Genomic DNA, 144,179 nt, shown 5'->3' with positions numbered 1-144,179 from the left:
CTTTCTGATTATATGGGCCAGTTCTAGCCTACATTTCTATTCTTAGAGACATTTCAGCTCAATTGGAGATCATTCTGGTGCCATTCGTCCTACACTTCAAATCATGGAGCATGAGCTTCCAAATAGCTCTGTGTTCCTTTTTTTTAAATTAAGTTAGAGAAATTGGTCTGGTCAATGTGATTTTGTGTAGTTAAAAGTTTGAGGCTCTTTCCACCCCACCTTCTGCTGTGGTGATTGGAACCGTCCCCCTTCCTCCCCAGAAGCCTGGGCCTGCCGTGCTTACAGTGGCTCTGCCGTAATGTTACATCCTCTGCCTGGATGCTGACTGGCAGCAGCGTTCATATGACAGCAGCCCTGCTCTGCAGCTGAGGCTTCCCCTCTTGCCATGGGACTTGAGCAAGGGTTTTGCACTCAGGAAGTTTCCAGCTATCAGGTAACCACCCAGATGTCAGCCTTCGCCCTGCTGTCTGTCTGCCTCTGCCCCAGTGCCACAGTCTTGGCTCCAGTCTCTTGACTGGGCTCTTTCCTCTTCCCCAGGTTTCTTTTTGTGCCCAGAGCATTAGTGAGCAGCGCAGAAAGAGGAGGGCACAGTCAAGGCCCCAGGAGCCTCTAGCTTTCCTTTCCTGTGAATAGAATTGGAGTCCAAGCTAGAAAACCCAGTCTTCCCCAAGTCCTCCCAAACCCTCCCCTACCATCTGTTCCACCAGTGACGAGATCTTATCAAATAACTCGAAAATATGATCTAGTCTAAGTCCTTTCTCCCTTTGCTGAATGCATGCATTTGACCTGCTTCCTCCAATCACATCCCCCAGACCATTTAATCATATACCATTCATTCATTTACTCATTCATTCATTCATGCATTCACTCACCTGCCATTCTGTGAGAACTGACTTGTATTTGTGCTGAACCCATTCATTAAGTGCCCTAGGACTGTGAGTTATTAATTACAATGAAAACATCCAGGAAATCAGACCCCTTGGTTCAAAGGATTTGAGGGGCTTTCTGGGATGGGGTTCCAGAGGCAGATGAACTTAAGGTGGACCTTGAAGTGTTCCTAGGTAGGCAGTGCCATGAGTCATCCATCCAACAGTCACTCCCCATTCTTTTTTTTTTTTTTTTTTTGGCTGCACCTGCCAAAAAACTTCATATGGAAGTTCCTGGGCCAGGGATCAAACCCATGCCACAGCAGTTACCCAGGCCGCCACAGTGATAATGCCAGATCCTTCACCTGCTGCGCCACCAGGGAACTTCAGTCATTCCTCATTCTTTTTTTGCCACGGTGGGGCCATTTGTTTCCATTCTCAATATGCTCTGGGAAGCTGCTTCTGACTTTAGCCACAGATAGAGAATCCTGACTGGTTGGAACAAACCACAATGATTCCTGTTTCAGTGATTAGCTTAGGCCAACAGGACCTTAGGGGAAGCCTTCTGGTTAGGTTTTTTGCCCTTGTGACAGTAAATGTATTTGGGAAGAAAAGGCCCTTCTTGTTCACAGATGTTACCATCCATGCAAGTGCTTCCTGAAACCACAGCAGCCAACTTGCAGCTGTGAGGGAAATATTGCCAACATGCTGAGATGGGCATCTAAAAAAAAAATGATACAAATGAACTTGTTTACAAAACAGAAATAGACTCACAGACATAGAAAATAAACTTGTGGTTACCAAAGTTGGTAGCGGGGGTAGGGGAGAGAGAAATTAGGAGTTTATCATTATTTATACACACTATTGTGTATAAAATAGAGAAACAACAAAGACCAACCCTATGGCACAAGAAACTATATTCAATATCTTACAATAGCCTATAATGGAAAAGAATCTGAAGAGAATATATATTATTGCATATATATATATATATATATAAAACTGAATCACTGTGCTGTTCGACTGAAACTAACACAACATTGTAAATCGACTACACATCAATTTAAAAACATGTTTTTTTAAAAAAGCACTCACTAAGCAGCAATTTTCAACAGTTATTCAGTCAGCATATGAGGCCCCTGTGGGGCAGGTGTCCCCAGGGCCGGCTGGAAGGGGTGTGAGTGAGGAGGGCCTACAGGAGTCCCTCAGGCATGAGGCTGCCCCATGGCTTCTGAGTCTCATCTTTGTGTCTGTCACCTCTCACTGCCCTCTGGTTTACAGGTGGGGGGCCCTGGCAGACACACTATGCCTGCCTTGTGACTACGTGTGCCTTCCCTAGGGCGTGTTCCCGCACCTTGTGCAATGACGGCTGAGTCGCCAGGCACAGGTCTGCATGTGTTTTCCAGGCAGCTGGCATGATGAAACCTGGCTGGCCCAGCTCCCCTGCGAGGACTTGGCTCCCCTCAGCAACACAGTGTTCCCTTAACAGACACCTGACATGGTAGTGGGAACCGGCTTCAAAGATCATTCACAACACACCTGCTTTGTGTGTCCGTAATGCGTAACATGATTCCCAGGGATCAATGAGGGTGAAACCAACAAAACAAACGGATGTGCAATGCAGATTGTTTGTAGTGCTAATAATAACACAATAGCTATTTATCGAGCATTTGTTATATGCCAGTCTTTGGACTAAGAGCTTTTAGGTGTTAACTCATTTAAGCTTCACAAAACCTCCCTGACTTAGGTACAGTTAATATCTTCATTTTAATAATGAGGAAACTGAGGCCCATGAGAACATATTACAAACAGAAAAACAAAACACTTCCAGGTTGGCCAGGAGGGGTGAAGGAGAGCTTCCTAAGAAAATCACATGAGAGCTGGAATGTTACCAATTTTTTTTTTTTTTTAGATTTTTAGGGCCTCACCCATGGCATATGGAAGTTCCCAGGATAGGGGTCAAATCGGAGTTGTAGCTGCCAGCCTGCTCCTTAGCCACAGCAAGTGGGATCAGAGCCATGTCTGCGACCTATACCAGGGCAATGCTGGATCCTTAACCCACTGAGTGAGGCCAGGGATTGAACGTCTGTCCTCATGGATGCTGGTCAGATTCGTTATCACCGCATGGGAACTGCACGATTGGAACGCTGGAATATTACCAATTTTTGTAAAGCTTATATTTCAATTGGTGTATGAATGGGACTCTTTAAATTAATTGCAATGTATTTTTCAGTTCACTTTGCCAGGGTTTTCTAAGTGTACAATTAAATCACCATAACATTTTATTTTTTCAACATATATTTATATTTCTTTTTTTTTTTGTCTTTTTCACCTTTTCTAGGGCTTCTCCCGCGGCATATGGAGGTTTCCAGGCTGTAGTCGCCTGCCTACGCCAGAGCCACAGCAACACTGGATCCGAGCCGTGTCTGTGACCTACACCCACGGCAACGCCAGATCCTTAACCCACTGAGCAAGGTCAGGGATCGAACCCACAACCTCATGGTTCCTAGTCAGATTCGTTAACCACTGTGCCACGACGGGAACTCCCATAACAGTATCTTTGAGCCTTCCTATAGAACTAAAACCCGAAGCAAATTGAGGAACTGCTTAATGAAGAAGGAGGACTACCAGAACCGGCCTGGGGCTAATAAACTCCAGCTTTGAGAAACAATGCAAACTTGCCTCTACCCCAAACCTTGTCTATGGCCCTATTTTCCACTCCCCAAACTATAAAATCACCTCCTAATCTCTCCCAAGGGGGACACAGTCTTTAAGGCATTAGCCTTGCTGTGGCCCCCTTTGCCTGGCAAAGCAATAAAGCTCTCTTTTTCTCCTTCACCCCAAACTCTGTCTCCACGTTTCTATTCAGCAAAGATGGACAGGGGCTGTGTGTCGGGAACAGATGGACAAAAGAAAATCCCACAAAGTCTGATAACGTGTATACATGGGAGAGACCAGGAAAACTGAGTAACTCACCACACTGGCCGAAGCCTCCCCATAAATACCATCTTCAGCTAAAGACAAAAGAGGATGATGGGTGTAGTGGTTTGGGACTTCACGTGGAGATGAAAAAGCAAATGTTTGGTAAATAAATAATTGGCAGGCCTTGCAGAGACAATGGGACAGAATTTTAATGTGAAGACTTTGCTAGATTCCGCCCTGTCTACACAGCCAGTTCAAATTACAGTGACCTGTGGTGATGGGTCCCATCCTGGAACAGGTTCTCTATCTACATTCTTTTCTCTTTCTTTCTTTTTAGGGCCACATCTGCAGCATATGGAAGTTCCCGGGCTAGGGGTTGAACTGGAGCGGCAGCTGCCAGCCTACACCACAGCAACAGCAATGCTGGATCCTTAACCCACTGAGCAAGGCCAGGAATCAAACCCACATCCTAACAGACACTATGTCGGGTTCTTAACTCACTAAGCCACAAAGGAACTCCTTTACCTACATTCTTTAGGCAGTTAATTGAGATGGTCACAGTTCCTTCTTGAGTTTTTTTGGGGGGCTTTGATTGCTTTCAGCTTGAAGTAATCTGCATGCCAAGGAGACATATTGGGGGTGGCAAATTTTGTTCTTCTATGGATAGCCCTCTTGGTTGTGATACTTTTTATTTAAATAGACTTCAAATGGAAAAAATCTAAAATTTTATTAGAATTTCTCAATATCCATTTATAAGTGAGACTGAGTTTTCTCTCACTCTCTGTCTCTCTCTCTCTCTCACCCTAAGTTGATTGGACACCAGTCATATTTGCTTTGAATTTGAAATGACAGCTTTCTAAGCTCTGGAATGATTTTAATTCATTGAGGGAGAAAAGAAAGACTTTCCTAAGCAAGACAGGAAACCCAGAATAAATTAAGAAAAAGAAATAGACAAAATTGATCATGTACATAACACTTTTTAACATGGCAAAATACATCATAAAGTCGAAAGACAAAATATACTTTATGAAAGTATTTTTAAAAGACGACAAAAATAATTACTATCACACAGACAGATTCTACAAGTTATATGGAAAAGAAAAACAAGCAGATTAAAAATAGAGAGGAGTTCTTGTTGTAGCTCAGTGGAAATGAATCAGACTAGCATCCATGAAGATGCAGGTTCGATCCCTGGCCTCGCTCAGTGGGTTAAAGATCTGGCATTGCCGTGAGCTGTGGTGTAGGTCATAGACGCAGCTCAGATCTGGCGTTGCTGTGGCTCTGGTATAGGCCAGCGGCTACAGCTCTGATTTGACCCCTAGCCTGGGAACCTTCATATGCTGTGGGAGTAGCCCTAAAAAGGCAAAAAAGAAAGAAAGAAAGGTAGATAGAAAGAATCTGAATAATAATTCAGAGAAGAGGAAATCCAAATGGCCAATTATCATATAACAAGACATTCAATCTCATTAATTGTTATGAAATGTAAATTAAAATATCATTGACGTACTTTTCCACATATCAGACCAGTAAAAACGAAAATGGCTTCTTACTACACACAGGGTTGGTAAGGATACAAAAAATAGGCAGTCTTCCTCTGACAGATATGTGAATTATTACAATTTATTTGCAGACCGTCCTAGCAATATCTATTAAAATCAAACAAATGCTATGGTAGACACCATTAGTTGTCTATCCAATACCCATAGCTTTCTCTTCCTTGCAGTAGAATCCTAATTTTGTTTATGGAAGCAAGGTGGTAAATTGTCATTGATTTAAGCCATCATGACAATCCTGCTTTTTCCTAGTTATTCAACTTCTTAAATTCCCTTGCACTTGGTAGTGATCCCATAACCCAGTTTTGGTCAACAGAATGTAAGGGAAAGACTGCTGAAAGATCTCCAGGGAGGCTGCTGCCTTGCTGATGTAAGGTATCCGTGTAGCTGCTGCTATCTTTTTGCCTTTACCTTGAATGTGAACATGATTGGGGCAGCCATCATGCAGTCCTGAGGAGGCAAGCATGACAACAAAATGCCAAAATGCTAATGTTGTGCGTGTTGATTTTATCGAGGAGCCTTACTGAGGCCTATAAGGCAGGAAAGAGCCTCTTAGATAGCTCTGAGGAATGGCTCCAAAGAGGCCATTTGAGAGGTAGGGGAGGAGCCAGTATAGGTACAAATTTTTTGGCTAGGAAATACCTATAGTCAAGCATATAGATTGAGGACTACTGCCAATCACACAGAGCAGACGTCTCAAGTTAATGATTTTAGTACTTTTTTAGGTATCTGAAGATGCAAGAATCTGTGGTTATTGAAATTCTTCTTGAGATACGCATCTTAACATTCTAGGGGCCCACTTATCCAAAGCACAGAATGCTTTATCCTGGTTTTTTCTCTCCTGAATTCCCCCCAGGGCTCACTGTAGGTGGGTGACTGCAGTGGGTTTCGACTTAACACTTTGTGCAACTGGATGATGACTAACACTGTTCTTTTTGTTCACACTAAAGATATCAGAGCAGAAAAACATACAAGAGCTTGGCTTTCTCAACCAATACCCACTACTTACCTCCAGATCTTTGTTATGTGAGAAAAACCAATCCTTATTTTTTTTAAACCTCTGGTGGTAGGGTTTTGGTTACTGATAGTCAAATATACCTCTAGTCAGACACATGTATAACTTTTAACACAGCCATTCCCATGTGTGAACCCATCCTAAAGAATTGAAATTACCAGTATATAGGAATTTATGTAGAATTTATGTATAATATTGATTTTTGGAAGCAAACAACTGAGAACAAATGGAATGCCTATCAATAGCCATAGGGTTCAATAAAATGTAGTATATATTCATATAGTAAAATGTTATATAACTATTAGAAAGAAAGATTTGGATTGATGTCTATTGACCTTGAGGGAAGTTCATGAAAAGTTTATGTGAAAAATAGCAAATTAAATAGTTAGCATTTATAGTATAATCTATTATTTGTGGAAAAAAAACCTCCGTAAGGGTATAAAGATTTGTACGTGTCTACCAAGCATGGAAGAGAGGGATAAAAATGCCTGCAGGAATGATGGATCTAATATAATTGAGCAAAACAAGCCTGGTAGAAAAAACAATCTGCCTCAAGTATTATCAAACTACTTTTATTGAATTGCGAAGAAAAACATCCAATGTGATGCAAATACACATGATATTGGCAATTATCTTTTAAATATGGAGTTAAAAGAATTTTTTTAAGGGTTACTTTTCGTTTTCTCATGATTTCTTATTCTTTTTTTGTAGAACATGAATTCCAATTTTATTTACCCTTGTACAAAGAATTCCAAGATTGGTATTATTTTCCTTTAAATAGATGTGAAGGTACAATTTAGCCTGAAATCCCTTCTGCAGTGGCTATACTTAATTTTCAGAATGAAAAATACCCATTTAAAAGTGTGGTGCTCCTGGAGTTTTCTCATGTTGCAGTGGGTTAAGGATCTGGCATTGCCACGGCCATGGCACGGGTTCAGGGTTCAGTCCCTGGCCTGAGAATTTCCACATGCCACAGGTGCAGCCAAAAAGCAAAAAGCAAAAAAAAAAAAGTCGTACTCCTAAACAGAGATAGAATATTTGCACATTTTTTTTATTACTCAAATGAATTTATCACATCTGTAGTTGTGTAATGATCATAACAATCCAGTTTCACAGGATTTCCATCCCACAACCCAAGCACATCCCCCCACCCCCCAAATATTTGCACATTAAAAACAAAAAAACCTCTTTATAGTTCCTCATTCACACCATCTATATTAATTGAGAAAAGCCGCTGAGTAATGTTAATTTATTTTCATAATTTTAGCAACAGATTTACGGAATTCAGTTTTCACTCCCTCAAATTAAGAACGAACTTCAGATCATCACCTTCATTACTGGAAAACTGACTTTTGTGTGGGAAAGTGAGCCAGGTTATTTTTTCTTGGATAAGTTTCCCACAGACACAAGTTCTCTAGAATGAATAAGCCACCCGTTTCAAATCATATATTTGAGGAACCATTTGTGAAGGCCCTTCAAAGTCATTTTGGAGGTATTGTCTTGACAAAGAAAAATGCTGGGAATTAATCCAATTTTAATCCATGGGTTGAGGTAGAGACTTTTCCTCGGATGACACGAGCCACACAACTTTCACTCACAAGTTAGAAAAATTGCCTTCGCATTAAGACACTAGTTAGTCACCAAACTTCTGTGTGGCACAGCAGCCCGCCACACTGTGCAGCCAATCTGTTGTGCCTCCTAAGGTCTGGGTCAAGCCAGGGAGGGGATCTAGTATACAGAGTTAATTATTCCATTCACCATGTGTTCTCTTTGTAATGTTTTAGCAGCAAAGAGGTTCCTGGTGAATGACACAATGAATTTAAATTCTGTTTCCATGCAGAATGAGGCCATCGTGGAATTAAATTTCATACGAAGTCCCAGGTTAACACAACATCACCATAGCACTGTTTGAAGCTATGCTAACTAAAAAAAAACAAACAAACTTTTTTTTTTGGTTGCAGCATGCAGTGGCTTGATGTGGGATCTCATTTCCCAGATCAGAGACTGAACACAGAGCACAGCGATGAAAGCACAAAATCCTAGCCACTAGACCACCAGGGAACTTCCCTAGGCTGACTAATTTTTCATCTGTGCATATTAGCTTTTCATAATGTTCTCAATGCAAAATAATTTAGTCCTCCATATTATGTATGATATGGGCATGTGTCTGAAGATTCTTCGCTCGTGTTAACCTCTAGTCCCCCTAAAAACCAAAACCAAAACCAAAAATACTTATTGGATTCCATGAATAAGTTTAGTTAGCTGTATGATATTTTTTATAACTATGTTCTCATCAATTACAAGAAAAAAATTGCAAATTACCTAGTCTTTTCTGCCTAACTTGCCCTGAATGTTTTAAACACTATCTTCATCATGTGGAGCAACAGTATTTCTGGTAAATGTGTATTCGTGTTGAGACAAAAATGATTGAAATGGTCCATTTCTTTAGTTGGGTGATTTTTTTTTCCCATCTGACTGTTTTTTAGTTATCTTTTTGTTTTAGTAATAGTTTTATTGACATGTATTTGCTATACCATAAATTTTACCCACTTTAAGAATGCAATTAGCAGGTTTTAGTATACTCACAAAATTGTGTAACCATCACTACTGCTTAATTTTAGAATTTTCAATACTCCCCCAAAAACCCCTATATCCATTAGCAGACACGCTCTCTTCCCCAGCACATGATAACCCCTAATCAACAGATTTACCTATTTGTCATATTAGACATTTCATGTTAATAGGAATTATGCCAGTATGTGGTCTATTCTGACGGACTTCTTTCACTTAGTAGGATCTTTTCAAGATTCATTTATGTTATAGTATGGTCAGTACCCTACTCCTTTTTTTTTTGCCAAGTAATATTCCATGGTATAGATATGCCACCTTAAAAAAATCTCTTCATTGGTTGGTGGACATTTGAATTTTTCTATTTTTTAGCTATTATGCATAATGCTGCTACGAACATAAATAGCATGAGTTTTGATGCTGACATATATTTTCGTTTCTCTTGTGTTTATACCTAGGAGCAGAATTTCTGAGTCATTATTTCCATGATCAATTGAGAAACTGCTAAGCTGTTTCCAAAGTAGTTGCATCATTTATTTTTTATTTTTTGTCTTTTTAGGGCTGCACCCTCGTCATAAGCAGGTTCCCAGGGTAGGGGTTGAATTGTAGCTGTAGCCACTGCCCTATGCCAGAGCCACAGCAATGAGGGATCCGAGGCACATCTGTGAACTACTCCACGGCTCACCACAATGCCCCGATCCTTAACCCTCTGAGCAAGGACAGGGATTGAACAAGTGACCTCATGGATGCTAGTCAGATTCATTTTCGCTGAGCCATGGCAGGAACTCCCAGTTGCATCATTTTATATTCCCACCAGCTATGCATGCAGATTTTAATACTTCTACATCCTCGCCAACACTTGTTATTATCTGCCTTTTGATTCTGGCTGTTCTAGTGAGCATGAAGTAGTATCTCGTGGTTTTGATTTGCATTTTTCTGATGATTAATAGTGCTGAGCATCTTTTCACATGTGTGTTGGCCATTTGTATAGCTTTGGAGAGATGTTTATGCAAATTCTTTGCCCCTTTTAATTTTAAACTTGGGCTATTTGTGTTTTTGTTGTTTTATGAGTTCATATATTCCAGATATTTGACTCTTACTGGATATATAATTTGAAAGTATTTTAGGAGTTCTTGGCATTGTGCAGCGGAAATGTATCTGACTAGGAACCATGAAGTTGAGAGTTCGATCCCTGGCCTTGCCCAGTGGGTCAAGGATCTGGCATTGCCGTGAACTGTGGTGTAGGTCGGAGACATGGCTTGGATCTGGTGTTGAGGGGCTGTGGTACCGGCTAGCAGCTGTAACTGCAGTTGGATTCCTAGCCTGGGAACCTCCATATGCCAAGGGTGTGGCCCTAAAAAGCCAAAAAAAAATTCATTTTGTGGATTGTCTTTTCACTCTCTTGATGGTGTTCTTTTAAGCAGAAAAGATTTTAATTATGATGAAATCCAATTTATCTAATTTTTGTTTTGTTGCTTGTAATTTTATTGTCTTAGCATAGACTGTTGCTTAGCACAAGGTCAAAGATTTACTCCTGTGTTTTCTGCTAAGAGGTTTTTTTTTTTTGTCTTTTTTGTTGTTGTTGTTGCTATTTCTTGGGCCGCTCCCGCGGCATATGGAGGTTCCCAGGCTAGGGGTTGAATCGGAGCTGTAGCCGCCGGCCTATGCCAGAGCCACAGCAACGCGGGATCCGAGCCGTGTCTGCAACCTACACCACAGCTCACGGCAACGCCGGATCGTTAACCCACTGAGCAAGGGCAGGGACCGAACCCGCGACCTCATGGTTCCTAGTCGGATTCGTTAACCACTGCGCCACGACGGGAACTCCCCTGCTAAGAGTTTTATAGTTAAGTCTATGATCTATTTTGAGTTAATTGTTATCTATAGTGTGAGATAGGGGTCCAACTTCATTCATTTGCTGGGCTGGACATCTATTTGTCCTAGTACTGTTTGTTGAAAAGACTGTTTTTCTCCATTGTGTTGTCTTGGCACCCTTGTCAAAGATCAGTTAGCCATAGATGTATGGCTTTATTTATGGACTTTCAATTCTATTCTACTAATCAAGTCTTAGATCAATTTTGTCCATCCTTGTGCCAATGCCACACTACCTTGATTCCCATCGTTTTAAGTTTTGAAATCAGGAACTATGAGTCCTTCTGTTTTGTTCTTTGTTTTAGCTACTCCGGATCATTTGCAATTACATATGAATTTTATTTTATTTTATTTTTTTGTCTTTTTAGGGCCGCACCCATGGCATATGGAGGTTCCCAGGCTAGGAGTCGAATCACAGCTGTAGCTGCCGGCCTACACCACAGCCACAGCAATGTGGGATTCAAGCCGCATCTGTGACCTACACCAAAGTTCACTAAAACGCTGGATTCCTGAACCACTGAGCAAGGCCAGGGATCTAACCCACATCCTCATGGATACTAGTCTGATTTGCTTCCTCTGCGCTACAATGGGAACTCTGAACCTTGTTGTTTATTCATCTCTATATTCTAGTTTGCATCTACTAATTCCAAACTCCTAATCTTTTCCTCCCTTAACCCTCCTCCCCCTTGGCAACCACAAGTTTGCTCTCTATGTCTGTATCTGTTTCTGTTTTGTCAATAAGGTCATTTGTGCCATATCTTAGATTCCACATATAAGTGAAATAATATGGTACTCATCTTTCTCTTTCTGACTTACTTCACTTAGAATGATAATCTCTAAGATGATCCATGTTCTGCAAATGGCATTATTTCATTCTTTTTATGGCTGAGTAATATTCCGTTTTATATATGTATAAAACACATCTTCCGTTTTATAAATATATATGAAACACATCTTCTTTTTCTGTTCATCTGTTGATGGACATATAGGTTGTTTCCATATCTTGGCTGTTGTAACTAGGGCTGCTATGAGCATAGGGGTACACATATCTATTTGAATTATAGTTTTGTCTGCATATATGGGATTGCTAGATCATATCACACCTCTAGTTTTGGTTTTTTGCAAAACTTCCGTACTGTTTTCTGTAGTGGCTACACCCATTTAAATTCCCACCAGCAGTGTGAAAAATTTCCCTTTTCTCCAATCCTCTCTTAACATTTATTACTTGTAGACTTCTTGCCATTCTGACTGTGTGAGGTGGTAACTTATTGTAGTCTTGATGTGCATTTTTCTAATAATTGGCAATGATGAGCATCTTTTCATGTACCTATTGGCCATCCATATATCTTCTTTGGAGAAATGGCTGTTTAGGTCTTCTGCCCATTTCTTTGATTGGGTTGTTTTTGTTGTTGTTGTTATTGAGTTGTACAAGCTGTTTATATATTTTGGAAATTACACCCTCGTTGGTCACCTCATTTGCATATATTTTCCCCCCATCTGTAGGTTTTTAAATTTTGTTTATGGTTTTCTTTACTGTGCAAAAACTTATAAGTTTGGTTAGTTCCCATTTGTTTATTTTTGTTTTTATTGCTGTTGCCTTAGGAGATTGACCTAAGAAAACATTTATATGGTTTACGTCAGAGAATGTTGTACCTATATTCTCTTCTAGGAGTTTTAAAGTGTCATGTCTTATATTTAAGTCTTTATTGATTTGCATGTTGCTCTCCAACTTTTTCAACCCATTTGCTGAAGAGAATGAAGAGACTGAAGAGACTGAAGAACCCGCAACCTCATGGTTCCTAGTTGGATTCACTTCTGCTGCGCCATGACGGGAACTCCCACTTGTGCAGAAGATTAAGATCTTCTCTCTCCACTCTGCTTCTGGAGAAAACACATGTGCACATGCTCTTCATGGGCAGAACCTAGGCTTCCCACACCCCTCCCATTAGTCCCATCAACCCTCTAAACAGCCAAGGTGTCTTGTCTTCCCGGTGCCAGGCCTTAGGGCTCAGGCATCTGATATGTGGCTCTAACTCCTCAGGAAGGATTTCCGTCCATGTAATTTCTCTGCTCCTGCGAGTCCCCTCCCAGGGGTATAGGGCCTGATGTGATCACTTCTCTCTCCTTCCTACCTGATTCTGCATGGATCTTTTTTTTTTTTTTTGGTCTTTTTGCCATTTCTTGAGCTGCTCCCACGGCATATGGAGGCTAGGGATTGAATCAGAGCTGTAGCTGCTGGCCTAGCCACAGCAACATGGGATCTGAGCCGCGTCTGCGACTCAGATGCAGCTCATGGCAGTGCCGGATCCTCAACCCATTGAGCAAGACCAGGGATCGAACCCACAACCTCATGGTTCCTAGTCGGATTCATTAACCACTGAGCCACAACGGGAACTCCCTGCGTGGATCTTTCTTAAAGACTTGGTTGTGCAGGAGTCTTTCTGCCAGTCTCCAGTTAGCTTTCAGTGAGAATTTTTCCACATGTAGAGGTATTTTTGATGTGATTATGGGAGAGTTAAGTTCTGTGTCCTCTTGCTCTGCCATCTTGATCTCCTCCCTCTATAGCTATGTTTTAAAAATACCCAGTCTTTGAATTGTAATTGGAACATTTAGTCCATTTACATTTAACAAATTATGAATCTACTTGTGTTTAATCCTATCATTTGTCTCACTTTTTAATATTTTTTCTTCTCTTGTCTTATTTTGAATCAATTAGCTTTTTCTTTTCTTTTCCTTTCTTTTTCTTTTCTTTCTTTCTTTCTTTCTTTTTTTTTTTTTGCTTTTTAGGGCCACACCCACGGCATATGGAAGTTCCCAGGCTAGGGCTCGAATCAGAGATTTAGCTGCCAGCCTACACCGCAGCTGCATCAACTCAGGGTCCGAGCCGAGTCTGCAACTTACACCACAGCTCATGGCAACACTGGATCCTTAACCCATTGAGTGAGGCCATGGATTGAACCCCAATCTTCACGGATCCTGGTTGGGTTCGTTACTGCTGAGCCATGACAGGAACTCCTACTTTTTTATGTTTTAAGCCTCCCCCCCCCATTAGCTTATTAATTGTATATTATTTTACTTTGTTTTAGTTAGCTCAGTATCCTACTAAACTGGGATAGCTCCATCTTCAAAAAAACTTCTGGCTTACAAGAAAAAAAATCCAGATTTCATGAAAAAAGTTGATTTTTATTACAATTTTTAATTAAACATTTAATAACTACAGCAGATGATTTTTTTGTTGCATCACATGCTCTTGGACCATTTAATTTCAGCTGAAGCTTTGAAAGATGGTTCTACTGCTAGTGTCACACAGAGATCCCTAAGATCAGTGTGTTTGTGTTGGGGGTGGGTGGGTGGAGGGTGGAAATTAATGACCCAGTGGCAATGCCTAACCAGTGGATTATAGATAAATGCCCCAGCCTTCGGACCTTCAGAGGCTCAGTTTGAGAGTGACATTCAGTGAGTGCCCAGTAGAACTGGGCCCCCATTTCACATAGTGGTAACCAGCTCAAAATACCTGTCATTGGCTTTGCCTCATTCTTTGTCTGGTTACTTTTTGGTTCCTCACTCCAATTTCCTGGGATCATCTCCAAAATAAACGCTCTATCTTCAAGTTGTTATCTCAGATACGACTTTGGGGGGAACTCACATTTTATTTATTTTATTTTTTTGTCTTTTTTTTAGGGCCACACCCGTGGCATATGGAGGTTCCCAGGCTAGGGGTTGAATCAGGGCTGTAGCTGCCATCCCACACCACAGCCACAGCAATGCCAGATCCGAGCCGTGTCTGCAACTTACACCTCAGCTTGTGACAACGCTGAATCCTTAACCCACTGAGCGAGGCCAGGGATTGAACCCGAGTCCTTATGGATACTAGTCGGGTTTGTTACCACTGAGCTACAATGGGAACTCTGGAACGCACATTTTAAAGTAGACAAAATTTGAAGTTTGGCATTATGGAGGACGGATGTAATTTTGCAGCAAAGTCAGTGGCTAGATTGCTCCTATACTTGCTGTACTGCCTATTTCCAACACTGAAAAATTGTCCTCTTTCAGTTGAAATAGGACTACAATTCACATAATTACCTGTTTTGATTGGAGGCCTCCTGAGAGAACATATTAAAATTCGTAGGAACCAACCTCAAGGAGGAAATCATGTAGACTAAAGGCTTAGGAGAAAACCCTCCCATCTTCACCTCTCATCTCTCTCCCTATATAACCTTCTCCTTACCAGTCAGAAGCAGCTCACAGTGGTTAGGACCCACTAGTTTTCTGGAGGAAGACTACTGGGTATGGATTATCAGAGAGAAAATAAATAGAGCCACGAAAACAGTGCATATTGTCCAAAGAATCTGCTCTTTTCTATGGGACAAACCTAGAGGGTAGAATGGTTAAGGATTTAAAAATTCCTGTCCTTTAAAGTAGACACACTGGAATTCCTGTTGTGGCTCAGTGGAAACGAATCTGACTAGTATCCAGGAGGATGCAGGTTCGATCCCTGGCCTCACTCAGTGGATTAAGGGTCTGGCATTGCTGTGAGCTGTAGTGTAGGTTGAAGAAGTGGCTCAGATCCCACATTGCTGTGGCTGTGGTGTAGGCTGGCGACTACAGCTCTGATTCGACCCCTACCCTGGGAACCTTCGTATGCTGCAGGTGCGGCCCTAAAAAGACAATAAACAAACAAACAAACAACAAAGTAGACAGACACATAGAGTGATGGAACAGAATTTAAAGCTCAGAAATAAACTTTTATTTGTATCAACTAATTTTATATGGTCAACTAATATTTGACAAGGGAGCTAAGACTAATCAATGGGGAAAGGATAGTCTCTTCAATAAATGGTTTTGGGAAAACTGGATAACTCCATTCAGAAGAGGGAAACTGGACCCCTCTCTTACAACACTCACAAAAATTAACTTGAAATGGATTAACAGCGTCACTGTAAGATCTGAAACAGTAAAACTTTTAGAAGAAAACAGGAAAAAAAGTCTCACTACAGATAGGGTACCAGGGAGAGTCCCAAAGATCTATTTGACCTGTGAGATGCCTGAAGGTAGCATCCAATACCGAGTCTGGATAAGGCAGCCCCGCAGGAACCAGTGATCCCACATGACATTGCTCTCCTGCCTCCAGAGATGGACACTGGTCCAGCCAAAGGCCAGTGTGGCTGAAGATTCTGTTCAACAAAAAGTTATGGCATCACCTTCCATGCTTCAGTCATCAGGCTAAATGTTTAGGCTACAAAGATGTATAGGACAGAAGATTTTGACCTTGAGAAGCTCATCACCTGTTAGGTTTGCTGAGGGAGGAACGTGCAAGGCCTAGTTGATAAAGCAAAAGAGATTTATTAAGGCATTGGGGAGGGACCAGGGCTGAGCTCAAGATGGCGCCAGCCCTGACTGTGAGGAGGAGCTGAGCTTAAAAAGGATCTGTGGTGGGAATCTGTGGCTGGAGTTCACGGTGGAAACATGTGGAAGGAACGATGAAGAAGGAGGAGGGGAAGGTCAAGGGAGGGGTAGGAGGTTGAGTCCTGGGACAGAGGGCAGTTAATCCTTGCAGGTGGTTAATCTATGCTCGACCTTCTGGGAAAGGGTTTAGATCTTGTGCTGGACCCTACCCCTGGCCTCCTCAGGTCTCCAAGGTGAACAGCCACATTTGAGGGGTGGGGTCTTTCTCCATCCTCCTGGAAGCCTATCATCACCCAGGGCACAAGATACTCCCAGGCAGAGGAGAACCCATAAAAGCTTGACACTGAACAGTAACAGCACCATGAGATGAGTCTCTTAACAGATTATGTACCAAGTGCCCTGGGTGCTGGGAAAGTTCTGCATGGAGGCTCCAGAGATAAAGAGACGTATGAGCCTGCTCTGGAAGGAACAGAGGTTTCTCAGGACAAGAAGCAGGAAAAAACATTCTCAGCAAAGAAAACTGTGAATGCAGAGAGGCGTGAAAATGTCTGGCAGAGCTGGCGATAAGAGAACAGCTTGAGAGTGAAGGCTGCAATCGGACGTGACCTGCAGACAGATTTCAGTGGGGCCACAGAGTGGCTTATAAATTTGAACCACATTTAGATATGGAGCTATTTCATGAAAAAGTCTAGATTTTCTGCTACTCTTGAAAGTATGGAAAATCCGGCCACCTACAGGATATCCATTGCGAATGGGAACTGAGAAGTAATAGCCCCCTTCAGAAGAGGTCGGTGCATCCCATTGCATCACCATGTCCACCTCCCACTCCAGATTCAAACTACTCATAGGCATTTATGCTCCCATCCAGCAACTGTACTACTTCAGATTGTCAGCTTCACTTGGAAGTTTTTGCATGTTTAGCCTCTGGTTAAGCATTCCTGGAAATTAGAGAGGAAGGTGGAGGGGGTGGGGCTGGAGGTGAGATTGGCAGAGTTAAAACTAGCAAATGTGGGAAGCCATTTACCACCCCAGGGCAAAAAGAACAAGTGGAGGAAGTGGTGTAGATGAAGTGATGAGAGGAGTTCCCATTGTGGCGCAGTGGAAATGAATCCGACTAGGAACCACGAGGTTGCGGGTTCAATCCCTGGCCTCACTCAGTGGGTCAAGGATCTGGCGTTGCCGTGAGCTGTGGTGTAGGTTACAGACACGGCTTGGATCTGGTGTTGCTGTGGCTCTGGCATAGGCTGGCAGCAACAGCTCTGATTAGACCCCTAGCCTGGGAACCTCCACATGCTGCGGGTGCAGCCCTTAAAAAAAAAAAAAAGAAGTGAGGAGAGGGGAGGAGGGACCTGAAGAGCCTAGACCTGGAGGTGTAATTACTGGAGATACAGCACTGGAGCAGGAAGGGAGTGAGGATAAAATACCTCGGTCTCAGATAAGCTCCAAGGAGATATTGCACAGCCCAGGGAAATATAACCATTATTTTGTAGTAACTTTAAATGGAGAATAGTATATAAAAACATTGAATCGCTAGGCTGTACACCTGTAACTAATATAATATTATTGGTCAACTACACATAAGTTAAAAAAGTAACAGAAAAGAATTGCACCATAAAAACAAACAGGAGTTCCCTGGTGGTTCAGTGGGGTGGGGATTCAACATTGTTACTGCTGTGGCCCTGGTCGCTGCTGTGGCGTGGGTTTGATCCCTGGCCCAGGAACTTCTGCATACCATGGGAGTGGCCCAAATAAACAAAAAAAACCTTGGTCTCTCCTCCAGGGCCTTCCAGTAACTGAACCAGAAGCCAGAGGGCAAGAGAGCCCTACAGAGGCTGTTGACAGTGGGGCACGGGGCAGAGGATGGTGGAGAGTGGCTCTGGAAGGGTATATCTTGGTACTTGGGGATCGAGAAAGAGCCAGGAAAGGCCCTCTCCTAACAGTCACTGAGGCTGTGGTCCCTGGGTATCTACCTGAGCAGGGTTAAGCCATAGGCTCTAATGCCAGCAGGTGGGAGAGAAGGGGGCTGGGCAGGGCCTGAGATGCCCATCAATCACCAGGAAGCCCTGGGAGGCCAAAAGAGCCACAGAAGGACAAGAGGAGGGACAGAAGTTTAAGTCTGGGCTCACAAAGACTATTCCAGAAGGATGCTGTGGGAACTGGAGGTCTGGAGCACTGGGGAAACACAGACCCATGGCCAGGAGATGGTGGACAGGATGCTGGAGGCAGACCGGCCCCTGGAGGTCTTCCTGGCTCATGCTCTAGTTTATCAGGCTACCCCTGTGTTTCTGCTGATCACCCAGTCTCTCTGCTTAGTCACTTCCATATTGGGACATGCACTAGCCCAGGAGGCGGCTTGGATGATGAGAAAGACCCTCTACTGAGCTGAGGTCAACCTCGTTGCCTCTGGCCCTGCTCCTTGAAGCCACACTGAACACCTTCCCACATCCAAGGACCATTTTCCTCACTCCTTTGGGTCCTTTACCACTTCAAAGGTGGCATCCTGGAACCACAACCCTCTGGATTGGCCTCCTTTATCACTGGCTCTCTGGAAATAGTCCTTATACACTCACCCCTCCCCGTGTCTTCTTTTATTGGGAACTGAATGTCATTGGAGGAGGTGGAGCAAGGATTCCCTTGAGTTGGCCAACATGTCAATGATGGCATTTAGGATGGCACCAGGTTTTTTTTATAATCCTGAGAATCAGGCTGGGCAAGTGGTAGTTTATAAGTTTTATCTCAACAGCTCCCTGAGCTCAAGAGGCAGGAGCTAAACAGACAGACATGGAAGGCTCAGCAAGTGTCAGTGACACCCCAGGGTGACAGCCAAGAAGCAGGGCTGCAGCCAATCCCATCTTTACTTCTGGAACACCTTCCATCACAGGGGCTCTGTTTAGGGGGCTTCTTTTACAGAGGCAAGTGGGAGAGCTGTGCTGCAGGAGAGGGGCACTGGCGCTTATTCTGTTCTGGTGGGACAGGGTTTAAATACACCAGCTCTTTACAGCACTGTCCTTCTGCGTTGTCACATTTCTAGACCTGAGGGGTCCTTCCCTAGAACATGCAGGGTAGACCAGCCCACTGAGTGGAGCTGTTCCCTTGCCCCGTCTGCCACTCTACTCCCCTGACCTCCTGAGAGGGGCTCCCTGCCCTGGACTTGAATTTGCCCTGGAGGACTTCATGGTGGTAGGGGCTCTTCCTGCCCTAGGGCACCTGTGTGGCTGTTTGTCAGAGCCTGAGGTTTTTATTGGAGTAAATGTCCCTGGAGAGAGGATTTTTTTCCTCTCTTGTTTACTTTTCAGTATAAATGTCACCATATTTTTATTCCTAATATCAAAATTTGGTTCCAAAAATCCATCACCCGGTTGTGCGTGACCTCAAACCCCAGCCATGTGGTACTCCTTAGGGGCCCCTCTTCCCATAGGTGTTATCTCACTTCTTTGCTTTATTTATTTATTTATTTTTAATTTTGGGGGGGTCTTTTTTCCAATTCTAGGGCCGCTCCCGCAGCACATGGAGGTTCCTAGGCTAGGGGTCTAATCGGAGCTGTAGCCACCGGCCTACGCCAGAGCCACAGCAACACCAGACCCGAGCTGGATCTGTGGCCTACATCGCAGCTCACGGCAACTCCAGATCCTTAACCCAAGGAGCAAGGCCAGGGATCGAACCCACAACCTCATGGTTCCTAGTCGGATTTGTTAACCACTGCGCCATGACGGGAACTCCTCACTTCTTTGTTTTAGATGATCCCACTTGAAATGAGGTCCAAGCCTCCATGCTTCCCCAGGTCTAACCTGCTGGATATTAAGGGATACTTAAGCATGGACCAGGCGGTGGGTATTTCAGTCCCAGACATCAAACCTCTCCTGTGCCATGAGCTCCCTGGGGCTTGGTGTATTCCAGAGGGCAGTAGGGATTGGACTAGAATCAGGGGGAAAGATTTAAAAAAGATACCCCAGGAGTTTCCGTCGTGGCTCAGTGGTTAACGGATCCGACTAGGAACCATGAGGTTGCAGGTTCCATCCCTGGCCTTGCTCAGTGGGTTAAGGATCCTGCATTGCTGTGAGCTGTGATGTAGGTAGCAGGTGCGGCTCGGATCCTGCATTGCTGTGGCTGCGGTGTAGGCCAGCAGGTGTAGCTCGGATTAGACCCCTAGCCTGGGAACCTCCATATACCACGGGTGTGGCCCTAGAAAAGACAAAAAATAAAAAAATAATAAAAATAAAAAAGATACCCCAGCTTCACCCCTGCAGATTCTAGAATTCAACTCATCTGGGTTTTCCTAGTGGAAAAGACATTGCTAGACCCAGTTTATGTGATCACAGGCACGTGACTTCCTACGTCTAGAGATAAAAGGCCGAGACAGAAAGCTCAGGGGCTAGGTACAGAGCAAGTCTTGCTGAGAGCAAACGTGGCAGAGGAAGAGGGAGTTTCAGGAGACTGGGAAAGAATGCTGGTGCTAGAATTCCAGGCTGCTGCTGGGCAAGAAGCCAGAGTGGAGGCAAGACTAGGTCACACTCCAGCACCCTCACTCTGGGCCAGGCAGGAATCAGGACATACAGAAACCAGGCAAAAGAGGGGTCTGATGTTTGGGCCAATAGCAGCCCAAAGACTAGGCTGTAACAGGACTAGGTCAGGTCACGGATTCAAGTTGGCAATAGCAAAATCACCTGGATACATGAGGGAAGGTCTGGATGATTCCAAGTTCATGGGGGCTTTTTCCAGCCCCTCAGTGCAGTGCACCTGCATGGCCACCAGACACTGGTAGTGGCAGAGCCAGTGTTGGCAGGAGGGCTTGGAAATCAGAGAGGAGGAGAAGGAAGGGGCTAAGTAGAAAATCCAATGATTTAGAAATTGGGGACTTCCCGTTGTGGTGTAGTGGAAACGAACCCAACTAGTATCCTTGAAGACAGGGGTTCAATTCCTGGTCTTGCTCAGTGGGTTAAGGGTCCGGCGTTGCTGTGAGCTGTGGTTGCAGACGTGGCTTGGATCCCACGTTGTTGTGGCTGTGGTGTAGGTTGGCAGCTGCAGCTCTGATTCATCACCTCGCCAGGGAACCTCCATATGCCATGGGTGTGGCCCTAAAAAGAAAAAGGGGAAAAAAAAATCGGGCCTGGGGATGTCCCTGAAGACTGACTAGTGCCACCAGGGAGACACTGAGTATGGGCAGAGGTCTCTCCCTCTCTCTCCTCCGAGGTGGTAAAGGCTCTGCCGAGGGACAGATACCAGGCCAAGGCACTTGGAAAAGGCAGTAGCCGGGCTGCTGTCTCCCTGTAAGTTAGGCCAATCCCAAGCCCTCTTTGGCCTGGACCACGAGCTGCACCTGCTCATCCCTCATACACAGAGCGGAACCTTCCTTAGGACCCAGACCGTGCATCACACAGCAACTGCTTCACTTTCCACCGCTTCTCCCTGAGCTTCTCTTATGCTGCACATGCAGAGTCCACAGGTGGGTCAGAGGAGCAGAGGCTTAACCAAGGGAACTCGAGCGCAGCCGTGCTTGTAACTCTTTTAGAAGAGTTCCTTATGGTCAGAAACGGGGCGGTGGGAACGGGGGTGTGAGTGAGTTATGGAGGGAGAGGGCCAGGCTGTTTTTTTCCTTCAACTAGTCTGAGCAGAGAAGAGCCAAATGAGTGCAGGCCTTCCTTCGAGATCATACTGTCTGATGGGTATTAACTCTTTTTCTTTTTCTGGTTAGGGCCGCACCCACGGCATATGGAGGTTCCCAGGCTAGGGGTCCAATCAGAGCTGCAGCCGCCAGCCTACACCACAGCCACAGCAACACCAGATCGGAGCTGCGTCTGCGACCTGCGTCACAGCTCATAGCAACACCGGATCCTTAACCCACTGTGTGAGGCCAGGGACTGAACCTGGGTCCTCATGGATACTAGTTGGATCTGTTACCACTGAGCCACAACAGGAACTCCTGATGGATATTAACTTTGAACACTAAGGGGTAAACTGTGTTTTGTTTCACCTCCTCTGAAAAGCTCTAGAAAGCTTTTCCTAAAAACTGCAGCCCCACATGAATTTGCCCTTCACCGAGACCCAAAGCACAGTGGTTCTCACACTTGAGCATGTATCAGAATCGTCTGGAAGGTGGAGGGGCCTTGGGACATCTCCAGAGTTTAATAGGTGTGGGGTGGGGCCTGGAAATTTGCATTCCTAAAAGTACTCAGGCTCCCAAGGTACTGATCTGGGGACCATGCCTGGAGAACTATAGCTGTGAACACACACTCTCTATCTTACAATGTTGGGCTTTATTTTCATTTTGTCTGGAATTAGTGTGGAATTCCTTTCTGCAGGTCCGTTGACCTTCTCAGCCAGATTTTGATTCCTTTGGCGGCAGAGATTATTTCAATTTTTTCCTTCCACACTAATTAGCATATTGTTGGACACTTAGTAAATGAAGTACTTATGTATTGAGAAGAACTTCAGAGAACTTGGTTTTTACAAGCAGACAGGGATCAACTATAGTTAATTTTAGGAGTCCCACATTTTGCAAAAGAGCATCTATTTTTTCCCCCCTCATCACTGACATGTACAGAGAAAAATCTTAATATGCTTCAGCCATATCCCAATCTCATGAAAGAAAAGCTCCAGTCTCGATTTAGGAAAAAAAAAAGAGTTCATTCCTTCATCCTTTCAAACAAGGTACAGTACAACTGAACAACAATACATATTACTGAAAAACGCAACTGCATTTTATATCGCTCACTACTCTTTAAATAACTATAATTCAGATATTAAGGAAAAGAATGGCTAATCACATTAAGGCATTACAGAAATCAAAATTAACTTACCACACAAAATAAATTAAACATTAAATATTAACCTTTTCAGTGCAACATATACAGAAGTCAGAGTAACAAGTTCTTAAAAAAAAAAGCATCTGGTTTGCTATCATAAAAGTAATGAAAAGTTGAATACTTCAGTAAATTATTACACTGGGTAGAGGGGTTGTTTTCAGTACCATGTGTGTGTTTACCACGAGATCTTTTAGAAAGCCTGGTAAAATCAGTGGCTAGAGAGAACAGGTCTTATGTTAGAACAGTAAGAACAAACGTATGTGTTGGTCCTGTTTCTGGGATGTCCCCCTCGGTCCTGGGCTTTTGAATCATCCCCCTGTCCCCTCCTCCACTGAGCAGGTTGGGAGAAATCAAGGCCCAGGTCCTACTACAGGGCTGGGGTCTCCTGAGCAGGGTTGGAGCCTCATTGAACAGTTGCTGCCAAAACTGCCTGGAAGGGCGGACAGGGGTTCGTGCGCACAGAGGCACGCTGGACCTCAGAAACCTGAAGATGCCAGATGCTTTCTCTGCCTGCAAACAACAGGCTCCCAAGAAACTCTAGAACCACACCTCCTCCTTCCCCAGTGTGTGTGGGGGAATGTCAATTCCACCTTCTCCTCCCACGGGAAAATAGATTCTGGGGACATTCCGCCCCTGTCCTCTGCTGGCCACTATGGCAAGCTCCTATCTGGCTTGCTTACACGTGACGTGGGTCCCGAAGTGTCTCCCAGATACAACAGGCTGCTATATAACCTTCCATCTAGAAGACGACGTTTCCTGCCAGTATGCTTAAGGAAGTCACAGCCCATGGAGCAGTGGGAGAATCCAGGCTCCATAAAAGATGCGGAAGCACTCCCCCCACCCCCCCTTTTTAAGCGAGGGGGTTTTCATTTCTCCTGAGACACACTGGAAACAGCTTTGTTCCCCACCCTCAGGTGTGTGGCTGCTTACCAGGTCAGCTCTTGGGAATGACTCCCTAATCATAATGAACTTGGCTTTTTTTTTTCCCCTTTTTACTGTGGCACCTGAGGCATCTGGAAGTTCCTGGGCTAGGGGTCCCAATTGGAGCTGCAGCTGCTGGCCTACACCACAGCCACAGCAACACCAGATCCGAGCCAAATCTGTGAACTATGCCATAGCTTGTGGCAATGCTGAATCCTTAGCCCACTGAGCGAGGCCAGGGATTGAACCCGCATCCTCTTAACCTGCTGAGCCACAATGGAAACGCTGAACTGGGCTTTCTAAAAGGCAAGGAAACACACAGTGCCTACAGAGATGGATTAGAAGATGATTTTTAACCTGAAAGGGGGGCATTTTTATAGCTAACCCAAGAAGTCCCAATACTATGAATGGCACAAAAATCTAATGATTGTTGGCCATCTGATTTCTGAAAGAGAAATCAGTAAAGAAGCGAGGTTCTCATCTCTTGGAGCATGGACAAAGGGCCGACCCGGCCTGCCTTCACCCCAGTTTCTGCTTCCAACGCTTTTCAGACCTGCTGCTCTGAGAGGCACTTCTGGGGAGGCACACGTTTGTGCCCGTGCCCGCTGTGGTGGTACAGGCACAAGAAAGGAAGCACTGGCAGCTGGCACTTGCTGGACTGGAGCATTTACAGACACTGCAAGTGAAGTCCCCCCAGCGAACTGAGAAGGTTGCCTCTGCTTCCACCCTCATCTTCTCATCCTTCTGCAAAGGCTCTTGGACTTACACTGATCCTTCCATCCATGAGGGGAAGAAAACCCCACAGGATGTTCTCAACCTCAGTTCATATTCTTTCAAGGCAACCAGACCTCAAAGAGTTTCTAAAAGACTGAGGCAGATTGTCCCAAAGTACAAGCGGGATCTCACATTAAAAACACATCATGATACTCCACTTTCACGAGTCTCTCTGAACGGCAATCAGACTTTTAGGAGAGCCTGATGAGAAGAGGGAATACAAACTGGGGTCTGCAAACCAGTGTCAACTGCGATGGTCTCCTATGGTCAAGCCTCAGCCCGCAGATCTGCTGCTGTAGGACCGGCCTAAGGAATGCACACCTGAGCCTATGTTCTTTTATGACCGAAACCCAGGAGCTGTGTCAGTGACACTGTCGAGGGCCAGCGGGTGAACAGATCCCATTTCTGCTCTTGGTGCCTCAGGTGCAGCATCATTCAATGAAAGTGCCAGAATTAAGACATAGGTCATATCATTGTCTCGGTTGTAAGGAATACAGAGAGAATTCATTGAGATAGACAGACTGGGGCAGAAGAATGTGGGGAGGACAAAATGAGTTGGTAGAAATTTCAAGCCAACTTGGCAGAGTTTACAGATCACTTTCTCACTGTGAGGAGCTAGATGCACTGGAGGGTTAATAGGTAGAAATCTTCCATTTTTCCACTATTAGTGAATGAAGAGTTCCCTGACATGAGGAGTTTATATATTATTTCATTGTTATTCTGTTTCCAAATTTTATTTTGCTTATTTTATTTTTCTTTTTTAGCTGTACCTGCAGTGTGTGCAAGTTCCTGGGCCCAGGATCAAACTTGCGCTACAGCAGTGACCCAAGCTGCCGCAGTGACGATGCCAAATCTTTAACCCACTGCATCACAAGAGAACTCCTCCTGTTTCAGATTTTTTAAATTAAGCCTTTTTTTTTTTTTTTTTTTTAGGGCCGCACTCTCAGCATATGGAGGTTCCCCCAGGCTAGGCGTCGAATCAGAGCTACAGCTGCCGGCCTATAAGACAGCCACACCAATGCCAGATATGAGCCGAGTCTGTGACCTGCACCACAGCTCACGGCAACACCGGATCCTTAACTCACTGAGCGAGGCCAGAGATTGAACCTTCGTCCTCATGGATGCTAGTCAGATTCGTTAACTGCTGAGCCACGACGGGAACTCCCTGGTTCAGATTTTAATGACAGTTCCTAGGGAGGAGCTCCTGTGTGCAGTTGAAGGAAACCAGCGCTTCGCAAAGGCAGGCCCACTGCGTTGAAAAGGACCCAAAGAATAATTTTTCCTTCTCTGAGGGAAAAGCGAGACCCACACTGTTGAGGCGGCTTGTTAGGGTTTTTGTTAATAAAACCAGTATCCTGACTGGAAAAGAAAAAAAAAAAATCACTTGGATATTTCTTCTAATGCTTGAAAATAAACAGGAAAGTTCAATTTCTCTTTTTTAAAAATAAAGCATCAAATCCACCAAGTCATAACATGGAAAATAAGTGACTGGTCCTGCTTCCATGGACGCAGCCCCAAATGCCTGTGGCTCTCTGCTAATGCTCTGTTTCCAAACAGATTCTTGGAGGGCCCACTAGAAGGGGAACATGTTTAAGAAGAGAGCCGTGCAGTCACTCTTGTGTTTCCCCAGGCAGAGGCGCGCACACACACACTCCCTTCCTCGACAAGGTGCCAGATCTCCACTGACAGATCCACTAACTTTTCAACAGGAATGTATCCTGGGGCATTTACCTGCTTCAGATATTAAATGGCATGACCTCTGAACACTGATCTTTGCTCCCATCAGCAATTCATCTGCTTCCATCTCCACCCATCTTGGGTGGCTTTTCTCAAGCTTCAGCTGTCTCCCAAAGACCAGACATTTCTTTTCTTTTCCTTTTTTTTTTTATGTTTTTAGGGCCACACCTGTGGCATATGGAAGTTCCCAGGCTAGCGGGTGAATTGGAGCTGTAGCCATTCGTGTACACCACAGCCACAGCCACACCAGATCCGAGCCGCATCTGCGACCTACACCACAGCTCACGGCAATGCCGGATCCTTAACCCACTGAGGGAGGCCAGGGATTGAACCAGCATCCTCATAGATACTAGTTGGGTTTGTCACCGCTGAGACACGATGGGAACTCCCAGGCATTTCTAATCAGTGTAACTTTCCAGCCAGCAATACATACATCATTACTGCACATGTCTGAAAGGGTTTTACTTTTTTTTCTTTTTTGTCTTTTTAGGGCCATACGCAAGGCATATGAAAATTCGAAGGCTAGGGGTTGAATTGGAGCCACAGCCGCAGGCCTACGCCACAGTCACAGACAAGCCAGATCCAAGCCTCGTCTATGACCTACACTGCAGCTCATAGCAATGCTGGATCCTTAAACCACTGAGCGAGGCCAGGGATTGAACATGTGTCCTCATGGATACTAGTCAGGTTCATTACTACTGAGCCACAGTGGGAACTCCTGGTTTTACATTTTTGACATTGACTTAGGAGATTAAAAATAAAACCATTCTCCATCTACTAAATAAGAACTCATCTCTGAGGGTGGTGATGGCTTGGGAAGGTCTTCAACCTCATGCGTCGATGGAAGACTTCAGGCTGGTTAAGGGTTTCGTGGACAGAGAGCAGATGTCTACGTGGTGTCTTCACGTAGCAAAAAGCAGTTATGCCTTTTCTACTTTCTTCCCCCATGAGCGGATAAGAAAAAAACTGTACCAACTGTGGGACTCTCTGGTGTCGGGTAGGATGGAGCCTTGTGGGAAGATAGGCCCATTAAAGAGAAACACAGCCTGGCATCCGTGATGGCAGAACACACCCACACAGCCCTGGAAGCAGATGGGACGCACACACCTCACTAGGTAAATGGGAGGTCCGCCCCGTGCTGGTCCTTTTGGACCAGTTGTTAAGCTGTGGTGCACTGATTTCTTCTCCAGGTCACACTGAATAAACCCAAGCAGACAGAGTTCTTGACAGAGTTTGGAAGAAAGGCCCACAAGAGACACAAAGGCCGCATAGGCGGTTGCAGGCAGAGTCGGGAAGGTCTGTGGGCACGTCCCAGGCCGCCCTTGCTGTCCCGACCTCAAGAAGTCCTTTCTTCCTCAGGCTGCCGCGGGCCACCTGGCAGGACTCCTCCTCTGGGCTCCTCAGACCACTGGACGGAAGGAAAAACAGGTTAAGCTCTGCGGGCCAGACCCCAGCCAGGCTGGGCAAACAGGCTTGGGACAGATACCTGGGGAGGCCCCAGCCAAAGTCACCAGCTTCTCTTGGGCCGTCCAGGCCACATTCTGAGGTCCCTCCTCAGGGGCGGCAGCTCCTGGCACTGTGCTTTCAGCGCCCAAGGCAAAGCGGACCGAAAGGGAAACGGGCTATGGCCGAAGAGGACAGGGGCGCATGCTGGGGTGAGGGCCTTCTCCAAAGGGAGGTGACAGGGGTGGCTTAGTGGGCAGCTCATGAGCTGGTCGGGGGCTCTGGCCACAAAATGGCTTCCCTTAAGGCCCTTCAGACATAGACCCCCTTGCTTCTCAGGGCTGGGCCCTGAAGGCATCCTGGCTCTGTCATGGGGGGGCAGCATGTCCCCAGTCCCAGCAGCCCCTGAATCCAGCCCAGTCTGAACATCTTCCTGCCCTGGTCCGTCCCATGGTTTCTCTGGAGGTGGAGAGGTACCTGTTATCTCAGGAGAGGGGCTTCAGCCTTGGTGACCATCTCTGGAAGGTCAGACCCATCCCAGGTTCAAAGCTAACCTACTCTTAGATGTGGGTGGAGCAGAAGTGACATGAATAAGAAATTTACTTTACCCTAAAGGACTCTAGCGAGGAGCAGACTGATGGTACAAAATCTACTCTTTTTTTTTTGCTTTTTAGAGCTGATGTGTGGCGTATGGAAGTCCCCAAGCTAGGGGTAGAATTGGAACTGCAGCTGCCAGCCTATACCAGAGCCACAGCAACTCAGGATCCGAGCTGAGGCTGCGACCTACACTGCAGTTCATGGCAACGCTGGGCCCTTAACCCACTGAGCAAGGCCAGGGATCGAACCCGCATCCTCATGGATACTAGTTGGGTGTAACCACTGAGCCACAACGGGCACGTCTACTCTAAATTTTCTTAAAAGGCATACACCCTTTTTCTATTGCTGCTAAAAGACAAAATAAGAACGTTTGCCCTCATTAGCTCCATGGATGGTCCCCCAGTGTAGAGGAGATATGAGTGGGGCCTTCAGAGGCCCTTGGTCTCATCCTAGCACCCCAGGGCCTCAGGGTGGGACCCACGCAGGCCTTGGACAGACTTAGTTTACACATGCCCTCCTCCTTAAGGCTATTGTGAGGATTGATGAATCAGCACCTTCCTGAATCGCAAGACCGCTTATGCACAATGACTATGATTCTTGAAATGAAGACTAAGTAAAGGGCGCTTCTGGGCCTTCAGTTCCTTCCAGGTCAGGTCACCAGGAGGCCTAATGAACACGGCAGTGATGCAGCTTCCCAGTGGCTTTTCTTTTTTTTGGTCTTTTTTTTAAGGGTCGCACCCGAGGCATAGGCAGTTCCCAGGCTAGGGGTTGAAATGGAGCTGCAGCCCCTGGCCTACACCACAGAGCAATTTGGGATCCGAGCTGCATCTGCGACCTACACCACAGCTCACAGCAATGCCGGATCCTTAACCCACTGAGTTAGGCCTGGGATTGAACCCAAGCCCTCATGGACACTAGTCGGGTTTGTTACCGCTAAGCCACAATGGGAACTCTCTCAATGGCTTTTCTTCCTGCCCTCGCCAGGCAACCTTGAGCCTCTGGAATGCAGACTGTTAACTAGAAAAGGACGCCCCCAGGTGGACAAGCCTGTGGTGACTGTCTCCTGACCCCCCACTTCCTAACAAGGAATTTATGCTGGGCACTATTGGACAAACCAGGGTTCCAGAAATACTGGTGGGAGTCAGACTTTTCAGAGCTGGTCTGGATAAATTTGCTATTGGATTCCAGGAGCCCTGAGCCAAGCGATGCTCAGATGAAGGCTCCTGCGACGTGGATTTGGCCTCATGTGCAGACATCCAATATTTTTTGTGAATGTTGGAGAAAACACTCATGAAACAATGGTCAACTGAATGAAGATCACAGGATTCTAAGACTTTTGCGTCCTTCGAGAGCTTCAAGAGAGGCCAACTCCCTCATTTCCCTGATGGGAAAGATGATTTCTCAAGAGAATGAACATCTGTTGCATGTCTGCAGCCTGTGAGACAATATACCAGGTACTTTATATCAATACTTACTCAATTTGCAAATTTTTTAAATAAGCAAACAGAGGAGTTCCCGTCGTGGCGCAGTGGTTAACGAATCCGACTAGGAACCATGAGGTTGCGGGTTCGATCCCTGCCCTTGCTCAGTGGGTTAAGGATCCGGCATTGCCATGAGCTGTGGTGTAGGCTGCAGACAGGGCTTGGATCCTGCGTTGCTGTGGCTCTGGTGTAGGCCAGTGGCTACAGCTTCGATTTGACCCCTAGCCTGGGAACCTCCATATGCCTTGGGAGCGGCCCAAAGAAATAGCAAAAAGACAAAAAAAAAATGCAAACAGAGGCTCAGGGAGGTTAAGTTATTCGTTAAAGGTCACACAGTCACCAGCAGAGATAAAAGCGGTCCCTTCTGAGTAAAATAAACATTCGAATAAACTAAAGCTGACTTGGTGGGATAAACAGCCTCTTCTTTTTCTCCCTTCTTTCTGCTTCATCCTCCAAGAACTTCTGCCCTGACCCGGAGGAGCTGGTCCTTCTCCCAAGGGGAAAAGGCCCTTCCTCAACACAGACCCTCACCTGTTTCTGAGTGGCAGCAAGCGGTCCTTCCCTTCAGGAGGGCACTGGGCTTCTCGTGCCGGCAGATGAGGGCCCGGCACCACTCACAGTGTTTTCGGACCTGGCAGCAGCTGCAAAGATGCAGAGAACACGGTTTGGGGAGGAGCCTGGCATGAGTGCCTGGCTGGCACAGCGTCTGCCCGAGGGGCCTGCTGAGCAGCTCTGGGCTTGAACCCAGCCTTCCCGTGAGGCCTATGGAGGGACAGACCGAGCAGGGGGCTGAGGACTTTGCAGGGCAGTGGCCTCTGGGGTGGGAGCTGGACACCCAAGGAAGCATCTGTTGGCCACCCGGAAGGACCAGTTCCATGTGGCCCTTCTGCTCTGGGTTGGCAGGGCAACCTGGCTCCAGTTGTCAGAGGGGACCTGTCACTCCCTGGCTGCTTGCTCCGCAAAGCAGCAGTTGGGGAACCCCAGAAATGAAGTAACAATCTCAGAACTGCTGTCAGGATCAGCAGTGGCCGCTTCAGGCTGGCAGGGCTGTGAGAGCTGGGAAGGGGGGTCATCCATTGGGAAGTGCGAGCAGCGAAGCAGGGACTGCAGGTGTGGGCTGTGTGGACCCATGGAAGGAATGAAAAAATGAGTCATGCATCCCCATGGCTTCAAGGCTTTTTCTGAGGCCGGGGAAGACTCATCTTCTCAGTGCACCTGCTGCCTGGAGTCCCGAAGCGTCAGGGCCATGAACGCTCCGGCCTTTCTCTGCAGGCAGGAATGAATGAATGGTCTGCAGAGTCAGCTTGAAAAAAGAGCCAGAGGACCCGAGAGAAGAGCAGAGAAGAAAGCACTATGACCTTAATCAGCTACAGACACTGATGCCTGCTCCCCTGGGACACCTTGGAGGACTTTGTTTCTGCTCAATCTGACACTGTATATACAACCTACACATCCACTGACGAGGGCTGGGCGGGTCTCCTGACTGACATGAGCCTGGAAACAGAGGAGGAAATGAGAGGCACTACCCCCGCCCCAACTCTCTCTGCACTGCCCTGAAAGGTTACTGGAGCTGCTGAAACTTTGGGCAGCAGAGCTGAGAAGGGACCCTGTGACGTTTCCGCCCAATCTGCCATGGGTGGCCAGAGCAGTGTGCCCAGGTGCCTCCTGAGGAACACAGTCTAGGTTGGGACCAGCTTACCCCATGCAAGAGGGGATCTAGGCCTTGATCCTAGATGGCCAGTGACCGCTGTCTTGCAGTTACCCAGCCAGGGGTGCCAGCCGCAGGCACTTCCCAGACAGTGAGATCCAGGCCTCTAGATCCCTCCGGCATGGGATGAACTGGTCCCAACCACCTCTGCCACTCAGAAGGGACTTGGTGCCTGGGCAAAAACAGCAGCCTGGAGGGAGTGAGGGCTTAGATGCTGCCTTTGTGATTTTGAACTTGATCTCTGGCAAGGATGGACTTTTCTAAAGGACAGAGGAGAGATGAGAAGGCTGCCTCCCTGGGACTAGAGGCTGCCTGGCTATCCTGGGTTGTTCGTGTCATCAGAGAGTATGGCACAAGTCTCTTTTCAGTTCCTCTGGGGAGGCCCACGAGGGCACCTAGTCTTGGGCCCTCCTGGCCACAGAAGCAGGGCTATGGGAATAATGGATGTGCACACTTAGCCAGCTGGGCATGAGACTTGAGGTCAGGGGTCATTAGGTTGCTCCCGGGGGGCGGGGGGGCTGTCCTCATGAGTGGCAGAAGCTGAGCCATGTCCCAGCCTGAAAATACATTCGCCACCTGCCAACATGTTTCTCAAGACACAGGGGAGTAGACCGTCCTGCTTGTGGAGGAAGGAAAGGCCAGCCCAGTGCAGACCTCAACCCGCTCCTCTTAAAGCTGGCTTGATCCGGGAGGAGGATGTGAGTGGGCCGTGGCTGCCGTCAACAAGCTGGGGGCACTCAGTTCATTACTAGAACCAGGAGTGTGTGCTTTAGATGCCTCAATAGCAACAAACCAATAAACAAACAGGATGGAGATTCTTATTTACTTGCCCCAAACCCTAGGCAACCTCAGAGGGCTCAAGTGTGGCTTCCTGCAGGAACATGCTGACAGAAGGGCCTGTCTACTTATTGTCTCCACCACAAATTACTCTATGCTGAGCCAATCGCAGCCTTGGGCTATTGTGTCAGTCCCTTGCATGTGTCCAATGAGGTAACATACTCTGAGGGCTTGCTCTGTGACTTAGAGATCTCCAGAGAGTTCCAGGGAATAAATCTGGCCAGATGCTGGAAATACCACCCTAGGGTCTCTCCCTTTGCAGAATAGTTGGGAGATGGGGGCAAGCAAATGGGGCTAAGGAATATCCAAAAAGGAGTTCAATTGGTCTAGGGCTCAGGAAGGCTTCCTGCAAGATGCCAGGCAGAGACTGAGTTTTGGAGGATGAAGAGGAGGAAGGCAGAGAAATAGGGAAAGGGGAAGACCTAATGTAATAGCAACAGTGGCTCTAGGATTTGCAAAGTGCCTTCTGCAGAGAGGAAGCGTGGCTATTGCTGTGCATAGGAGACCGGGAGCCATTTCTAGTGCCCTCTGGCATCCCTGCACACCCTCATCACAATGGTGTCACCAAAGTTCCTCTCTGTTTTGCTAACACCAATCAGATAACAGAGCAGTAAAGTGGCGACGTGGCCCTGTTATCCAGGCTCCCTGCAGATGGCCCCAGGAGGGCAGGTGGGGTCCTAGCCTCAGGGGCAGCAAAGACTCACTGTATCAGCACACATGTGATGATGAGGACAGCCAGGGCCACTATGGAGACCACCACCAAGGCAGTAATGGCCTGCTTCTTCTGGCTGGCGGCCACCACCGCCAGGAGGTCTGCGTGTTCACAGCGTGCGCCGACGTACCCAGAGTGGCAGCTGAGAAAGACAGGGATGTCAGCACACTCTCCAGGCAGAAGTCTCATTCTCCCCACTCCCCAGGAAGGCTGGGCTGGAGGCACCCAAACCCAAAGGGGCTCCTCCAGCCTTTGCTCTTGGAGGTAAAGGCTTCAGCAAAATCATTTCTACTCCCCTGCACAGGCACCTCTTGCTTGGAGAACAGGAGTAATGCATTAGCTTATCATCTGAGGGAGAAAGATGCTGCTGAAACCCTTCATTATTATTGTTACCATGCCAAATCCTGGGGGAGTGAGGAAGGCAGAAAATGTGTTTATGACATGAAGTTCATTTTGGTAGTTCATAAAAATCCAGGTTATTTTTAAACTCAGCATGTGTATTCAGAATTTCTAGTGATGAGAGAAAGAAAACATGCTAAACCAGCAGGAGACAGACTGTGGTTTGCTTTTTTGTCTTCTTCGTTAAGTTTAATTAGTTTTGCAAGCATTTACTAGGTGGTCCAGTGCATGGGGTACTGGACTAGGGGCTAGCAACACTATCTGGTAATTGTAGGACTTGAAAAGCCAGTAGTCTCTTAGGAATCCTGGTCCTCATTTCCCACAAGGTGCCCTCTCTCCACTAGAGGATTAGTAAGGGCACAGAATAATTATTGTGAACGTGCATGCAGCCTGTAAAGGGCCATACCAACACAAGGTGATAGTATCACTGGTGTTGCTACTATTTGGAGACTCTTTGGCATCAATCTTTTCAGTAACAGCCCCCTCTGATGTACTGAAGGCTAATACTGCTTCTTCCATGTAGTTCTCACTTATGTCAAACTCCCCCCACCCAGATTCTGGGGTGGGAACTGCAGTGATTCTTGCATGATGATTCCTCAGGACATGTTCTAGTTATAAGGAAGTGACAGTCATTTTCTGCTGCAGACACTTTCTTTTTCTCCTCCAAGCATATGATTCTTCTCAGTAGAAAATACTTAGCTTACACAAGGTTCCTTTGTCTAGGGTGACTTTCTTATTGTAATAAAAATGTTTGATCACCACTCCCTTCTCAGGTGGGGTGGCTTTCTTCCCACACGGGACTTCCCCAAGGAGCGGTCTTGCACCAAACATCACACATGGGATTTAAAGGTTTTGTTCTACCCTCCAGACATGACAATGACAGTTAAACTTTTTTTTAAGAGTCTATCTTTTGATGAAGTAACCTGCTTGTCACCTTCACTTTCAGATTAAAAGACCTTTGAAGAACAAGGAAAATGAAGGTGGATTAAGGGTCCTGGTGTGTGTGCTATTGTACTAGGGCTGGCTCCAGGGATGTCGACATTTATGATTCCCTTAAAGCTGGTCTCCTGAGCTGCCAGACCCCAGTTCAGATGCCAGAAGGAGTCAGAGGATAAATACAGTATATTTTCCTGGAACATAGATTTTTCTCAATGTTAACCAAACTTAATCATTTTAATGTTAAAGGAACAGGTACTGTATGGGCTTCAGATGATGGCAAACAAGGGATACTGCAAAAATTGCTACTATGGCTATCACCTGTGATTCTGGCATATAGCTTCTGTCCTTAAGGCTGCTTAATGGAAATGTCTCTTTATCCCAAAGCCCAATTGTTATGTACCTTATTTAAAGTTAGTCTTCCTTCCTTTCAAGAATATACTTGATTTACAGTGTTGTTGCTCTTTATTGGGGGGGGGGGGCAAGAAAAAGTCTGGTGACATACTTTTTTTTTTAAATTTCCAAAGCCTCTACTAATATTAGACTTAATCACGCAGATTATTTTAGCACAAGTCACACAAGGAGGGGCAGAGTCACCTCACTGGTCACAAATGAATCATGCTTGACTCAGCTAGCTCCCACCTAGATGCACTTTAGAATCACCTAGCAAGCTTTGGAAAATGCCAGGGCCATGGTCACATCCCTGGAGATGCCCATCCACTTGGTGGGGGCCCCCAAGTGCCCCTAATGTGTGCTATGCCTGATCACCATGGAGGTAGAACCTGAAGGACACCGAATCGAGAACTAACCATTCAAAATCTGCCCCTCTCCCCTTCCCCACTTTCCAGTCTCATTCTGGGCATTTCCCCAAGGTGGGAGCTGAACCCCAGGCCCTCTGGTTCGGGTGCAGGAGAGATGGGGGATGTAGCACCCTTGTTTAAGAAAGGAATCAAAACAGAATAGGAGTTATTTTTATCATGAAGAGGAATGGCATATGTGAAAGCCTGACCATTTTCTTTTTTCTTTTTTCTTTTTTGTCTTTTTGCCATTTCTTGGGCCACTCCCGTGGCATATGGAGGTTCCCAGGCTAGGGGTCCAATCAGAGCTATAGCTGCCGGCCTACGCCAGAGCCACAGCAACGTGGGATCTGAGCCGCGTCTGCGACCCACACCACAGCTCATGGCAATGCCGGATCGTCAACCTACTGAGCAAGGGCAGGGATCGAACCCGCAACCTCATGGTTCCTAGTCGGATTCATTAACCACTGCACCACGACGGGAATTCCCTGACCATTTTCTTATATCCTTGGACCATTCCATTTCATCTGTTTAGACTGGATATGGCCAAACACCCGGCTCTGGAATTCTGATTATGTCTTCCTAATTCTTAAAAAGAGGCTCTGGAATTACATGCAGGCTGTTTCCCCAAAATAAGAATCAAGAAGAAAGAAATGCACTGTAAATCAACTATTAAAAAAAAAAAAAGTAGCCACACATGGCTAGTGGCTTCTGTCTTGGACAGCAAAAGCTCCACCTGCCTTGTGGTCACTGGGTCCTCATTACCATCCTAAGAAGTACTAATAGCCCCATTTTATACATCAGGAAACAGAGGCTTACTGGCGCCAAGTCACTTGTATAAGAGACTCAGGTCTGTCTGGCCTCCAAATCCATGCCTTTAACCTGCTGCATTATCCTGCCTGCTGTGCAACCCTCAGCATCTGCTTCTGGTGGGATAGCGAGAGGGCGGGCACTTTTTCCAGGCTTGTGGTTGGGTGATGCCCTAACTTAATCCCTATACCCCACCATCTGCTGGCTGATGAGATGACAGCAGATCTACATAAAGTGGCTCAAACACCCACAAGAAAACCACTCCCCAATCCTGATCTCTTGGGAGGCCGAGTTCTCTGTCACACAGGCTCCCGAGGGGATGGTGGTCACTCCTCTCTGGGTGTCTGTTCTGATTCCCCCTGGAAGGTACCGTGGCCAGAGCCATGTGGAATGTTTTTTTTGGCTGACAGCAGTGTGTTTTCCCACTTTGCTGTGGGAAAGTTGTCAGGAAGTCAGTCACTGAGGAACATTCAGACACTTCAACCAGTTGCCACTAGCTGCCAACACTGGAACCCTTAAAATGTGTCACCTGGGTGGCTTCCTTCAACTGTTTTCCTTTGTTTGAAGGTTTCTGCAGGCAGCAGACCAACTGTTTGCAGAATCTGCCTCAGGGAAAAACTGGTGTCTGAGTCCTGACCTTGCACTTCTATGGTTTTACTTACTGCCTTTGGAAATTCTTTGCCTATTTGTCTTCTGAAGTAGTTGGCTACTAGTGGGGATTTATTAAAGGGAGACCAACAATACAATCTAGGGGTCATCTGCAGCATAAATGTTTAAGGATAATGTTCACTACCTTTGGTGATTTCTGACTAGTTGTTTTTTTTTAATTAATTTATATATTTTATTATTTATTTATTTATTTATTTTATTTTCCCACTGTACAGCAAGGGGGTCAGGTTATCCTTACATGTATACATTACAATTACATTTTTCCCCCACCCTTTCTTCTGTTGCAACATGAGTATCTAGACAAAGTTCTCAATGCTATTCAGCAGGATCTCCTTGACTAGTTGTTTTAAGTTTTTTTTTTTTTTCTTTCCCTTTATTTCATATTTTAGCGTGAGATGTCATTTTCATTCTCTGGAAACCTGAGGACTATTGTTTTCAGGGAAACAAAGCTTAAGAATGACAATATTTTAGAAGCGCTCCCTCTTTTCAGACTCTAATCTTGGGCCCCTGTGGGTTTGTCCTTGTAAGGCTCTAACGTGGCCTTACCTCAAGGTCTGTCAGTTTTATCGACTAGGAGTGTGTCAGCTCCCCAAAGTTGGGGTGGTTCTTAAGAGTGAGGACAACATATTTTGCTTTCTCTGCATAGACTCTGAGTTTCTGGACTAATGAGAATTAATGAATGAGAACCCTCTTCTAGGCACTATAAGTACAAAAAGGTACGAGGCATGGTCCTGCCGCACTGAGCTTATAAGCTCATGCGGTGGTGGAAGTGAGCAAGGCAGGCTGGTGTGAGCCAAGCAGAGGGGACAACAGATACTGAGGGGCTGACGATGGCTTTAGTGTTGGGGAGCATCAGGGAGAGGTGGAAACTGGAGAATTGGAGGGGGCAGGCCGTGTTCTAGGGAAGCTGGGCATTTGCTTAGAGATGTGAACCCTGACTTCCAGAATGCTGACAGCTAATTCAAACCACCAAAGAACAATATGGACCACTCTCCACGGCAGGTGAAACATGTCTGTGGAGTGAATACTGCCCCGGGCCAAGATCTACTGGGGAAACTGAGGCAAAGAGGTGGTAGAGGCTTGCGTGGCCATGCCTCCCCATGGACGGTCAGCTTTTTCTTTTTTTTTCTTAATGATGATTTTAATTTTTTCCATTTTAGCTGGTTTACAGTGTTCTGTCAATGTTCTACTGTACAGCAAGGTTACTCAGTCACACATACATGTGTAAAATCTTTTTTCTCACATTATCATGCTCCATCATAAGTGACTAGACATAGTTCCCAGTGCTACACAGCAGGATCTCATTACTTATCCATTCCAAAGGCAACAGTTTGTACCTACTAACCCCAGTGGGATGGATTGGGAATTTGGGGTCAATAGCTGCAAACTATTGCCTTTGGAATGGTCAGCTTTTTCAAACTGCAAAAGTATCTCAGCTGATTCCATAGACCCTGCCTGTGGCCCACAGGACGGATTCCTTAAGAGTCTGTGCTCTGGGCAATGAGCTGGGGAATGACCCTGACCCTCCTCTGCAGGGACGTTTACCTGCAGGGGGAAGGTGCCAGCACCCTTCCTGGAAACAAGAGCTTAGCTGTTTGAGGAGAACTTTGTGAAGACGAGGCTGCGTGCCCTCTGGGGCAGCAGCTGAGAACCTGGGTTTGGGGGTTGGAATCCGTGGGAATGGATCCCAGCTTTGCCATGTGCTGGCTCTGGGACCCTGGGTGAATTGCCTTAAGTTCTCTGAGCCTCCGTTTTCTGATTTGCACACTAAGGGCGAGGATCTCCACTTGAGAGGGAGGCTAGGGGGACTCTGTGAGTCACGGCATGCGGACTGCTGGGAGCCGGGCCTGCTGCAGCGCTGCAGCTTTTACTGAGCGCTTCCTATTATTATTGTCAGTGATAGTCACAGTGTGAGTGGGGAGAGGGACAGGCGGTCGTCCTGATCCCCAACAGGTAATGCTGAGTAAATGTGGTGGACAATTATCTCCCTGTGCCACTAGCGGCGCTTGGGTCCCAGACTAAGGAGAACAAGAGAGCCACCTGCCCCCTGCTCTCAGAAGACTTCTGCCAGGCAATGCGTGCTGGGCCATGGGAAAGCTTATTGCCTGGGGTCATCTGCAGATCCAGGCTCCAGGCTGCCAGCTCTCAAAATTTCTGGTGGAAAAACTGAGCTTCTGATACTCTTCTGGCCAGAACTCCCTCTCTCTCCAAAGAAGAACCTCCCATGGCACAGTCTGGGGTAGCGCAGGGCTTGGCACTGGGCACTGCTGGAGGGGAGACGGCCTTCCACTTGCTGCACTGGGAGGCCTCCTGAGATCTGGGTCAAGGGCAACATTTCTGGCAGGGCCAGTGTTTTTCCACGATGACCAGGCTACTAAGAAAAATACTCCCATTCCTCCCTCGGAGGCTCCTACGTGTATTTTAATAAGAATGATAATCATGAATGATGGTGGCGGTGACTCCTCTCATCCTTGTGCTTTGGATTTATGGGGTGGAAAGGGCTCTGAGCTCTGCAGATGCGACCTGGGGGCCCCACCCAGTCCTCCCAGGAGGAAGGTGGCCAGGCTGCCTCTCCAGGTGAGGCTGAGAGGCACCCCGAGGAGCCTGCCCAGGCCCACACGGCTGCACCTCGGGAAGAGGAAAGCCCTCCCCCACTGCTGGTGGTAGGCTCTCCCGGTCCCCAGTCCCTCCTGGGCTCCTCGTCTGATACCCTCACGCATCCTAGTTAAAAACACAGCTGCGGATGCTAGACAGGCCAGGTCTGAATGCGAGCTCTTCGCCTACCTCATGGGGTCATTCGGGGGACCTAACATGTGGATGCTGCTTAGATCAGTGCCTGGCATGAAGCAAAGCTCAGTAAATGCTAGTTTTTACTAACATTTACTATTATTTACTGGTATTAGGTAGGACCATATGAAATGCTGACTTTTAACCATTTTCCACCTATAAAAATAGCAACTTTATAAGTGATTTTTAATTTTGCCTCTTCCCTCATGCCGCCCCAATCCTGGGGGACATATGGCAATGTCTGGAGATATTTTTGATTGTCATGACTGTGGGGGTGGGTAGAGGCCGGGGATGCTAATCCTTTAGTCCACAGGAAAGCCCCAACAACACGGATTATCCAGCGCCAAATGTCAACAGTGCAGAGGGCGAGTATAAGGCCACCTAATAGTATTCTACAATGCACAGATTAATTTTTTTCTTTATTTATTTTTGTCTTTTTGTCTTTTTACGGCTGTACCTGCGGCATATGGAGGTTCCCAGGCTAGGGGTCAAATCAGAGCTGTAGCCACCGGCCTACATCACAGCCACAGCAACGCCAGATCCAAGCCACATCTGTGACTTATACCACAGCTCACGGCAATGCTGGATCCTTAACTCATTGAGTGAGGCCAGGGATCGAACCCGCAACCTCATGGTTCCTACTCATGGTTTCTACTGCGCCACGACGGGAACTCCTTTTTTATTTTTATTTTATTTTTTTGAGATTAATTTTCTTAAAACATCCCTTTCAAAACTGATATGGCTCCGACTGCCTAGAGAATAAAGGCCCACTTCCAATAGGCTCTGGCCTCCAATTTGTCACCAATCTTGTCTCCTCCCTGCTGTGGCCACACTGACCTAAAACAGCAGGTCCCCTGACACTCCAGGCTTTGAGTAACCTCTTTGCTCTCCCCACCAACCAAACATAGACACCTGCTCCAGGGGCTTTCCTTATGTGCCTTTCTTGCCTGGGATGGTTGACTGTTGCAATCACTGGTGGTTCTTAACTAATGTGACCCCTGGGTCCCATTCCTGGCAATTCTGATTCACTGGGTTGGGATGGGCCTTAGCTATATTTTCAGGAGCAGTCCCCAGAGTTCCCTGGTGGCCTAGCAGTTAAGGATCCGGTGTTGTCACTGCTGTGGCTTAGGTTTGATCCCTGGCCTGTGAACTTTGGCATGCCACAGACATGGTCTTGACATGCATCTTTATTTCCAATTGTTTTGTTCTGTTAACCACTCATGCATACCAACCCTTTGCATGCACTTCCAGACTATTTTATTAGTTGAACTGTAAAGATGCTGGAGACCTCATCTTAAGAGACTCTAGCTATTCAAAGGGATCCAACCCAGTGCCTTGTCCTTTAGAAATTCTAAGTAGTGAATTAAACTTGAATCCAAAATTAGGAGTTTGGGGTTAACAGATACACCCTACTATATATAAAATAGATAAACAATAAGGACCTACAGCATAGCACAGGGAATTATATTCAATACCTTGTCATAACTTATAATGGAAAAGAATCTGAAAAAGAATATAGATGTGTAACTGAATCACTTTGCTGTATACCAGAAACTAATACAACATTGTAAACCAACTATACTTTTTTAAAAAAAGAAAAAAAAACTTGAATGCAGGAATTTTCAGGCTTTGTTGAACTCAGGAGTCACGTGAGGTGCTTGTTAAAAATACAGATCCCCAGGCTCCAATCCCTAGGAGTTCTGCTGCCTCAGTGGCTCTGGACTGGGGCTCTGGTACCTGGGTTTTAACCAGCTGGGTTTGAAGCAGGTGTTGCTCAGCCTACTGTTCTGATTCTCTAACAGATCCAGCTCCAGGGCTCTCAGGGATGGCTTGAGCATAAGCTGGCATGGCCTGTGGAGCTAAATGCTCTTTTAATTGGTTGCTGGGATGCCTGAAGCCCCCAAACCCCAGAACCCCAGGGGACACTTACACACATGCTGGCTTGTCCTCCTGCACCAAAAACCTGCAGGTTCCATGGAAGCAGAACTGACTGTGGGAATCTGGGCAGTCATTAAAATGGGACACCACAGCTGCAGCTATGGGCGGGTCTGCTGGGAGAGAAAAGACATTTGGTTCAGATCCAAGACATCCCAGAGGACCTAACCCCCCAGGGAGCCTGGATGGCTGGGGTTTCTTGTCCCTACCAGCATCTCCTCCTCAGCTCTAACTTTCTAACTGCTAGTCCAGGACCAGAAATGCTGCACTGTGAGCTTTCCAGTGGCGTGTATTTACTTGACTTTGTAGAAAATAAAAATCTCTCCAAAGGACTCAGTGCCATTCAGAGCAACCAGAGCAATTTTACTATTTAAAGCCCTCCCCCAGAACGACCTACTTTTACTTCTGCAAAGGGATAGCGATTTTTTTTTTTAAAGGCTGCATTCACAGCTTATGGAAGTTCCTGGGCAAGGGGTGGTATCAGAGCTGCAGCTGAGGCTTATGCCACCGCCACAGCAACTTGGTATCTGAGCCGCAGCTCGAAGCAATGCCGGATCCTTAACCCACTGAGTAAGAACAAGGATTGAGCCTGCATCCTTATGGTCACTATGTTGGGTTCTTAACCCATTGAGCCATGATGGGAACTCCCAATTGTGATCATTTTTAAAAGAAAGCCTTCTGAAGTGCCCATGGGACACAGCAGAGTAAGAATCTGGTGTTACTATGGTTCGGGTTCCATCCCTGGCTTGGGAACTTCCACATGCTTTTGGTGCTGCCAAAAAAAAAAAAAAGATAGTTTTCATAAAAATCTGTTTTAAAGGCAAGAAAGTTACAAAAGAATACTCTATAGCCATTAAATTGATGATGAGGCAGAATAATGATGGAAAAAAATGTTCAGGACATATGATTGTAAGTGAACTAGTACATTGCAATGTAATCTGCGTAGCATGACTGTATATAAACCAACACAGAAACATAGATGCAAAAAAATCTGGGAAGGATGCACATGCAAATGGTACCAGTCCTCTCTGGGGTGGTGGGAGTAGGCATGATGACACCACGAAGGACACAATGCACAGAAGTCCACATGGAAGTGGCACAGGTAATACTGGGAAAGCCAAGATGGGAAAGATGAGGCAACAGAGGCGATTCCACTCACAGCCCCGGCACCTGTAACTCTCAAGAGCTTGGGGCATCACCACCCCTCTCAGAGTTTTCCTTTCTTGGCCAGCCAGAAGCACCGTAAAGAACCACACATGGAGAGGCCTGCTGGCCAGCCCAAAGGGTGCTGTTCTGGATTTATTTGGATTTATTTTATTAGACTTCAATAGCCTTGTTCTGTCCAAATAACCCTTGAAACACAGTAGGTAGCTGTTTCAAGATGGCACAATAGATAGTTCTGTTGCATCTTTGTTTTTTTTTTTGCTTTTTGTGGCCACACTAACATACGGAGGTTCCCAGGCTAGGGACTGAATCAGAGCTACTGCTGCTGGCCTATGCCACAACCACAGCAACACAGGCTCTGAGCCGTGTCTGCGACTTACACCACAGCTCACAGCAATGTTGGATCCTTAATCCATTGAGTTAGGCCAGGGATTGAACCAGCAACCTCACGGTTACTAGTCAGATTTGTTTCCGCTGTGCCACAAGGGGAACTCCACCTGTTGCGTCTTTCAAAGAGTCCTCTTATTTTTGTGTTTTGAGCATTTGAGGAGTGAGTCTTTCTCATGTATTTTTTTGGGGAAAAGAAATATGTGCTTGGAGCTCTTCCTCTTTGAGTGAATTAATACCCATTTCATGCCCATTCATGGGATTTTAGACCAACCACATTGCTGTCTCTTTATTCATAAATTGCTTCTAGGAGAATCATAATTTTGTAAGTTTCATAATGCCAGTGGAAAAAGCAAAGGCTAAAAATACAGCAGAAGAGTTCCTGCTGTAGTGCAGTGGGTTAAGAATCTGACTGCATCCGCTTGGGTCACTGCAGAGGTGCGGGTACTATCCCCAGGTCAAGGCAGTAGGTTAAAGGATCTGGCATTGCTGCAGCTGTTGCTCAGATTCAATCCCTGGCCGAGGGATCTTCCATAGGCTATGGGTGTGGCTGTAAAAGAAAAAAAAATATAGCAGAATCTCTGATGCAGAAGGCGAGAAGGCACTTAGAGGTTATGAATGTGGGCTTAGGAGACATGCATCTGAGTCTGTCTCTGCCACCTGGATGAAGTACCTGAGCTGCCACCTGGATGAGATGGGGAGTCCACCGCTTTGTGCTGGCTCTGAGGCTGAACGAGGCCAAGCTTGTTAAGTACCATTCTCAGCAAACTGGTACATCCTGCTCAGCTCTGTGCTCTTCTATTATCGTCACTGACAGTCCCCCAAGGCTGAGTCCCTTCTTTAGCATATAACCTCCCCCTCTGGCCATAAATTCGGTGCAGTGCATCTAAATGTCCAGTGTGCCCATCAGCCCCTAATGAGAGTGACTTTCACATGTGAGGACAAGCAGAGAAGCCTAAAGTCAGGTGGAGCTGGAGATCCAGGGCTCTGCTGGCGGCACCTGGCTGCACCACATCCCTGCCCAGCAGAGCCCCCAGGACACCGGGTCAGATTGCCTTGGCTGGTTAGAGTTACCTGTGAGCCCCAGGCCTGGGGGGCTGATAAATGGCTTGCCACCCGCTGACAGCAGACACTGGGATGGTAAATGAGGCTGGAAGGGTCTGCTGTGGTTCACACAACTGGCTTCTCTGTGCTCACTCAACTCATCAAGGAGTAAGTATGATGGAGACGAGTGGATCTAATTTGATTTAGACATTGAAAAAGGCTTTTGATAAGCTCCACAAAAAGCCATTTAGACAACCACCTCCAAGCAGCTAGTGGCAGCCCCTTGTCAGGGCTGAGAGCCGGGCTCCTCAAAGTGTGGTCTGTGGCCCAGCAGTTTCACATCCCTGGGAGCTTGTCAGGAAGCCAAGTCCCTGGGTCCTACCCTGGACTGTGGAATTAGGATCTTTGGAGTGGGGCCCAGGAATCTGTGTGACAAGCTCTCCAGGGGATTTTTAAGGTAATTAATTAATTAATTAATTAATTTGCTTTTTAGGGCCACACCCGTAGCATATGGAAGATCCCAGGCTAGGGGTCAAATTGGAGCGCCAGCTGCCGGCCTACACCACAGCCACAGCACAAAAGTGATCCGAGATGTATCTGAGACCTACACCACAGCGATGTTTTATTTTTATTTTTATCCTTGTCCTTTTTTGGGCCACAACTGTGACATATAGAGGTTCCCAGGCCTACACCACAGCCACAGCAACGCCAGATCCAAACCGCATCTGTGACCTACACCACAGTTCATGGCAACGCCGGATCCTTAACCCACTGAGCAAGGCCAGGGATCGAACTCGAAACCTCATGATTCCTAGTCAGATTTGTTTCCATTGCACCACGATGGGAACTCCAATTTTTTATTTTTTTATTTTTATTTTTTACTTTTTTTTTTAAGGGCCACATGTGCAGCATATGGAAATTCCCAGGCTAGGGGTCGAATGGGAGCTATAGCTCCTGGCCTACACCACAGCTACAGCCAATGTGGGACTTAAGCTGCGTCTGCGAACTAAACCACAGCTCACAGCAATGCCAGATCCTTAACCCACTCATGAGGCCAGGGATGGAACCCACGTCTAGTCGGGTTCGTTACCACAGACCTACAATGGAACTCCCTCCAGGTGATTTTTCAAAAGCCAGGTTTACTGGATAGAATTGATACACAGTACTGTTTGCCCTCTAGGTGATGCTGGCGTGCACTCATGTTTGAGAGACAGGCTTGTCCCACAGGAAACAAAGGACAGAGACAAAAGGCCTCTCAGAAAAGTCAAACCTGGGGATCCTGAAAGGAGATCCTTGTTGGAGCTGATCATCTTCCAGCTCTTCAGACTCCAGTGTGATTGACACTAAAGCCTGGAACCTGCTAAGGTTTTTTGTAGTAGAGGGTCAGGTCAATAGAAATGCATTAAAAGGAAAAACTCCGGATCTGGCTTTGGGAACCCCACTCTCCAAAACTGATGCGGGAGGGGCTGACTCAATGCCACAATCTCGTTTAATCTGTATTCATGGATATTTTGCCTCATCTCATAAATGACTTGTGGAGGCTTTATAAAAATAGGTACCATAAAGGAGTCCCCTCGAGGCAGTGGTTAAGGACTTGGCATTGTCACTGCTGTGGCTCGGGTTTGATCCCCAGCCTGGGAACTTCCACATGCCATGGGTGAGGCCAAAAGAAAAAAAGGACTAAAAAAATAGGTAGCATAAAAAGGAGATGCAAATGAGTAAGACGTGTGTGTGTGTGTGTGTGTGTGTGTGTGTGTGTGTGACAGACACACACATATATGGAGATGGAAGAAGGGAGAGACAGAGATAGAGAAATGGAGTGGGGGCAGAGAAGGGGAGTTGGGGAGAGAGGAAGAAACAGGGAGAGAGCGACAGAGACAGGCAGTGAGAAAGGGAAGGACAGAGCAGAGCAAAGGATGATAAAGGAAGGGGTCAAAAAGAGTGAAGAAGTCAGGGATCAGGTTGCTAACCCACCGAGACACACGTCAGAAAGTCACATGCACGTGCTGAAGCTCCAAGCCTCCTGGCTGTCTAAGCAAGGATGCACACTGCTCGTGAGGCAGAAGACTGTTTTGCACATGCAGAACGGGCTTAGCTTTGCCCAAGTCTAAGGTTAGAAAGCAACCTCTATTGGAGTTCCCGTTGTGGCTCAGTGGTTAGCGAATCTGATTAGGAACCATGATGATGCGGGTTCAATCCCTGACCTTGCTCAGTGGGTTGATGATCCTGCATTGCTGTGGCCCTGGTGTAGGCCGGTGGCTACAGCTCCGATTAGACCCCTAGCCTGGGAACCTCCATATGCGGCGGGAGCAGTCCAAGAAATGGCAAAAGGACCAAAAAAAAAAAAAAAGAAACCTCTCTTTTGCAGCTACTTTTGAAGGGGACGTCCTGTATTATGTCTGTCCTTCGGGAAGACAATGCAGGAGCATCCGCCAGTGTAAACCGTTTGTCCTTTAACAGCTCACTAGAGCCAAAGAACCTGGGTGATGAGGAAACACCCTGCCCTGGTCATAGTGACAGCAGTGAACACTCACTGATTTGCTCCCTGCAGTCAAGACAGGGCGAGATGGGGAGTCAGATGTTTAGAATGCAGGCTCCTGGTCCTCCACAATCCCACTGTTCCAACTTGACCCAAGGGGCTCGGGGGACCCTGATGCTAGTCAATGACCATGATGCATCTCTAGAAGATTATTTAAAAAAATTTTTTTTTCTGCTTACGAGAGTGATACATCACTGTAGAAACGTTTTGTAAATGCCAACAAATAAAAAGCATCTTAGAAGACAAAACCCATCTTTAATCCACCACTTAGGGAGAACTATGTAACCACATGCTGTGTGCTGTAACACACACACACACCCACACCCACACGCACACACCCACACAAATACACACACATACACATCCATGTTAACTTTCTGTTTTATTCTGTTACTTGAGCTTATCTTCCTGATGTAATTCCAAATTATCTTAAAAGTCAGCGTTTAGTGCGAGACTCTGCATAGGTGCCGAACTGACCCCTAACTCCGAGCAGCTCAGTGGGTCCTGTTTCCAACAGCACATTCAGCAGGTAGGGGAACAGAGGATGTGGTTTGCACCAAGGAAGTGGGTGGGGAGGAGAGGACCAAACACTGGCCCTCCCCGCTTGCTGCAGCCTTAGAGGGAGGCGTAGGCCCATGTGCCTGGATGTGCTGGGCAAGCCTCATGGACTAAGGGATCTAAAAGCCCTGCCCAGACTGTGAAGCTCCCCATGGGTCAAGGGGAGGCACTGTTCTTGTGTTGGGGCTTTTAAAGGTGTTTGTTGCAGATCCCACCAGAATCAGCAATGAACACGCCCACACTACTGCATGGTCAGCCCATACAGACAAGACAGGTCCTACTGATGTTCCCAGAAGCTTCAGGGACGTTCTGGAGGAAAGGGACAAGGAACAAAGAGGAAAAAGGTCACCACTTTCCTTTTTTTTTCTTTTTTTTGTCTTTTTGCTATTTCTTTGGGCCACTTCCGAGGCATATGGAGGTTCCCAGGCTAGGGGTCCAATCGGAGCTGTAGCCACCGGCCTATGCCAGAGCCACAGCAACGCAGGATCCGAGCCGCGTCTGCAACCTACACCACAGCTCACGGCAACGCCGGATTGTTAACCCACTGAGCAAGGGCAGGGACCGAACCCGCAACCTCATGGTTCCTAGTCGGATTCGTTAACCACTGCGCCACGACGGGAACTCCGGTCACCACTTTCTAAGTTTGAGTTTCATGTCAGGTACTGTCACTACATTGAGGCAGGCAGGTGGTTGCAACAGGCAGAGGATTTGCCAGTAACTTTTTTTTTTTGTCTTTTTTTGGGCTGCACCAGGGCATATGGAAGTTCCCGGGCTAGGGGTCGAATTGGAGCTACAGTTGCAGTAACGGGGGATCCAAGCCATATCTGCAACCTACACCATAGCTCACAGCAATGCCAGATCCTTGACCCACTGGACAAGGCCAGGGATCCAACCCAGTTCCTCATGGATACTAGTCGGGTTTGTTACCGCTGAGCCACAATGGGAACGCCACCAGTAACTTTAATACTAAACAAAAAGCTTTACAAGGACCCCCCCCCCCCACCAAATGTATTTATATATATTACTGGGTCCCTTTGCTGTACAGCAGAAATGGACAGAACACTGTAAATCAACTATAATAGAAAAAAATAAAAATCTTACAAAAAAGGGAAACCTCCCAATTCCCCATCTTCCTACAAATGTCTCACAGCCTCTCTCTGTCCCTTTCTCCTTTCCTCCTTCTCTCTCCTCTCTACCCTCCTCGACTGTCTTCCCCTTTTAATTTTTCTTTCTTTTCTTTCTCAAAACTCAAGGAAATAGCATGCCAAAGAAGGAAAGCCCTAGACACTCAAAATGGAAAAACAAACAAACAAACAAAAAAAACCCTAACCCACCTTACTTAGGAAAGGATGGCAGTGAAGCCGACAGGAAAACTCCAAGGAGGCCCAGGGATGTCCGGCGGGGGTGGGTGGGTGGGTTCCCCAGGGATGAGGGGGTGGGCTCCCCACTCTCCCGGGCCCCGGACTCTGCCCTTTTCTCCTCCAGGCACCGGGTCTGATGAGCACTCGGGCTGCTTGGAAAATCAAACGCTCTGGTTTGCGGAACAGACCTCATACCAAGCCCGTCCACAGCTGGAGTTTCAAAGCTCCTCAGTTCCTGTGGCTCTGAAATTTATGAGCGGCCCCTCCGCTTGTTAAGCCAATGCCTATCTTGCAGACGCCACTGTTCTCCGGAGAAGCTGTGAAAAGCTCTGCCCAGAGACCACAGACCCGCTAATAGGGGCTGGAGCCTTGCCCTGCTCATGGGAGGAAAGTCTGGAATAGCACTCGAGGGGCGCGGAAACCAAGGATTCAATTCACAGAAGCGATCTCCCCAGTTCAGAAGCGCCAGGAGGCAGCCATCTGGACAGCACCTTCCGACAGCCCGGTTCCCTGGGGAGTAGTGTCCACACCACCAAGGACGGTCACCCCCGTGAAAAGCATCCCTAATTGGATGTTCTGCTGGGCTGGTCGCTGGGAGCCAGCTCCTCACTCCCTTCTCCAGATGTCAGAAGTTGTGAACGCATTTGCCTGTTGCAAAGCTTACATCATTTATAGCCATTTCATTGCTTCCTTGAATGTCATGCCTAACTTTCTGATGATTTAAGAACACCACCTGGCTTTTTAGTTGGAAATTTCAGCCAGGTTTTTGACCCTGGGCTAAGTATTTTCTCTTGGAACACAACAATGGGAAAGCCAATGAATGCTTCCGGAATGTCTAGGAGAAAAGACAGTCGATGAGCTGAATGAAGATGGGAGCTGGTCAGCGGTCCCTGTGAAACTAGGGGAGCGTATGGACCGGACGGCATCTGACATCCACACTCGGAAGCTCCCAAGTGCCAAGGCCTCCATCCACCCCAGGGCTGAGCTTAAGACACAGACTGTTCTGGGCTCAGGTCCGGGACGGAGAAGGCTCACTTTAGGCCCCCAGCAGGCCCATTTTACAGGGATGGAGCTCAAGCCCGGAGGAGGCAGTGCATGATCCTGCAAAGCTAGCCGGTGTATGAAGGAAAGGCTGGTACAGAGGCTTATACCTGGTGGCGGAGTGCTACCAGTTCCTAAGTGCCAGGGCTTAGAGAGATGGGTGGTACAGAACACAGGCACCTCTCCAGATGAAGATCAGTGAGCGGGGGCCGGTCCCCCTGGGCATTTTGGGGTGAGAATAAGAACTCTTCGGAGTTTTAGAAATGATCCTGAAGAGGAAGAGCAACCCTGCCCGCCCTTTACCACAGGGAGGAACGGCTGGTCAAGGAAGACAATCTCTAAGGGCATTTCCTGAGGCTGTGTGAGGAGGCAGAAGAACTTGGGGGCAGTTTTCAATTATGCAGTGGGGGAAAAAAAGGAGTAACCATTGTGGCTCAGCGGTAACAAACTGACTAGGATCCATGAGGACTCAGGTTCGATCCCTGGCCTTGCTCAGTGGGTTAAGGATCTGGTGTTGCTGCAAGCTGTGGCGTAGGTCACAGATGTGGCCTGGATCCTGCTTTGCTGTGGGTATTACGCAGGCCGGAAGCCGTAGCTCTGATTCGACTCCTAGCCTGGGAACTTCCACATGCTGAGTGTGTGGCCCTAAAAAAGACAAAAAAAAAAAAAAGGCATCGGAAGCTGGCAGAGTACAGAAGAGGAATCCCAGCTACTTTCTAGCAGTTGGAAAATGCATCTTATTCTTAAGGGCTACTGACAAGGGGAACTCTATTTTGCTAATATGGGGATGTGAGAATGCTGGTGGGATGAAATAAATATAATCACTCAACTCAAACCCAATTAAAACCAACAACAGTGAATACCTGAAAAACAGTAAGTATAAAGCAATTTGAAAGCATTCTGCTTCACAATAAGAAAGAAGGGTCATTTGTTTTAATTAAGGAATGAGAGAAAGGTAACTCTCAGGAGCCTTGCACTTCCTCCTGCCATCCTACTGATGAGGTGGGGGCTGGTGGGGAGGGTGGCAGGTTTTGTTTTCAACTACCATCCCCCACCCCCAAATTCTCAATTTTATGAGTAAATCTTATACTTGAAAGATATATACATATTTTCCCTATAACATGATCCCTGAACACACTTATTAAATTTATTTTATTTTAATTGTTATTATTATATTTTTTGACTTTTTAGGGCCACACATGTGACAAATGGAAGTTCCTGGGCTAGGGGTTGAATTGGAGCTGTAGCTGCCAGCCTACACAACAGCCACAGCAACACTGGATCCTCAACCTGCTGAGCGCGGCCAGGGATTGAACCTGCCACCTCATGGTTCCTAGTCAGATTTGCTAATCACTGAGCCATGACAGGAACTTCACATCATATTATCTCCTAAAACCTCAAATCATCCTGTGGGATAAGCCTTAGTATTCTCTTTTTCAGATGAGGCAAGGAAACTAAAGCTTTGATAACCTTACCACTGCACGTAGCTAGAAAGTACTAGAATTGGAATTTAATCCATTCCCTCTGATTCTAACAGCATCAAGAGGTATAGAAACAGAGAATGCTATTCAAGTCCAGGAAGACAAATGCTGGGAAGGCACAGAATCAAAAATCTATAAATCACGTGGCCAAGAGGAAGGGGAACATTTAGCTTGGTAGGCAGTTAGGAAACTAGATTACTTTCTAGTAATCAAAAAGGGTACTTTTAGGAGAAGCAAGAGGAAGTATTACTTTATCTGGGGGAGGAGTGGGGAACTACACAGATGGAACTTATTATTCCCACAAGGGAGCAGTGGCTGAAAAACATAGATGCAAAAGAGATTCTCGCCACCCGCAGATGAAGGTTAACTGAGGAGTGCCTGGAAGCAGGGTGGGAGCTGGTCCTTGGGGGACAGGACTCAGTGCTCTCCCAAAGCATGCCCTCCCCCAGCCCCAACCTCTGGGCTGCACAGGCTCATGACCAAGAGATCGGGAGCTTCTGGCTCAGAGCAGGGCTCACATGGACTCTGAATGGCTTTTGCAGCTTTAAATCAAATGCTGGGTGAGGGCGGGAGGGACCTAAGGGACATCTGAGCTAATTTAACTCCCTCTGAGCATTTCTCTCTTCAGGTAAAACCCCAGGGGAATCAGATGAGATGGAAGCAAATTCAAAGAAAGGTCTCAGTGAAGATGCAGACAACATAGATAACGTATTTCCTACTTTCCTCCAAAGATGCTGGTTTTGGGAGTTCCCGTTGTGGCGCAGTGGTTAACAAATCTGACTAGGAACCATGAGGTTGAGGGTTTGATCCCTGCCCTTGCTCAGTGGGTTAAGGATTGGACGTTGCCATGAGCTGTGGTATGGGTCGCAGATGTAGCTCAGATCCAGTGTTGTTGTGGCTGTGGTGTAGGCCGGTGGCTACAATTCCGATTTGACTCCTAGCCTGGGAACCTCCATATGCCTAGGGAGTGGCCCAAGAAATGGCAAAAAGACCAAAAAAAAAAAAAAAAAGATGCTGGTTTTTAACAACACCTCTGTGAGAGAGAGAGACACACACACACACACACACACACATTCAGAGCTAGAGTCACCGGTAGTACTTGACCCCAATCCCGGTTCATCCTGAGTGTGCTTCTTTCTAAGGCAAGAGCAGACTCGACATTATTTTGATGCCTTTTTCTAATCCAACAGAAGAGGCCCAGATAACATGAACAGAACAAATCCTGGGCTAGGTTCCCCTCCTATCTAAAGTACCTGGACTTGGAGATTTCCCCAAGGTGGATTTTCTGAGGTTGGACTACAATAATGATGACTATTACTATTAATAATACCTCCTACATACAAGTGCCATGCCCAGCATTTTATACAGAGAATTCTGTTTAAGCCTCACAAAAATCCTGTGAGCTACTCATCACTATCCCAGGCTTACCGATGAGGAAAGTTTAAAGCTGATGAAAGAGAAACGGTACCTTAATGCAGTTTTAATTGAATTTCTCTTAGGACAGATAAAATTAATTTTTTTTTCAAATAAAAAAAAAAGCTGAGGGAGGTTACGTTTGTTCAATGTGGCTAGGTTAGCAAATGGCAGAGTTGAAATGAGAACTCATGGTTGGCAGCCTCTCAACTGTCACACTGGCAGTCTCATCTTGTCACTTTGGAGGGTGTGTGTGTGTGAGAGAGAGACAGAGAAAGCGAGGGAGAGAGAGAGAGAGAAAGAGGTGGGGAGAGGGAGAAAGAGAGAATGGATGAGTTGAGGGTTAAATTCTCATGGGCACTTCGTGTAGTTCAGACAACTCTTTCATTTGGAGTGTAAACAAATCAGGAATTACCATGAAATTCTCAGGGCTATTTTAGAATTAAAAGAACTACAAGTCCCAAGGCAAAATGGTTTTAATTAGCAAAGAAGCTTTAGGAATCTAAAATAAAATCTCAGTGAAATCAAGGGAAGCAAAGATGCACAGCATACAGATTTCAATTTGACCTCTTACCTGTGTCCACCTGCAACACCGCCTCCTCCCCGCCAAAGCGCATGAGGGACAGGCATGCGTGAGACATGCCCCCCAAGGCCCCCACCCTGCATTTTAAACCCACAGACAGTTAAAACAAGAGGGAAACAGAAGGGAAAGGCACCAGACTCAGAAGATCACCCCCTCCCCAGTCAGCTCTTCTTTCTCTTCCCCACAACCCTGTTCTCCAGCCCCTTCTCGCTCTACCTTGGCCTTGGTGATGGGAAGCAAAAAAGCAATTAAGAAAATTGCCAGTCATGATTGCGCTTTGAAGACTGAAAGCCAAGCCTCCCCTCTCTCTCAATATTTAATAGTGGGATTTCAAAGAGACGGATCATCTCTTTCTTTCACTCTTCAAACCAGAAAGTCCCTTTTTCTAATTACATCCTCTTAGGTGTCAACCGGCATTTTGAAACTACTTCACCTCAGATTTCCATTTACAAAGTACACAAGGACATCTATGTTCGGCTCTCATTGGCCAGCTTTGAGTCAAAATGTGAACAGCTCTGGGAACTAGAGCTGAGTCCTGCTGGACGGGGAATTCTGTTTGGGCTTTGTTAGAGGAACAGCCCCGTTGGAGCCTGGGGCTACCTAGGTTTGCAGTCTCTGTGTGTCTCTGTTCTCCTCTTTATTTCTATAAAATTGTTAGGTAAAGGGGTTGGCAAGAAACCCTCAATCTCCCCTTAGGAAAAAAATGCTTCCTCTTGTTGAGTCTTTGAACCATAATCCCTTCAAACCCTTCATGGAGTACATGGAAGCACTACTGGGATGACTGTTTTTCTAGGACATTCTAGGCCCTCAGAACTTGTGACAGATGCCTTTTTCATTTACCGTCTGCAGATACAGTCTGGGTTGATGAAGGGGGCTCCTCATGTTAAATGAGGAAACAGAGGCATCCAGGGGTAGATTTCATGCAAAGCTCAGCAGCCTTAAAAACATAAACGCAATTTTGGGGCTAGGACTTTGTCTCGTGACAAATACGTGACTCTTCCTTTTCAAGGTGTTATATTGATGATTTTTGGCTTCCCTTATATGAAAGTCCTTTAATCAAGATGATATTCCAGAAGGAAAACACTGAGATGTCGAAAGAGTGGTGAGGGGAGTTCCCATCGGGGCTCAGCAGAAATGAATCTGACTATTATCCATGAAGATGTGGGTTCGATCCCTGGCCTTGCTCAGTGCATTAAGGACCCGGTGTTGCCGTGAGCTGTGTTGTTGGTTACAGACGAGGTTCGGATCCCATGTTGCTGTGGCTGTGGTGTAGGCTGGCAGTTGGTAATAACCTTTTGGGGGCCAGGAGTGACAGGTCCTTGCTGAATGTTTATGAGGTCAGTATTAGTAATTGAGCAAAGCATATGGATGGGGCAAAAGCTACTTCTTTGAGTGTAAGTCTGAGAACACAACAAAATATAAAGCACCTCTACCACAACTGGAGGACCCAGCTGTCTTGAAATGACACAGTTGATGTCAATTTACTAGATTATCAAAATCCTCTGGACAAAGAAATCACCAAGGTAGGACAGAACTGTGTCTGCCTTATCTTCAGTCTTCCTAATATAGAAAGTAGTGCCCTTTAGTTTCTTCAAATTGCCACATCTTGCATCTCACCAGTTACAAAAACTTAAGTCACCAGGAGAAAAAAATATACAGCAATCTAGCTCAGACTATCTTGATAATATCTCGTCAATATCACTGGGGGCTTTCCATCCAGCCTTTGTTTTATTGGTAGTGGGTTACATATAAAACAACTTTTTACAACAGCCTAAGAAAGAGCTGTAGAATTTATTTAAAAAGTAACACATGTTCACGGTAGGAATTTTAGGAAATACAAACATCCTAAGAAAATTACTTGCCATAACTGAGAAACAACCACGGCTTTTACAGAACACTTTACAAATGCTGATTATTTCTAGCAGTTTTCCCTTTTTGCTGTTGTCCTTTACATAAAGGACTATGTTTCTTTGACTTCTTTTCCCTTATAATGATTTAGCATACATGTATTCTCTTTTTAATCTACTGTGGTTATCTTTAGATTAAAAATATTTAACTTATTTTGTCTAATTACTATGTTAAGAAAGAAGTTGGATGTTTCATTAGATGAGAAATTTAGTGTATTTTGACTTCCTCCTTCCTCTTGTTTCCAGTTCCCACTTACTACAGTCTGATTTTCTATCTCTTTTACATTTTTATTATTATTTTGCTTTTTAGGGCCGTACCTGCGGCATATGGAAGTTCCTAGGCTAGGGGTCGAATCAGAGCTGCAGATGCCACCCTACGCCACAGCCACAGCAACGCGGGATCCAAGTCATGTCTGCAACCTACACCACAGCTCACGGCAATGCCTTATCCCTGACCCACTGAGCGAGGCCAGGGATCGAACCCACATCCTCGTGGATATTAATTGGGTTTGTGACTTCTGAGCCACAACAGGACCTCCCCCTTTTACATTATTATTGTGTAATTTTGACAGTTTTGACACCTGTACTAACTACATCAACAACAGTTACTTGTACATATATTATCACTCTTTTTTCTACATCACATCTGTCCCATTTTGGGGCTTTTTATCTTGGTACAATTGTTATCCAGCTGCAGAGGATCTTTGAAACTGAATATTTTTTCCAGGACGGGCAGGTGAGGGGTATTGTCTACATCATGAAATCCTATGCATCTGAAAACATCCTCCCGTGTTCTCATCCACATTCATGGCTTTGCATGTAAATGACAACTTGGGTCACAATCTGTAGACCCAGAGACTTCCCACGACTGACTTGTGGCTTGTAGTGGATGAGAAGCCTGAAGCTCGCTTTCTTCTATTCTTTTGTAAGAATTCTGCTTATTTTCACCTGGATTGCTTATGAGATTTTTTTCTTTGTAATGAAAACTTACTGAGTTACGTTGAAACTTAATGCTTTCAGTCTTATTTTTTTGTGTGCTTTTTGGGGCCGCACCCTAGGCATATGGAAGTTCCAGGGTTAGGGGTCGAATCAGAGCTACAGCTGCCAGCCTATACCACAGCCACAGCAATGCCAGATCCGAGCCATGCCTGTGACCTATACCACATCTCACAGCAACACTGGATCATAAACCCACTGAGCAAGGCCAGGGATCGAATCTGCATCCTCATGGATGCTAGTCAGATTCGTTCTGCTGAGCCGCAAGGGGAACTCCCAATGCTTTCAATCTTAAGGACACATAGTTTTCAGCTAAAGAGAGTTCTCTTGATTTCATCCATGACTGTGTCAACCTGAGTTTGCTTTCTTCCTTCTTTTGTTGGAATAATTATTATCTGCTTATTGGATCATTTAATTCTGTTTTTCAGATTTTTCTCCTCAGTATTATTATCTTTGTGACCTTCTGAGCTCTAAGAGATATTTCCCAGGTCATTTAAAAAAAATTCACTGATTTGATTTGCTGTAATATCCAATCTGTTACTCACTGGTCCATTGTGAATTCAAAATTGGTTGCCGTATTTTTTCACCTCCTTGCAGCTGTTTTTTATAAAGAGCTCCCTACTGCAGTTTCACAGATGCAATGTCAGCTTGAAGACACGAATCAGAGGTTATTCAACATCTTCTTCCATTTTTATTTATTTATTTATTTTTGTCTTTTGTCCTTTTAGGGCCGCACCTGCAGCATATGGAGGTTCCCCAGGCTAGGGATCTAATTGGAGCTGTTGCTGCTGAGGCTACAGCCACAGCCATAGTAGCAACACCAGATCCGAGCCGTGTCTGTGACCTACACCACAGCTCATGGCAACCCCAGATCCTTAATCCACTGAGCGAGGCCAGGGATCAAACCTGCAACCTCATCGTTCCTAGTCGGATTCGTTTCCACGGTACCACGATGGGAGCTCCTCTCATTTTTTTTAGAAGGAGAGATAGTCATTGAAATTCCTTAAGAATATTCTTCTCATATAATATATCTTTTCATGTGGCCAGTAATTTCTTGCATCATCATCTTTACAGACACAGATCTACTTTGTCGAGTATGAGAGAGAGTTAAGAGAGCTTCCATGAGAGAGAGTGTGGCCTTGTCCAATTTTGGGGGGCCCAGATAGAGAGAAAAGGGAAAGTCTAAATACTGGCTTTAAATATCTGGGTATCTGTTTGGTAGAAGAAGAAGGCACAGAAAGTGCCGAAGAGGGTTTTATCTTTGGGCCAGAAGGTTTTCTCTTCCCTTGTCTGCCACGCAACCATGCCGTAGGAGTAAGAGCTGACCAAGTACAGCACTCAGTGTGGCCCTGACTGGTGTCCTCTCTTGAGGTGTAGACGGGACCCAGACAGACCACCCCTAGCCCCACTGCCACATGGCCAGCTCTCACCCCCATACCCTGGCCTTCCAAGGTTGGACTGTTGGTGTGACTCTGCTCCTGACAATCCCCTGCCCTCCTTGAGAAGTGGATGCTGCTCGGGGGGGCAGGGAGGGTCCCATCTGCACACGCCCTGGCGGAAAATCTTCAGAGCTGCTGGTACTGATACTTGTTTAGAAACAGTTCCATGTTCCATTGATCACTCACTCATTTCAATGAGATGCTAAGGGCAGATGGGAGAAAGCAGGAGTGAAGGTGGGATGCTCAAGTCCCCCTTCATTTGCCTATAGACGTTTGCTACATTATGTGCACACAAAGTGATGAAAGCAATACTGCCTCTCCACCAGGCACTGATGTTTCTCCAGGGAACTATTTTATTTAATTTTTTGACTGTATAATTCTTTAAAAATTTTATTGAAGTATAGTTGATTTACAGCGTTGTGTTAATTTCTGCTGTACAGCAAAGTGACTCAGATATATATATATATATAGATAATATAGATGTATATATGTGTATATATATATATTTTTTTGTCTTTTCTAGGGCCGCACCCACGGCGTATGGAGGTTCCCAGGCTAGGGGTCTAATAGGAGCTGTAGCTGCCAAGCCTAAGCCAGAGCCACAGCAATGTGGGAACCGAGCTGCGTCTGCAACCTACATCAGAGTTCATGGCAATGTCGGATCCTTAACCCACTGAGCAAGGCCAGGGATTGAACCTGAAGCCTCATAGTTTCTAGTTGGATTCGTTAACCACTGAGCCAGAACGGGAACTCCATATATTCTTTTTCATATCCTTTTCCATTATGGTTTATCACTGGATGTTGAATATAGTTTCCTGTGCTCTATAGTAGGACCTTGCTATTTATCAGGAAGCGATTTTAAACATGAGTGCATTCTCAGTTCTCCCTGTAGAATCCCCAGCGAAGTCTCAGCAAGTGCTTTTGTGTGCTCAAAGGGTGGACTGCTTTCTCACTATGGCAGATGTGTGAGCCTCACCGGGCCAGCGTCCCCCAGAGCTGCATCCTCACCCCTTCCTCCAAGGTCTGCTGGGATTCCCAAAGAGAAAACTCATGGCCAATGGTTCTGCCCCTTCCACGAACTAAAGGCTTTTTCTGGTAAAAAGTTAGATATTCCTGTTTAAACCCCACAGGTTAAACCAACTACATCAGAACTTTGTTCTTAAAAAGAGAAACATGAGGGAATTCCAGAAACCCCAAGGTCATTTTATCTTTTAATAGTTTCTCCAAGTCACATTGGTTCAGAAATGAAGATCTTACATTTTGATTCTTTTAAAAAAATTTTAATTAAAAATATGTACTTGTTTATTTTGCTGTGCCTGTGGCATAAAGAAATTGCTGGGCTGGGGATGGAAACTGCACCACAGCAGCAACTTGGGCCGCTGCAGTGACAATGCCAGATCCTTAACCTGCTGTGCCACAAGAGAACTCCAAGATCTTACATTTTGATGAAATATGTCTTTTCCATCAAAAGTAAAGTAGCAGGAAAAAAAGTTAAAAAAAGAAAGTGAAGTAATAGAAATAAATCCCTAAAGAGTCCCATCTCCCCAAATCCTTCCCTAACCCAGAAATGAAATATTACAGAGATGTCGGTGAACATTGGGTTGTTTCCATGTCTTGGCTATTGTGAATAGTGCTGCAATGAATACGTGGGTGCATGTGTCTTTTTTAAGGAAAGTTTTGTCTGGATATATGCCCAAGAGTGGGATTGCTGGGTTGCATGGTAGTTCTATGTATAGATTTCTAAGATACCTCTGTACTGTTCTCCATAGTGGCTGTACCAGCTTACATTCCCACCAACAGTGCAGGAGGGTTCCCTTTTCTCCACATGCACTCCAGCACTTGTTATTTGTGGACTTATTAATGATAGCCATAAAAAAGAACAAAATAATGCCATTTGCAGCTACATGGATGGAACTAGAGACTCTCATACTGAGTGAAGTAAGTCAGAAAGAGAAAGACAAATACCATATGATATCACTTACATCTGGTATCTAATATACAGCACAAATGAACCTTTCCACAGAAAAGAAAATCATGGACTTGGAGAATAGACTTGTGGTTGCCTGGGGGTGGTGGTGGGCGAGTGGGATGAATTGGGAGCTTGGGGTTAACGGATGCAAACTATTGCTTCTGGAATGGATTAACAATGAGATCTTGCTGTGTAGCACTCAGAACTGTTTAGTTACTTACGATGGAGCATGATAATGGGAGAAAAAGTATGTACACACGTATGTGTCACTGGGTCCCCACGCTGTACAGTGGAAAAAAAAATTGTGTTGGGGAAATAACAATAAAAAAAATATTACAGGAGTTCCCGTCGTGGCGCAGTGGTTAACGAATCCGACTAGGAACCATGAGGTTTCGGGTTCGGTCCCTGCCCTTGCTCAGTGGGTTAACGATCCGGCGTTGCCATGAGCTGTGGTGTAGGTTGCAGACGCGGCTCAGATCCCGAGTTGCTGTGGGTCTGGCGTAGGCCAGTGGCTACAGCTCCGATTCAACCCCTAGCCTGGGAACCTCCATATGCCGCGGGAGCAGCCCAAGAAATAGCAACAACAGCAACAACAACAACAGACAAAAGACAAAAGACAAAAAAAAAATATTACAGAGATGGTGGTGCTCAAGTTTAACTCTAGCCAGCCCAGAGCCCTTCTCTCCCTCTGGTGTCCCTGAGGGGGCTCCCCGCCTGTGCTCCACTCTTCTTGTACATAGGGGCTCACTACCCCCAAGACAATTCCTTCTATTTGGAACAGTTTATTGCAAGGAAGTTCTTCCTTAAGGCAAGTTGACATATGCCTCCCTGAAACCTCTCTGCATATTAGTTTGACTCTGTCCTTGGAAGCCACACAGAATAAGTCTCCCTCTTCCAGAAAACAGTCCTTTTGTGTATCTGCAGTCAGTTTCCAAATCTCTGATACTTTGTGGTGATAAATTTCCAGCAACAGCCAACCTCCAAGACGGCTCCCAGGGATCCCCAGGTCCTGGCGTCTGGGGCCTTGTGGATCTGCCTCCCACTCTGTCTCAGGGTTGGGCTGTGTGACTGAGAGAATACAGATGGTATGTGACTTCAGAGGCTAGGTCAGAAGAGGCATTGTAATGTTTGCCTCTTCTTCTCCTGGGTCATTTAACCTGGAGGAAGCTAGCTGCCCTGTCATCATGTCATCAGGACATGCAATGGAGTGGTCCATGTGGCAAGAAACTGAGCTCTCCAGCCAAGAGTTATGGGATGAGCCATTATCCTGGCCCCAGTCAAGCCGTCAGATGACAGCATCCTCCATAAAAGACTCTGAGCCAGAACCTCCTAGTGAAGCTGCTTCTGAATTCCTGACTCCCAGAACTTGTGTGAGATAAATTTTACTGATTTAAGCTGCTAAATTTGGGGGTAATTTGTTACATACCAATAGATAACTACACACACTCTAATTCCTATAAATGCTCTTTTTTTTTTTTTTTTTAATTCCTATAAATGCTCTTGAACTGAGAAAATCTGTAAACTTTTTACCTCAGGACAGATGCTGACTTTTTTTTGTTTTGTTTTTGTGTGTGTGTGGTTTTTTGTTTTTTGGTCTTTTTGCCTTTTCTAGGGCCACTCCCGTGGCATATGGAAGTTCCCAGGCTAGGGGTCCAATTGGAGCTGTAGCCGCCGGCCTATGCCACAGCCACAGCAACGCGGGATCTGAGCCACGTCTGCAACCTACACCATAGCTCATGGCAACGCCGGATCCTTAACCCACTGAGCAAGGCCAGGGATCGAACCAACACCTCATGGTTCCTAGTCAGATTTGTTAACCACTGCGCCACTGTGGGAACTCCTAGTGTCTTTCTTAAAACAGTCCACTGCCAGGTAACAGTGATAACAACAATAACAACTATTGCAAAAACATTTACCAAATGCTTTAGGGGTTGGGCTCGGTGCTGAAAGTTTTACATGCACCATCTAAGTTAATTCTGTAAAAGCCCTGTGGCATAGTTCTATAAGTCTAACAATTTTATAGATGAGGAATACAGGCTTAGAGAGGTTTAGGGTCTTGGCCAAAGAATTAGAAATAAGTAGAGGGGAAATCCAAAAACAGTGGCATGACCCTAGAGCCCACACCCTAAAGTTTTGGGCAATGGAAGCAGAGGACAGCAGGAATCCATCTCCTGTGATGCGATTTCTACACTAGTATAACTTAGTTCTTCATCAGTGTGCTAGCAATTCTGGAGCACTGTTGGGTTATATAGGCTTGTGGTCAACTAAAGCCATTAGCTTTTCTCCAGGTAAACTATTGTCAGACTTGGTCTCTTATCCTTCCTAATTAAATGGTTATTCTTAACCTAAATATTGTTGAATGTGTCACAGCTCAATGTAATCTAGTTGGTTGGCTTTGATTCATTGTTCTAGCTCAATACTCTCCCCGCTCCCACCTTTATTCTATCATCCAACCTTCAGGTATCATTCTGGGCTTTTGTTGCCTCTAAATTTGATAAATTGGAGTTCCTGCTGTGGCCATTGGGCTAAGGATCTGGCATTGCTGCAGCTGTGGTGCAGCTCACAGCTGCAGCTTGGATTTGATCCCTGGCCAGGGAATTTCCATATGTCGTGGGTGCGGCCAAAAAAAAGTAATTAAAAAAATGAATTTGGGGAGTTCCCGTGGTGGCGCAGTGGTTAACGAATCCAACTAGGAACCATGAGGTTGCGGGTTCGGTCCCTGCCCTTGCTCAGTGGGTTGAGGATCCGGCGTTGCCATGAACTGGTGTAGGTTGCAGACTCGGCTCGGATCCTGCGTTGCTGTGGCTCTGGCATAGGCCAGTGGCTACAGCTCCGATTCAACCCCTAGCCTGGGAACCTCCATATGCCTCGGGAGTGGCCCAAGAAATGGCAAAAAAAAAAAGACAAAAAAAAATGAATTTGGTAAATTTGCCTTATATGTCTTTTTTCAATTTACTCATTTAATTCTTAACAGGAAAGGAAGACAAATCCTGCTGGTGGACCCTTGAAGCCCCCTCCAGGTCAATATGAATACATCAGCTAAGATTTTCTGGGTGTGTTCTGATTACAAACTTCCTGCTCTTCCCCAGAGTTGACAGGTGAACCTTTGTAGGGTTTGCCTGGGGATTCCTCCATTTAAGGAAGTCACTCTCATTGTTCCATTTCGCTGACCAGCCACCCTTTTAACTCATCTCTCCATCCTTTCCTACCAAATACCTGGATTTTGTCATGTGCCTTGCTAAATCAAACTGTATTATCTGGATCACATTATCCTAGCAACATTGTTGCTACCAATCCTATAACACTAAAAAGGAAATAAAGTTAGTCTGCTGTGACTCTTTTTTTTTTTTTTTGCTTTTTAGGGCCATACCTGTAGTATATGAAAGTTCCCAGGCTAGGGGTCAAATTGGAGCTATAGCTGCTGGCTACAGCCACGGCCCTGGCTACGCCAGATCCGAGCCACATTTGCGATTTACACCATAGCTCACGGCAACGCCGGATCATGGATGCTAGTCAGATTTGTTTTTGCTGAGCCATGATGGGAACTCCGCCAAGTATAGTTTTTCAAAGCCTTTTTCTTGTGTGGCCGATAGCCACGTGGAGAAGCGTCTGTTTCCCATGTCCTTCAGTTTTCCTGACATTCTTGTAAACACCTGCCAGCACCCAGAGTAACACCTGCCTCCCAGGAGGCATCGACAGGCTTGCTGACTCAACAAAGTGCCATTCAGTACTGTTCTTTGTCATCTCTTGGGACATGTCTTTCTTTTAATCTTCTCCGCACCGCTTATTAAATGGTACAGCAGAAAACTCCCTCTCTGGATACACACGGGTCTTCTTCAAATGTTTAGTCCTTGTCTTTCCATGCATCCTCTGACTATAAACCTGTATGAGTCCTCCAACTCCCCCAGGCCATATTCCTTTCTAGAATCCTACTCATGGGACCACATTTGGGTTTTACCTGAATTTTTGTAGACTTTACTTTTCTGAAGTTGAACTATGCCTAGGGTTTCCTTTTTCCTGTTAGAAACTTTAAAATGACTGGGTCACTAAGTGATACTGTACAGCAGAAATTGATACCACACTGTAAATCACCTAGACTCTAATAAAAAATAAAAAAAAATAAAATGACACATAGACACACCAACTTGTTATCCTTTCTAGTCAAGATGGCATTCAAAAAAGCAGGTGCCTCTGTCTTCTCTACCTTCTGAGTAATATGACAGCCAACAAGCATGTAAAGAATTTTTCAGGTGTTCAATTTGTGGCACACTGAGATTTCCAAAAAATGTAACAATCTGATGTTTGCCGTCAAACCACATTCTATCCTCGTGACTACTTTATAATCAGAATCCATGCAGGATTAGTTAGTTACTTGGACAAACCATCTATCCATAGAATTGATCCACAATGATGTTGCCTTTGGTATTCCTTCTTTTCATTTTTTTCTTTGGCCGCACCTGCAGTGCAGGGAAGTCCTTCGGCCAGGGATCGGACCTGAGCCGCAGATGCTACCTACACCACAGCGGCAGCAATGCCAGATCCTTAACCCACTTTGCCATAGCAGGAACTCCACTATTCCCTCCTTTTTCTCTTTTCTCAAACATCCATGTCTCTGTTGAGCTTATGTGCAACAATTTGGGGCTGCCTAGCAAATATTTCTCCACTTCCAAATAGCACCCAGATTTTCTTTGAAGGAATTAACCTTTTCCACCATGGGTTTATACTGCATCATGGCCACAGTCAGACACTTATCTTCCCTCATAGCCTCTCTACCTAGAATTTGAATCTTGGGAAGACACAGAGATCATGCAGGTGGCGTTCAGGCCTTATAACTACGGTGTGTTGAGCACTGTTTTGTTCTGAGATGGATTTTGTAATGCCCAATTCCTGGCTCCCTGGCTTTCTTCATTTCCAAGTATGATTCTCTAGCTTTCTTGCTAGCCTTCCAACAAGGCTGCTTTTGTTTAAGTTAGCCAGAATTGATGTCTGCAACCAAAGAACCCCAGGTGATATGAACAAGGCATGTTCTCCAATGACTTAGTCCAATGATGTCCTTCCCATCAAGTCTCCAACGCCCACGGCATCTGAGAATCACCCATTTAACTCACTGGACTCATTCATTTGTTTCGCAGTAATATTTCCCTAACAAGCCCACAAGGCATAAACTGGATTAAAATGTCAAATTTAACTTATTCATTGCCTCCAAAGTGAGCTCAAAGACTCTAGTGACCTGAGTTCTTAAGTACTGTTTTTGTTTATTTGTTTTGCTTTTAAGAGCCACACCCGAGGCATATGGAGGTTCCCAGGCTAGGAGTCGAATTGGAGCTACAGCTGCTGGCCTACACCACAGCCACAGCAACGTGGGACCCGAGCAGCGTCTGTGACCTACATCATAGCTCACGGCAACGCCAGATCCTTAATCCACTGAGCAAGGCCAGGGATCAAACCTGCATCCTCATGGATCCTAGTCGGATTTGTTTCTGCTGCACTACAATGGTAACTCCTTAAGCGCTGTTTATCGTAATGCTGTGTTGTGCATTAGTAATGTTCTTTCTTAAGCTCTCCCTTCCTGTATTAATGAATAGCTTCATGGCCTTCTTTAATGTTTTCTGAAATTTAAAAATAAATTCAATATTTTAACTGAAAATTGAGAACCAATTCAAAGGGGCTTAGTGGTGCTTAATTTTCAAATTATACCTGTCACCCCTCTCCATAGCATCTGGCTTTATAGTTTTATTTGAGTCTTTATCTTTCTTCTCCCAAGTTTCTGTTTAAGGACATATGGATTAGCTTGGAGGGGTTCTTTCCCCAAACATGTGCTTATGTCCCTGTAAGTAACCTATCGTCCATCTATTGCTGAAATATTTATAGGCCATGTTTATATATATGTGTATATATATATACATATAAATAAAAACTAAATTTTATATAAATATATAAAATGTTTCTATGGGCAACAACCTCATTTTGGTGGTTGCGTTTGGCCATTCGCCACCGTGTCTCAGATAAATGGTCAAGAAAGACCAGATACCTACTAATCAGTTACATCAGGTCAACACCATACCCTTCACCAGGATTCACAATTTACAACTGTATTGCCTCCTCCTGGAATTGAGGACTCTTAGGGTCTTTTACTCTTCCAGCTGTCAAGGTGATGGTATTTGAAAGGCAAATGCTCACACAGCCAGTCTCTTAATTAACCTGTCCTGCATATATATATTTTTCCTAGCCTGCCAAGTCAACAAGTTATTGCTTTCTACTGTCCACTGGAGCACAGCTGTTCTGCAAGTACCCACATGGGAGATACTTTTTGTGAATGGGAAGGTCTATCTTTGCCTCTGGACAACTTAGCAGAAATGCCCTCTGTAGACCCAGGCAGTGAAACCACGAATGTTCTGATGTATTCTACAGTGGCCCTAATGGGAAGGAGGGCCTGGGGAATAAGGGCAGGATACTTTACCTCGTTTGGCCCTGGTTTGGGCACTCCTAGTGGTACCAGACCCCAACCCCAAGTTCTCACATGGTCTCTGAAAGACAGCTGAGAAAATCTCACCCAGATTCTTATGACAGCACCTCCTGCCTTGCTTTTTTTCCGCTTGTTTTAATAACTTTTTGGAATCTGCAAAAGCAACGTATATTCAAGGCAGAAAACTCAGGAAAACAGAAAAGCACAAAGAAAAAAAAATGTAATCTGTAAGCCCATCACTCAGGGATAACCACTGTTGGCCCATCACTCAGGGATAACTGGTATTAGCCCATCACTTGCGGATAATCAGTATTAGCACTTTGAAGTATAACCTTTGTCTTTAGTCTGTGCCCCTACTCTGTTCCCAATAGGAATAAAATGATGCTATCATGAGCATTTCCCCAACTCCGTAATATTATAGGAAAAGGTAATCTTCAATGGCTGAGGTTTCCCACTGATCCATTTCCTTTAATCAGTTTCCTCTTGTTGGACATTGTGATAGCTTCCCAACAACTCACTCTTGCAAATAAAATAGAACTGAATATCCTTCCAGGTAGATCTTTGTTAATGCACATTTATGATTATTTTCCTGGGAGTAGAATTAGTGTGACAAAGGAATGCTCATTTCCAAGAGTTCTGAGACATATCACATTAAGCTACAATCCGAGACATTCTTTTTTTTTTTTTTGTCTTTTGTCCTTTTAGGTCCACACCCATGGCACGTGGAGGGAACCGAGCTGTTGCTGCTGGCCTACGCCAGAGCTGCACCAACGCCAGATCCAAGCCGAGTCTGCGACCTACACCACAGCTCATGGCTATGCCAGATCCTTAACCCACTGAGTGAGGCCAGGGATCGAACCCATAACCTCATGGTTCCTAGTCAGATTCGTTTCTGCTGCGCCATGACGGGAACTCCTGCAATCCAAGATATTCTTAATGTCTTCCTTCCATAAGGAGGAGATAAACGTTTGTTCCTATCCTTCCCAACATTAGATATTACCTTCTCTTCCCCCCTTGTTAATTTCATATGGGAATCTCCCATATAAATTTGTATTTTCTTGATTACTTACAACATTGAATTTTTTCCATATTATCATTAGCATTTGTATTTCAACTTTGCTGAATTAGCTGCTTATATCTTTTTTCATTTTTGTATTGATATGTTCTTTATTGTTTATTTGTAAGAGCTCCTTAAAATAATAAGAATAACTCGGTATCTTGTTATATATATATGATGCCAGTAATCTGTGGTTTGTTTATGCAGAAATCACCTCAGCAGTATGATTAGAGGCTTTCCCTTCCTTAAGATTATATAAATATTTATCTACATTTTCTTCTACTATTTCACTATCTACATTTAATTTTAAACAATCTGTAATTTATTTTAGTGTATAGGGTATACTTTATTATTTTCTAAACAGCCAACCAATTTCCCCAACACCATTTATTGACTAGTTCATCATTTCTCTATTGATTTGAAAGGTTACCTCTATAATAACCATACTTATTTTTTTGGTTTTTCTATTTAGTTCCCTTGAGATTCTATTTTGATATCAGTACCAAACCCCTTTATTTCCTGTAACCTTAGAATACAGTTTAATATCTGACAGTACCAACTGGCCATTCTCCCTTGCGCTCACTCATGTTTGAAAACAGATAATTATCGGCTTATTTTTTCCAGTTCAACTTTAGAATCATTTACCAAGTTCCCTCCCTGATATCCAAATCTTTTGGAGACTGACATTAGAAATTAGTGATAATTGTGTAGCACAGTAAGTTAAGGATCTGGTGGTGTCACTGCAGCAGCTTGGGTTGCTGCTGTGGCGTGGGTTTGATTCCTGGGTCAGGAAATTCCACATGCAATGGGAGCACCACCCCCCTCCGAAAAATAAATTAGAGATAACTGGTTCATTTAAGTATGAAGTTTTCCTAATCACAACCATGCTCTGCCTTTCCATTTATTCGAGTCTCCTTTTGTGCATCCGGTAGTAATGCTCCTTGGAACTCCTGTACACCACGACCATTGCTGTCGTGTAATGCCCTTGGCATAGAGTTAACCATTCCTGATAGGAGCTGCAAAGGCCTCCAGGCTTGCTGGCCTGCTGCAGCCTTGCACAAAAGAGGCTGCAAGGGTGCGCCAAGGCTGGAGGGATGGCAACACGAATCACTGAGTTGGCAGCCTGAGTCCTGTGGCGGCTGGGACACCCCCACTTGATGAGTTTGGCCCAGTCACTCCCTTTCCTGGGCCTTAGCTTACTCCTCTGTAAAATCGGTTCCCCCGATACAGCTCAGGTTCCCTTCCTCTTAAAACTCTGATTCTATCAAAAGTGAGATGGTGGATGAGAGAGCCCTTTGAGGAGGCTGGAGTCTCACAGAAATTAAAAGGTGATGTCTACGCTGGGTGCTGAAGGAGTAGGGATAAAGGACGATGATCTAAAGGCAGCTCATTTAATCTGAGGAAGCTTGTTGGAGAAGCAAACTTGAACGTGGGCTCTTCATAAAGGCACAGCAAATATATGGGATCGGTGCCCCAGGGCAGAACAGATGTGCAAAGGAACAGAGGCCAGAGGTGAGGGAGCAGCTGGGGTCTGGTGTGCCTGTGAAGTGGGATCCACAGTAGACTCAAGACTAGAGAGCAGTCATGTAGGAAAACAGAGTTTGGGCAAGTCTTCATACATCTCTTTCTTTTCGCTCAGGCTTGGGAGGCTGTTCTACAGAATTCACCCACTCTCTACAGAGAGGGCCTAATCCAGAAAGTCCAGTCCAGTCCTAAGATTTCCTTGCTTCCAAGAGGGTCAAAGAATCCAGGTAAACCAATTGAGGGGTCTTGACCTTGAATCAGACCTTGGCAGGCATTGAGAGGGCGTGCGGAACACAGAGCAAGATGCTCTTTCCTGGCCCAGGACACAGGCTGGGGCCTGGAGACCTACTTGGGGTGCCCAGGGGGGAGGCGCGAGCAGGAGCTGCCCCTCCAGGCCACACCCAGGCTGCAGAGGGAGGCGCAGACAGGCCAAGAGTCCAGAGCCGGGCCAGGCCTCTTCCTGCCTCGCGGACACAAGCGTCCTGATGCCCCACACCGCCGCCTCCCTTGGCAGGTGAGCGTCTGCTCCCACCAGCTGTGGGCGAGGTGGGCGTTGGAATGCTGCTCGGGGGCACCCTGGCCTCGCTCAACCTGGCGTTTCACACACCCAATCCTTAACCTCGTTCTCGGCCCATTTCATTCTTCTTCCCACACACTGTTTACTAAGATCTCTCCTCCCCACCAGACGAAGCACGAGACCAGGGTTCCCGGGGGCAGCCTGGGGAATGTTCCCACAACCGGGCGAGCCACCAGTGCACAGAACACAGGTCACCACCCTGCAGACTGTGGAGCCCGGACAACCGCTCAAGGGTGGAGGACCCCAATCTGCCCCTCAGAGGGTGACTCCTAGTTTTAAGGACAAGACAGCCATCAGGCGATGTCTGAGAAAGAGGCGCTTTTCCTTTGGGGTTGGCAACTAACAACAATAATGTTAAAAAACCTTACAGAAAAAGGAAGATGAACGCTGGTGGCTTTGCTGTTTGTTTACACAGGAGGTGACAGGTGTCAGAGGACAAGGGAGAACCCAGGCAGCCTTTGATCATCGATGTTCTGCAATCTGGCCTCTAGCTGTATTATCTCTTCTATAGTCCAGGCCTCGCGGCCCAGTGTGGTCCACAGACCAGCAGCATTGGCACTGCCCAGGAGCCTGCTGGAATGTAAAGTGCCAGGACCCACCCCAGAGCTGCTGAATCAGAATCTGCATTTTAACCAGACCCTCGCTACTGCTGCTGGTACCGCCCTCCCCCCACCCCCGACGCCTCATGGAGGTTTGTGTGCACACTGCAGTTTGCTAAGTGCTGCTCTGGTCCAGCACTTCTCAATCATGGCTACACACTGGAATCACCTTGCAGAAGTACCTATGCCTGAGTCCGCCTGCAGAGACGATGATTTAATTGTTCTTGGGTACTGTTGGGACACTGGGAGGTCTTTAAGACCCCACAGGTGATTCTAATACGCAGCAAGTGTGATACCTAAATATATTGAAAGAAAAAAATTAAATTCCTTCCGGAATTCCTGGACCATGAACAGAACCATAGAAAACTTTGCAAACAACTAAGCAAAATTCTTTGAGAAGAAACTAAACATAGAACCGCTTGTGTGATGTGCTTTTCCCACAGGGTGTCGATAGATGATGTCCTCAAGAAGAAAAAAAATAAAAACAAGGTTGAATCCTACTCTCTTCTTGCAAACCATGGCAAGAAGGAATATTTTTGTTCTTCAGTCTTATTTGAACAATTATTTTTGGTTGCGCCCTTGGCACATGGAAGTTCCCTGGTCAAGGATCGAACCTGTGCCACAGCAGCGACCCAAGCTGCTGCAGTGAGGCTGGATCCTTAACCCACTGTGCCACAAGAGAACTCCATGAACAATTTTATTTCTGCCTTGCAAATCTGGGGTCTGATAATGCACTCTGCATCATGGTTCCATAAGAACAGTGGCAGTTCTTGTGTTCCCTTGCAGAATACAGAGTTTCCTTTTACTCACATACTCCTTTAATGTAGTTGGACATCAATCTTTCTAGCCTAGAAAGGAGGTTTTATTTCATTGCCAGGGAACAGAAGTTCCAAAAAACACAAATGTCTTTCAGCATCATGTTGAGTAAATAATCAAGGGGGTATGAATTGGTCTCTCTCTGACTTCCTGCCTTATTTTGCTTTAAACTCATAGGTGAACTATGAAACGACATCTGCCCTCGCGTTTCAGCCACCTGGGCAGGACACCCAAGTCTAGGCTTAGAGGGCTTCCTGCACTTTGCACGTTTATCTGGTCCTGGGGCCAAAACAACAAGGTGTGGACATATCTGTGTACCAGTCAGCGCTTTTCCTTTCAATTCAAGTCATTCATAAAAGTGACTCAGGAAAATCTAAAGTGACTCTTGGCTCAGATCTCCCCAGTCATATCAGGTTTGACATATGACATGACCATATTCCCTGGGAAATGACAGTGGAAAAAACAGTCACTATTCAGTATTTCAAACCCAGGGTAGCCCAGAGTTCACTGACCCACCCATCCACCCCTCATTTAATTGCTAAAGAAGGCACTGTTAGCTCCTGCACCCTAGCAGAAACCCAGCAAGTTCTTTGAGAGCTGGGCTGAGGACAAGGACTGGACCTGCTGGATGGTCCTTGTCCCAGATATTCAGCATCAGCAGTGGCGCCCGCATGGATCCCCCACCAGGACGAACCCATGTGGAGGGTCAATGTGACAATGATGAGGTGTCACAAGACTGGCCAGGCCCAGTGGCTTACAGTGTACAGGGGACCAGCAACTTTCCAGACTGAACCAAACTTTGCATCGTGGCATGATCTAGAAGTTACTTCACCATGCATGGGCAGAGGAGAGCTGCTCAACCCCACAGGGCTCCCCTCAAGCCCACCTGCGCTTCCATGAGTCTCCTTGAACTTGAAATGGTCTATATGAAAGTTGCCTTTTAAAGACATTTATTCCCTCATCTTCTTCTTTTTTTTTTTGTCTTTTTGCCTTTTCTAGGGCTGCTCCCATGGCATATGGAGGTTCCCAGGCTAGGGGTCAAATCGGAGCTGTAGCTACTGGTCTACTCCAGAGCCACAGCAACGCGGGATCCGAGCCGCGTCTGCAACCTACACCACAGCTCATGGCAACACCGGATCCCCAACCCACTGAGCAAGGCCAGGAATCGAACCCGAAACCTCATGGTTTCTAGTCGGATTTGCTAACCACTGCGCCACGATGGGAACTCCATTCCCTCATCCTCTTGAGAATTCAAAAGGAACGCATGTGTATACTATGAGAAGTCTCTCTCTCACCCTGTCCCCAGACAGCCAGGCCTCCTTCCTGGAGACAGTGGCAAAATAGGGTCCTATGCCCAGGACTGTTGATACTACTTTCCTTCCCAGGAGGGCTCTACTCCGATGAGTGAGAGTCTTTTTTTGCTTTCTCTGACACCACCCCCCCCAACCAAGAAAAGGCTCATATACAGCTTGTAGTGTGGAAGATACTACGATTCTGTTTCCTACTGAGTCCCTTGGGAACTCCCAGGGCATCATGCCACACCGCATGGATGAAGAATTCACAAAGCCCAGGAAATGAGTTGCATGAGGATACATCTTCAGTGTCATGGAGGTGAGACCTTCAATTCTACAATTTTTTTTGGGTCCGTGCCTGCGGCATGCCAAAGTTCCTGGGCCAGGGATTGAACTCATACCACAGCAGTCACCAGAGCCACAACAGTGGATCCTTAACCCTTTGAGCCACCAGGGAACTCCAATTCTACAATTTAAAAAAACCAAATATTAACTGAGCTCTTTACCTGTGCAGGAAAACAGTATAGAAGAGAAAAACCATGAGCAACACATGCCCTACTTTCAAAGATCTCATACTTGGGCAAGGTTAGTACCCGCACTCCGATCTGTGCTGATACAAAGGAGAGAAAAACAAAGGTATCAAGAAGATGAGAGGAGGGAGTTCTCTGGTAGTTTAGTGGTTAGGATTTGGCACTTTCAGTTATGTGGTCTGGGATCAACCCCTGGTCTGGGAACTAAGATCCCACACTGAGCCACTGCATACTGAAGCCAAAAAAAAAAAAAAAAGATGAGAGGAAAGGAGGCAAGACTATAGATAAACCTGAGCCTCGGCACAATAAAGGAAAGACAAGGGGAAGAAGAGCGACAGAGCTTGTCTCCTACTAATGGGAGCCTTCCACAGCCTACCATGGGCATTAACAGGTACTCGAATGTGGATTTTGCTTCTCCTCACCTGGCCAAGGTGGGGCCTGGGGGAGGATTCTAGAGCAGGAATGAATGAGCTCCTGCATCTTGGATCATGGTCAGTTGAGTGTGGCCCTGGCATCTTCTCGTCTAGATGGTTCATCCATTGAGGTCAAGCCTGCACCAGATGAGTGGCCATCTCATCCCTATTTCTCATTGATACCAGTCAAGCAGGTAGTACTTTTTCTCATTTAATAGACAACGAAACAGATGCAGGAGATTAAGTGACTTGCCCAAGGTTGCTCTGCTGGTTGGCACCAGAGCCATGGAAGGGACTGTCTCGTTAAGCAACCAGAGGATTTTTTTCCCCCTTGTGTACTACGCTAGCCTGTTCTGTTCCCCTTGCTGTTCCTTGATAGCACTTTTGATTACTGAACTGACTGCGTAAAGGAGGGGTTTTCCATATTCCCATCCTTCACTTCAAAACCGCAGTTCCATTTCACAATGCCTCCCCATGTTGGGATAACAAGTTATAACTACGACCCCCTGGCATGTTTCTCAGTTACCAATTGTGTGCCAAAAAACAAAAGTGTCTTCAAGCTATTCCCTGATAAACAAAGCTTTACTTTTGGTGCGAATGGGAAATTCTAGAGTGGTTTGTTCCCAGTGGGGAAGACATTCATTCATTCTCATTTTATTTTTTATTTTCTTATTTTTTTGCTTTTTAGGGCAGCACTTGTGGCACATGGAGATTCCCAGGCTAGGGACCGAATCAGAGCTATAGTTGCTGGCCTACACCATAGCCACAGCAATGCCACATCTTCGACCTACACCTCAGCTCATGGCAATGCCAGATCCTTAACCCACTGAGAGAGGCCAGGGACTGAACCCGCATCTTTGTGGATGCTAGTCAGATTCGTTAACCCCTGAACCACGACAGGAACTCCCATTCTCATTTTAAAATGTAGCCTGGATCCCCTATAGACACAAGCTTCAATTTGCAAACTAGATGTATATATTTATCTTGAACATAGTCAAACTCAAGCAATAATGGATCTTGATTGTGGTTCTTGCACTTATATGCAGAGCAAAGGATGTATGGGATAAAACCCCAAATGCCCATGTACCAAGTTACTAAACATGCAAACACCCTGTGGTATCAGGTGGTATAACTCTCCCTGCTAGTGTTTTGGACAGTTTTCTTCAGCAACAATCACCCTGTGCCTTCTGTGGGCCAGAGAGCAGACTGCATGTGAGGAGAGATGAAGAAGGTCCACTCTCTCTCTGGGCAGGTCCTGTGGGTCTGCTGGGCTAGTGACTATGGACACACGGGTTGCTCCACAACAGGGGCTTGATGTGACATTATAATCTCAAACTTCTCGTCTGTATGTATGTGCAGAACTTTGCAGTGATTTGGAGTAGGGGGTCTGAGTAAGAGGGATTTTCTAGGAAAAAATTCTTCTAGAAAGCTCTCAGATAACTACGGGAGAGTCCCCCAGGCTTGCATGAACGATCTTAGGGCACTTCACAATCCAATCATTGTAGTTCTCATGGCTTCAGACCTCTATGTGTATCTTCACTTGATTCCACTGCACACACTGTGATAACTCCAAGATCTGGCCTATGAGAATACCTCACACCTCGGCACACGCCCTCAAAAGGAAAATGCTAACAATAGTGCAGCCAGTGTCCAAAACAAATCTAAAATCTATTCGCCAGCTGCACCCACACTTATCAGTGTCATAACAATCATGTATCTAATGACAGTAAAAAGATGCTGAAGAAGGACCAGAAGTTGAGATGTGACCCTCAAGGATGAAGCAATGCGATCTAGAGAGGTGACTTCCCAAGGTTGTGACCAGATTCTAGGTCTCTGAACTTCTCGCCCAGGACCAACTAATGTATAACTGCAGCTCAAGTATATGTTTGATTTTTCCTTCTTTTCCAAATATTTCTGGTTTCTACTTCGGCTATGCCAAATTACCACAAACCAAGTGACTTAAAACAGCACAAAGCTGTCATTTTATTGTTCTGGAGGTCAGAGGTCTTACATGAATCTTGGGCTAAAATCAAGGTGTCACCAGGGCTATCTTCGAAAGACTCTAGGGGGGAATGGCTACCTGGCTTGTCTCAGCTTCTAGAGTCAGCTAGAACTAGTCTTTGATTGGGAACATCATCGTTTCAACCTCTGCTTCCCTCATCTCCTCGTCCTGCTCTGACTTTGGGCCTCATGCCTTCCTCTTACAAGGCCCCTTTTGATTCCACTGGGTCTACCCAGATAATTCAAGATAATCTCTCCATTTCAAGGGCCTTAATTTAATCAATCTGCAATGTCCCCTTTTCCATGTAAGGTAACATATGTACAAGTTCCTGGGCTCAGGATGCGGCCATTCTTGGGGAACCCTTATTCAGCCTACCGCACCAAACAAAACGAATTCTCTTCTGTTTGTCCAGTTATCTGTTGTCTGCAGTAAATATTTGCAAGCTTGATGGCCCTTCTCACATGCAAAACTAGGTAGAGCAGGAGGAAGAGAAAGTCTATGACTTTGTGCAATTAAAGTCCAAGGACCAATACAAATTGGACATTCAAGGAAATGATCATGTCCACTAGAATGACACAAACCTAAGCAAGTGTTCAATAGTTCAAGACTGTATATGAGAAATCTGGCCTTCAATTCATAGTAACCTGATACAAAACTGAAAAACTTCCATCAAAATGGAAAAACAAAACAAACTCCCAAAAGACAGGCCATCAAATGCATCACTGCTCTTTACTTGTAAGCTTCATTTGAGTCTCAGATGGTGACCTGAGCACTAAATGTTCTGCATGGTCCAGTAACATGGACAAAGGCTCTGCCCATTCATTTCAAAGCCATCCCAAACCTTCCCCAGCACCTCTTACCATCTCAGCACTTGGAGGTTTCCTGATACATCACTGTAGCTAAGTCACACAAACCTACCCGTGCTTGTTTCCTTAAGATTTATTCTTAGAAGTGGTATTTCTGGGTCAGTGGGTAAGTAGGGCATTTTAAAGCCTCATGATGAGTGTCATCAAATTGCTCTCGTACATGTGAGACTTATGACACACATGCCCAATGGTATGATTTTCCAACTTTATCTACTTTGTACACCAATCCTTATTGTTATTATTATTAATATTATTATTTATTGGTATGGCATGTGGAAGTTCCTGGATCCAGGGACTGAATCCAAGCCGCAGCTGTGACCTATGTAATCCCTATGTGGGATCCTTTAACCCACTGTGTCAGGCAGGGACTGAACCTGTGCCTCTGCAGTGACCAGGGCTGTTGCAGTCGGATTCTTAACCCCCTGTGCCACAGCAGGAACTCCCAACAATTCTTTTTTTTTATCTTTGCTAATTTGATCAATGAAAATGATATCTTGCATTAATTTGCATTTCTTTCATGACTAGCAAGACTGGACATCTTTTCTTTATTTATTGACATTTGTGACTTATCTATTCAAATAATTCGCTTGTTCTCTTACTGGTATATTAATTTTTTTGTTATTGGTTTGTAAGAAGACTCGAGGCATTAAAGATTTGAATCCTTTCTAGGATTCTAATATTGGCAGACATTGTCTCAATTTTCTTTACAGTGTTTTTTGTGACATCCATAATATTATGATTTTTAGATTTCTATTTCCCTTTATGGCTTCTGTCTTCAGTGTTCTGATTAGTTCTCCTTTTGTGTAAGTTTTCTACCTATTCACATATCTTTTTAAAGATAAATTCTATGCTTCCATTTAAGGAATATTCCAGTCAGCTAGAACTTATTGTAAAATGTCACTAGGTTTTCATTTATATCTTTCTCTCTTTTCCAATGTTTAGCCTATGACCTCAGAATCATTCGTGACAACACCCTCTCTTTCCCTAGGGATGTGAATGCCACTTTAATCATGTCAACCTGTTATGTGTAATTGGTTCTCTTCTGGAGCTTTCCACACTAGCTCATGTATGTATCTATTCTTGTGCCAGTGTCACAATGTTTAAATTTGTGCAGCTTATATTATTTGTTAATATTTGATGGTACAAATCCCTCCACCCTTTTTTTCCCCTTTCTTTTTAGGGCCGCACCTGCAGCATATGGAGGTTCCCAGGCTACAGGTGGAATTGGAGCTGTAGCTGCCTGCCTACACCACAGCCACAGCAATACAGGATCCAAACCTCATCTGTGACCTACTCCACAGCTCATGCCAATGCCAGATCTTTAACCCACTGAGTGAGCCTGGGGATTTCATGAACCTGCATCCTCAGGGACACTCCATCAGGTTCCTAACCTGCTGAACCACAATGGGAACTCCCCCTCTACCTTTTTAAAATTAATTAATTAATTAATTTAGTTTTTTCCCCCTCTACCTTTTAAAACAATGTTTTTGTGTGGCTTATTCTTAATGGTAAATTTGAATCATTTAGTCAAATTCCCCCTTACTCATTCTGATCCTGTGGGAAGACTTACTAGAACTGCCTTAGGTTTCTAAAGTAATAATAGGGAGAACTAGCAATTCATATCATTGTGCTTTGCTATGGAGGCATGGCTCTCTTTATATTTAGTCAAAAAATTACATCCAAAGGCAAGCTTTAGGGGATTCTTCGAATAGATTCTGAGCATATCTTTTAAGGTTTATTCCTACATCGTCTACAGTCTATGTTTTGTAACTACTTTCTTTTCCTCAGTACACTTTTAATTCGTTATTAGGAAACCACTGATTATTTTCGTACTTGCACCCTACTGGATTCTCTTAATATTTCTTTTTTTTTTTTTTTGTCTTTTTAGGGCTGCACCTATGGAGATTCCCAGGCTAGGGGACTAATCAGAGCTGTAGTCGCCGGGCTACACCACAGCCACAGCGACATGGGATCCGAGCCTCGTCCACGACCTGCACCACAGCTCATGGCAACGCTGGATCCTTAATCCACTGAGCGAGGCCAGGGATCAAACCTGCATCCTCATGGATGCTAGTCTGGTTTGTAAACCGCTGAGCCCCGATGGGAACTCCGTCTCTTCATATTTCTAACAGGCATTCTGGTGATTTATGTGTGTTTTCTAGGTATATAACGATATCGTTTGTAAAGACAGTAATTTATCTCCTTTCGAAGCAGTTTCCTGGGCACCCTCTTCAGGCTTCTAGTCTAAGAGGTCTGGCTATCACAGATCTCAGGGACCCTGCAGAGCTGCTGCTACATCCACATGGATGAACCTCAGAAGCTCCTGCCACTGGGAGAACTGATCACTAATGTATCTGGAGCTTGGCCCTGCTTTCCATTTGCTGCCATCATTATTTTTATTTTACTTTCCCAAAACTAGGCTAAGACGTGCATTACTTCCGTTGTGCAGTGGAAATGAATCCGACTAGTAACCATGAGGTTGCAGGTTCAATCCCTGGCCTTGCTCAATGGGTTAAGGATCCGGCCTTGCCATGAGCTGTGGTGTAGGTCGCAGATGAGGCTCAGATCATGTGTTGCTATGGCTGTGGTGTAGGCTGGCAGCTACAGCTCTGATTCGACCCCTAGCCTGGGAACCTCCTTATGCCACGGGTGTGGCCCTAAAAAGAAAAAAAAAAAATCATCCATAATCCTCAGGCTGAAGCAAAGATCTATAACTCCCTCCAAAATATGCTCCTGCTGGAACACTGCCTTGTTACCACCAGGTTCTTTTGCATAGAACTGTAAGAAATGATCTATTTCAAGGGCCACGGACAAGAAATTTTGAGCCATAGGAATAAACAAAACACTTCCTATTAATAAATCTATGAAGGTACAGAATAAGGCAAAAACTTGAACCAAAACCTCAGGCCTGACTCTGAAACAAACTTATGCAGACAGGCAGGCAAACTGAGATCAAATTTCAGCTCTTTATTACTAATGCTTTTTTGGCTAGGGGTCCAATCAGAGCCACAGCTGCCAGCCTACACCACAGCCGCAGCAACGCAGGATCTGAGCCACATCTGTGACCTACAACCACAGCTCACAGCAACGCCAGATCCTCAACCCACTGAGCAAGGCCAGGGATCAGACCCGAAACCTCATGGTTCCTAGTCAGATTCGTTTCCACTGTGCCAGGACAGGAACTCCTTTCTTACTAATTCGTACCTCAGGCAAGCCCCTGAAACCCTCTGGGCCTCAGTTTCTCTATGTATCCACAGTGAGTGTGGTAAAGATGCAGTGGTGATGTGAAGTGCAAATTCATTTCTTTCTTTTTTTTCATTCATTCATTTCTTTCTTTACACACTCACTTAAATATCAAGTATCTTCTATGTGCCAATCATCGTGTTGGGCACTGCGGGGCCATTAATGAACCAGACCGACCAGATACTGGCCTTCAAGGAACTTAGGTCGACTGGAGAGGCAGGCAAATTCTAAGTAAATAAACACATGAAATCATTACAGATAGCAGTGAGTGCCACGCAGGAAAGGAGCGGAGGTGTGATGGAGAGCTGCTGTTGGAGGTCACCATTCGGGGACGACTGCTCTGAGAAGGTTCTGGAAAAAGAGCTGAGACCCGAAGGACACAGATGAGTCAGTTATTGGCAAACTGGGGGAAGAGCATCTAGGCAGAAGGAACAGAAAGTGCAAGAGCCTAGAAATGGAGATGGGTGTGATTCCTCTAAGAAAAAGAAAGGAGGCCAGAGACTTGGACTCTGGAAATCGGGAGGAAAGAGATGTGAGCTGTAGCTGGAGAGGGTCAGGGGGCTCGCAGGGCTTGGATTTGAATTTTCTGAGAATGTGGATTTCCTACAAGGCTCAACCCACCAGCAAGCACAAAGGGTGCTTGCTGTCTGTCCTGGCATGAGACTGGTGTGTCCGTGGCAAATGAGCTACAGGGAGAGGCTGGAGACAGGGCTCTGAGGGATTAGAGGGGTAAGGCACAGGTCTCAGAGTGAAGGGAGAATGAATGGTGAGGCCTGAGAAGCCAATGGCACAAGAAGAGCCCTAGGCTAAGGGTCTTGGGACAGACAGGGGAGAGGAAGATAGAAGTGGGGAAGGGAAAGTTCCCCTTGTGGTGCAGTGGAGACGAATCCGATTAGGAACCATGAGGTTGTGGGTTCGATCTCTGGCCTTGCTCAGTGGGTTAAGGATCCAGCATTGCCGTGAGCTGTGGTGTAGGTCAAAGACACGGCTCGGATCTGACGTGGCTGTGGCTCTGGTGTGGGCCAGTGGCTACTGCTCCAATTGGACCCTTAGCGTTGGGACCTCCATACGCCATGGGGGCGGCTCTAAAAAAACAAAAGATGGGGAGGGGGGAAGAAGCGGGGAAGGTTTTTTTTTCTTTCTCTCCTCTTCATCACCAAGATGAGCAGAGGGGCTGGAGAAGGGACCTCCACCCATACCCCCACCACCATTTACCGCCTGCAAAAGAAGGCACATACAAGCCTATGTTAGACACTTTCCTCCCCCTCCTGGCTTCATGTGGGGGAGGAGAGAAATGGCAAAAGCATATAAGAATGAACATGAATCCAGTTTATAAAAAGTCCACACCTGCCAGTGTATAATTATAGCTGATGTGTGTTCAATATTGTAGCTGACAAATACTTTCACATTTGTTCGATCTTCATTGCCATTGACAAGGTCTGCAAACAGAGGCTCAGTCTCTACTGGCAACACAATTCAAAGGCCTTTGCTTTTTTTTTTTTTTTTTTTTGCTATACCTGTGGTCCCCTACTCTGGTCATTAGAATCCTCTGGGGAGACTGAACAACGATGGAAGCCTGCACTTCACCCATAGCCCCTGTGAATGAGGATCTCTGAGGGCAGGGCCTGGACATCAGTGTTTTTAACCTGCTCCCCACCCTCATAATTCTAACATGCAGCCAGGGTTGAGAACTCCTGTCCTACCCAGTGGCCCCCAAACTTTAGTGTGAATATGGACCACCAAGGAGTCACAAATGTGGATTCCTTGGCTTCCCCTCAGAGATTCACATTTGGCTTGTGTATCAATATATAGTAGTATATGCAATATACACAATATATTCCTTGACTTATAAGCACACAGGCTTGGTCTTCCCAGCCTTTTGAAGTTAGGTATGGCCACATGAGTTACTTCAGGCAATGATCCAAGCCAGATCCAAGCTGTGTCTGCAACTTACACCACAGCTCATGGCAATGCTGGATCGTTAACCCACTGAGCAAGGCCAGGGATCAAACCCGCAACCTCATGGTTCCTAGTCAGATTCATTTCTGCTGCGCTATGACAGGAACTCCAAAAAAAAAAACAAACAACAACAAAAAAACCTGACATTGTCAAAGCCCACTCCCCTAACAACACCCTGGCTCAGGGGATTCTATTTACCCACAAAGTTATACTACTTAAGCCAAGTTAAAGAAAAAAAGAAATCGAACCCACAGCATCAATGGCAAAATAGACCTTTGAAGAATTCCTTTGACTTCATTAGCCAATATGACTTTTTACAAGGGTGACGATCTGGATAGCTTTGCAGTACCAACCCTCAGGATCAAAGCTGACGACTTTTTTTTTTTTTTTTTTTTGTCTTTTCAGGGCTGCACCCTCAGCATATAGAATTCCCAGGCTAGGGGTCAGACTGGAGCTGTAGCTGTTGGCCTACACCACAGCCACAGCAACGCCATATCATTAACCACTGAGTGAGTCCAGGAATGGAACCTGGATCCTCATGGATACTAGTTGGATTTGTTACTGCTGCACCACCACAGGAACTCATATGAATATTAAAAAAAAAAAAAAAAACTCTTAAAAAGAAAGTCAACTCAAATTAGGCCAAAGATCCCTTCTGTATAATGTCTTCTTTCTCAAGGGTTCCAAATAACTTTTTTTTTTTTTTTTTGGGAGCAGATATGATTTTTCTGGCATGTTGTTACTGGATGGTTAATCCTAAAAGCCATTTAATCCCAATAGCACTACTTCCTCAATGAGCTCTGTTCTCAGTTTAACCATCTAATTATTTCTCCATCTTTCTGCATGTCTAACCTGTGCTTCCACTTAGGTTCTGGAATCATTCGAATCCAGAGGGGAATTACGAGGAAGTCTTCTCATAGAATCACCATAGGAGTTCCCACGGTGGCTCGGTGATAACAAATCCAATTCATGTCCTCGAGGATGCGGCTTTGATCCCTGGCCTCACTCAGTGGGTTAAGGATCTGGCATTGCTGTGGCTGTGGCGAAGGCTGGTGGCTACAGCTCTGATTCCACCCCTAGCCTGGGAACCTCCATATGCTGAGGGTATGGCCCTAAAAAAAAAGAATTGCTGTAAATGGTCCCCACATGCCATCACGGGAGAGAAGGGCAACCCATGCACACTTTAAACAGCAGTGTCACAGGTCTTCCACGTAATGAGAATGCTAAATCCCTCAAGCACGTAACTGTCTCGTTTCCACCTCTGTGCTCCCGCAGCCTGTGATGTGCACCCCTTCCAGGGAGCCGAGAGCTTCGCCTTCCTTTTCTGCCCGCCGGTGCCTCGGCTCCTCCTGCCTTTGGCTGTTCCACATGGTGGTTGGTTTCCCCAGCTTCGTCTACGTCCTTCCTAGATCTCACCGCTCTGAACAGAGGATGACACCCCACAATCTCCCACCACTGTCACCGAAGGGCCAGGCTGTGTTTGCTCTCTGTTGGGTACCACAATTCTAAAAGGGAAGTTTCATTTTTTGGCATCTTCAGGTAGTGGGTTCTATAAGACCACTTCCCAGCAGGCTGATGGACTTCCTCTAACCTGTCCTTTAAGTTTCAAGGGCAAGCCCCTGAGAGTTGAGTTATGTGGCTAACCCTGGTGTGGTCCTTGATCACGTTACTGCCTTTTTTTTTTTTTTTTTTTCTTTTTAGGGCTGCACCTGAGGCATATGGATTTTTATTTTTAGGCATCTTTTCATCAAGCCACATTTAAATAGGTGAAAAGGCATAATTCCCTCTCCAGCTAACGAGAAGCTGAACTCAAGTGAAACTTAAGCTTCAAGAACAACTGAGAATTTCTAACCTAGAAACCACCCCACTGGATACACACTTGAGGCAGCCAGCTAATGGGGCCACCACACAGGATAAGACTACAGAGCAGGAGGGCTGTGTTATTACCCACATGGACTCTGTGACCATGGAACCCTCTAGATTTAACCCCTTGTGTTTTAAAAGCCTAGTCATAGGCATCTTAGATAAATCTATAAAAAGGTCCCTTTAGGAAGCACCTCTCTGTGATTGGATCTATGCAAAACATTTACACGATAATAATCTATATACCTCAGGACAGAGTCCATGCACCATTGTTCTTAGCTGGTTACTGCTTTCTTCCAGCCTCACCTCCACACACCTGCAAGCATGTCCTCTCCCCCACAGTCTGTCTGCCCAACTCCATCTAAGCCTCCAAAGCTCAGTTCAAGAGCCACTTCCTGGAGTTCCCGTCGTGGCTCAGTGGAAACGAATCTGACTAGGAACTATCAAGTTGCGGGTCTGATCCCTGGCCTCGCTCAGTGGGTTAAGCATCCAGCGTTGCCATGAGCCGTGGTGTAGGTCGCAGATGCGGCTCTGATCCTGTGTTGCTGTGGCTGTGGTGTAGGCTGGCAGCTGTAGCTCCAATTAGACCCGTAGCCTGGGAACCTCCATAGGCCAAAAGCGCAGCCCTAAAAAGCAAAAAAAAAAAAAGAAAAAAGAGTCACTTCCCCTAAGAAGTCTTTCCTGATGCCTCCCAAAGAACAAGTTTGGGGTTTCCCCTCTCTCTCCCTCCCTCTCCAGGCACCTTGTGCAGCCCACCCGACAGAGCAGAGTATGATTATCTGTCAGCTGAATCGTTCTGCTCTGCAATGCCGAAACTCTCGACAGCTGCGGAAACGATGCCTGAGTTGTTCCCCTCGGACTCCGAATGTCCCAGCACCGAGCCAGGCCTTGTTGAATGGAAGAAGGAATGTAGAAAGGAAGCTTCCACAGTTTTGTGATAAGAAGAACATAAATTGAACAGAAGCTTATGTATACATGTGCGTGCACACACAGGAATACTCATGTGGGCAAAGGTGTATACACACACACACGTATATATGCCCATACTTTGCTTTAAGGTGTAGATCTAACTTGTAGTGGAAAAGAGGATTCAAAACCCAAGCAAGTAGTTTCCCATCTGTCTTGTGGAAGGTGAAAAAAAGAGAATCAGAGTTATTTAATGGTAGGTGTTTATAAATCTTCCTTCAAGCACTATTTGTGGTCCCTATGAGAGGTATGTGTATTTCTTTCTTTCTTTCTCTCTCTCTCTCTTTTTTTTTTTTTAGGGCTGCACCTTCAGCAAATGGAAGTTCCCAGGCTAGGGGTCAAATCTGAGCTACAGCTGCCGGCCTACACCACAGCCATAGAAACACAGGATCTGAGCTGTGTCTGCGACCTACACTACAGCTCATGGCAAGGCCGGATACTTAACCCATTGAGCAAGGCCAGGGATTGAACCTGCAACCTCATGGTTACTAGTCGGATTCATTAACCACTGAGCCATGACGGGAATGCCCTGAGTGTGTAATTTCAAAGCATAGTAGTGAAGTGCTTACATGCTGCTGTTACCTGCGTTCAAAGCCCAAAGCCTAGCTCTGCCACTTTCTATGTGGTCCAGGAAGTTACTTCTCTATGCCTCAGTTTGCCAACTGTAAAATGGGGATAATATAACACCTCCATCCTAGAGTTGTAGGAATTAAATGCATGTATATATTCAGCATCCAGCATATAGTGAAGTGAGTGTTCCATAAATGTTAGGTCATATCACTATATGAAATCTATTGTGATCTATAAGATACAAATTCATTTTAACATGTGATTGAGTTCTCATAGCAGCCTTTATATATTAATGAATGAATTATTATTATTATTTTTTGTCTTCTCTAGGGCCGCACACGTGGCATATGGAGATTCCCAGGCTAGAGAGCTAATCGGAGCTGTAGCCGCTGGCCTACGCCACAGCCACAGCAATGCCAGATCCCCAACCCACAGAGCAAGGCCAGGGATCGAACCCGCAACCTCATGGTTCCTAGTCAGATTCGTTAACCACTGAGCCATGATGGGAACTCCTAATGAATTTAATATTAAAGACACAACTACTATCTGTGGGGTGTCACATACTTTGATGTTCAAGCTGGGTCTTGATTCTGAAGAAGGTTAGGAAGCAGGGACCTCGGGTTACCTCCTTAGGAAATGCCTACAAAGCTGACAATGATGTGGCTATCACCTGATTTGATATGCACCTTGGTTTCTAGAGCCTTTTACGCTCCTGGGTTGTGTTTATTTAATGGGATATTAGGCGGAAAGCCGGCTAGACCCAGACTTTTATAGGGGCTCCTGTGGATGGTTACATGACTCATGATTATATTTCCATTTGTTACATCCCAGAGCACCAGGAAGATGCGTCTGTGGCAGATTTCATAGTAAGAGCTAACATTTTTCACTTTCAGGATTCAAAAAATGCCTTCCTAGACCTACCATGTAAGGTGGGGAGAGATGTTTATTATATCCAACCCCCCAGCAGTCAGGACAGAAAAAGGCCCAGAAGGAGAGCTTCCTAGCCCAGGCTAAATGACAGCTGGCAAGAATATCATCCTCCTGAGCCCCAGCTCCAGGGAACCAGCGTGAGGGGAACCGCGCCCTTCCTCCTGTTTCATCCTGTCTGTTTTTTCCCTGTTCAGTGCTAGCATGTTTTGGTATTTAAGAAACATTTAGTCCTTTTAGTGATGAAATGGTCAGGATGTATGAAATCCCCCTCTATTATACATTTTGATAAAGTTGGGGCATAACTTTCAAGATAGGAAATGAAGAAGAGATTCAAAACGAACTATAAATTAAACAGTTACTGAGACGGCTAAGGAGGCACCTGAATTCAGCTTGATGACAGCCAAGGACATCGGTAAATAACCAGACACCCCGAGTTGTTCCCCAAACTCAGAAACTGGAGGTTTGGGTTGGGTGCTCAGAAAACAAAGCTGATGCCTTACTCAAAGCTGCTGTGCTCATCATTTCATCACAGCAAGGTTAACAGGAAAGAGGATGTTTCAAGGTGATGGCTCAAGTTCTGAGGTTTTGGATTCTCTTTGCTAAGCTTCCGGGTGAATGCTAGAAAGTCAGCCCTGAACACAAACATTTCACAGACTCCCAGAAATTGGCAGTGTCCCACTGAGGGGGGTGCGTGAGTTCCAGGGATGGAAAAGGGCCGCTACCTTAAGGAGAAAGGCAGGTACCACCACAAAGGCAGGTACCACCATGAGGGTGTGTGCCACGTAGCTTCTTCCCTTCTGGCCTTAGCAAGGGCAGATGTCTGGGCCACATGCTGATGGTGGCCAGGAATCTGCACTTCAACACAGGCTGCAGGATGACTTCTCTGCACATTGAAGCGTGAGAACCGCTGTCTTAGGGCTTAACTGCTGGTAATAAAAGCACCATGAAGACACAGGTCTTGCGTCATAATACCTGTGTCACCAATAACATAGTAAAAGTGGAAGCAGCAAAGCACTTATGTGCGTGTGCACAGAGCTCCGAGTGCTTCACATATAATCTCTTAATTCTCACAAACAACCCTAAGAGCAGGTAAGATCAGATGCTTATTTCATAGATAAGGAAGCTGAGATACAGAGAGGTTACGTAATTTGCTTAAGGTCTCCCAGTTTGTTAGGTGGCAGAGGGGAAATTTGAACTCTGTCCAGTTCCAGAGTTTTCAGATTCTAGAGACTGACTCTAGGGCTGGGGGCCCGGAAAAGCCCAACCTCTCCTTTGAAACTCAGAGATAAAAATGGATCAGGATTTAGGAGCCACTGAAGAAGAGTCTGGATGAGCATCCCTAGAACTTGGAGGTGAACCTAGACTTATTCTGTTGGGGCCAATCTCTCCAGACAGTGAGGTCCTGAGGGTGGGCGCCAAGCTATAGGGACCAGGGTGTGTGTGTGGGGGGTGGCTCATGCAGGCCAGTATGGCAGGTCCCTGTGCTCCAGAAACAGCAGCACTGCCCGAGCCTCAGTGACACTGCAGCTCTGGGACAGCAAGACCAAGGCAGCCTGCACTCAACTTGTGCTGGCCAGCAGATCTGCAGGGCAGCACAGCAGCCATGGCCTTTTTTTTCCCTTTTAAAAAATGTCACTCCTTTTATTTCTGATTATAGTATTAAAATATGCTCACTGGAGACAGGGTAGAAAACCAGGCAAGAACAAAGGAAATTAAAGTCATTCATATTCTTATTAACCAGAGATCGTTAACGTTAATACTATAGGATCTTTGCCTTTATTTTTGCATCTGTGTGCATAGTTTATATGCACCCTCTTGTACACAGACTGGATGGTCAACAGGGACCTGCTGTATAGCACAGGGAACTCTACCCAATATGCTGTGATAGCCTATATGGGAAAAGAATCTGAAAAAGAATGGATGTGTGTAGGTGTGTAACTGAATCCCTTTGTTGTAAAGCAGAAATTGTCACAATATTGTAAATCAACTAGACATCAATAAAACTTTAAACAATGGGAAAAGCTCAGATACATCACTCAATTTTATTTATTACTTTATCTATTTACATGTGCATTCTCCCACATAATTAAATATTCTTCTTCAAAATGATTTTAAAGGGCTTTTCTTTAAAATCTATCCACCTGCCCCATAAAGATTTCCTTCTTGCTGACATTTGAACTGGCTATATTTTACTATAATGGATGTTAATCTCACGTCTCTGATTATTTTTGTAAAGTAGATGCCAAAAGTCTAATTGTTAGGTTGCAGGGTATGGACAATTTTAATGTTCTTACTAATACGAAGGAATCAAGTCCCCCGTTAATACTAAGCTCTTTCCCAGAAAGCTAATATACACAGCAATAAATAATACATGTAGCTGCCTCACTTTACACACACCAGCACTCAGTGTATGCATTCCCCAAACTATGCCTGTTCGATAGATTAAAATGTAACAGAGTATCTATCTTTCCCAGTGGAGTACAAGGTTCTTAAGAACAGAAATTTTGCTTTGATTAGGACTTAGCATATATCAAGTGCTCAATAAATCTTCATTGACTGAATGAATGATACAAAGAATCACTCTGGACCAGGGTGGTCTTTGCCTCTTCCACATCTAATGAGGAAGTCTGCCTGCCCAAAGGCTACACTGCTTTTTGACACCTTGTTCCCTGTGCAGCCTCCCCCTCCCAACACTGCCACAGCTGCTGGGTAACCACTTGACCGAGGAAGCAATGACCGAGGAAGCAAACCCATCCAATTCTCTCTCTTGAGACTCTGAGCTAAGAGGCATGGGGATGGAATGAGCTGGTATTAGAAATATCTTCACAGCAGGTTCAGAGTAAATGGCTACAAATTGCGGGGCCTGGCTACTCAGCAGTAAGTCTGTGCTAAATAGATATCAAAAACTAAAACGTGGGAGTTCTTGTCATGGCTCAGTGGTTAACATATCCAACTAGGAACCATGAGGTTGTGGTTCGATCCCTGGCTTTGCTCAGTGGGTTAAGGATCTGGTGTTGCTGTGAGCTGTGGTGTAGGCTGGTGGCTACAGCTCCGATTAGACCCCTAGCCTGGGACCCTCCGTATGCCGCAGGTGCAGCCCTAGAAAAGGCAAAAAAAAAAAAAAAAGACAAAAACAAAAAAAACCCTAAAAAGTGGAGGAACAGGAAGGCTTCCACAGGCCTTGACTTTTAGAAATCTATGAGTTGTGTCACTTGCTTTGCTTTTTTCAAAGCTGGGAGATACTTTATCTGACCTCAGCTTAAACCATGGCCTTGATTTACCCAATCGATCCTTTCCATTCCTCTGTTAAAATGTCTAGACCTAGGTCCTCAGCAGGCAGAAGCTCAACTAGTTGGTTACTCTAGTTTACCAGCCCATTTCTGTTTTTACCACTGAAGCTATATATTTACCAAGAGGACATTTGTGTTTGTTCCCAAACCTGTTTATGTCAGTTGTCCTCATTACTGTATTTACGTAATTTAATTACATATTACATAAACTAATGAGATATCTATGCATAAGGAAGGACCTGTTGTTTCTGTTATAATAGTGGCGTGTTTTGGACAGACTTGACAAGGGTGAATAAATGAAAAGAACTGTTGTCAAATTAAGGGTGAACAAGACAACTATAAAGACTAGGTGTGTGTGGGGAAATGTACAGGTTTGTAAAGACACTTATTCTGCAAGTGTCTAAGTTCTCTGAAGAAATCAAATCTGCAAATTACAGAGGGGGCAACATGGGTGCAGCTTATATAAGTGAAGAAATGCAGAATGCTAATACATAATCCACGAATAACTAAAACAAGAGTGTCATAAAACATTATCTGTCTTTCCGTCATGTCATGCACTCTGAAATTCTCTAAACTATTAAAATCATGAGGGTTTTTTGTTTGTTTTTGTGCCCGCATCATGTGGAAGTTCCAAGGCCAGGGATTGAACCTGAGCCACAGCAGCGACCCCAGCCACTGCAGTGACAACATCAGATCCTTAACCCACTAAGCCACCAGGGAACTTCTCAATCTCATTTTCAAAAAGGTTGGTTGTGACCCGCCAAGGGGATTTTGTGACTCACAGTTTGGAAAGACACTGCTTTAATCCCGCTCCTTCATTTTATCGAGGGGAGAACTGAGGTTCAGGGAGATTGAAGGGCACTACTGATATCACACAGCTCGTGAGTCAGAATTATGATCCTGGATTCCATGTCCTATGGCCCCTCTACTATGCGGAACAACATTCCCTCTGCCCCAGCACAGTTACCTTTGCAGAAAGTAGCAGGCAAAATGAGGAAATGAGATGCATGTACCTGGGTCTCTTTGCTGTACAGCAGAAATGGACAGAACACTGTAAATCAACTATAACAAATTAAAAAAAAAAATTAAAAAAAGAGGAACTGTATGACACGAAGAGATCCTAAAGACGAAAGGAGGCTCCCTCCTTCTCTCCAGAGGCTCTAAGTGTCCCAAGCTAGTCCCAGCACCCAGCGATGCATGTGCCTTGAGCCCGCCAAGAAGACAAATCAAGTCTCTCGTGCTACAGACACTTCTTTGGAACAGTGAACCGTGTACCTAGGTGGAACACGTGAGTCTTCTAATTTTAGAATGACTTCAGCTCCACGTGGGAAAGCTCCAGACAATGGAATGGGGAAGCAGTTTGCAGCTCTGAAAAGCTTTTGTTAGGCGAGATGAGCAATAAACAGATCCCTTGCTTGCTGGCTGACCCGGCTTCTACCTGTTTCTCAAACAAGTAACGCCTTCAGAGGCTGCTCCTTATAATCTGATTTGCCCTCTGGCAGCCTCGACTCCCCCTCTCACCATAGCTAAGCTCGGTGTCCCTGCCACAATCTGACCACCATCTCCCCAAGCAAGCTGATAACAGCGACCTTCCCTGTCAATAACAGAGCGGTGAATTCTCCACGTTCTAGCATCATTGCCTCTGAAAAGTCTCCCAGATGCTAAATTAAGCAAGGCTTCAAACCCTGCCCAGTTCCAGGTGGGTGGCAAGAGACACAGGCTAGAGGAAGGAACAGAAGTTCAGGTTTAAAGAGCCACCCCGGGCACCCGATCATGCTGGGCAGGTAGCAGAGGGAAGCCCGGGGCCTGGCTCCCAGGTGCCTGAGCACAGCCCTCACCACACCCCTCAGTCATTAGAGTGAGTCTCATGAAAATATGAGAACCAGATGGGCAGCCTGGGAACTATGCAACATTTCAGAGGGTTAAGCAAGCAGCCACCCAACAACTTAACCAAGATGCATTCTGTCCCTTGTAAGGGGCATGAAAAGGTGCCTTTGAAGACAGGTCATAGCTCTTCCCCTGCGAAGGGTGTGAAGTTCTAAGCTATAGGTGCTGCCACCCTCATCTTGCCTCCAGCTAATGTTTCTCTGCATGCTCTCCAAACGGACAACCAACCAGATCCAAATTTTCTGTCCTGACCCTCAGACTTTGCTCCTGTAGCAATTATTTTCTAAATCAGGTACCAAGCAGTCAGCTGTGGTTGCCTTATGTCACTTTGAGGATCTCATTGTGGGTTCCCATGCTGTCTTTTCACCTGTGTGGTGGGCTCTCTGAGGACAAGGATGTAGAAGTTGTCCAGTGACTATAATGTTAGAACCTGAATGTAAAACAGCATCTGACTCCAAAAGAATGAAATACATGGCAGTCACACTGCCACTAGCCTACCTGAGGCCCGTGGCAGGCATCACCAGTTGATCACCACCATCACGCTACCACTAGCCCACCTGAGGCCTGTGGCAGGCATCACCAATTCATCACTGACATCACACTACCACTAGCCTATTTCCTAACAGTTTGAAGGTAGCCTTGTAATCCTTACTATAGCTTTCCAAGTAGTCTCTATCAATCCATCAGAGTGGACATGTGAAGAGTCTTACAGGCTATTCTGATTCAATGCCAACAGATGAAGAAACTAAGATCCAAACAGGAACCAGATGAATAATTTGCCCAGGGACTTGGCAAAACTGAGACCAGATGGGTCCAATACCCAGGATTCCTAACCTCCAGCCTAAGGCACGTATCCTTCCAATGTCTCACCCAAAGCAGATGTCTGAGAAGCATTTGCTGATGACCATAATGCCAGGCTCCTATGCCTCTGGCATCAACTACCCTTTGCATTTGGGGATTTAAGAGAAAGGACGGATGATTGGAGGAAACCAATGAAATCTCAACAACAAAGTCTAAGGGCAACTGTGAGGAGTCATGAGGACAAGGAAATTTTTTTTTTGAAAAACTCAAAAAAGCCACATGGGGTTCAGCTCCCATTTCATCAAGCTTGTGTTCCACCCTTAACTGGCACACAGAGTTTGGAATTTTCTCTCTCTGCTGCTCTGTCCAGTCAAATTGTTAGAACTTCATCCTGAGTGTGCCTGCAGCCCTTGGCTCCAGCAGCATCAATCAGAAATGTACCAAAACCTGGATGTGAGGGTGATCTGGCTGCGACATCTGTCACCCCATTGATCACCAGGGTTGATTTGGCTGATTTGGCTGATCTGGCTGGCTAGGCGGGTGTCCCCTTCTTCTGTCACCTCTCCATGTGCATCTCTCCCAAAGCTGCACGCTCAGTCGAAGAGGACGACCATGCCCGATAGAGGAGGACCATTCTTCGGTCAAGAGCATATGAGTAGCTGCGCTCCCCTGCTAGAACCTCCAAACAAACTCTCAAGGAATGCACCAAAACCTTCTTCTTTTCTTCTTCTTCTTTTTTTTTTTTTTTTTTTTGCTTTTTAGGGCTGCACCTGTGGCATATGGAAGTCCCCAGGCTAGAGGTTAATTGGAGCTGCCGCTGCCGGCCTTTGCCGTGGCCACAGCAATGCAGAATCCGAGCCTCATCTGTGACCTACACCATAGCTCATGGCAACATCAGATACTTAACCCACTGAGCGAGGCCAGGGATCGAACCCACATCCTCATGGATACCAGCTGGATTTGTTACCTCTAAGCCACACAGGAACTCCCCCAAACCTTCTTATGTCCATCACTCTTTCTCATGTATCACCAACCAACTCTGGGATCTCAAGGTCCCCTGGACCCAAGAAGGTATGGCACTGCCCCTGCTCTCACCCACTACATTGAGCCACAGAAATGCATTCAGCCAGTTACAGGGTCATGGGCCAAAGAGCAGGACACGGCTACGGTTTTCTGAACTTACATCATCCTGAGGGAGAGGAAGCCTCAGGTCCTTGTTGACACCAGAGACAGTCTCATAGAAGCAAGACCAGAAAGGAAAGATGGAACAGAGATTGCCCACCACTGCAGCAAGGACAATCATTTTCTGGATAAATGTCACAGGTCTTCCCATGGCTACCCGGGAGAGCTTGGGAAACCCCAAAGGGCCTGGGCAGGAGCCACACCAGGCCCCTGAGGGAAACTACCATCCCCTAGGCCTTTCCTGTTGATGGATGGAATGGGAGGAGCCGATAAAGTAACCAGGAGTACCCATCCCCTTGGAGTATTTGCCATCGCTGCAAACTGTCACCTGCAAGTGACAGAGGAGAACCCGGCTCTTGGCTTCTGGGTCCTCCAGTGAGAGTCAGGAGGGCTGGAGATGCACGTGGGGGTAAATGCAGCCCGGGGGGGGGGGTGTTGGGACAATTCTGAAAAGAGTCCGGGGGAGTCATCCAGCTATCTCCCCCTCCCTATGTAGTCACATCTGAGCCCTTCATGATGGGGGACGTAATGAAAAAGTGAAAGAACGACTTCATGGAAACTCTGGTAGACCCTGGACTCCGCAAGCACTGTTCTCGGATGGACAGACCCTTCCACCCCCAGTCCCAACAAAGTGTAACACCGAGGAAGAGAGGAATTTTCTTCTGTGGCATCATGGGCCACCAAGGGGCCTGGGTACCTTCAGGGTTCAAGGGCATCAAGGATAATAACTCCAAGGGGAGGCTGTGGGGCTGGTACCCAGTGGAAGTGGCAGCATCACTTCCACTGCATTTGGAAGAAAAGAGAAGAGCAAAGTACCAAGGACACTGTGTGGCTGGTTAGAGAATTTACGAATACACAGGACCACCCCCTGCCACGGCTCCTCCCTGAAATAACCAGGGAGATACAGCAGGGGCCACCACAGTAACAGATGGGAGCATATTCCATGTCAACCAGGGAACAGTGAAACTGGCAGATTCCTGTATTTTTGGCAGAAAAAATCAGCTCAATTCACTTGGAAAGCTCTTCCACAATTTGCTACAAGGGTCATAAATATAGTTATTCTTGCTCCTGGAGATTATGTCCTAAGGAAAGAATCCAAAAGAAGGAAATCGCTTCTAGGCATCAAGCTGCAGCATTATAATTTAAACCCGAGGCAAAAAGAAATAATCCAATGGGAAATGCCTATTTAAGTCACGCATGTCCATTTTAATGGAACATAGTGACATTTTAAATGGATACATTTCAACGTGGAAAAATGCACAACTCCTAAACTTGAGTTGAAAAAGCAGGCATCCAAATAGCTTTCTCACCGCGACTAATTGTAAAACAATATCAGCGCATGTGGACAAAGGCTAAAATCCATGTGCAAATGGTGCAGAGACTGCCTCTGTGATCCTCTGCCCGCAAGCGGTCTGCCTCCCACGTTCCCCAACTTTCCCATCTGTTGATCAAGGATCTTGAAAATGAAACAAGGGAAATATTGCTACAAATGTCAGAAGAGAAACTGGAAAATAACTAAACAAAGATCAGCAGGCAGAGGTAGACAAGTGGGTTTAGGAATCTGGATTCTTCTTGAGATGGATTATGATGTGAGGGTTCCAAGCCTAGGGATCCTGCAGGCTTTGCTTTCCGGCAGCCTTGCCCACAGTGATTGTTGGATCAGAGATGGGAGAGGGCAAGTCCTGAGGGAGCAGGAGCAGCAACCCGGGGGGGTGGGTGGTGGGTGGTGGGTGGTGGGGGGAAGCAGTTAAGACCCCCCAGGAGTGCTCCCTGGGCCCCTGGCACAGAGGGCTCAGAGGACAGCTGTGCCTCACTGGGCAGGAACCCCCCCCCGAGGCAGCTTAGGGCACACGCAGGCTCCACAAAGTAGCCTGGGTCTGCAACCACCCCACATCAAGGGGTCAGGACTCACCACTCAGGGCGGACGTGCTGTTCTCCAGGGCCTGGCACACGGCCAACAAGATACCTGTCGGGGGGAAGATGAGAGGACAGGTGAAGGTCTGGTCAGCAGTGGACTTTCTCAGGCTTTGAGGGTCAGCCCCCAGCAAGGGTGAGAGTTGATATTTTACAAAATGGGCAGCAGGCAGGTTTAGTGACTGAACTGGCGGAGCTCAGTGCAAAACGAGTATGTGGGACCCTTGGTTCAAAAAGCAGGGAAAAGAGGCCTCTTAGGGTGAATACAATGTGAAGCTGTTCCCTGCCTGTCTTTCTCCACGTGTCACGGCGCTTCTTGTTTCATTTTTGTTTTTGTTTTTAAACACTTTATAAGTATGTCTTTAATAGTGGTAAAATATACACAGCAATTATTATTTTAACTCTTTTTAAGAGTACAATTCAGCGGCTTTAAGTACATACACGCTGTTGCGTGCGTCAGGATGTATTTTATTTGTTCTTTCTGGTCTGGCTGTCTTTGAGGTATGACACGACTTGCAGTAGGGGGTGGGGGTGGAGCACGGCCCCTTGGAGGGCCCCCGGGACAGTGCACAAGTGCGCATGTGACCATGGACTATGGGTTTTCCCCTCGGCCAGCGGGGGGATGGATGTGTGTGACCCAGCTGGAGGCAGGGAAGACTGGTCAGGGGTTTCTTCTTCCCAGAAGTCAGTTGACTCCACCCAAGGTGGGCAGTGATCCCCCCAAGGGTGCTGCAACATCCACCCTAGGAAGCTGGATGGGGGAGGGGAGAAGCTCGCCCCGTCCCTCATCCAAGGAAATGCAGCAGGGCTGCCAGCCTGGATGGGGCAGTTGTCACCACGCCCTGCCCAAGATGCCGTGGAGGTACCTGCACCTCACTCCAACCTTTCTTGTGTCAACTTCCTGAGTGGCAGGGGCAAGAATCCACCCAGAAGAGGCAGGGAGGTGGCAGTAGCTGGGAACACAGGATCCGAGTGCCCCCTCCCCAGCCCCCTCATATTCCACTGTCCCAGGGAACTTCACTCACAAGATACCAATGCAAAGACAAAACTGTTCAGAATTTCAAGACTGCAGCATCCTGGTGTTAGCCCCCAAGGCTACCTGAGCCCAAGGCTCTGCGACCACAAGGGTTGCATACCCATGAACGTGCCCCTGCCAGCAGATGACCTTATGTGTCTGCACGTTACAGTACTGGAGATTTCTGGAAACTGAAGAAGGAACCTCTATGCGTTATGCAATCAGCATGAACTAAGTTAGAATGACTTCCTAAAACTGAACTCCGAAAAGATGCTGGGATGGCCATACAGAGGCTGTGCCACCTGTGGGGTAGCCCGGAAGCGACAAAGACAGGCAAACTTCTGCACTGTGACCCCCCCACCCCAGTGCTCAGGATCAGTGCCCCCTGCCCCGGCCGTGCATGCTGTGAGGGCTCCTTTCCCCTTTTACTCAGAGTGTAGACACAGCAGCCCTTGACTCTCAAGGAAGAAACACGCTTGGACAGATAAAGCAATTTGCTCACAACTTTCATTTAGGTTCTTGACATGAGAAACATCTCAGAAACTTCAGACTGCTTTTACTGCAGGCCTGGCCTGGATTTCCTAAATATTCCTACAGAGTATTGAACCACTCATCTGGGCTGGAGTTGGGTGGGTGGGTGGGGGGACAAAATGGGGTGGGGGACGAGGAGAGAAAGGTAGTAAAATCACACATCTGCCCTGAACAATTCTTTCTTGCCGCTCAACAGACACTTTTTCTTTTGGCCATCCTGCGGCATATAGAGTTCCTGGGCCAGGGATCAGATCCAAGTCACAGGTGCAGCAACACGGGATCCTTAACTCACTGTGCTGGGCCAGGGATCGAACTTGCGTCCTGATGCTGCAGAAACAATGCCGGTCCGGTTGTGCCACAATGGGAACTCCTGTTTTTGTTTTGGTTCATTTGAAAAAAAATTTATTGGAATATAGTTGACTTACGAAGCTGTGTCAATTTCAGGCATTAAGCAAAATAAATGTTATATGTATACACATATCCTTTCCTTTTCAGATTCCTTTCCCATATCAGTTATTATACTGTATGGAGTAAATTTCCCTGGGCTATACAGTTGTTCCTTGTTACCCGTCCATTTTATATGTAATAGTGTGCATATATCAATCCCAACCTCCTCATTTAACCCCCCCCCCCCCCGTTTCCCCTTTGGTTTCGAAATCTTTGAGTCTGTTTCTGTTTTGTAAGTTCTATTGTATCATTTCTACTAGATTGCACATATTACTGATCTCATATGACATTTGTCTTTCTCTGAACAGCCACGAACTTTGGAAGCATGCTCTTGGGGGTCCCCTGGGCAGATCTGGGAGGCCAGGTTTGTAATCCACGCACCAAGCGTTAAAGTGAGGCTTTCCTTCCAAAGGCAGGAAAAATCTGAGTGGTTCCACACAGTCAGCTGGGAACTTGTCACCATCTGCCTTTGCTGGCACCGCCACAAACCACTCTGGGTCAAAGGTAGCCAGTGACCTGCGGTACCGAAAGGAATGCTCTGCATACCTCTCGAGAGGAAGTGCCACTGGCTTGTCACAAACCATCCCTGAAAGAACAAACTGACTTCCCACCTTCCTCCCTGGCCCCATATCCCACCAGTCACTACAGTGTCTGGACTCCACACCAACCTTTGCTTAAGCAAAATTGCCACAAGAAAGCAAACACTGCCTGACTGCAGCCAGGACAGAACACAGCCACTCACCAGTCTCCAGGGAGTACGGTGGCGGCGGCGGCGGGGGTGTGTATGGGGGGGTACGGGGCTGAGGGGGAACTGCCCCAGCCTCGGAGCGAGTTCCTTCACCCCCTCTGCTCCTCACCTGGATGCTCCCAGCTGCCAGACTTGCAAAGATGTTTGGAGAACTAATTAGAGTTTGCAAAACCACCATGATCCACAGATGAAAGACACTGGGTTTTTATTCATAATTGAAGCAATATGAGAAGAATGGTTCCTTTCTATACCCTTATATCCCATGGAAAACAACTTCTTAGTGCTCTGGGCTCTCTCTGCAATCTTCAGTGGAGACCCTGTGATGGGAGGTGAAGCCTCTGCTTTCCCTAAGAGGGTCCCAAATCAAGAAGACAAGGTCAGGCCTCTTTCCCTTCTCAGGTGGGTGGGTACCACTTATTGGGCAGGTGCCAATCCCAGGCTTAGCACCAGGCTTTTTACAGGCATTATCTTATTTAGTCTTCACTATAACCCACAATATAGGGCACCTCCCGGCTCCCCTGCCTTTTGGTCCAGCCCATGGAAACACCCAATTTTACAGATGAAGAAACTGAGGCTTAGAGAGGTTGTGAAATTTGCCCAAGCTCCTGCGGTCAAATTCATTTCTTTCTTTCTTTTTTTAATAACTTTTTTTTTTTTGGTCTTTTCTAGGGCTGCACCCGTGGCATATGGAAGTTCCCAGGCCAGGGGTCGAATCGGAGCTGTAGCCACCAGCCTACGCCACAGCCACAGCAACACGGGATCTGAGCTGCATCTGTGACCTACACCACGGTTCACGGCAACGCCAGATCCTTAACCCACTGAGAAAGGCCAGGGATGGAACCTGCAACCTCATGGTTCCTAGTCGGATTCGTTAACCACTACGCCACGATGGGAAGTCCCTGCAGACAAATTGAAACTCAAGTCTGTCCACCTCCTGTGCCCGAGATAGTGTTTAATTATTACCTCCCCACACAACAGTTACTTGGACCATGGCCTGTCACGACACACTGGTAGGTGTGTATTTACCATTTTCAACCCCTAAATGAGCCCAGACAACAGATTCAGCAGACCTAGCCTCCACGTTTGATCTGCTTCTTCCACAGGCCACATCTGAGGCCTCTGGGCATTTTCTCACTGCCTCCAGGGCCCCCACCCCCCACGAGCAAGGTCTGCTGAGAAGGGTTAAGGGTGTGACGCCAGACTCCAGACCGTCCCATCTTTGTAAGGCCAGCTGTCCCAGACTGCCAGCCCCCAGGGATCATGCCTGCAAAAGCTGGGCTGTGTAAAGGCCTTCCAGAAACATGTGGCCTTGGCAGGCTTCAAGCTCCTCAGACACACAGGAAATCCCTCCCTGGAGCACCTGTGTGGGACAGTATAGCTGCAGGGACAGCCGCCACAGTCCGTGGCTGGGGGGAGCCAACACACACCTCAGATGGAGGCTTGGCAGCCACTGAGGCCTCTCACCTGAAGTTCAAAGCTGGACGCATGTGCCACAGGGCCACCCAGCCAGCACCCCTCTGGTATCCCTGCAAGGCTGCTCCTGCCAGCATCCTATTTCTATTTAAATAGCTGCAAAGAGGGGAATCCCTGGATTGTGAACTTGAAAAAGAAAAAGGGGGTGGCGGTGAGGGGAAAACCATCCGCAAAGGAAGAAAGACCTTGTGAAAGGGGGATCCCCCACCTCAAGGTAGAGCAGGAACCCAGCCTGCCCTCCAGGAAGGACCGGGGTGGCAGTGCTTCTAATTCCGCTCTCTGGAACACGGAGAGATGGTTCCAACGGAAAGAATGTCGAGAGAGGCCACCCTCTTTATCTGCTGAGCCCATGAGATGCAGCCACCATGAAGCCACCCACCACTGTGCCAATGGAAAATGCTGCTGACAGATCAGGGTGCCCATCATCCCTGGGCCACAGCGCAGGGCACCCCCTCCGTGCAGCCCCTCATGCATGATGGATGGGGACCCAGCCTGTGCCTTTAGCATGGGATTCCCTCATCCTCTCCCCTGACATTGGCCTGGTGACCACCTCCCCTCCTCTGTGGATACTCGGCTGTAGTTCTCTGACCTGGGAGAAGCATCTTCTGGTCACCCTGGCAGAGTTGACCATGCCCTCCTCTGGCCTCTGCTGCAGCCAGTACCTGCTTCCAGGCTCCTACCGACTCCACTCTACAGATGGGTGGTTCTCTCTAGAAAATTGAGGGCTCCATGTCTCATCCATTTTTAGATCCCCTAAGCTAGGCTTCCTAAGGGAAGGGGTGAGGTTTTGGTGTCGAGGATGTGGGGAGGATGGAGTGAGGGTACAGCAGGTCCTTGGGGATGACGGATGTCTTGGATTTTGAGGAGGTGGTGAGGAAATGTCTATGAAAACAGAACTGATGGAGGCGGGAGGGGCGGAAATCAGGTGAGAGAGGCGGGAGGGCGTGTGGGTGTCTGGAGGGCAGCCAGGATCCCCCCCTCCTCTCCTACTGTGCTTGGGGCTGGGGATTCATAAAGGGCAGAGCAGGAGCTCAGCAAGTGAGGATGGGACCTAGAAGGTGAGAATCCTGCGTCTCAGCACGAGGTCTTCAGGGGATGCCCATGGACAGCCATGTAGGGCGCAAAAATAGGTCTAAGTGGGTCATGAGGAACTCAGGACCTGCTGGTGCTAAGATACCTTCCGGCACCAAGTTCTAAGGTAGCTTCTCCTGTGACTTATATTCCAACATTGGGATTTTATCTGTACACAGGGCGGGATTGCTAACTGCATAGCAAAAACTGCAATATTGGGAGTTCCCATCGTGGCTTAGCAGAAACAAATCTGACTAGCATCCATGAGGACCCAGGTTTGATCCTTGGCCTCGCTCAGTGGGTTAAGGATTCAGCGTTACTGTGAGCTGTGGTGTAGATCGCAGACGTGGCTCGGATCTGGTGTGGCTTTGGCTGTGGTGCAGGCTGGTGGCTACAGCTCTGTTTAGAACCCTACCCTGGGAACCTCCATATGCCACAGATGCGCCCTAAAAAGACAATCAACACCCCCCATCACCAAACAAACAAACAAACAAACAAAAAAAAAAACAAACCCACTGCAGTATTATGTGACTTTTTATATCTCAGTATTTTGAAATGCAAGAGGTTTGACAGCCAGGTGAAGATGCTGGCTTCAGGGTCAGAACCGATTAGGTAGAAAGAGGCAGGCAGAGGCAAGGTGGGAAGATGGCAGGACCAGGAGACTGGAGCCACCCCCTTTCTGCCCCCGAGAGAACATCCATAAAGGTCATGATCAAAAGCAGCCACGCGGCATCCCTCTCTCCTCAGTGCAGTATTTCTCTCCAAGGAAGGGGTGACAGTTCCCATGTGCACCCGCTTACAGAGACACCAGTGACACGGGCTTCAGAGGATGGCAGGCCAAGGGGCAGAGGAGTTTGTGGCAGAACTGGCCAGACGGGATTAGGAAGGCGCAGGGGAAGGCAAGGAGGGTTTAGAAATATGTGACACGGGAGTGAATCACCTTGGGCAGACGGGCTCATGGGACAGAGGGCTCTTTCTTTCACCATCCCAGCAGCTGGAACACTGCTTTCAAAACACAGATGGGTCCCTGCTACCCAAGGAGAGCCTTCTCGAGAAATTATTTGAAATGGTTTGTTTTGTGTTTCAGGTGGCGGGTCCACACGCGCAGAGCAGAGAAACCAACTCTGCGGAGGGGTGGGGGGGGGGGTCCTGACCCTGCACCCAGACAGCCATGACGTGGGACAAGTGAAACAGGAAGACACTTGTATGCCAGGGGGGTGGTAGAGGGAAGATCACCAGAGCCTGTTTGGTTTCCTGAGCTCCCTCCTCACATTGTTCAGCCATAATTATCATTGTGGCTGACAGTGTTATTTTTTAAACGGAAGAACATTTACAATGTTGTGTTAATTTCTGCCATACAGCAAAGTGATTCAGTTACACATGCGCATGTGCACCTCCCCATACACATTCTTTTTTAAAATATTCCTTTCCATTATGGTTTATCATAGGACACTGAATATAGTTCTCTGTGCTGTACAGTAGGACCTTGTTGCTTATCTCTTCTGTGTATAATGAATAGCTTACATTTGCTAACCCCAACCTCCCACTTCATTCTCCCAGACACCCCCCACTTGGAAACCATAAGGCTGTTCTCTATGTCTGCGAGTCTGTTTCTGTTTTGTAGATGGGTTCATTTGTGCCATATTTTAGATGCCACATATAAGTGACATCATATGGTATTTGTCTTTCTCTTTCTGATTTACTTCACTTAGTATGAGAATCTCTAGTTGCATCCATGTTGCTGTGAGTGGCATTATTTTATTCTTTTTTCTGGCTGAGTAGTATTCCATTGTGTGTTTGTACCACATCTTCTGCATCCACTCATCTGTCGATGGACATTTAGGTTGTTTGGCTATTGTCTTGGCTGTTGTGAATAGTGCTGCTATGAACATAGGGATGCATCTTTTCGAATGATAGTTTTATCTGGATATATGTCCAGGAGTGGGATTATTGGATCATATGGTAACTATGATGGCATTATTAATGATAATAGCAGCAACACCTGAGCATGTAGGACACATGCTGAATCATCTCATTCAATACTCAAAGCCAGTCCTAGGAGGTAGGTAAATGATGCTTCCATTACATTTATTTATTTATTTATTTATTGCTTTTTAGGGCTGCACCTACAGCATATGGAGGTTCCCAAGCTAGGGGTCCAATTGGAGCTACAGCTGCTGGCCTACACCACAGCCATAGCAACATCAGATCTGAGTCTTGTCTGTGACCTATACAACAGCTCACGGCAACACAGGATCCTTAACCCACTGAGCGAGGCTAGGGATCGAAACTGCAACCTCATGGTTCCCAGTTAGATCTGTTTCCACGGCGCCATGACGGGAACTCCATGATGCCCTCATTTTAGAGGTGAGAATGTGCAGGTACAGGGGACTGTCACCTGCCCAAGGTCACCCACCTTGTAACACTGCCTGTTATGGACCCAGCTGTCTCTATTTTTCTTTCCTTCACTCTTGTTAAGTACAGCCAAGACATGCCAGAAAAGTCCTCCCCCTCCTCTTTTCTCCTGGATCTAAGCCAGATGTACTGTGATGTGGGCAACACCCGCTAACCGGGAGTCCAGAGATTAGGGTCATCTGTGAGTGGTGTCACCTTTACCAAGTCCCTTCTTCACTCTCATTCCTGGATTCCTTATGTTTAAATGACAACGTTGGGCTAGAAGATCTGCCTGGTCTCTAACGACACAGAGCCGTCTGTCTTCCTCAACTATCTATCTGGGGAAAGGAGGTGGACATACTTGGCCTCATTCCACTGCTCATTCCATTATGGAGCCCTTGCCTTGAAGAAGGATCAGGCAAGACGCAGGGTGTGAGTGCTTGTCGCCCTGAGTGTGCTTGGTTTACGATAATTTTGTCTTCCAATTTAGCATGGCATTTCCATCAAATATCAAAAGATGGAAATGATCCCAAACTGAAACCTAAAAGGGCACTTTCTATTTCTACATTTTCAATGCAGTCTTGACATTGGCTTGATGACATATTCCAAGCCTACAGTCCATGAGGAGTGCTCTTGGGTCGGTGAGCTTGGGACCCTCAGCTTCCCTGCCTAACGATCCCCAGTGGTCATAAGCAGCAAAGTCCAACCTGATGAGTCTAAGGCAGAACCTCATGACTATGACGTCACGGAAAATAAGCTCCTGGGTAGTTTCCATATCTGTGCCCATATAAACCAGAATGCGAAAACCCACGGTATTCAGAATGAACCTTCAAGATCTGGGAGGTGGGAGAGACAGGCAAGTGGGTGCCTGCATTGCAACCCTGTACCATTTTCTAACCCTGACTCAGGGTCTATTACGGTGGAGCAGAAAGGAGCCTTGGATTCGAATCCTGGCTCTGCCACTCCTTAAGGGTGGGATCTCGGCCATGTTACCTAACCTTGCTGAGCCTCTGTGTTCTCATGCACGAATATGGATCACACTTCCTCACGTGACTACTGCAAGGATTAAATAAAATGAATGGAGGAAAAAGGACTCCTCCTTGCTATAGCAAAGGCAGATGAGCCTGCGCTGCTGAAGCCAACACACGAAACCCATGTTTCCATGTCACTGCCTCACTTCCAGGCCCCAGGCACCGTCTCCAGCCCTGACCCTTCTCCAGTGGCATGTCGCTCAAACCATGTGTTCAAAATCACCTGGTCATGTGACCTGTTCCTCCTCCTGGGTCCTGGGTGGGGCTGAAGACCCAACAGCCATCACGGACCCCTCCCTCTGCTCTACCCTGTATCCAAGCCACGGCCTCCTACACATCCTGCCTCTACCTTCCCCTTCTTATCCGTCCCCCTGCATCCCTACTGCCACTGCCCCAATTCAGGCCTCATCATCTCTCCTGGGCTATCACAATAGCTGCCTAACTGGTTTTCCTGACCACAGCTTTTTTCGTTTCTTTTTTTTTTTAAACCTTTGCTCCTGTTGGCAGAGTGAGCTTCCCAGGTGCTTTGGGACCATCACATTCCTTTCCTCTGAACCCCACGCACAGAGCCCCGTCCAAAGTCCTGAACAGAGACTCCAGGCACGTGACCTGGTCCCAACCGCCACTTCCACTTGGTCCCTCCGCCCTACTTCTGTCAGGCACCCTGCGTCCAGCTGCCAGGCACTGTCCCCCTTCCCCGCACACGACCTGTCCCCATCCAGCTTGGTGCCTTGGGCTCACGCCACCGGGGTCCTGGCTCAAGTCCTTGCAGCTGTCTGACCTCTGTTTAGTTACCTGTGTTTCAGTTTCCTCTGCTGTAAAAAGAGAGCAAGCCAGCCATCTGCCACATGGTTACTGTACAGATTAAACGAGGGGGCTCCCGCTCATGCAGTACATGGAGCCGACGAGTCACAAAGAGGCGGGGCTGTTTGGCCCACCCCCTCCTCTACCAGTGGGAATCAACTTTGGCTCTGAACCCCGAGCCCAAATGTCTGGAAGAATCATTTCTTCCTCAGAGTTGTCCTTAACCTTGAAGTTAAGCCCTTAACCTTTCTTAACCTTGAAGTTAAGAAGCTTTCACATCTCACCCCGCTTCCCCTCTGGTGTGGTCGGCAGCCGAGTCTTACTCATCTTTGCCCTCACACTTGGTGCAATGCCTGGCACCTACTTAGATTTTGGATGCATACGTGTTGAAGTGAATTCATCTAAGAGGTCACGGGCTTGCAAACAGAGTTGGAGGCAGGTGAGGACTGAGCATGCGCAGGTGGGAGCAGGCCAACCCTCTGACTCTCAGGAAGTCTCCCCTCACTTGTCCCCCAGCGACAGCTCTAAGCACCAGTTCTTATTTCCATTTCAGTGGAGCTGGAGAACATGGACATGTGACTGTCACTCATTCAACAGCATTCATTGAGCACCTGCTACTCGGCAGAGACTTTCCCAGAGGCTGCAGAGATCGAGAAGGGCTCAAAGTCCCTTTTCTCACTTCTGCACTGGACTCTTCTTATGGAAATCATCCTTCTGACTCTTAGACACCGTCACGCTGAACTCCGTTTATACACGCCCGGCTGTACCACCGTCTGGTTGGGGGCTGAGTTACGATGCCTCTTCTCTTCCAATCATGGTGAATGAGTCTCACTAGAGTATAGAGGGGACCACGGAGGATGGGAGGTATCACCCTTCACCTGAGCCTGGACCAAGTCCTCAGAACCGAGATCACACCAAGGTGCTCCTGAGCGGGTCAGTCACCTGAGTCAACCCTCTGAGAGGTTTTACCCTTTTAACTTGTCAGTTTTTCCTGAAATCTTTATGAGAAAGCCTGAAGACACAGTGGAAGCAAACACTTACCTGTGCTCCGAGAGCCTCTCCCACGCTCCCTATTCAAGCCCTTTGTTTGACCCCATGTGTCCATCGAGACCCAGGTCTCCTAAATAGTCTCACTTGCTCCTCTCACCTGCCTTGCAAAACACTTAGGCTGCCCTGACCTCACTTCCACGCAGCTGCCCAAGCCCAGACCTCATTTCCCACCGTCTCTGACTTAGGAGAAAAGATAACTACTTTCCCTTCCCTACTTCAAAGGGCAAATGAAATATCTGCAAAACATTTTGGGTTCCTTAGAGTCAAAGTCCTATTAAACGCCCAGGACTTAAACCACATGCACAGGCATCAGAGAGGTAACACAGCTACAAAAGCGGGTGACATGCCCTTCCTGACTTCTGGAAAAGTAAGCGAAAAAGAAATGACCAACTAAAGAAGCTGCAGAGACCCTTGCAGGAGGGGGTGGGTGCTGCCTTGTTGAGCAATCTCTGTTTCTAAGGCCTGGCAGGTGTGATGCAACACCTCACACTGCTACAGACACATCTTCCTCTCTGCTCTCCCCAGGACTCACCCATGCCAAAGCTTTACAGAGCAGGGCTGCCCACTGATTCGGTGGTCTGAGAACACCCCTTCCTACAAAGCCAGTAGCACACGGGGCAGAATATCTTTGTCAAACCACCAGTTAACCAGGATGCGCCAAGCATCTCCTCTGGGTGAGGAAGGCCCTGAGGCCCTCCTGTCTGTGCCCCACCCTTTCTTGTTAGGAGGAAGCAGAGTTAAAAGCCTTACTGAAGACCTGGACCAGGGCTGGGGGCTGAGTCAAGCTTCCTCTTCCGCAGGCCCTGCTCCCGTGCTGGCTGGCCAGGGAGTCCTAGCCGGGGATTGCAGGGCAGCAGGGCAAGTATCGCCGAGGCCTCCTGGGCTGGCTGGAGTTCTCTGGCTGCTGAATCACCAACAGGTTCTACCAGGGCCGAGCTCTGAGGTGACCGAAGCTGTGCCAAGCTGAGGTGCTCGCAACCTTGTACCAGCCACTGACACTGATTTGAGGCATCGAGGTGTCTGTGCAAAGGGCTACCCTTGACTTTCCCAGAGTCCCAGAGGAAAGAGGGGTAGGAGAGCAGACTAGAGACAGGATGGGATCAAGTGGCCGATGCAGTGGCACCGTCCGCAGGGCCCTCTGCACTGTGAACCAGCGGAGCGTGGACCCAGCCACTGGGGAACTCAGGAATCAAACAGCAAGCCCCTCCTGCTCCACGGAGACCCACTGGCCCTGCCTCAGCTCCCTCTGGCCTTGTGGTGGCGCCATAATTGCCATCCTCTGGGCTCAGGGTCATCAGTGGCTCTGCGTATGTGGCCCTCAGACCAGCAGAATTAGCCTCTTGGCAGCCCCATCAAAGCCAGGCCCATCCCTCAGCTCGGTCAAGGCCATATGCACACATCGCTCACCGCCAGTGGTCTGGAAGTAGGCTATGAGTGGGCAGGAGGTAAAAAATAAGCAATCCTTGAACTCTGCCCCATTTCCTCCACGTGAATAGCTGGGTGATGACAAACTCGCCCCTTCTCACCACTGCACTCAGGACACCCCTGGAACCACCCCGCAGAAGGCACAGTGAGGCTTGGGGTTGGAGCCAAGATAAATACCGGTGTGACTGGAAGAATTTCAGATCTACGCAGCATCGGCCTTGGGGGCTAGGGGAGGGGTGGGCAGAGGGGATGACGCTGCACCCATGTTAACCATCACGGTCACACGCTGGCTTGTTCTGTGTTCTCAGGGCTGCCCAGAGAATACCCCTTAGGAGACCTCATTTGACTGCGTAAGGACCACGATGGAGAAGCGGAGTGCAAATGGAGAAAACAAAGCCTCAGAAGCACAGATTTTCAAGAGTTGAGGAGAAAACACCCTGAAGTTCCCTCACCGCACCCTGCAGGCTGGGACCATGTCTAAGTTCTTCTCCTTGGGCCCTGGAAGGGAGGGAGCAGGAGGAGGAAGAAGAGGAGACAGCAGATGAGAAAGGGTGTGGGTGACAAGAGCAGGTACCAGCTGCTGAGAAGGGCCTGGACCAGGACAGGGCAGGAGGCACTCGGAGCGACCTCTCACTGCGAGACCCTCACCAGACCACCCCTAGCCCGGGGGTTCTCATCCTTCTAGCACCTCCAGGGAGCATCGGATAACGGGTGGGGTAGTTTTTGATTGTCACAATGATGTGGGCTCTCCTAGCATTCAGTGGGTGAGAGCAGTGAAGCTAGATTACTGTAAAGCACAGGCCTTTGGCCTGCTTAAGATGCTAATAGTGTGTCCTGTTGAGAAATTCTGCACCCCAGCAGGGCAAGTCCCTTCCACCTCAGGTCATTCAGCCTCCAACTGCAAGGGAAACGGAACAAGCTGGCAGTCACATGAATGGACAGGGCGGCTCCTGAGAACCTTGCAAATGGTCTAGGGGAGCTCGCCATGGGACTGTGGGTATCAGCCTGCCCTCAGTTCACTGGGATGCTCCCTTGCCTGTTCAGCAATTCCCTCTGATCTACATTCATGTGTCTGCCTCTCTATAACACCCTGAAGCATCTGGGTTGGACAATAGGAAGCCTATCTATAAAGTAACGAGATGGACAAGCCACAAACAAACCTGCTGCCAGTGATTTATAGTGGCAGGGGCTCCAAACAGTCTCCAGGGAGTGTGGAGAGGGAGGGATGTGATGCAGGGGTGGTGATGCAGGCAACTGAGTCTTGGAGCTCTGCCAGACTGCAGGGCCCCTGAGGTATTTCCCTCGGGGCCAACGCATGTTCTCATATAGCAAAGCTGTTTCGTGAATGCCCCCAAAGCACTTAGTCGTTTGGGAAGCATCTCACTTACTGACTGGAGACAAACCAGTAGAGAACAAGGCACGCCTGACCCCAGAGTTTTGGGGAGGAGAGTATCACATACCTTTTTGGGGTGTCAACTTAATCATTTTATAGGAAGATGAAAAAACCTCTGTGGACTCATGGTAGCTCTTCCATGCGAAAGTGGGAGTGGGACCTCCCCTCATCAGCCCTGCTCCTGTGCTCTCCCCATTTACCTCTTTGACTTTGGGGGGTGAGGAAGGATAGAGATGCGAAGCCAAAGAAAAGGAAGAGGAAGAAGAAGAGGAAGTTTTCTGCTGGGATGGTTGAGCTCTGGCAAGAAAAGGAAAATGACAGAAAGAAGAATGCAGGTGGCATCTGTGGAGAAGTCAGGGTATTTCCAAAGCACATCCCAGAAAAATCAGACTCTTCTAAATGAAAGTGGTGTGGTGTGGGAGTCAGAACCAGCTGATGAAATGCCACAGCCACTTTGGAGGACAGTGTGGTGGTCACTTTGGAGGACATAGGCTTACCATATGGTCCAGCAATCGAGCTCCTTGGTATTTACCCAAATGATTGAAAACTTATGTACACACACACACACAGAAAGCTGCACACATGTTTATAGCAGCTTTATTCATTGTTGCCCAAACTTGGAAGTAATCAAAATATCCTTTGGTAGGTGAATAGATAAACTGTGGCAGACAATGGAGTATTATGTAGTGATGAAAAATGAGCTAACAAACCACAAAAAGGCATGAAGGAACCTTAGGGGTCTATTCCTAAGTGAAATAAGCCAAACAGAAACGGCTATGTTCTGTGATTGCTCACCCCCAGATAGATCCTAGGAATCTTAGTCCAAGGGAACCACAGGCTTCCTTAGGAGAGTCACATTCAATATCCAGGACAAGTTGGCATCCAGACGATGATGGCTGTGCCCTAGGTTTTCTGGAAGCCCACACAGTCATCCCACTCATCCCTCTGCTACCACCCACAGGCTGGTCTAAAGCATCTTAGACTCAGAGGTGAAGGGCCCACAAGGAGCAACATGAATAGGCTCTGAGCCAACCTGCAACCAGAGCATGTGCAGCTGCAGATGTACAGACCCAGAGGCCACTCTCTGCCCTCTGTATCCTCCTCTGCTGCAACCTCTTTATGGCCCTGTGGATACGGCCTTTCTCTTTACTTTCCTTCTTATCCTCCCCACAGTGCCTGTGGGGGACAATGAAACAGAGACGGTTGCCCCCAGTGATACGGGAGTAAGGATGCTGATGGCTGCTGGGGGCTGGGGGGCACCACGACACACTATGTATCCTCTGGGGAAAGGAGTCCCTCTTTCTAAGAAAGTGAGGTATCAGTTTTCCCTTCTGACTGGGAGGCAGCCAGAATACTCCTGCTAATAACACAGCACGGGCCCAAGATCAGCAGATTGACCATCAATATGTCATCTGCGTTATCTGTGGTTTTCTGCTTCTCACTCTGAAGGGAGGCAAATACCCCTGTGACCTGAATGACAACAGGATGTACCAGTCTACACCCGCACAGGCTCTCTGCCTTTCTGGATGCTAATCCTGCCTAACAGGACTCAGTAGCACTTCTACATGGTTATGGTATTAGGTTTATAGAAAGCCTTTAAAAAATCAGAGTACTTTTTAAAAGGCAGGAAATGTAAGAAACATAAGTGGGAACATCTTCAACTAATTCCATGGAGAAACATGCCTTTCTTTTTTTTTATTCTTGAAAAGCAGTCCACCACCTACAGCAGGAATGCAAATACATGGCATACTTCCATACTGAGCCCACGACAGACATTGCTAATTGATCACAGCACTATTTCCCTCTGAACTCAGAAGCAGCCTCCAAACCCTTAGAAACAGCCACTTCCGGACTATCCCATGTGGCAAATCTGACTAGTATCCATAAGGATGTGGGTTCGATCTCTAGCCTCCCTGACTGGGATCTGGCGTTGCTGTGAGCTATGGTGTAGGCTGGCAGCTGCAGCTCTGATTTGACCCCTAGCCTGGGAACTTAAATACGTGGTCTGTGTGGCCCTAAAAAGCAAACAAACAAACAAAAGAAATAGCCACTTCTAAGTGATCACAGTTGGCCTAGAAAATGTGACTATTTCCCACTTCTGCTCAAAAAATAGCTGCTGGAGTTCCCATCTTGGTGCAGTGGAAACGAATCCAACTAGGAACCATGAGGTTGCTGGTTTGATTCCTTGCCTTGCTCAGTGGGTTAAGGATCTGGCATTGCTGTGGCTGTGGCACAGGCCAGCAGCTGTAGCTCCGATTGGACCCCTAGCCTGGGAACCTCCATAAGCCACGGATGCAATGGCAAATATATATATATAAAAAGTACCTGCTGCTATGTGAATGATGTTTTGAAAGTAAAAGGTGGGGCAGGGAAGGAAGAGAAGAGAGAAACAGAAAGACTCTGGGGGTGAATTACTTACCATCAATAAAGACGTATGGATCAACCATTAAATGTTAGATATTGTGCAAGGCCCTGCAGAAGCTGAGGATGGGGGTAAGAGGAAAGGCCCGTGAAGTAGGAAATGAAACTTCTAGATGAAACACACACACACCTCTTTACCCCCTTGCACACAATTATTGTCAATGGAGTACAATGCCTTCTGTTGGCATGACTAGAAATGAAAGTCGATTCTTCTTTTCTCCCCCAGGAAAAGAGAGACAGTATCTGAGTATATCAGTAATTATTCACACCAGTTTATCCACCTCCTTAGAGCAAAACTTTTGTATAAATCAAAGCCCTAGGGTTTGGAAAATTTCTGCCTGTGCTATCTCTGAAAATATCTCAGGTGATAAACAGCCCAAGTGAAAACAGTGACTGAACAATTTATAAAAGACGTGAAAGTGGAGACAACCAGGAACAGCACAGAGCCACGGAGTCTGAAAAATGCAGAGTCCTTTAACGCTTTCTCATGAACTTACCGGGAGCCCAAACATGCTTATTCACAAAAGTTGACGACTTTATCTTCAAGGCCAAACAGCAAGGCCATCTGCTGGCTTCTGCTCTGCTTGCGGTAGACTCAGATGACATCACAGCCCCCAGAAGACATACTTGGCTAATCCAGAACCAGCCTCTGGGGTCACAGCACCGCTCAGGGATGCAGACCATGCATCTAGGAGGGGGTTACACCTTGTGGCCTGACCCTCCCCCCTCATTCACCAGCGCAGCCGGCACCTGCCTTGTTTAAGGAAGTATTTTCAAGGGAAGGCATATATCATATCCTACTTTCTGGGATAAAAAACATACCTGCACAGACAACCCTGGGGTTCACTTCTAAAGGCCGGGGGCTCAGATAAACTCTCCATCCATAAGGCGGGCTCACGGGACTCTCTGTGGCGGGAGCTGCCTCTCAGACCTACCGTCTCCATCCTTGGCCTGTGAACAGGCACCCACCGGAGCAGAACCCTCTCCCCCATTCGGCCAGTTCCTCCCACAGGAGAACAGAAAACAGCCGGAATAATGCTGTTCCCTGATGAGGCGGTGAAGCGCATGTATGAACAATTATGTTCTTCCTCTTGGAAGCCTCGCCCAAGTCTTTTCCGAGTTATCAAGCACCAGCTCCATGCAATTTTGGTTCCTTGAGTTCTGAGGTGCACACTGAAAAGATGAAGACATTTTGACCCCAAAGGATTGCTCTGTTCCAAAATGTTTAAACCGTTCTCTCTTTTTTTTTCCCTTTCTGTTGAATATCACAACTAAAGAGCATCAGTCCATGGAAGAAACACTAGAGAGCAGATCACTAAGAGATTAGCTGACACAAAGATCAAGGAAGCTGGTAGCCCAGTGTGGAGAAGACCTATGGAAAATTCGAGTAGGCCCTCTGCTCTAAGAACAGCAGGACTTTTTATAAGCGGCTACTATCTGTGTGGGTAACTTGCAGGAGAGAGCTTCGTTTCCTGGCTCCCTTGAAACATCAACTTTTCCTCCCTCACGGCCAGCTGGAGGGGCTTTTTCACAATTACCAACTAGCCAACATTTTTTGGGGGGGGTGTCACCACAGTAGAGGCATCCTACTTCAGGCAGACCAGAGATGTGAACGATTTGGACTTACAAGCCAATTAAGGAGAGACTGTTCTATGAACGGATTATCAAAGTCCTTTGAACAAGATGCACTTTTTTTTTTTTTTTTTTGGTCCATGGCGTGTAGAAGTTCCCGGGGCCAGGAATTGAACCCGAGCCACAGCAGTGACCAAAGCCACAGCAGGCCTTAATCTGCTGAGCCACCAGGGAACTCCTAAAATACAGATTTTTCAAAGTTACATTTTTTTTTTTCCCAGGAGCTAACTCATTATAAAAGAAGTCCATCCCGATGGCTGCTTTGTGTGTTAGTGATACACTGATTGCCCATCATATGACACCCTTACTTTTTTTTTTTTTTTTTTGGTCTTTTTGCCTTTTCTAGGGCCACTACCGCAGCACATGGACGTTCCCAGGCTAGGGGTCTAATGGGAGCTGTAGCTGCCACCTACACCAGAGCCATAGCAACTTGGGATCCCAGCCTCCTTGTCTGCGACCTACACCACAGCTCACGGCTACACTGGATCCTTAACACACTGAGCAAGGCCAGGGATCAAACCTGCAACCTCCAGGTTCCTAGTCGGATTTGTTAACCACTGAGCCGTGATGGGAACTCCATGACACCCTTGCTTTTACCTAAAGGAAAACAAACACCTTTACTCAACCTCTGTAGACTGTCCAGGCTGTGGCACTGTTCTAACACCTGGGTACCCAGATACAAAACCATCTATTCAGAGGGACAAAGGCCATCAAAAGAGCTGCCATCAGAAATGAAGGAGGTTCCTATATATAAGTGAAACAGTAAATGCTCTTTTTGTTCTGATCTGCGGTGATTCTATCAAGTCAATGGAAATGCCTGTGTTAGCTGTGGGTGCGTGTCATTGCAACAGTTGGGGGTGAAGAGTCTGAAAGTAAGCCAGCTATTAGCAAATGTGCAAACACAGATTCTATCTTTAGTTGGACTGTGAGGAACTAAATGTGTTAAAGACTCTTCCACCTTCCACTATCATTTGGGGAAAATGCCAACCAGGGAGGCTTGAAAGGGTGTGAGGAGGGCGGAGCCAGCCCCCTAGCAGAGAGTCTTGGAAGCTGTAGTTCACGTGTGCTGGGACCTTCGGGCATGTCATCCATTGGGACAGGCTGCCTGCAAAAATGGAAGCGATCACCCTTCAAAACAAAAAGCTTTCTAAAAATGTATGATGGAAATGGGACCTGGCCTCCATTACCAAGTTGACTATTAGAGGCTCCCTGGTTACAACAAATTATATTAAGTCACACACACTTTATGTGATGATCTGTGTCCTGAACATCTGAACTTGGTTGGTTCTTTTTTTTTTTTTTTTTTGCTTCTTAGGGCCATACCCGAAACATATGGAGGTTCTCAGGCTAGGGGAACCTCAGCTCCAGTTTGGAGCTGCAGCCTCTGGCCTTTGCTGAAGCTATAGCTATAGCAACGCAGGATCAGAGCCATGTCTGTGAACTACACCACAGCTCATGGCAACGCTGGATCTTTAAGCCACTGAGCAAGGCCAGGGATCGAACCCGCGTCCTCATGGATGCTAGTCAGATTTGTTAACCGCTGAGCCCTGACAGGAACTCCTGAACATCTGAGCTTGTGATTGAAGAAGGCAAAAGTAAATAAGTAAATAAATACACCCCCCCCCCCCAAAAAAAAACCCAAAAGAACAACTCTGCCACATTTGTTTCTTTACATTTTGTGTCTTTGGGAAGTAGCAGTATTTCTTTTCAGCCAGCAGGATGGTTACTTTCATCATAGCTACTCTCAATGCAGTAAATATTTAGGGGAGCAGCTGTCTGAAAGTCTGATTATACTTAACCTAATGTCTACTACGAAATGGCATTCTCACACATGACTGATGCTCTCAGGACCCACAGTCTTCCATGGATGACATGGAGAAGCAGAAGAGTGGGATGACATGGATAGCAGGCAAGGGTCCTGGGATCAAATCCTTGTTCTCCCACTTGGGACCATGGGAGCTTGGGCAAATCACTTAATGTTTTTGAGCATTAGTTTCCTCATCTGTAAAGCAGGGATAATCTTCATATCTCATAGGATTGCTAGATGGGTGAAAGTAATTTGTGCAATACATAAGGCATTTAAAAAAACAGGGAACTGGAGTTCCCATCGTGGCGCAGTGGTTAATGAATCCGACTATGAACCATGAGGTTGCAGGTTCCATCCCTGGCCTTGCTCAGTGAGTTAACAATCCGGCGTTGCCGTGAGCTGTGGTGTAGGTTGCAGACGCGGCTCGGATCCCACGTTGCTGTGGCTCTGGCGTAGGCCAGTGGCTACAGCTCCAATTTGACCCCTAGCCTGGGAACCTCCATATGCCGCGGAAGTGGCCCAAAGAAACAGCAAAAAGACAAAATAAAAAAAAAAGAAAAAAGAAACAGGGAACTATATCTAGTCACTTGTGATGGAACATGATGGAAGATAATGTGAGAAAAAAAAAAATATATATATGTATAGCTGGGTCACTTTGCTGTAGAGCAGAAATTAACAGAACACTGTAAATCAACTATAACAGAAAAAATAAAAATCTTAAAAAAAAATTACCATGTGCCAAACACTGTTTTAAATGATGGCCAGACATTGCTCTGAATGATGCCGTATTTCCTCAAAGGGTGCCTTGCTCTGCCATACCAGGAACCCTCCTGCTGAGCCCAAAGTGGTTACTTTGTATCTGATGTCATATTGTGAAAAACCCTGTTTTTTTCTGCTACAATCTACAAAGAATTCAGGGGCTGGGAGCAAGGGCTAGGTCACAGTCCTCTTTGCATTAATATCACCAGGAGAAGGTCTCATACACAGTTAAATGTTTGCTGAAGTGAAGCGCCCATGTATAAAATAACATAAACAAATAAACAGCATCCCTCACTTGGAGCAGACAGATTTTTGTTATTTATCTCTTTTGGGTCTACAACACAACAGTAAGTAAATAAAGTAGCTACCTTGGGTGAATGACGAATAAAACACTATGTTAGGCCCAGTTCACAAAAATCACAACCTCTGTTTGACCACTTAGTGGTATTCTACATAGGATGACAGCTGAGATACTCCAAATGCTCCTGTTATTGCCGTTAGAAGAAAAGTGTCCTGCCTGTTATCTAAAATCCAAAATATCCAAAGTAATTGAAAGGACTTTTTATTTTTTCCTAGGTTCCACAGCAGGGGAAGGGAGGTACTTCACAAGAAAATAAGCTCACATTACATAGTGAGTTGATGTTGTTTTCCTAAGCGTAAATCTCTAACTTTCAAGTGATTCACTGGGGCATAAGCAATCCATTCGCCAAAATCTTCTACAACTTACAGAGGGTTCAAAATAAGAACTTATTTGAAAGGACGGCCTCAATTAAAGAAGGTTCTACTATCTCGATCCTAACAGCACTGGTCCAGGAACTTGGAATAATGCCTTTTATATGTTTTTTTCTCTCCAGAAGGAAAGTTAAAATAGAGTAGAGTTCTAGGAGTTCCCCTTGTGGCACAGCAGAAATGAATCCAACTAAAATCCATGAGGATATGGGTTTGATCCCTGGCCCTGCTCAGTGGGTTAAGGATCTGGCATTGCTGTGGCTGTGGTGGAGGCCAACAGCTGCAGCTCCAATTTGACCCTAGCCTGGGAACTCCCATATGCTGTGAGAGAGGCCCTAAAAAGGGAAAAAAAAAAAAAAAAAAAAAAGAGCAGGGTTCTGCCTAAGTCAGGAAGAAAGCTCTTCTCATTCACTTGTAGTAATGGTAATTTTGCATTAACTGCATGGGGACAAAGGATTTACTAGTGAGGATCTTCAGGCACTGGGGGGACCCTGAATCATTAAAGAACAATAAAGTTATGTGACAATCTTTAACCTGTATACACCTAACAATAAAACATCAAAATATACGAGGCAAAAATGAATAGAACCTCAAGAAGAAAGAGCCAAATCCTCTATTATAACTGGACATTTCAATACCCCTGTTTCAGATATGGCCAAATCCAGCAGGCAGAAAATAAGCTGAACTTGACACCACCTCCCAACATCATCAACCAACTGGATATAATGGACATCTATAGACTACTTCATCCAACAATAGCAGAACACATTCTTACAAGTTCAGAAGAATATTCGAGTTCCCATCGTGGCGCAGTGGTTAACGAATCCGACTAGGAACCATGAGGTTGCGGGTTCGATCCCTGGTCTTGCTCAGTGGGTTAACAATCCAGCGTTGCTGTGAGCTGTGGTGTAGGTCACAGACGCAGCTTGGATCCCGCGTTGCTGTGGCTCTGGCGTAGGCCAATGGCTACAGCACCAATTCGACCCCTAGCCTGGGAACCTCCCATATGCTGTGAGAGCGGCCCAAGAAATGGCAAAAAGACAAAAAAAAAAAAAAAAAGAACATTCAGCAAGATAGACCACAGTCTAGGCCATAAAACACGCCTTAACACATTTAAAAGGATAGAAATCACACAATGTCTGCTCTCAGACAATGAAAGAGTTAAACTAGAAATCAATGACAGAAATATAGCTGGAAAATCCCCACATAGTGGAAATTAAACAACACACTTCTAAACACATGAATCAAAGAAGAAAGCTCAAGAGAAGTCAAAAAGTATTTTGAAGTAAATAAAAATGGAAAAATGAAGTAACTAAAAATGAAAATTTGCGAGGTGTAGTGAAAGCAGTGCCTAGAGGAAAATTTACATCATTGACTGAATAGATTAAAAAAGAAGAAAGATCTAAAATCAAAAATTAAGTTTTTACCTTAGGAAAACTTAGAAAAAGAAAAGCAAGGAGTTCCCAGTGTGGCTCAGCAGGTTAAGGACCCAACATTGTCTCTGTGAGGATGTGGGTTTGATCCCTGGCCTCACTCAGTGGGTTAAGGATCTGTTGTTGCCACAAGCTGCAGCATAGTTACAGATGCGGCTCAGATCCAGTATTGCTATGGCTGTGACATAGTCTGCAGCTGCAGCTTTGATTTAACTCCTGGCCCAGAAAATTCCATATGCCGCAAGCACAGCCATAAAAAGAAAAAAAAAAGCAAATTATATCCAAAGCAAGCAGAAGAATGATGAAGTTATTTGTTTTAGTTACTATTTGCTCACTTTTAAGTATCTGAAAATTAGTCATCCACATGGGTGAGTACTTCTCAACCTTTTCCATTAAAACCCCCAAAATGCAAAGAGAAGGATCTCATACACATTCCTCTAGAGTCTTGGGCTGCAACCTGAAGGAAATCAATCACAATTTATTTGAAGTCTTATACCTATGAATTAATTTGGCTAGTTCAGTCTTGCATTCTCTTTGCTAATATACTTGTGTTTGCTTTAACATAGACTTTCCAGTTATGTTATGACTTTCTAGTTAAGTTCCTTCTTGATTCTTTAATTATTTCCTTTAATATATCCTGGGAGATATGCCAGGTTTGGTCTGTGGTTCCAGGTGGACAGCCCTCCCATTTGAGAAGGGGGCATGAAAATACACAGTTTAAATTAACCAGAATGTCACACGGAGGACGCAGGCCTGCCTCGTGACCCCCAATTCCTGCAACACACAAAGTTCCAGGCAGAACAGGAGGGCAAAGGCAGGTTGGCCATGCCTTTGAGGACACTGAGACCCAGTGTCCAGCATCTGTAAGCACACTGAGGGATGAGGCAAGGCATCCTTTCTCCGCAGAGGTTGAAACATGGAATCCTTCTCCCCACCATGGTAAAGGGACCCTTTCCTCCTCCTCCTCCACAAGCATTTCCTCCTCCAGCAGACCCTTCCTCAGAGGGATGTGAGGTCTTGTCATGAAAGGGAGAAGCGAAATGATACCCACTATAATACACTGTCTCCTTGCCTACTTCTCAAGACTTTTCTACCTCGACTTCCTGGGGCAATGACATGTTCCTAACCCAAAAGAATGGTTCATTACGGGGTGAGCCCCGGGTTAATGGAACAGAAGAGAGACTCCAAAAAGACCCAAGGGACGCCTAAGAATGACTCAAGCGGCAAAAGCGGGATTCAAAATCAGTGTGCAGAGAATGGATCATTCAATAAATGGTGTTCAAGTAACTGGATCATTCTGACAAAAAAAGCAAGTTAGGTTCTCATCTCCCAACTTGCACCAAAATGCATTCCCAAAGAAGTGAAATTTCAACCCCCAAAGTAACAACATAAAAATACAAGGGGAAACGAGCGATCGATGGATCATAGCAAATCCCTTCCCACCGTAAGGTGAAAGCAGAAATCAAAGACGTGATGCACAGATTTTAAGTCCTTAAAAGTTAAAAACAAAAGCATACTTCCGTAACTCAAACACAGCACACGTAAGTTTAAATAGCAAAATGACAAAATAAAGAAAATATTTAATATATCTTTTAAAAAAGTGCTCCCGAATCAGTGAGAAAATAATTTGCCAACCCCAAACATGATCTAAGGATAGGAATGGGTGAGTCTCAAGAAAATAAATTCAAATACTCAAACATGAAAAAGGACTCAATGGTGCCAAACTTTGGTTTTAACCAAAGAAATACAAATTAAAACAAGGAGATACCATTTTGCCCTCATGATTAACAAAGTCTAGAAAATAATAATGTTCATTGTAGGCAAGTTTGCTGATAAATAGGCACTCATGCCTGGATGGAAGGATACATCTCTCTAGCTTTTCTAGAGGGCAGATTGTCAGAACATTTTAAGAGGTCACCTAGTAATACATTTGACTGTGGAAAATAATTCAATGATGCTGGTAATAATTTAGCTGTAAACATATTCATTTCAGGTTTGAACATTGAAAAATTTGAAACAACCAGAAGTTCCCCTGGTGGCTCAGTGGTAACAAGCCTGACTAGTATCCATGAGGATATGGGTTCGATCCCTGGCCTTGCTCAGTGGGTTAAGGACATGCCGTTGCCGTGAGCTGTGGTGTAGTGTAGGTCGAGGATGTGGCACGGATCCCCGGTTGCTGCAACTGTAGCTCCAATGCCACCCCTAGCCTGGGAACTTCCACATGCAGCAGGTGTGGCCCTGAAAAGTAAATAAATAAATAAGTAAGTAAAAGGTTGAAACAACCTACATCTCTATCAACAGGGGATGAATAAATACACAATGGCAGAGCTGCATAATGGAGGGGGTTAGTCATTAAGAATAGATCGATAGATATATTTGTTTCTTTGCCACAGAAATATTTTCCCAATATGCTGTAAGCGAAAAGCAGATTCTAAAACACCACAGGCCATTTTTGAGGGAAATCGAGTGAATGTGCAAATATCTGTAACCATACACACACAGACATCTGGGAAGATCCCTGGCTGTTAAACCTCGTATGAGGATGCCTCTGGTGAGCCGAGCTTGAGGGTGTTTTCTAGATTCTTCTGTTTGTGGATTCTGATTCCTATTTCCCTGTGGGAAAAGGATGAATGGGATTTAGCCAAGGCTGGCAGAGGAGTGTACCCTGAGTGGCCCACTCGGGGAGGTGTGACCGGAGGGTGTGTGTGTCCTGGTAACACTCAGGGGCCTGCACTGGGGCCAGCACAAAAGGTGTGTTTTTTTGTGGGGGCAGGGGCAAGGGAGTGGTTGATGAGGTTTAAGGGAGAGTTCAGATCCAGAAGGATTCCCCATCTCTGTGATTTATGACTGTACCTCACCTCCCTTTAAAAAATGCTCAGGCCCTGGGCTTGCATTCATTCCAGTTCAGGGACCTATGATTCATCCCCTGAAACCCTAATTATAACACCCAAGGTCTGCTCTGTGCAAAAAAACACCTGTCATTGTTCAAATTTGCTGGCAGGGAGTGTGTACCGTGTGCTAACCGGCCCCTTGATGTGCCCCTTCAGTGCCAACGTGGTAACCCAGAAAGCCGCCCCAGGTGTGAGGTGCCCGAGCCCAGAGTTTCCAGCTGAGCTTGGGGACAAAGTGACCAGGTATGTCCCTCCAGAATGCACATGCCAATTCCTCAGCGCCACGGCCAAGGGGTGAAAGCTACAGGTCTTATGCGGTTTCTTTCAACCAAGAAAAGTATCCCAAGTGTGTGTTTTCCTTGTTGGTTGCCAAGGCCTCGCAGTGGGAGGGGAGCAGAGTGTGTAATTGCAAACCTCTTGTTTTATCAGCTTCGGCTGCTTTTGTGTCACCGCATTACCCGTACCATTTAGCCGGTTAATCTCCCGTCTCTCTTGGAAGTACAGTAATTACCCAGAGGGTGCCTCAGCCCTGGAAAGAAATGACGAAAGAGCAGTAAAGGTATATCTGTCCTTCAAACACCCAGGAGAATTGTTTACCAACCTTATTCAAACACAGATTAAAGGCCTAAAATCCAAGATGAAGACATGGTCTCTTTGTAAGAACCCAACATTTTTACCTAGAAGTACTGATCTTAAAAACACCCCCCCAACCTCCCAAGCCCCCGACATCAAAAAGTAAATGGACAAAAAATAGAAATCTCCTATCTTGCTCCAAATACTACAGTAGGACCTAATGGACCCAAAGCGGATTTGGAGATTTTTAAACTTTTTACAGCTTAAGGAAAGCTGGAGGAAGCCACGGAGCAGCCTCTGCTAGAAATGACAGTGTCGTGAGCATCCAAGTCAGAAATGGCATCACTATAACAACTCTGGCACGTGCATTTTTGCAAATAAACTATCAGATATGAAATTTTGACTTGAATTTGGCTAATGGTTAAAAAGAAGTTGTTCTTGGAGTACCCGCTGTGGTGCAGTGGGTTAAGAATCTAACTGTGGCAGCTCGGGCTGCTGCGGAGGTGTGGGTTTGATTCCTGGCCCAGCACAGTGGGTTAAAGGATCCCGTGTTGCCGCAGCTGTGGCATAGGTTGCAGCTGCAGCTCAGATTCAATCCCTGGCCTGGAAAGTCTATATGGTGTGGGTGCAGCCATTTAAAAGAAAAGCGAAAAGAAAAAAAAAAAAAAAAGAAGTTTTTCTTCAAAATATTATCAAGAAAAACAAATTAAATATATATTTTATTTGGGGGGCCTAAGTGCTTATTTTGTTTCATATTTGTTAAAGTCATGTTAACTGAGGTTCCAGATGCAACAGAAAGATTTTTAATTAAAAGGAGATCATTTATAAATCTGTGCTAAAGCTTTAAAAATCTGAATTGAATAGATTGTAAGGAAATAATTACCAAAAATGACTCAAGAAGTAGAAAACTTGAACTGACCACTTAAAAGGGATCAGGCTCACAAGTTTCACAAACAATTTCTTTCAAGCCTTTAAAGAACCATTTGAGTTCCATGGTATTTTAGCTACTCCAGAGCATAAAACAGATGGAATGGTTTAAAATTTATTTTGTAAAGCTGACATAACACTTTTTGATATCAAAACCTAAAAAGAAAAAAGGCCGCAAATACTTCAGAATGGATCAAATCTACCAGTAGATACAGAGAATAACACTACATAGCCAAGAAGGTTCATTCCAGGAATTTAAGAATGGCTTTAATTTAATCGAGTCAATAAACATCATCAAAACATTAAAAAAAAAACCACCAACACATTATCTCCCCTGCTTTAAAAAACAAGCAAAATACCAAATCTTTTAGTAAGTTATAAAGAGAAGTATATCTTAACAACACAATAAAGCTTATATGTATATACACACACACACATATAGTCACGTGTATACACACACACAGTCACATGCATGTGCATATTATATATGAATAACTGAAAAGTCAGCCTCATACTTGACTGCTACAAAAATTATCAGTATGTCAAGCAAGATACAAGGATATTTACTGCTTTTTAAAAAAAAGTTGTTCTTAAAATTGTAGCCAGTACAATAAGAAAAAGTAATGAGACAAAAATATTACAGAGGCAAAGTTATTGCTGTTCAAGATTACACAATCCTCTACCTGGGAAACCTAAGAGAATCAGCTGGAGGACTATTAGAATTAACAAAACCCATTACAAAATACAACTGATCCTTGAACGACAAAAAGTGTGAACCACGTGGGTCCATTCATATGTAAATTTTTGGTAGTAAATACTACAGTACAACCTGATCTTGGGTTGATTGAGTTTGAAGATGGGGAGACTTGATTATGGGGAAATTGTGGATGTAAGGGCCAACTACAAATTCTAGGTGGATATCTGGAGGGTCAACCCCCCCCCCAATCCTAATGCTGTTCAGGGATCAACTGTAAATATATTTTTAAAAAAAGCTTTAAGAAATCGGCCATAACCAATTAGAATATGAAGCAAGGGAAAAGGTCTCACCCACTAGAACACAAGGTCCATGAGGACACGGATCATTCCCGGCTGATTCCCTAACACTCAGAAGCAGTTTCAGCACAGAATAGGTGCTCAATAAATGATTGTAGACTAGATGAATAAATACATTCACAACAAAGACAAAAATAGAAAATGAAAGCACCAAACTGAAATTCCACAAGCAGATTCAAGTACTTAGAAGAATTTAGCATACGATAAAAAATGGGATTTTCGACCACAGTAAAAAGGATAGATTGATAGATTGATTATTCCACAAATGACAATTAAGAATGTTAATGGGTTGCCTGTTTGAAAAAAAAAAAAGAAACATAAAAGAATGTATATACATGTATGACTGAGTCCCTTTGCTTTACAGCAGAAATTGGCACAACGTTGTAAACCAACTATAACAGAAGACGTGCTGCATATAAAAAAAATGAAACATGAGTTGTATCTTGCACCATACATTAAAATAAATTATAGGTGGAATAGTTCAACACAATGATACTATTAGGAAAAAAAATATTTGCCTCATCTTAGTATAGGGAAGGTTTTCCTAATTACACAAGTAAAGGTAGAAAGCTTAAAGGGGGAGATTTATAGTTTCTGCCACATAAAAATAAAACACCTAGGCATGTCAAAAACACCATAAATGAAACAAAAAAAAACAGTAAAAGACAAACAATAAATGGGGGAATACTTGTCAAGTATTAATAAACTGTTTATATCAAGTGTGTTATAAAGCTCCAAGAAAGGATGATCAATCAATAAGAAAAAGTTTTGAAAAGGTTAAGGTGCAAATTGTTATTGCTTATATGTTAGATGACAAATGACCTACAAACAAATTTACTCACCCTAAGAAATATTAAATATGAAACTGGATTGAGATTTTTTTTTTTCTCCAATCAACTTGGCAAATGTTAAAACTAATTTCTGATTGTGGAAGAGTCCAGAAAGTGAGCATTCATATACTGCTAGTGGGAAAAAAGGCCAATTTCTAGAAAATGATCCTAAATAATCAAAGATGTGCCAAACATTTTTTAACGTTTTATATTTTTTCTTATTTTATGCCCACAACTGTGGCATACGGAAGTTCCTGGATTAGGGGTCGAATTGGAGTTGCAGCTGCTGGCCTATGCCACAGCTCACGGAAAGGCTGGATCCTTAACACACTGGGCAAGGCCAGGGATCGAACTCAAATCCTCATGGACACTAGTCGGGTTCTTAACCTGCTGAGCCACAACGGGAACTCCATGCCAAACATTTATGTATAAGAATGTCTCTTGTGGAGCTCCCATTATGGCTCAGCAGAAACAAATCTGACTAGTATCCATAAGAACTCTTTCAATCTCTGGCCTCGCTCAGAGGGTTAAGGCTCCAGGACTGCCGTGCGCTGTGGTATAGGTCACAGATGTGGCTCTTGCAGATGTGGCTTGGATTCTGTGTTGCTGTGGCTGTGGCAGAGGCCAGCAACAGGCTGGCAGTTGCAGCTCCAATTCGACCCCTAGCCTGGGAACTTCCACATACTGCAGGGGTGACTCTGAAATGCAAAAAAAAAAAAAAAAAAAAAGTGCAAACACTAAGGTGGGAAACCTGAAAGCTTTTCAAGGTAAGGGGACAACAAAAAATAAAGGCAAAAGTAACAATACACTTGATTAGGAAAGTAAAAAAGAAAAAAAGCTATTTCCTCTGACTTAAGAGAAAGAAAAGTAGTAGCAGAGACATAAAATTCCATTTCAGTACACTTCCAACTTTTTCTAAGTCCAGGTAATAACTATTTAAGTAACATTTAATATTACTAATTCATGATACTTCAAAAGAATTTACCCAGATTTTTAGAGTTGGTTTAAAGGGGACGTGCCTTGTGCTTGACATGAAGAGATGGTTCGGGTAGTCTAGATTTCTGGTTTTCCTGATTCTACAAAAGACTCTTGTCCTTTTCTTCTGTCTTTTCTAGGGCCACACCCGAGGTATATGGAGGTTCCCAGGCTAGGGGTCTAGTCAGAGCTGCAGCCGCCGGCCTATGCCACAGCCACAGCAATGCCAGATCCAAACCACACCACAGCTCATGATAACACTGGATCCTTAACCCACTGAGCGAAGCCAGGGACCGAACTCTTAACCTCATGGTTCCTAGTCGGATTCTTTAGCCACTGAGCCACAACAGGAACTTCCTACAAAAGATTTTTTATACTTGACATTTCATAGAGAAAAAAAATCAAAAGTCACCATGAAAGTACCCTAAGTCCTCTAAGATGCTATCTGAAACATACCAACTTTAGCACAGAATTACGTTCAGACTTTAAAATGAGGTGATTAAAAATGTTTGAAATGACAGCAAAACTCTGGTCATTTTTTGGTAAACCATAGAAAAGAAAGCATGACATGATTAGTGTAGGTCAGCTTAAGTTTAATAACATAGGATCATTACATTTTTCATGGGAAAAGTATAAGACCACTTAGGACAGTTAAGAGTTCTCAGCACGGCTTCTGTCTGGTCAATAAGGCCGTGGAAGCGCCTTTAATAATGGTGGTTTAGTGGTATTTCTAAACATCAGAATGTACCTTAGACAAAAGGCAACTGATTAAGCCAGAAGCTTCCCTAACAGCGGTTGTGGAGTGGTGGGTGTCAGGGTTCCTTTCCTCTCCCCTGTCACCAGCAGCATAAACCATACCTGAGAACTCTCCCACCTGCCCAGCCATCTGGTTTACCAAGCCCTCTGGGTGGTTGTGATTTAAAGGCACTGCTGGGGAAAAGACTACAGAGCTTCTGAGTGTGAAATGAAGCACAAGATGCCCAATTCAGTGTGTCAGGCCAGTTATAGTTCGGTTGACACAACCTCCTCTTCCCAATACCCGTTCCTTTTCGTCGGCAGCCCAAAGAGCAGGATCTTGTTCAAAACATACTTTCAAAAGGCCCTTAGAGATAGGTCTAATGGAAAAACCATTTATTTTTCATACGTGTTACCATGGGAACAAGAAGCATCATTTACTCCTATAAAAAGGTCTCCTTTGCAGGGGACACTGAATATTTACAGAAAAGATCCCTTTATCCTAAGAAACCAAATTTTGGAAAAGCAAATACAGGAAACTTAGCCTCCAAGCCTTCCATATACACCTTTACAGCCCTTATTCGAAGTCAACTTTCCCTAATTATGGCTGTCCAATAAGGAAAACATGTGTCCTGGGCAAACCTCCCCGGTTCATTCTGAAAGACATCATTTCCATGTCATGGAAAAGAGAACAGTCTTACTTCATGCCCCCTACTGGTCCCTCCGCCCAGAATCCCCAGGGAAGCTGACCTGTTTCCTCTCTCACCACAGCCCTTATGACATTTCATGTCCTAGAACGTCCTTCTTTCAGTTTACATCCAGCCCTACTTCTGTGCACGGCCATAAAAATCATAATGTTTATTTCTGGATTATAAAACGCATTTCTGTATTGTACGATCCATGTCATTTTGTGTGTAGCTCTTTATTTTTAAAGTTTATAAACAGCTTCCACATTTACCCTCTCGTATGATTCTCATCACCACCTCTAAGACGGGTACAGTTTTATCATCCCCACTTTATAGATAAAGAAAACCGGAACGTGGTGCTGACTTCAATAAACAACTGACCACCGAACAATAAGGAGGAAATGCAAATGTTTTGCATCAAAAATGAGAGAATTCACCAAGTCCAAAAGAACTCCCAAACTTTCTTGAATTTTTCATCTGCCGAGCGACACTCACAAAAATCACTACATATGTTTAGTTTAGGTGGCAGTTTTTATCTTAGAAAGGGCAGGGAGCTGGGAGATGAGACAAATAAGACAACTTCTCTTAGTTACAAAGATCTAACCTGCAATGATAGCTGGAATCCTATGAGGTTCAAAGTGACAAAGACAATAAGGAGGGCACCAAGATCGATTCATTAAGCTCTTCCTATGTGCCAGGCACCATTCCGGGTTCATTAATTATATTCAATAATTATATTAACACCACCATTTTCCAGATGAGCAAAACAAGGCCCAGAATAGCTAAGTAACTTGCCCTGGCTTACACGTCAGGGAGGACATGGGACTGGAGTTGCCAAGCCCCTGCGAGGTTTGCCCCGCCAGTGACGTAAACCTGACATGGGAGGGCAGCCGCCACAGGAACCTGGATTTCCTTCTCAGTGTTACCATTTAAGTAACAGTCTCCACACTCTCTCCGCCAAAACATCAATCAAGTAATCGGGAGAATCAACGGAGACTCCTAACAGTTCCTCCTCAGACTGTCCCCACAGGGGTGGGGAAGAAGGGGAAAGATCCCAGTTTTCCAGACCTTGACTAGTGATGGAATACTGGCTGATTTGCCTGGAACTGCCTTCAGCTAATTTAAGAAAACTTAGAGAGGAAAGCAGCTCTGGAGGAAATGTGCAGACTAAAGATGCATGGGGCATTGATGAGTATTTAGTAATCTAGCAGAAAATGAGATGGGAGGCAGAAGTTGTAGTTAATGCACAGAACTAATGGCTTTTATATTAGTGTAAATTACCCCTGCCTCCTTTTTCTTCTACTTTTTTTTCAATTACTCATATTTTGGAACTGTATGAGCCAGCTTTTACGTTACTGATCAATTTTTCTAAGTTTATACATCTTTTTCATAAGGAAGCAAAGATCGAGTTGAACTCTTAGGTAATAGATAAAAATTACATGATGAACAAATGTGGATTTCATGGGCAAGTATACAATGATGGGGGCAGGAGCAATGGGACAAAGCTGCTTCAGCTTTTTTTTTTTTTGCTTTTTTTAGGGGTGCATCCACAGCACATGGAAGTTCCCAGGCTAGGGCTGGAATTAGACCTACAGCTGCTGGCCTACACCATAGCCACAGCAATGAGGGATACCCAAGCCACTGAGCAAGGCCAGGGATCGAACGTGCATCCTCATGGATGCTAGTTGGATTAGTTTCTGCTGCGCCACAATGGGAATTCCCATGGCTGCTTTAGCTTTGCTTATCTTCATTATTTCTTGCTTCAAATTGTCACTGAATAAAACCTAAGACCATCTCGAGATCCTGGGAGTCCACAAGAACACCCAATCAAAAGCAAGTTCCAAGGTATTCCATACAACTTTGCCTTGAGAAGTCTGAATCCTGGGAGATGGAGTGACCACAGTTAGATGACTTTTAGCATCTGCATTCCTTCCACACTCTCATAATTCTGGCCCAACTAACATACTAACTATGGGGCCATGTGCATCACTTTCTTCCTCTATAAAACGGGGATGGTAATACCTTCTTCATCAGGCTGATGGGAAAATTAAATGAGTTAGTATATGTACGGCACTCAGAATAGTGCCTGGCACAGAGTAAGAGCTCAGTGTTAGCTATTATTATTATTACTACTGGCATTCACACACACACACACACACACAATTAGAATTGGGACCCACATCCAGGAGGCTTCTACTGTATTCCTAATGCCTTATTGCTTAAAAAAAAATCTAAAATTAGAACCACCATCAATACAAAAATGTAAACAGGTCTTGGAAAAAGGCGGGTTGGGGGGAGCCACTCATAGTCATGTTGGTTGCGTTGGTGAGTTGGTGAGTTTTAGGTGAGGGTACACCTCTGAGCAGCCGTGGAATCCGGTTCCACGACTGCTCTGTATTTCCTTTAGATGATGCCTCCCCTTCTGCTTCGGTTCTTAATCAGCGTTTCATGGGCAGGATTACGGGCGGGTCCATGAACCCCCTGAAACTGTACACGGAACTGGGTGGGGCTGCGGCTCTGGGCATTTTGGGGTTGGGGGAGGGTTCCACAGCTTTTCTCAGGCTCTAATAAATGATCCTGTAGCGAGCAACTTGCTTTGCAGGGCTAAACTCAGGAGACAGCGACTGAACAATTCATTTCACGGAAGCTACGGCCATGACCAGGACACCTGGGCTGTTAATCTCTATCTCAACACCCGAGAGACCTGGCACCGCGAGAGGCAAGAGCCTGCCGGGCAGTGACCCTCACTGTTGAAAAACTCCCCAGCTCCCCAGACCCGACCTGGGTTTGCCGGGTTTAACTTCCCCTCCCTTCCCCCATCCTTCGTTCTCTTCCAAGAACAAACTCCAAGGAAATTGGCCACGCTGCGTCTAAGGTTTCGCTCCTGGCCTCGGCTGACACTTAAACCACTTCTCCCAGGGAAGTTAACTAAAAGAACAATTAATCCACGCAAAAATCCAAAACCCACTCCAAAGCTCAAGAACTCGCAAAGTTAGAAGACTGAGGCGCCGCTGCTGAGGGTGAGCTCTGCAGGTCACTGAGGCTCACGGGTACGAAAGGGAAGTAGCCAAGGTCCGGTCAGAGGGTGGGACGCCGACAGCACTCTCCGAGTCTAAGCGCTACCGACGCCGGTGGAGAAGGGCTCGCAGGCAGCCAGGTAAGCAGGTAGGTGTGGGCAAGTGTACAAGCACCCAGCCGCGGCGGATTAAAGTTCAAGCCTGTTCACACACCGCTCCCCCTTCCCCGGCGGGCGTTCTCACAACTGCTGGGCGGCCCCTTTCCAGGGAAAGCCTGGGCGCTCGATGGTCCCCTCTTTGGAACGGGCTCCCCAAATCCCTAGTAAAGCCGAGTGACTCCCCTTGCCTCCCAGCCACCAAGCCTCAAGAAGCATTCGTCTCCCGTTCCTCTCCTAGGCGGGCGCAGAACACCCTCGGGAGAGAGAAATGGAGGGGACAGGGAAAAACGGGGTGTCGCGGAGGGCAGGTGGCGCCGGGCGCGCAGCAGGCAGCGTACGTACCCAGCGCGAAGAGGGCGAACTGTCCAGCTGAGGTGACCATTTTACGGGCAGCGGGCAGCAGGCACTCCAGCCTCCTGCCCTACCTGTGGTGCCCGAGTGGCGAAGCGGCGCCGCGGTGCGGGGGAAAAAGGCGCCGGCGAGGCAGGGCCAGCCCCCGGCGCGGGCGGGCGGAGGGAGGACCGCGCGCCTCTGCTGGCACTGGCCCCACCGCGCCGCCGGCCGGGCGGAAATGGGAAGGCGGTTACCGTCACCTCCGCCACTCGGCGACCGGGACCGGTGGGCCACCCTCCCGCCTCGGTGGGGGTGCCCCCCCCGAGGGCACAGGGGTGGGGCGGGGGCGGGGACGCTGCGCGCACAGTGCGGGGTGCGGGCGGCGGGGCGGGGCAGCGCGACCCGGGAATCTCCGAGCCCGCCGCGCGAGCCTGGCACCCTGGCGGAGAGAAAGGCAGGAAGCGCCCGACCTCAGACACCACCCTCAGTCTAGCAGCTCAGTGCGGAGCCCGAGTGGCTGGGCGCGGTGGCCGCTCCTAGGCTCCAGGCGGGGTAGCAGAGCCACTTCGGCGAATGTCACCTGCGCCGACAGCCGCTGCAAGGGGCTTTCCCGTGGCCCGGGACGAGACTTGCGAGCTGCGCCCACGCCTGCCGAGACTTGGCTCAAGAAAAGTGCACCCCAGAATCAAGCTATGGATTTGATCAACCACGTTTCCCACCTGCGCCCCCATCCGAGGGAACACTGGATTCTGGGGACGCCTGCTGCCCGAGCACAGCCATCCCAGTTCCCAGGCGGGCACACTGTTAAATGAGCGGGCCCTCATACCTCTGGCCAAGTGCTGACAATGAAGACGGGTCTTTGTCTATGGGGGCACCTGGTTATCCATCACCACCAGTACCCCCGCGCCACCGCACCCAATCCTGCCACAGGCAGCTGAGGCCAAGAACAAGGTAGCATGCAGCCACATGCCCCTGAGAGAGGGGTGTATGGGCTGAAGCTACCTGGATGGTTCTTTCAAGGACTTGTGGCCTTGTGCTGGCCCCTGGGGCTGGAGTTTGGGGAAATGGAGGGGCAGAGGGAAGACATTCTGGGCAGAGAATGGAAGGATCATAGGGGACGTCCATAGGGGACAGTGTGCCCTTGAGAGTCAGTGACCAGTGTATTCTCCAGATGCCTGGAGCTCGGGGACTAATTCTTCTGATCCCTGCAGCCTACCTGAGGGCTGAGGGGCTGAGGGGCCTAGTTTCTAAAAGGAAGTACCAGACGATTGGCCTCAACGTTTGAGCAGGAAACATGAGTGTAGAAAGGGATTTGGGAAACAGTGTAAATTTACTTTGAGAAACCATTTCTTGCAGTCCATTCATCAGAGGATACTTTGCTGCTCTTTCAACCCTTAATAATCCGTGGTGAGGGTGTCATGATAAGTCCTCACCCATGGATGTACAGGACATACACACACTCTCTTTAGTGAGTGGTCCCTGACTGCCTTCAGCACCTGTGTCTTCATCCTTCTGACCAGTCTTGACCTGTTCCTGTGGCTCTTCTGACTGCCTAGACTAGCCTGCCTTGGCTAAAGGAGGGAAGAAGTCAGGAGTTCTCCATCCCCTTCTCCTGTTCTCCAGGACCCCCAACTAGGACTGGAAAATTGACGTATCAGCTTGTTTCCTACTGGGACACCCACATCAAGTTTACTGTGGCTGAGGGCTGACTGTCCAAGCTGGCTAGAGCCAGGTTCAGCAGTTTTCCCCTCTCTGCCCTCTGCCTGCATGCAAAGTTGTAGATGGAGGGAAGGTAGCAGTAAAATCAAGCCAATGACCTTGTCCCCTTCAGGATTATAAAATCTTTTTCATCAAGAGATAAGTTGATATCTTGTAGGCTAAAGAATACCCAAATCAAAGGATATTTTAATGCTTGGGAATCATTAATTCTTCCCCAACATTTTCAAGAGCCATTCTACATCTGTAGTTTTATTAACGTGCCAACTCTTTAAATCAAGGAGGTAATCAGGTATTGCGGTATTTTTCCAAACATCGACAACATTTTTTTTGTAAACTGAAAAATAATTATTGAACATTTATAGAACTAAGAGGAAACCCAATATCCTAAAGTGTTAACACTCTGGCTTTGGTATCTTATATATCTCCTTTAGTCCTTACAACAACCCTATGAGATAGAGTCCATCCTCCTTTTATGTTAAACCAGTGGAGACCTAGAGAATTTAGTAGGTCTAACTTTCCGAGGTAGAAAGTCAGCAAGTGGCAAAACCCAATTAAAGTGGGACAAGCTGGTTCCCAGGCCTATGTTTTGGCGTCTGAGTTATGTTGCCTCAGTTCCCATGTTTTTAATAAGGATAAGACTGAACTCATGGGGTTAATGTGAGGATTAAATGTAAGAATTTATTTGTATGCTTAGCACACTATTTAATATCAACAAGTATAGCTATTATTTAAACAAAACTCAGTGAAATAACTTTCCCCCTCTCAATGTCCTACTCTTATAGTTTTTTTTTTTTTAATCATTTCCATATCAGTTCCTTCGTTTGTGCATAGGTACACTTTCCCAAAGGGGGTAGTTTTACAGGTAAATCAGGAGCTGTGAATTTTCTCAGCCTGTGGTGTGAGAGGAATGAGAAAAAAATTACAGAATGTGGTTTAGAGCCAAGAAATCATTTTTCCTGCAGGGTGGTGTGATGTTCTTTGCGTTTCAGCAGTATGGAATACATTGCATTCCAGGCTGAGTGAAATTCCTGCAGAAGCTCCTGGACGCTGCATGGGAGGAACCACTGTGTTCCTTCACCTGCAAGCACTGCAGCTGTCTGGCTTGGTCACTGTGAGTTCTGTTTGTGTGTGCACATGAACCCTGGCCGCTCTGTGGCCTGCCTGCTAGGAATATGCCTGGGCCGCCTTTGCACACACTTGGTTCAGCTGGCCTTGAGCTCAAGGATAATCCCTTCTATAACAAGCCACTCACAGCCTCTCCTCCCCGTGCAAACAGGAGAATCGTGTTATGTTCCATTCAGAGGCCAGTGACGTCCCACTGCCAGTTTTCCCTTTCCTTTCTTCTGGATACTTATTACAGAGTGTGTGTTTAAAGGGTCCACTTCTTCGCTGTAATCAGCCTCCCCCTCCGTCCTGATTCATTCGTGGAAGTGTCGGTGAGGCCATAGGCGCTGGAGTCCTCCTGGAATGATTCAGGCCAGCTGAGCTCGCTGTTTAGATCGGCACTTACCCCAGCTCTCAGTGAATAAACAGCCCAGACATTCTTAGGGAGGAAGCACAGCCATGGGCCACTGCACTGAAGGAATTACAATTCCTGCAGACAAGCCTTAGGGAGCGGTGAGCAGAGAAGGCTTCAGGTGGCTGCAGGACCTTCCCCAGTGGGAGCAGCAGAGACAGGGGGACTCAGAGGGAAACCAGGAGAGGGTGCCTGACTTTCCTGTTTGCCTAGGATGTCAAAGGTCAGATGTCATCTGGGTCTGAGAGAGAAAAAGAGAAAGATTTTATGAAGGATTCCAGAAAACTGTGTTTAGGCAGAGTGAGATTTTAATGTCTTATGAGACTGAGGAGAAGAAATCTAATCCAAAGTAAGGTATTGTTCAAGTATCAGCCCCCTTTGAAGCCTCAGCTCTTAGTGTAGTCCTTATCTCTAGCCAACAGGAGACGTAGGAAACCTTATACTGACTCCGTTCTCACAGTTTTCATCACCAGCATAATGCGTGGCTACAGAGCCATCAGAGGCGTTTGCTTTGTCCTCAGCTACCTGGGTGGTTTTCATGCCAGTGTGATCCAAAGACTCGTCTGACCTTCTTCTTAACTTCTTCCACCCCCCAGCTCTCAGATGTACCTTGGGAATGCACATTCAAGTTGTTCCTTCAGCTTGAATCCTTCCTTCCCAAGAGCTATCACAGGATGGCTCAATGCCCAGTATCGAAATCTGGAGGTTGATGCTTCCACGGATGGTCCAAGCAGCTCCAAGATGTCATGGTTCTAAGACTCAGAGTTACCACATGGCTGCTGCGACTAAAACCATTATCGTCTCCTCCAGCTCGTGAACTGCCTAGTTGACCAGGATGCAGGAGGGGTACCCAGAGGATTCAGCACAGCTGATGTCAAACCAGTCCATTAAGCATGCTTGGAGGCAGGAGAGCTAGGTGTTCAATTCTGCTTTTGCTTTCTTGCTGTCCCCAACCCTGGCAACCTTAACTATAGCTCTGAAGACTGGAAAGATTGCCTCCCATATTCTCAGGGGTGCTAGGGCCAGGGAAGGTCCTGTATCAATGCCCAGAGATCCTCAGACAAGTGGAAGGAATGATGTTGATGGAACAGGGTAGTGATGATCGAGAGATGCAACATAGCAAAAAACCATAAAGAATCGAGGAAGGAAAAATCAAAGAAAGAGAACTGCAAAGGGGGCTTAATAATTTATCTTTTAGTGGTGGATTAATCTGCCTTATAAGCACAAGAAATTCTCCCCAAACTCAAAGGCAAAGGGAAAAAAAATACTGAGAGATAAGATACGAGACGGAGAAAGACAAAATCAAAATATCCCAAATACTTTTAATAGCCCAGAAAGGGAGCATATTGCTGAAAGAGAAAATACTCCTGTCCTCTAAGACAGGAGGGTGTCAGTGATGAGAGGTGGAGGTTATATAGCCCATAGGTCTAAAAGAGGAAGGGGACTATGTCTAAGATGAAAAGTTCAAGGACTTTTTCGTTCTGTGAGAAACATTTAAACTGTCACATTGAGCTTCTCATTCTGCCTCTCTTCCAAACTCCCATTGAAACAGCCAGAGGAAAATCATGGTGGGGGAAATCTGTCATTGTTCAAAACTGAAAAAGGATTCCACCCACATACCAGACATTTCAAGGAATTTCTCTAAGACAACGCTGATGAGACCAGCTTAAGAGAGGGTTTGACAACCTTCAATTCATCTCACAGAAAAGAAAGGCAGCTCCAGGGAGGTACCCCCACCAGGGCTCTGGAGGCTGGTTGTGACAAGAGCTGACAAAAAAAAAAGAATCATAAGGGAGGGAGATGGGGCAAATCTCCATCCTCTTGAAGCATCCAGGTAGTGCCCAGCTACTGGGTTGCACACAGGACACGGACCCTATGAGGGATCCTGGCACAGAGAGAACATTGCCGAGGAGGGAATGGTGAGGGCAGCCACACTGGCTGCCCACTAGCGTTATACGGTTGCAACGTGCAAGAGAAAGAAACTCTTCGATTTAAAGGTGAAATTGATCTTTCGAGAGTCCCACAGACATATGGCTCTCGTTTTCTTTCATACCTGCATTCCACACTCACATCCATGACAACAAGTCTGTTATGTTCCAGGCAGTGGGTGAGGCACTAGGGCTTCAACAATGGCCACGTGAAGTGCTCTCTGCCCTGTGAAGCCCCTCCGGCAAAAGAATCAGGTAAGCTCTGAAAGAAATGTCATTTTCATGCTTGCTACATAAATGCCCCAAACAACAAAACATGGAAACTGCATTTGGGGGAAAAATGATTGTGATGCAGAATTCTGTTTCTTAACCAAGGTATTTCAGACAAGCAGCTATAAAAAAGTAGACTATTCAATATGTATCACCTCAACAGAAGAAATAAATAAATGAAAAGGCTCCACAAGAAAATATTCCAGCCAAGCAAATAAACTCAATGATGTAAAAGAAGTACTACAGAAGCAATGGCAGTGAGTGATAAAGCAGTAAAAGCTTCTGCTGAGCCTAACTCCTGATGTTTACTATCTTGTGGTACTCATTGTTGGATGCCAACAGAATGAATATTTTCCTTTTCTTCCTGCTAACAAAATCCCAATTTTGTGTTGGACGACATGCTGTGACCCAGAGGATGAAGCAACATTATTGATAATTGGCTTTGGGCTGGGCATGTGCCCAGGCCAATAAAATGTCAGGGAAAGTCTCTTGTTAGGCTTCTTGGGAATAAATTTGCTTCTTTTTTCTTTTTAATTGAAGTTTAATTGATTTACAATATTATATTAGTTTCAGGTTATGGCCTAGTGATTGGGTATTTTTGCAAATTCTACTCTGTTATAGGTTGTTACATGGTAATGGCTATAATTCCTTTCAAGATACAGTATATCCTTGTTATCTATTTTATACATGGTCGTTTGTACCTATTAACCCCATACCTCTAATTTGTCCCTTCCCTCTTCCCTCTCCCCTTTGATAACCACAAATTTGTTTTCTGTATCTGTGAGTCTGTTTCTCTCTTGTGTATACATTCATTTGTGTTTCTTTTAAAGATTCCACATATGTGAAATACAGTATTTGTCTTTCTCTGACTTATTTCACTAAGCATAATATTCTCTAGATTCATCCACATTGCTGAAAATGGCAGAATTTCATTCTTTTTATGGCCGAGTATATTCCATTGTGTGGAACATTACTCAGCCATATACACACATGGATACACACATCTTCTTATCTGAATACTGGGGTACAGGTATCTTTTCAAATTAGTGTCTTAGTTTTCCTTTTGCAGATATATACCCAGGAGTGAGGTTGCTGTGTCATATGATAGGTCTATTTTCAGTTTGGGGGGAATCTCCATATTGTTTTTCAGAATGACTGCTGATTTATATTTCCACCAAGACTGTACCAGGGTTCCCTTTTCTCCAAGTCCTCTCCAGTCTTTATTATTTGTACACATTTTGATGACAGACATTCTGACAGGTGTGAGTTGATATGCCATTGTTGTTTTGATTTGCATTTCTCTAATTATTAGTGATGTTCTTTTCATGTGCCTGATAGCCATCTATACGTCTTTGGGAAAATGTCTATTCAGGTCTGTCCATTTTTTGATTAGATTGTTTGGAGGTTTTTTTTTTTTTTGGATATCGAATTCTATGAGCTATTCATATATTTTGGATATTAATCCCTTGTCAGACACATCATTTGCGAATATCTTCTCCCAGCCATAGGTTGTCTTTTTATTTTGTTGAGGTTCCCTTTGCTGCACAAAAGCTTTTAAGTTTGATTAGGTCCCATTTGTTAATTTTTGCTTTTATTTCTTTTGCCTTAGGAGACTAATACAAAAAATATTGCTATGATTTATGTCAAAAAGTGTCTTGTCTATGTTATCTTCTAGGATTTTTATGATTTCCATTTTTATATTTAAGTTTTTCAACCATTTTGAGTTTATTTTTGTGTATAGTGTGAGGAAATGTTTTATCTGTGGCTGTCCAGGTTTCCAAGCACCACTTGTTGAAGAGACTGTCTTTTCTCTCTTGTCTCCTTTGTTGTAGATTAGTTGACCATAGGCACATGGATATATTTTTTTGGCTCTGTTCCATTGATCTATCTATGTGTCCATTTGGGGCCAGTACCACACTCTTTTGATTACTGTAGCTTTGTAGTATAGTCTGAAGTCTGTAGGATATAAACTTCAGACTTTGTTATTTTTTCTCAAGACCACTTTGGTGATTCAGGGCCTTTTTTAGTTCCATATGAATCTTTGGACTGTTTGTTCTAGTTCTGTGAAAAATGTCTTGGATATTTTGTTAGGGGTTGCATTAAATCTGTAGACCGCTTTGAGTTGTATGGCCATTTGAACAATATTAATTATTCCAATGCAAAAGCACAGGTTATCCTTCCATTTTTTGGTATCATCTTCAATTTCCTTTATCAGTGTTTTATAGTTTTTAAAGTATAGATCTTTCACCTCTTTGGTTAAGTTTATTAGGAATTTGCTTTTTGGTAAAAACAGGCAGTGAGGTAAACTGACTTTTCTTCCTGTCTTGAAGATGGTTGTCTAAGGATGAAGTATCTGGAGTGTGGCATCCGTCTTGCGACCATGAGAAGGCCAAGAGAATCTGAGAGATGCCCACATAACACCTTGACATTTAAGAGCTGCTGAACAAAGATAAATCTTCTTCCACTCACTCTTCTTTCTATATGGTGTAACTAAATGTCCTTAATATCTGAGCCACTGTGAGGTAAAGCTGAAGGTCTGGTTGGAAACTTGATAAAACTATTGAAGATTATACTTGAAAGAAAATATGTATACATGGATTAGGAGTTGGGGTTAAAGCATAAAATAATCTAAATCAGGCGTTCCTGTCGTGGTGCAGTGCAAACAAATCTGACCAGGAACCATGAGGTTATGGGTTTGATCCCTGGCCTCACTCAGTGGATTAAATATCTGGTGTTGCTGTGAGCTGTGGTGTAGATCACAGACATGGCTCAGATCTGGCATTGCTGTGGCTATGGCATAGGCTGGTGGCTACAGCTCTGATTTGACCCCTAGCCTGGGAACCTCCATATGCTGTGGGTGCAGCCATAAAAAGAAAAAAAAAAAAACCCAAATATAAAGGCCCAGATTATTGTCATAGAAACTGGGAGGACAGGGTGGCAGAGAAGGGAAAGTAACAATGTGCTTCTTTTGTTATCATTCATTGAAGAGAGTCAGTAACTACTATAAAACTATTTTCTTTGATAGATATATAAATTCATTCAAAAATTTAAAAGTAACTACTAATGGAATGAAAATAAAACATTTAACATCCAAATTTCTAAAGAAAAAAAAGGTGCATAGAGATAGAGTCAGCAGGAAGAGAAAATAAGGAAAAGTCCAAGAAATGTAAAAAATGACATATATATCAGGTGGCAGAAGTAAGCACAAATGTACCTATATTCCAATTAAACATGAATAGTTTTAATTCCCCCTTTAAAATACAAAATCCAACTAAAGGCTTTAAAGAAACTTACCTATCAGTCATATAAAATCAAAAACAATTGCCCTGTAAATAGAAACCAGAGGAAATCTGGTGGGGTCACGTAATTATGAGAAAACTAAAATTCATAGCAAAAAAATAAATTCATATATAAACAAGATTATTTTGATCAAAACTAAGGGAAATATAAGGATACCTACAAAGACAAGTTATCATCCTATTGTGTGGTAGTCACATCAGTGGCCCCCCAATGACCCAAACATCCTATTACCCATGTCCTTGAATTGCCCCCTTCCACACTGAGTCTGGGTTTTGCCATGTGTCTTTCTTAGTTCAGTGGGACTTCAGTTAATAAGAGACTATAAGCAGAGACTTGAAAAACTCTTGTGCATTAAAGCTTGCCATCTTAGAATGACTCTGCCACCCAGTGTGGTCAACTAGAGGATGGGGGGGCCAGATGGAATAGAGACGAGCTACCATTCCTGAACACAGCCTTTATTCAATCCAGCTTGAATTCAGTTGGATTCAGCCTTAAGAGTGAACCCAGCCAAATCTGAATCCTAGAAATAATAAGTGAAATATCATTGTTTTAAACCATTAAATTTTGGGGTGATTTATTATGCAGCCATAGATGAGGGGTACCCTTTGTGAAACCATAGCATCTCTCTCTGTGGTACCTCGAAAGGAAAGAAACTTAATAAACTTATGATGAATATGGCTCTAATTATATTTAATATAATTAATTTAATATGTACAAATGAAGATTTTTTTCCCTACAAATATAAATACTCTCTTTTAAAAAATCCTTAGACGGTTTTAAAGAAATGAACATACGGTAATCTTCAAATGAAACCTTAATAAATTCTAGGAAGAAAAAAACTTTTTAGGTTCCTGTCATAAACTCTAATTCGATTAGATTAGAACTTAATGACAAAGGACAACTTAACCATACAGTAAAAATATGTTTTCTCTTAATTTCTCTTGGATCTAAGAGAAAATTAAAATCATGCCTCAAAATTGAGATGAGATCAAAGTCAAAATATTTGGGATTCAGCCAAAGCTGAAATTTGTAGCCACAAATTTTCTTTCATTATTAAGAAATAATTAAACTAAATGAAGTACCAACTTAACTGAAATTGAAATTAAAAAATAAAAATAAATTTAAGGAAAGCAAAAATGTGGGGGTCACAATTAAAGCAAATAATGAATTAGGGCAAAAATCAGAGAATGAGTGAAAGAGCATCTTTGAAAAGAATAATAAAGTCTTAGCATGACAAGACTAATCATAAAGAATGAAGGGAAAATTAAAAAATTTACACTGTTAGGAATGAGAAGGGTGATAGAACATATGTAGAAAAGATTTTTTAATGATAAGAAAATAGTATATGTAACTTAATGTCAATGAATTTAAGTCTCATTAAAATGAATACATCATCTAGAAAAATATAATTATCAAGTCAACTAAAGAAGAATTGGAAACTGGAAAAGACTAGTAAACAGAAAAGAAATGGAAAAGTTGTTAACTACTCCATAAAAGATTCTGTTTCCACGGAGTTTAGCCATCAAGAAATTTAATGTCTATTCTGTTTAAACGTTCCAGAACATAAAAGAGCTTGGAAAGTGTCCTAGTTCAGTTTTTCAAATGAAAGCAATCCTGCTGAGGTGCAGTGGGTTAAGAGTCTGACTGCAGTGGCTCCGGTTTCTGTGGAGGTGCAGATTTGATCTCTCTCTGGGCGCAGTGGGTTAAAGGATCTGGCGTTGCTGCAGCTGTGGCTCCCATTCAATCCCTGGCCCAGGAACTTCCATATGCCATGGATGAGGCCAAAACATAAAAATAAAAAACAAATGAAAGCAACCTTGATATCCCAAACTAGCAAAAATAGCAAAAACAAACAAAAAAGGAAAAAAACAAACTGAAGACCAATCTGATTTAAGATCAATGATGAAAAAAGTAATAAAATGCTAGCAAAATAAATCCAAATTGCTATTAAAAACTATATACTAGGAACAAGTAGAGTTTGTTCTGGTATTCAGGTAATATTTCATTAATAATTACGTTCAAAAAATGATATATAATTGAGTTATAACATTTCAGGTGTATAACATAATGATTAGACAGTTGCACATACTGTGAAATGATCACCACAGTAAATCTAGTTAAAAGCCATCTGACACATAGTTCATTGTTTGAAATAATTTATTTATTTATTTATTTGTCTTTTTTAGGGCCGCACCCTTGGCATATGGAGGCTCCCAGGCTAGGGGTCGAATCTGAGTTGTAGCTGCCAACCTACATCACAGCCACAGCAATGCAGGATCTGAGCTGTACCTGCAACCTACACTGCAGCTCAAGGCAATGCCAGATCCTTAACCCACTGAGTGAGACCAGGGATCATACCTGCGTCCTTGTGGATGCTAGTCAGATTCCTTTCTGCTGAGCCACAATAGGAACTCCCTCAAATTCTTTTTTTTTTTTTCCTTTTGGCCCCACCAGTGGCATGTGGAAGTTCCCGGGCCAAGGGTTGAACCCGCCATAGCAGTGGCTTGAGCCTCTACAGTGACAATGCTGGATCCTTAACCTGTTGAGCCACAAAAGAAATCCAACAAATTCTTTTTTAATACCTATGTCAAATCAGTGGGAATAAAATTCTTCATATGAAAACATTAGTGGCAGGAACCAAACAAGGATGCTAATCTAACCATCATTCTGTAGCACTCTCCGTACAATTTGGTGAAGAATCTCAAGGTTTTTGGTATGCATTAACTTTATTAATTCTTTCCCTACTGATGTGAAATAATAACTTTATCATAACACATACCACTAATCTGTGCTATTCTTGGTCCTGCCCACCCCAGGCTTTATGTTCTATATTAATAATTTGTCTATCTCTGCTACCCAGCTTACACTGTTTTGCATTATTTTAATTTCATAGTATGTTCTTATGGATATTTAAAATCACACACAGAGTTCCTGTCGTGCACAGCGGAAACGAATCTGACTAGGAACCATGAGGTTATGGGTTCGATCCCTGGCCTCACTCAGTGGGTTAAGGATCCGGCGTTGCCATGAGCTGTGGTGTAGGTCGCAGACGCGGCTCGGATCCAGTGTTGCTGTAGCTGTGGCGTAGGATGGCAGCTACAGCTCTGATTAGACCCCAAACTGGGAACCTCCATATGCTGTGGGTGCGGCCCTAAAAAGACAAAAAAAATGACAAAAAAATCAAATCAAATCAAATCAAATCACACACACACACACACACACACACACACACACACACACTCACTCAAACTGCTCTGCAGAAATATTTAACCAATTCATGTTCCGACCAGCTGGGTGGTAGGTAGTTTCTTACATTGTTTAGTTTTCCCACAAGCCAAGTTCGTATAAATCTTTGGCTTTTGGAGTCATGTGTATCTTGGAGAATCTGATGAAAACTATGAACTGTCTTCCCTGCACCACCCCAAATAGCTATGTCTTTATCTAGGTTCATGTTTATATCTGTATTTGTATACCAAATTGAGCTTCTGATTATATGCATTTATAGACTCTCTGAAGCTTATGCATGGATCCCAGGTTAACCACTGAAATAAATATTCATCTGTATTTATTCCATCACCTTTTATATTTAATTTTTTAGTCCAACTGACATTTTTGGGTAATGATTCATAGGACATCCCTAAGCACTGTACAGTGTGATCCAAATGTTGCCCCTGCCTCATAAATGTTAATATATATGCAGAGAGAAACAGTTAAAGGCTCTATCCTAAAATGTTTAGCACTTATGTCTGGGTATTTAAATTGAGAGATTCTTTGTCTATTCTTCTCTCTTCTCCTGATTTAAATATTCCACTATGAATTTATTTTACTTTTGTAATAAGAAACAAACTGACTTCTCTCCAAAAGAAAGGCAGCGAGCACAGTTTGGTGGGTTTCAGACTCGCCAAGAATGAGAGACGAGAGGGCGTCTCTTTTTTTTTTGTTGAGGTAGAGAGGATTACAGGGGTCCAGGAGAGTTTGAACATCAACTGTTTGAGCATCAACTGTTTGCACTGCTGCACACTGTGGTGGAATCAGGGCCCATCCCACTGGCGTGGACACAGGGACCTCAGTGTGCACTGGGGCCTGTGATGGGCCGATACGGCGTTCCTGGAACAAGGGCCCTGTGTCTGCCACTGTCCAACACAAAGGACAGAGGTCCCCTGTTTACTTTGGATTAGAAACATTCAGATGAGGGATAGCAAAAACATTTGAGTTTTCCCTCTTTTCAGTTTCTTTACAAAAAAACAAATTGTAGTGAGTTGGGAATTTTTTGGCATCTTCCCTGAATAAAAATCAATCAGACTAGATTGCTGAGGGAGTCTTAAAGAGCTTCCCTTGTTTATTATTTTTTTTAGCTTTATGGCTTAAAGGCTGGGAAGTAGCAGGCACTGACGAGGCCCCTGAATTGTCCATTCATTTCCCAGGAAATGGGGCATTCCCGGTGCCTCCGTCAGCTGGAACAAGTGACCTTTGACCTTTTGTAGTCGGCTCATTGTAGGCTGGAAGCCCCCACATATTCATGGCCAGGCTGCCTCCTTCCTTCTACCCAACCGCTCATACGGAAAACTCCTTTCCTTTCAGATATTCTTTCAAACCTGCCCTTCTTAGAAAATTAGACTCCCAAAAGGATAGAAGTTTTATCAGATAAAGGAGTCTTCACATCTTCAAGGTCAAGGTGGTTCTACATTGAAAGACTGTGCCTGGGGCTATAGGGAATGGCCTGGGGGAATGATATGGAACTTCTTCGTTTCTGAGTTCAAATCCTAGCTCTGGCACTAATGACCCAAGGACAGCTTTCTGAACCTTCCTGTGTGGCAATTGTCTTACCTAGAAAATGGGAGTCGTCATAACCCTCAGCACATAGAGTCATCATGGAAGATTAAATGAGATGATGTGTGTGAAGGGTGAAATCCGAGCTCGATGGAAGGAAACCGCTTGGTGCCTGGTAGATGTCACTGCTGTGACTCGAAGCAGTTGTCGCCTCATAAGGCATAGGCAGGTGCAGTGTTTGCCCAGTTTGGAAAATTGGTGCACTTGCAGGACTGGCAAAGCACAGTGACTTTCTGTCGGAGGCTGGCTTGTTCTCAAGCAACTCCCATGATATCAGTGACTATCAAACGGGGCGGGTGTAGAAACCTTAGGGAGGAGCTTTTGTTTGTTTGTTTGTTTTCTTTCTATGGCCACACCTGTGGCTTATGGAAGTTCCCGGGCCAGGGGTCGAATCAGAGCTGCAGCAGAGACCTCAATCACAGCCACTGCCACATCAGATCCTAGGCACACGTGTGAGCTACGCCGCAACTAGAGGCAACGCTGGATCCTTGACCCACTGAGCAAGGTCAGGGATTGAACCTGCATCTTTACAAAGACAGCCTTGTGTCCTTGACCCACTGAGCCACAGCAGGAACTCCTTGGGGAGGAGATTTTGCGCTAACGTTGGATCTGCCTTTGGAGTTGGATGTGCTCCTCTAGCGGGGAGAGATTGAGAAAGGACACCTGCGATGAGCGAGGCCCCCAGCACAAGTGCGGAGGTGCAGGTGAACAATATGGAAAAGGGGGGAGGTGAGACCACTAATTTACCTCCATGGTATCATTCTCTAGCCTATCGATTCCAAACTTACTATCATCATCAGAGCCAAATATCTGAATTGACATGTACTTGTCACATTTGAGATCCTGAGATCCTACGATCCTCCATCAGATCTTTTAGGGAACTAAAACAGTTGACTCTCCGAGGATCTGGCACAAGGCAGTGGAACAGCTGTCCAGTGAGGCAGGGCATTCCTACTTCTTTTTCTCCACTGGTTTTTATTGGCCACCTGCGGGAACTTTGGGGGAAAAAAAAGGCCAGGACTTCCTGTCGTGGCGCAGTGGTTAACGAATCCGACTAGGAACTATGAGGTTGCGGGTTCGATCCCTGCCCTTGCTCAGTGAGTTGCCGTGACCTGTGGTGTAGGTTGCAGACGTGGCTCGGATCCCGCCTTGCTGTGGCTCTGGCGTAGGCTGGCAGCTACAGCTCCGATTGGACCCCTAGCCTGGGAACCTCCATAAGCCGTGGGAGTGGCCCAAGGAATGGCAAAAAGACAGGAAAAAAAAAAAAAAAAGCCAACAGATTTTAAGAGTTAACTAAGATTCCACAAAGCAAATTCCTAAAACTTAAGCCATTTCCTTCACATATCACAAACCTTCAAGTGTGCCAGTGGAAACAAGCACTGCTTCTTAAAATAGGTAGAGGAGCTATTTCTAGGATCTGAGAAATAATCAGAAAACCAAAATCAGTGATAACTTATTTGGAAGTCCGTGCTTCATGTGACAAGAGCAGTTTCTCTGGCTCTATTTCCGCTCGCCCAGGTGCTCCTTACCCTGCCTGGTGCTCTGGCCAATTTTTGCTGTTCTTTCCCTACTCTGCCCATCTCTCACCTTCTTCTTCTGTTTACCAGCAGGGTAAGAAAGTGAGTATTCCAATACTTTTAAAAATTCATTTCATTGAAGCATAGTTGATTTACATGTTAGTTATTGTAGAACAGCAAAGTGATTCAGTTATAAATATACATATACACACACATACATTTCTTTTTCATATTCTTTGGCATTATGGTTTATCACAAGATATATACATATATTTTGTCTTTTTAGGGTCGCGCCCGCAGCATATGGAAGTTCCCAGGCTAGGGGTCCAATCAGAGCTGTGGCCTCTGGCCCACACCACAGCCACAGCAATGTGGGATCCGAGCCGTCTCTGTGACCTACACCATAGCTCACGGCAATGCCAGATCCTTGACCCACTGAGTGAGGAGAGGGACTGAACCTGCGTCCTCATGGATGGTAGTCAGACTCATTTCCGCTGAGCCACCCGTCGAACTCCTATCGCAAAATATTGAATGTAGTTCCCTGTGCTACACAGTAGGACCTTATTGTTTATCCATTCTAT

General features: G+C 45.7%; 1 protein-coding gene across 2 annotated transcripts; it reads right to left on the bottom strand.

The window, feature by feature from the left end:
* Positions 1-25,780: 25,780 nt before the first annotated feature.
* Positions 25,781-128,763, bottom strand: TGFA (transforming growth factor alpha). 2 transcript variants are annotated; one of them, XM_047781835.1, is made up of 6 exons: positions 128,528-128,759; positions 94,176-94,229; positions 41,544-41,661; positions 33,208-33,357; positions 30,490-30,599; positions 25,781-27,845 (listed from the first exon to the last, which is right to left on the bottom strand). In XM_047781835.1, the coding sequence occupies exons 1-6, from the start codon at positions 128,565-128,567 to the stop codon at positions 27,838-27,840; spliced, it is 480 nt and encodes a 159-aa protein (XP_047637791.1). In that variant the 5' UTR covers positions 128,568-128,759; the 3' UTR covers positions 25,781-27,837. The 2 variants fall into 2 exon arrangements, with proteins under 2 accessions (XP_047637791.1, XP_047637790.1); XM_047781834.1 differs by having other exon boundaries at positions 26,763-27,845; positions 41,544-41,664; positions 128,528-128,763.
* Positions 128,764-144,179: the final 15,416 nt, after the last annotated feature.

The sequence above is a fragment of the Phacochoerus africanus genome, chromosome 5 (assembly GCF_016906955.1).
Source record: "Phacochoerus africanus isolate WHEZ1 chromosome 5, ROS_Pafr_v1, whole genome shotgun sequence".
NCBI lineage: Eukaryota > Metazoa > Chordata > Mammalia > Artiodactyla > Suidae > Phacochoerus > Phacochoerus africanus.
This window is presented reverse-complemented; position numbering and strand designations above follow the sequence as displayed.

Excerpts from the sequence above, each read along its gene's own strand:
- TGFA (XM_047781834.1), bottom strand. The coding sequence starts at position 128,567 with ATGGTCACCTCAGCTGGACAGTTCGCCCTCTTCGCGCTGG. Across the intron at positions 94,230-128,527 it reads GTTCGCCCTCTTCGCGCTGG|GTATCTTGTTGGCCGTGTGC; the intron begins GTACGTACGCTG and ends TCCCCCCGACAG. Across the intron at positions 33,358-41,543 it reads GAGGACAAGCCAGCATGTGT|CTGCCACTCTGGGTACGTCG; the intron begins GTAAGTGTCCCC and ends TGTCTTTCTCAG.